A 134,331-nucleotide genomic window follows, 5' to 3' on the forward strand; every position below is an offset into this window, starting at 1 on the left:
GTCATCCAATATGTGTTGTAACAACTTATCCTATTTGAAATATTTTGCACGAACCCGAGCTTTTGGGTCGATTGGCCAAATAGGCCATAGAAATCAGTGGGTATGATATTGAGTATCGACCCCGAACCACCATCACGTCTCAAATCTTGGCAGACTTCGTGGCTGACTTTACGCCGGCCCTCGTACCCGAGGTTAAAAAAGAACTACTGATAAAATCGGGTACATCTTCGGGAGTCTAGACCCTCTTTACGGACGGTGCTTCGAACGCGAAGGGTTCCGGACTAGGCATCGTACTAAAATCACCCATAGGTAATGTAGTTAGACAGTCTATCAAAACTACAAAATTGACTAACAATGAGGTCGAGTATGAGGCATGATTGTAGGTCTCGAACTAGCTAGAAGCTTGGGAGCGGAGGTCATAGAGGCTAAGTGTGATTCCCTCCTCGCGGTAAACCAAGTTAACGGGACTTTTGAAGTCCGAGAAGACTGAATGCAGAGGTACTTGGATAAACTATAGGTGACTCTACATCGATTTAAGGAATGGACCTTACAACATGTACCATGAGAACAGAACAGCGAGGTCGACGCTCTTGCATACTTAGGTTTGTCGGTCGAGGACGACGAACTCAACTCGGGGACTATCGTACAACTCATGAGATCGGTAATCGAAGAAGGCCACGCCGAGATAAACTCCACAAGTTTAACCTGGGATTGGAGAAACAAGTACATAGAGTACTTAAAGAACGTGAAGCTTTCATCGGATCCAAAGGAGTCGAGAACTCTGCGCACAAAGGTAACACTATTCGCTTTGTCCGAAGAAGGAACGCTGTTTAAAAGGACGTTTGATGGACCGTTGGCTATATGTTTGGGACCGGTAGATACCGATTACATCCTACAAGAAGTTCACGAGGGCACTTGTGGAAATCATTCCGGTGCCGACTCGTTGGTCCACAAAGAAATCAGAACAGGGTACTATTGGACCGATATGGGGAAGAATGCAAAGGAGTTCATTCGAAAATGCGACAAATGCCAAAGGCGTGCGCCCATGATTCATCAACCCGGGGAACTACTCCACTAGGTCATGTCCCCATGTCCCTTTATGAAATGGGGAATGGACATCATTGACCCTCTCCCGTCGGCCCCAGGTAAAGTTTAGTTTATTTTGTTTGTAACTGATTATTTCTCTAAATGGGTTGAAGCACATGCTTTGGAGAAAGTTAGAGAAAAGGAAGTCATAGACTTCATTTGGGACATATGTCGATTCAGGATGCCCTCCGAGATTGTATGTGATAATGGAAAACAATTCATCGGCAGCAAAGTAACTAAATTTCTCGAGGATCACAAGATCAAAAGGATCCTATCAACACCTTATCATCCCAGCGGGAACGGACAAGCCGAATCGACCAACAAAATCATTATCCAAAATCTTAAGAAGAGATTGACCGACGCAAAAGGAAAATGGAGAGAAATACTACCCGAGGTTCTATGGGCATACCGCACAACATCGAAATCCAGAACCGGAGCAACACCATTCTCGTTAGTTTATGGTGCTGAAGCTCTGCTCCCGGTCGAGGTCGGAGAACCTAGCATCAGGTTTTGATATGCAATAGAGGAGTCCAATAGCGAGACTATGAATACGAGCCTAGAATTGTTGGACGAAAGACGCGAAGCCGCTCTCATCCGATTGGCCACCCAAAAACAGCGGATCGAAAGGTACTACAATCGAAGAGCCAATCTTCGACATTTTAACATCGAGGACCTGGTGTTAAGAAACGTCATCCTCAACGCCCGAAATCCAAATGAAGGAAAATTGGGTCACCAGGTTCTCGAAATCATCGAAAAAGTATCCTACAAGCTCGGCACAACGCCCTGCTCGGAAGGCCTTGGATCCATAACATGAGGGAAGTACCCTCGACCCTTCACCAAGTTCTGAAGTTCCCGACATCGGAGGGAGTCAAAACAGTGTACGGGGGGCAACCCGCTACCAAGGAAATATTTTTGGTCGATGAAGTGATACCGGTATCGGCACTCTCATCAACGAAAGGATCGAAGGGAAAGTAGGAGGCCAAATAGCAACCACAGATATCGGCCTCGACCCAATTGCAGGAGCAAGGGATCAACGAGGATGACGACCACTCGATCCCTCAATCATTTATAATTCCCGATGACTCCAACGCCACCAAGGCAACGGTCGAAGAGCTGGAACAAGTCATAATGGCCAAGCATCAGCCCGAACGAAAGGTATACCTGGGCACGAGTCTAACCCCCGAGCTCAGGAAAAACTTATTCATTTCCGTAAAGCTAACATGGATTGCTTTTCTTGGTCCCACCTCGATATGACAAGGATTCCACTAGAAATTACCACTCACAAACTAAGCCTGGACCCTAAATTCCGCCCGGTAAAGCAAAAAAGAATGCCCCAGTCCGAGGTCAAACATGCCTTCATCAAGGACGAGGTAACTAAATTTCTTAAAATAGGATTCATTCGGGAAGTAAAGTACCCCGAATGGTTAGCAAACATAGTGGTAGTCAATAAGAAGGGAACCAAACTTAGAATGTGTATAGATTATAAAGACCTGAATAAACCATGCCCCAAGGATTCTTTTACTTTGCCTAATATCGATCGTATGATCGATGCCACGACCGGCCATAAGACTCTCAATTTTTTCGATGCCTACTCCAGGTACAACCAGATATAGATGAGCTCGGAGGATCAGGAAAAGACCTCGTTTATCACTAACTACGACACCTACTGTTATAATGTAATACCATTCGGTCTAAAAATGCTGGTGCAACTTATCAACGCCTAGGAAACCAAATGTTCGAAGAACAAATAGGAAAATCAATGAAAGTTTATATTGATGACATATTAATTAAGTCCCTACGAGCAGTGGACTATTTAAAGCATTTGCAGGAGGCTTTCGATATACTAAGGAAGTATAATATGAAGCTCAACCCCAAAAAATATGCATTCGGAGTTCGCTCGGGCTAGTTTCTTGGTTTCATGGTGTCCAACCAGGGAATCGAGATCAACCCCGATAAAATCAAAGCTATCGAGAATATCACGGTAGTGGATAATGTAAAGGTCGTGCAGAGACTGACGGGGCGGATAGCTGCCCTAGGACGATTCATTTCGAGATCCTCAGATAGGAGACACCGATTCTTCTTGCTGCTTAAGAAGAAGAGCAATTTTTCATGGACTCCGGAATGCTAGCAGGCCGTAGAGGAACTAAAGCGAAATTTATCAAGCCCACCGCTGGTTCACACCCTGAAAGTGGACAAACAGCTTTACCTGTACTTGGCAGTCTCAGAGATAGAAGTAAGTGGAGTCCTGGTCCGAGAAAAATAAGGTATGCAATTCCCTGTCTATTATGTTAGTCGGACCTTAGGTGAGGCCGAAACTAGATATCCACACTTAGAAAAATTAGGGCTTGCTTTAATAAGCGCCTCTAGGAAACTAAAACCGTATTTCCAATGTCATCCAATATGTGTTGTAACAACTTATCCTATTCGAAATATTTTGCACGAACCCGAGCTTTTGGGTCGATTGGCCAAATAGGCCATAGAAATCAGTGGGTACGATATTGAGTATCGACCCCGAACCACCATCACGTCTCAAATCTTGGCAGACTTCGTGGCTGACTTTACGTCGGCCCTCGTACCCGAGGTTGAAAAAGAACTACTGATAAAATCAGGTACATCTTCGGGAGTCTAGACCCTCTTTACGGACGGTGCTTCGAACGCGAAGGGTTCCGGACTAGGCATCGTACTAAAATCACCCACAGGTAATGTAGTTAGACAGTCTATCAAAACTACAAAATTGACTAACAATGAGGCCGAGTATGAGGCATGATTGTAGGTCTCGAACTAGCTAGAAGCTTGGGAGCGGAGGTCATAGAGGCTAAGTGTGATTCCCTCCTCGCGGTAAACCAAGTTAACGGGACTTTTGAAGTCCGATAAGACCGAATGCAGAGGTACTTGGATAAACTAGAGGTGACTCTACATCAATTTAAGGAATGGACCTTGCAACATGTACCTTGAGAACAGAACAGCGAGGTCGACGCTCTTGCATACTTAGGTTCGTCGGTCGAGGACGACGAACTCAACTCGAGGACTATTGTACAACTCATGAGATCGGTAATCGAAGAAGGCCACGCCGAGATAAACTCCCACGCTCGGGGACTGCCATCCGAAAAATAAACGAGATCAAATTATTAAAATTTTGAGATAATAAGACCTTTTAGGCAATCCTCGATTTTTATAGGCCACGGCCAACCCACTCGGGGACTGATACTTTGGGCAAGCTTGAAGTAAAACGGGAAAACAAGCCTAAGGGGCAAATCCCGAACTACGGAGACTACGGCCAAATTAACAGGGGTCGGAGACGTCTGAATTCCGTAACAAAACAGGCCTTCGAATTCTTTCATAAACGGTTAAAAACGCTACCCTGGGCAAAATCATAAAAGGTTTCGATAATATCAAGCCTTGAAAACTCTAATGGGTACAAAATTGTTCGAACTCTTGAACGATTCCTTATTTCGAGCTAAGGCTTTATAAGTTTTTTGCAAATACAAATAAAAAAAAAATTTCAAGCCGAAAAGGGGAGAAAGGCATAAACAACCTTTTTTACAAAAGCCTAAGGGCTACATTACTTCGAGTTCGAGCAAGCACTCACTCGATCGAAAAACCTAAGGGCTATACTAGTTCGATTCCAATCAAATTTTCTAAACCTTGGACACAATTTTATGCTAAGGCATTTTCGGCCATCGTAAAATATAGAAAAGCAAAGGAAAAATACAAGAATCAAAAAAGCAAGAAAAGCCTTGTGTGTGTGTGTGTGTGTGTGTGTGTGTGTGTATATATATATATTCAAAAGTTTTTTACAAAAGGCCGAATCAGCCCCAGAAAAAATACAAAAGAAAAACAAGAAACTAATATCCTAAGTGGCTTGGTCTTCAACGGAGGCTGCGTCCTCGAGTTTTTCTCCGTCCTCAGATTCGCTCGAGCTCTCGGAGTCTTCCTCAAGGAAGGCCAGCCTTCGGGCTTTGTTTTCCTTCGCCTTGGCATTTTCAATTTCGGCAGCAACATCGAAGCCCTAAGCACTGACATCCTCGAGAGCTTCCCTCTGAGCCTGCCATTTAGGATGTTCGACCATGCTCTTAGCCTTGGCCTGGTTGACCTCAACATCGATCCTGAACGGGGCCACTTTAGCATCAGCTCTTTTATTAGCCTCGGCCACCTCGGATCTGGCCACTTCGAGTTCATCGGCCAAGCCTGCCTTATCAGAAGTGGTCAAATCCAATCGACGTTGAAGCTCCTTAATCTTCTCGATCTGCACCGAGGCATTCTCTTCTGCAGCCCGAAGCTGGTTCTCAGCCAACTCTAATTGCGCTTGGACGGCCTCCTTTTTCGAGGCAAGGACGTCCATATTATCATTGAATTTTTCCGCCTCGGCCAGTAGCTCATCTACCTGCGAATTGAGCCGTTCAATCTGTTCGAGCCTCTGTCGAACCTGTAGAATATGATTGTTAGTGGTTATCTCCAATTCATCTTCACGATCGTGAAGAATTCTGAACACCTACTCAACTATTTCCTCGTGCTCATCTCGAGCCGTTGCCAAATCTGCCCGAAGCTTCTCACTAAGAAGATAGTAGGAGTCACTCTTCTGAATGAGGTTCCAAACTTCGGCCCCATGCTCCTCCCGGATTCGGAGGAAAGCCTCGTGATGCAACACTGAAGCTTATAAACATGGAAAAAGATGTTAGAATTATCTACAACTCTAAGTGTAAAAGAAACGGCAGAGATACCATTGAAGTTACCCGATTCAGAGCATGTTGAGCCTCGTTGAAAAGGCAAGCGGGTCCTACCGCATTCATCACAGTTTGATCCTCTTCGGTCACTAAGGACCAAAGGTAACTAGCAATCCCCAATTCCCCATGGGGGGAGTGAAAATTCGGGCATCCTCCGGGACAAGAGCAATATCTTCCACTTACGATCGGAATTAACACTCGGGGCCGGTAATCGGTCCACCAATTTTGGAACCGATGAAGACCCGGTAGAGCCCGACCATGATGCTTTCTTCGGCACCTGTAATCCACCGGACTCGATAATCCTCTCCAAGGTAACTGACTCAAGCCCATACAGAAAGTCATGGATATCATTCGACTCCTGAATACCCTCGTAAGATCGACCTTCCAATATGTTGGCCTCACGAATCATAGCATATGAAATCTGAGGGGATCCGCTAATGTTGATTACCCCGAGTTCATCCCTCGAGATATCTTCTGCTTCCCGAGAAGTTTTGCCCTCGGTCTCCCCTTCAGCCATCTCAACTCGAGACGGGATAGTCTCGGTTTTCCCTTGTTTAGGAATTATGGCCAGGGTTCCCTTATCTACATCCGTCGATTCGGAGGATTGTTGTATCACAACATTAGCCCGTACACAAGCTAATTCCTCTTCTACTTCTTCGGGCTCATCCCTTGATCGGCGGATCGAGTCCGGAGACATGATACCGGAGCCCCCCTTGGGCTTGCGAGATTTCTTCGCCGGTTTTTTCTTTTCCAAGGCCGGGGAACTCGGTGCATCTTTTCTCTTCTTCTCTTTAACCTGCTTCGGGGCAGGGACCTCTTCATCACCAGATGGGGGACTCATGGAAACATCCTTCCCAAGTCCTACAAAGGAAAAAAAAGATGTAAGCAAGTGAAGAAGAACAAATGGCAAACAAACTAAGAAAGAGATTTACCATGACTGCGGGCCTCCAATCGACCCTTTGATAGTTCCACCCAAGCGCGCTCAGAGTACGGTCTCTGCAGCACCAAACCTTCAACCCATTGTTTAAGACCCGAAATTTCCGACATCCAAGCCAAAGCTGTAAGAAGAAAGAAAAAGTGGATCAAGAAAATGAAAGGCAGTCACAAATTAAAAAGCTCGAAGATAAATAAGTACTCACGGTTCATATTCTATTTCTCAAAAAACGGCATGTCATCGGTAAGGATCAGGTCCAAGGTTCTAACTCAAACAAATCGTCCCATCCAATCCTGATCACGAGTCTCGTCTATACTCAAGAACGGTGCTTTGGTGGCTCGGCGAGCAAGCTTGATTAACCCTCTTCGATAGAGTCGGGGACTATAAAAGCGCATAAGGTGATCGAGGGTGAAAAGACACCCCTCGATTTTGCTTGAGAAGAATCGAAGAAGAATCACTATTCTCCATAAAGAAGGGTGGATTTGGCCAAGGGTCACATCGTATCTCTTGCAAAAGGCGACAATGACAGGGTCTAATGAACCCAACGAGAAAGGATAAGTATAAACACTTAAGAACCTTTCCACGTTGGTAGTAATTGATTCTTCAGGCGATGAGACTACAACGTGCTTGTCGCCCCAGTTGCATTCCTGTTTTACTTTATCGAGAATTTTCTCGGTGATTGAACACTGGTACTTCGAGATCGGCTCACATCGGCCCGGTACCAAAAGAAGGTTTTTCAACCTTAAAATCGATGACAGTTGAGCACCCTACCGGAACGAATTCCTTAGGGCCAGGCTCAACCCCATCCTCGCTGCCGGCGGGTCGTGATGAAGAAGCGGCCTCTTTTTGCAGCACCATTTTGGAGGTTTTCTCCATTGATGAACAAAGGGAACGAGAACTAGGGTTGTATGTGTTGTACAATGTATGAAGCATAGGGATTTTTTGAAGAAGATACAAGAGTAGAGAAAAAGCTTTTGAGTGAAAAGTTTGGATGAGGATGAAAGTGTGAACCGGTAGTGGCCGACCAACGACTGACAGGCATTTAATGCCTTGGTAACTGGACCGATGGGACGTTTGTTATATACGTCATAATCGGGCTCGCCGGTGACATCATCATCCACCAAGTCGGAGTCCGAAAATTCATATCGTTTCTCATCATCTTCTTTCCGAGAAACGAGGGGACTATCTGTATACGGTCAAAATCGAGTTTTGCCCCTCGTATGATTAGTCGAGATTGGAACATGATGGTCCAAGGTTCATCATTGTAATATCGAGCCATGGTGCGAAGTATATGTTGTCGAGTTCGAGACCTAGAGACCGATCAAGATCGAGGTCGGCCAAGATCGAGCTCGAAGACCCAGAGACCGATCAAGATCGAGATCGGCCAGGATCAAGATCGAGCGAAGAAACAAAAAAGCAGTTACAGCCGCAATTAGGGGGAAAATCTCGGCAAAAATCACGGCGTGTATCAAGAAGAGACCGATTAATTGGCCTATAATGAGAGTCCTTACTGTATTTTCAAGAGTAGGACTCCCCTGCTATATAAAGGGGGACTGATCATTTGTAAAGATGAGACTCAGGCAGTAAAAAGTAATATACTATTCTTTTCTTTAGGTTCTCAATACTCTGTTACTCTGCTCATATTTCATTTGCTATTTCATTTGGTTCGAGGGCCAAAGCTGCACATTTTATTTGGTTTGCTTTTTTTTTTTACAGTCAATTTCAATATCAATTTGCATATTTTCTCAGTTTGTGGTAAATAAAATTACATGTCCTTATAACCACATATAAATTCAATTATTATCTGTTTTTAGGGTAAACAGAACTACTGTAAAGACCTATTGGATTTCATGTTTCCTGTTTAACTATGTAAAGGAAAAGAATGGTAAAAACTTTTTAGATTTTTTTTTTTCCTACTACCTGCAAAAATTGTATAAGTCGACTGGTAAAAACATTAGACGAGAGGGAGAAAAGATTGTTGATGAGAATTGAAGAAATAATCAATCGCGAAAATAGTAGAGAAGTGCAACAGAAAGAAAAGCTAAGTTGTCTTTATCTCAGGAAAGTGCAGCGGTCACCCTCGCGAAGGACCACCATCTTTACCCTATTGCACATGAAAGCAACCATGCACTCATATTGTATACATATTGGAGTATCTTTATTTTAGGATTCAGCCTTCTCATTGCATGATCGTTTAATTAGGTCCACCCTGCACCTCTAGCTACTTATGAATCTTTTTCACACAAATTAAATCACCAAATCCAAAATTAAGACGCGTGAGTTCTAATTTGAGAGATTAAGTTCTAAAATGTATATCTTTTTTATTTATACTTATTTTTCGCATAAAACAATGACCTCGAAGCATAGAATTTTTAATGGTTGGATCCGCCACCTTTTAAACTGGTGATTATATTACAATTTCCTTTTTGGAAAAGATGCGAACTAATTAGAATAAAAGAATATCTTTAGCATTAAATGTGTAACTTATCGGTCACATGTTATTTCCGTAGCAACGATAAAGTTGTCTCCATGTAACGTATAGGTCACGGGTTCGAGTCGTGAAAATAACACTAACATTTGTGTTAGGGAATACATCACATCCTTTGAGGTGTGATCTTTTCCCGTACCCTTAGTAAACATGTGATGATGCACAGGGATACTTTTATTTTCCTCATTCTGTTTGGCAAGTATTTTAAGTCCATGATGTGATAATCCGCACCTCAGCAGAACAAGGAGAATTACAGGAGTGTGGTAAAATCGAAGGTCAGTGTATATAGCTTTAAAGTTTGAATTTAGAAATTAAATATTATATTCAAAATCTTAGAAGCTTTTAATTCAGGACAAATTGTGCTATTATTACTAGAGTACAAAACATTTACTCCACTATTAGCAATCATATTTCCTAAAGACAGAGTGTGGGTGCTATTATTACTACAGTAAAAAGCATTTACCAATAGCAAATTAGCAATTGCAATTTTAAATGAATGAGTAAATTTTATCATGGCACGAGGATGAACAATAAATTTTATTCCTACATAGCTATATTGACAAGATTTTTTCTCTTAAAATGAGTTTTTGACTAATATTACTTGGTTATAGTTTGTTGTAAAATCTTTTGCCAAGAATTATTTATTCACCACTTCATTAAGCGACTTCAAGTTAGAAGGAAATTTCTCCATAATTTCTATGTCATACAGTCTTGAATTTACGTTATGTAGTGTTCGATTAAGAAATTTCTGCCATTTAGTGATTAAGAAATTTCCTTTAGAGTTTGCTACGTAAAATCCATATATATCTATAAACCAGAGGTTTTACAACTCCAATATGGCTTATCAATAATTATGGAAGAATTTCATTAAAAGTTATACACATTAACGACTCTATAGTTTTGATGAAAAATTTAAAGGCTGCTATAATCGGGAATTTCTTGACTAAAACATTTTCATTAAAAAGAACTCAAATCAACAATTATATATCTTCGTTTATATAATTAGACAAAACCCTGGTAGACTCTGTGTTAAATCTTTCATCTCAAAAAGTGATATATTTTTTAGCTTTGGGAAGCTATAATCATATTGATTTTAATACTATATTGGAGCCTTTTTCCAGGACTGCAACAATTTTGTATATGTTATTTTCATTGTGAATTGATTAATAACACAAGATAATAAGCTCCTAATTTGAAGAGAACAAGTTATTCTTAAGAAAACATGAAAGAGACTTTGTAATATGGCCAAATTTTCATGATATTTGTCATGACATAATATTCATTATAACAAATTTGTGGATCATGACATTTGCCATGACATAATATCCATTATAAGGCCAAGGATTTCTTGCTATAAATAGAGGAGTTTCTCCTCAATTGAAAACACACCAATTCAAGAGCTTTTCACTCTTGTCTTTCTTTCTCCTCCTTTATTTCATTATAGAGTATTTTGTAAGAGAGTGAGTATTGGGAAACACTTGTGTGAACCATTTCTTTGGAGTGATCTTGTGAGGTTATTTTTTTGGGGTATTTGGGATTAATTAGATTATTTACTCTAATTTTTGTATTTTCTTTTGCACTCTTGTTGGTATAGTGAAATTGTTCCTCTCCGCTTGTGGACGTAGGTCACCTTGACCAACCACGTTAAATTTGTGTCTTCTTTATATTCTTTAATTGCCGTTATTATCAACTTCCATTGTCTTTGTTATTGTCATTATAACGTTGTTTAGCTAAATTCTGCACTACCCGGGTTCCCGATCCTAACAAATTGGTATCAGAGCCAGATCTAACAGGGTTAGTTTAAATAGCCAAAATGACTCTAACAAAGTCTTATGTTGAGAAATTTGACCGAAGTGCAAAACTTCGGAATGTGGCAATTAAAGATGGAAGCTATCCTAATTCAGGATGGCTTAGATTTGGCACTGCAAGGAAAGGAGAAGATGCCGAATAAAATGACGGACGAGGAGTTTGTCGTCATACACAAAAAGGCAAAAGCGTGTATTATTTTAAATCTTTCAAATGAGGTTTTGCGTGAAGTTGCAGCAAAAAGCTCAGCCAAAGGCATATGGGAAAAGCTTAAAACCCTATATATGAAAAGAACAATAGAAAACAGGCTTTACCTAAAGCAAAAACTCTACACTTTTCGTATGGCTGAAGGTACCTCTATACTTACTCATCTTGATACTTTTGATTCTCTTCTTATGGATTTAAGTAACATAGATGCTGAAATCAAAGATGAGGATCAAGCTGTGTTATTACTCATTTCCTTACCCCAGTCGTTTAAACATATAAGAGATACTATGCTTTATGGAAAGGATAATATCTCTTATAAAAATATCAAATCCATTTTGAAATCAAAAGAACAAATAGATAGAGATATTACTGGGGAAACTAGTGGGAACCAAGGGGAAGGCTTATTCATAAGAGGTAGATCCAATAAGAAAGATTCAAGTAGTGAGAAACCTAAATCAAAGTCAAAATCCAGATACAGAAATGTCATGTGCAAATATTGTTATAAGAAAGGTCACATTATTTCTGAATGCTTTAAATTGAAAAACAAAGAAAAGCATACAGAAAAGAAAAATGAGCACAAAAATACTGACACTGCCGAAGCAAGTGTAGCTGCTGATGAGACTAAGGGGAACTATTTTTTTAGCAACTAATAATAGTTTCAAATCTAACAATGAGTGAATTTTAGATTCGGGCTGTTCTTATCATATGTGTCCCAGTCGGGATTTATTTACCACATATGAATCTATTGGAGGTGGAGTTGTCTTGATGGGCAACAATGCTACCTGCAAAGTTATTGAAAAAGGTACAGTCCGAATCAAAATGCACGATGGTGTGGTGAGAACTCTCACCGATGTTAGACATGTTCCTGACTTGAAACAAATCTCATCTCTTTGGGTACTCTAGAATCTCTTGGATGCAAGTACACAGATGAAGGTGGAGATCTGAAAATTTCTCATGGTGCTCTTGTGATCATGAAAGCACGCAGATCTGGTATGTTGTATACTCTTTTGGGATCTACTGTTATAGGTGATGGTGCAGCTTCAATATCAGATAAATCAGATTCTGACATCACCAAATTGTGGCATATGTGATTGGGGCATATGAGTGAAAAATCTTTCCATTCTCAGCAAAAGAGGTCTCTAATGTGGCCAAAGTACCGAAAATATGGAGTTCTGTGAACATTGTGTGTTCGGAAAGCAGAAAAGAGTCAGCTTCAAATCTCCAGCGATTCATAGAACAAAAGGTACTTTGGATTACATTCATTCAGATCTTTGGGGTCATTCACGTACCCCATCAAAAAGGTGGTGCTAGGTATATGTTAACTTTCATTGATGATTATTCAAGGAAAGTTTGGGTTTATTTCCTGAAAAATAAAAATGATGTTTTCTTAAATTTCAAACAATGGAAAGTTTTGATTGAGAAGCAAGCAGGAAAACAGGTTAAGCGGCTTAGAACAGATAATGACTTGGAATTTTGTAATGATGAATTCAATAAATTTTGCAAGAATGAAGGAATTGCTCGACATCGTACTGTGAGAATGACACCTCGGCAAAATGGTGTGGCAGAAATGATGAATAGAACTCTTTTGGAAAGGGCTCGTTGCATGATTTCAAATGCTGGGTTGACAAACGCCTTTTGGGCAGAAGCTATATCTACATCTTGTTACATAGTCAACCGAGCTCCTTCTGCACCTTTGAACTTTAATACTCCAGAGGAAATGTGGTCAGGTACTCCTGCTAATTATTCTGATTTAAAGATATTTGGTTGCCCTGCATACATGTATGTAAATGATGCAAAATTAGAGCCAAGGGCTAAAAAGTGCATTTTCCTTGGGTATGCATCTGGGGTGAAAGGATACCGACTATGGTATCCTGATCCCACGGCACCAAAATTTATAATTAGCAGAGATGTAACCTTTGATGAAACCTTTATGTTACATTCTAGAAAAGAGTCTTCTAGTTCTTGTAAAACAGATAAAGGAAAGAGTACACAGAACCAGGTGGAGATTGAGATTGTCATTTCTTCTGAGCCAAGCTCATCAACTTTGGAGCAAAATACAGTTGAAACTCCTGAAGTTCAGACAGAAGCTGAAATTCCTGAAGCTGAGACTCCTGAAGTTGAACCAGAAGAAGAGGAGTATTCTATAGCCAAACATAGACCAAGAAGAGAAGGTAAACAACCATTAAGGTTTGGAGATTATGTTGCATTTGCTTTTTCAGTTGCACAGGAAACTGAAGAAATTGGAGAACCATCAAAATATTCATAAGCAGTTTCAGGTGCTGACTCAGCCAGGTGGCTGATTGCAATGAATGAAGAAATTGAGTCTCTCCACAAGAATGGTACTTGGTCTCTTGTGAAGCCGCTATCAGAAAAAAGAATTGTTGGTTGCAAATGGGTCTTCAAGAAAAAGTATGGCATTACAGGGGTTGAAGATGCGAGGTATAAGGCACGATTAGTTGCAAAGGGCTATAGTCAGGTACAATGAGTTGATTTTAATGATATTTTCTCACATGTTGTTAAACATAGCTCTATTCGTGTCTTGCTTGCCTTCGTTGCCATGTATGATTTGGAATTAGAACAACTTGATGTTAAGACAGCTTTCTTAGATGGCGAACTTGAGAAACAAATATACATGCATCAACCCAAAGGATTTGAAATTGAAGGAAAAGAAGATCATGTTTGCTTGTTGAAGAAATTCTTGTACGGATTAAAGCAGTCTCCAAGACAATGGTATAAAAGGTTTGATTCTTTTATGTTGGGTCATGGTTATTCGAGGAGCATGTATGATAGTTGTGTTTACTTCCGGAAGTTAAATGATGGTTCATTTGTGTACCTATTATTATATGTTGATGACATACTCATTGCTGCTAAGGATTTAACAGAAATTCACAATTTTAAAAGTTAGCTGAAAAGTGAATTTGAGATGAAAGATTTGAGAGCAGCTAAGAAAATCCTTGGCATGGAGATCAAAAGAGATCGAAAAGCCAACAGGCTATTTCTGACCCAGAAGAAGTACTTGGAGAAAGTCTTGGAGAGGTTTGACATGAAAGATGCTAAACCAGTTAGTACCCCTCTTGCTGCTCATTTTAAGTTATCAGTTGCTCAGTCCCCACAGTCAGAGGAAGAAGAGAGGTACATGGCACAGGTTCCTTATTCCAGTGCAGTCGGCAGTATTATGTATGCAATAGTTTGTACACGTTCAGATATTTTACAAGCAGTGAGCGTGGTAAGCCGGTATATCACTTGCCCTGGTAAAGCACATTTGCATGTTGTGAAATGGATTCTCAGATACTTGCGAGGTACTTCAAACACATATTTGGAGTTTGGGAGAAATACTAACACTTTGGTTGGTTTTGTAGACTCAGATTATGCACGTGATCCTGACAAAAGAAGATCACCGACAGGCTATGTATTTTGCATCGGTGGTTGCGCTATTAGTTGGAAAGATACATTACAACATGTAGTAGCTTTATCTACTACCGAAGCAGAATATATGGCAGTGACCGAGGTGATCAAAGAAGCTTTATGGTTGAAGGGTCTATTTGCGGAACTCAGTTTACACCAAAGTGGTATTACCATTTTCTGTGATAGTCAAAGTGTCATTCACTTGACTAAAGATCAAATGTATCATGAGAGGACGAAGCACATTGATATAAAGTATCATTTCATCCGAAAAACCATTGCTGAAAGAAAAGTCTCTGTTCAGAAGATCAACACTAGAGACAATCCTGCTGACATGTTCACAAAACCTCTTCCAGTGTCCAAGTTCAAGGTTTGCCTGAACTTGATTGGCATTTATGAAGAATGATTTTGCCCATTGGGGTTTTTGCGGAGAAGGTGGAGCAAATTTACTATATATATGCCGAAATTAGGCCAAGGTGGAGATTTATAATATGGCCAAATTTTTATGACATTTGCCATTACATAATATCCATTATAACAAATTTGTGGATCATGACATTTGCTATGACATAATATCAATTATAAGGCCAAGGATTTCTTGCTATAAATAGAGGAGTTTCTCCTCATTTGAAAACATACCAATTCAAGAGCTTTTCACTCTTTGTCTTTCTTTCTCCTCCTTTATTTCATTATAGAGTATTTTGTAAGAGAGTGAGTGTTGGGAAACACTTGTGTGAACCCTTTCTTTGGAGTGATCTTGTGAGGTTATTTTTTGGGGGTGTTTGGGATTAATTAGAGTATTTACTCTAATTTTTGTACTCTCTTTTGTACTCTTGTTGGTATAGTGAAATTGCTCCTCTCCGCTTGTGGACGTAAGTCACCTTGACCGAACCACGTTAAATTTGTGTCTTCTTTATATTCTTTAATTGTCGTTATTATCAACTTACATTATCTTTATTATTGTCATTATAACGTTGTTTAGCTAAATTTTGTACTAGCCGAGTTCCCGCTCCTAACAAACTTCAAACCAAAACGAGGACACTGAAAGAACTGAAAAATTTTATAAACATCATGGTACTACTATAACTAAAAGGGTGTTTGGATTGGCTTTAAGCTAGTTAAATCAGTTTTTAAGTTTTTAACTTTTAGTTTTTTTAGTATTTGTCAAAATCAAAAAGTGATTAAAATAAATTAAAAATTGCTTTAAACAAACCAAAAACAATAAGCTAGGCAAACTCAACTTGTTGATTTTTGGCTTAAAAGTCATTTCTGCTAAAAAGCACTTTTTAAAGCTAATCCAAACGGGCTCTAAGCGTGACGACGATGAATGCAACTCCATTTCAAATTTACGAATCACTCCCTTAAGTTAACTTAGTTAAAATTTCTAACTACTAGTAATATTTTTCTTGAAATTAATTAGATCAAGTAATTTTTATATATATAATGATCGGACTACTTTAAATTCGCGTCAAAATACATTCAGTTAAAAAGTTAACGTTCTCTACTAGAGATTTTTCCATCTTCGAAACCAGTGGCGGAGCCACACTCATTAGCGAAGGGAGTCAAGTAATAACCGTTCGTCGAAAAATATAACTACATTGTGTAGATAGATTAATATTTTATTTTTTAAATATATATATATATATATGTTGAATTTTTTTATATTTTGATTTTCCAAAAATTTTGGCTTGGAAACGTTAACCTCTGATTATGGCACGTACCTCTAATTATAATTAGATCAAGTAAAGTTGAAGGTATAGACATAATAACACGAGCAAAACTCGTGATTTTCTCTACTCACGTTGGTTTGTCTCCCCTCTTCCCTACCTTCACTTGCACTGTACTCCTTATATCTAATATCACTTGCACTACTTTCCAGCCCCTCACTTCCCCTTTCCTCTCTCGTTCTCTCTCGCTCTCTCTCTCTCTTAAACTATACTCCCTTATTAGAGAGAGAAGTGCAGAGTCTGAGAGTGAAACTTACTTCCCATTTTCGCCTGTAATTTTCTAGTTATCTAAGCTTTACAATAAACAATATCCAGAAGAAGAAAAAAAAATGGATGTCTACGGAGTGTCAGCACCGGACTTGTTTCGTATTGATGATCTTCTCGATTTCTCTAATGACGAAATTTTCTCCATTAATAGCAACTCCTCCTCTACCACCGCCACCCCCGACTCTCAACACCACCATCATCAACCTCACTCCGACAACTCCTCCGCCGCCACCGCCAATTACTACGACGCTCTTCTTCCTAATTGCTCCGACGACTTCACCGACAACCTCTGCGTCCCCGTAAGAATTTTCAACTCGTTAAACACTTAAAATAAAGTAAATAAAAGTAAACTTTATTGAATTCAGCAATTTAAAGTGTTAACTAGAATAGCTTCTATTTACGAGTACTAATTAATTCGTTAACATGCTAGGATTCTCTCTTCTAAAACCTTTTGAACTGTTAGACAAAATATGAAATACTTTTATTTACTTCATTATGCGTTCAACAAGCTGCTTTTTTATTGCAGAGTGATGATGTAGCTGAGTTGGAATGGCTATCGAACTTCGTAGAAGACTCCTTCAGTAATTTTCCGACTAACTCCATCACCGGAACGATGAATCTCAGTTCCAATAGCACAGCGTCGTTTCACAGCAGGTCAAGGAGCAAACGTTCTCGTTCTACTTCAAGCTGGACATCTTCACTCCAAAACCCTAACACTACTATGAAGAATAAGGAGATTTCAGTACATACCAGAGAAAGGTCATCTTCAATGGACGATGATGTGCCACGGAGATGCACACACTGCGCTTCCGAGAAGACGCCGCAATGGAGAACTGGACCTCTAGGCCCAAAAACGCTCTGCAATGCTTGTGGAGTTAGGTTCAAATCGGGCCGGCTTGTACCGGAGTACCGGCCCGCAGCGAGCCCGACTTTTGTGTTAACACAGCATTCGAATTCTCACCGGAAAGTTATGGAGCTCCGGAGACAGAAGGAAATGGTCCATCAACAGCCGCCGCCGACGGAGGAGGGAATGTACGGAAATCACTTTCGAGTTTGCTAACGTCATCCGAAGAGAAGAAGACACGTGTCTCCACCACCTAGCTGACCGTGGACTCCCTCATTTGTTGTTTTATCATCATGCTAATTTTACAGTCTGGAACGTTCTTTTTTATTTATTTAGTTTTATTCCTGGGGATTTTCTTAAGAAAATAGTTCAGAATAATCTATTTTTTATTCTCTTCGTGTATTTTGGAATTTGAGGACTTCAATTTTGTATTGAAGTATGCAACTACCAAATGGGGTGGAGAGAGAGAATTATAGTAGAGTGTGTGATGGGTTGGGAGGTGTGCATTGCACGTGAGTGGATAGGCTTGCATATTTTACATTTACGTCATGTTGGATTTAACAGTAATCACATGGACACTGAGCATAATCAAACTTACGATTTTTTAAGTTAGCAGCAGATTCAATGCATTGCTGTATTAATAAACTAAGTACAAATTTAATCGATATATATATACATACACATAGAGTTACTTTTAATATTCATTAACTACATATGAAAATATATATATTTACCATTAAGGAATGTAGCAAAATGGGTGAGAATTTCTTACCCTCGCCGAGTTTTGGGATTCAAACACTGAAATAAAGAAAATGTCCTAATATAGAGCTTTTTACCGTTAGTAAATCCTAGCAGTGGAAATCTAGATTAGTTGGATCATAAGAAATGCTTACTCATTAATGGGCACTAAGTATCGAGCCAGTGAGACCAAATACCAAATAATTATTGAAAAAACTAGTTAGTATATATAATTGGATTTGAATATAGGCAATATGATCACATTTACTAGGGGAGTGATGCAAGAAGGGAGCTGACTTTGCATGTGTATGGATAGGTGAGCTTGAGACTAGATATGCTTTGAATATTTTAATGAGTGCTCTTCTCATAGTCCCCACTATAGAGTTGCCCTTTTTATTTTCTGCTACTGCAGATACCGTGGCTCCCAATAAGGGAAGGGAACAAAGTGACACATTTACAGTCCTTTTTTTAGCGTTAAATTAAATCTAAAATGTTCTTTTCATTTTGTGCAAAATTTTGCGTTACTTTGGTGCAGGATTTTAGTCCCATCAAATATGCTCTGTTTTTAACCTTACAATTATATTTCATTCACAAGTTCAACCGCAGTTAATTAATAGATGGTCCTTCTCAAATAAATTGCGACAATTTATATTATTCTTTTAATTCCTTTTTGTTCCAATCAAGTCCATTTCATTCAGCAACTAAATCATTTTGACTTTAAGGGCAAATTAGAGATTTTCCAAATCTTGCCCTCAACAGTACCTAGGCGCCAAAATTAATCCCTGCTAGTTGGTATCACAGACGGATCTTTAACAGTACCTAAAATCAGTTTCAGAGAACACAATTACAAGTTTGCTTGATAGAATCTAACTTTATAGAGTAATATGAAGTTATCTAACCGCACAAACCGAAACCAAAAAGTGAGAAACCGAAACATATACCGAATTTATTTCAGTATGTTAGTATAACATTTTTAAAAACGAAAATACAGAAACCGAAATCTTTCAAAACCGTACCAAACTGACCGATGAACACCACCACCACCCCGCCAAATTTCTCCTCTAGGCTGCAGCAAAGTTTAGAGTTGACATAACCAAACTATAAACGACCAGAATTAGAGCTCCCCAAAATGCTCTTTCTTAAGTGAAAAGGAAAAGGGGACCAGGTGAAGGGAGAAACATAGAAACAGTATCTGGCACCTCACGTCCGGCATGTATTGGATCATACAAAAAAACAGTGCAGTTCAGTCAGACAGATATGCCATAATTGCTTATCTTCGTAACTTCCTTGGTGAGAACATTCCTTTCCTTTTTTGCCTCTGAAGCAAGGTTGGAAACCTGATAACAGAAAATGTCATCAAGTAAAAGATGCTATAATTGAACTATCGCCAAATACACCATAATTACACAACATTACCATAGCATGTTAATGCTTTGGACAATTTAACTGAAGGAGTGAATATTCAAATTGAAGACCTTGTTTTGGATTCTAAAAATGACACTTGAAAATACATCATTTGAATCTTAATCGTTCGAAAATCACAAATTTAATACATATTAGATTTTACTGCAATACACCGAATCTCATATCCACGTGGTTAACATTATCATCATAATCAGGAAGCCTTAACTGCCATTCATAAATCATGTGTTGCACATTAATGAATAAAATACACAAACACTAATTTTCTCACTACCGATTCATATTCTAAAGGGAATTTTCAAAAAGGAAAGCATTTCTTCGTCTCCTAATTGATCCCATCTGTCTCGCAAGAACCTTAAAAGATCAAAGAGCCATTTAGTGGCAATTTTTCGGAGGAAGTTTCTCTAATATTATTTTGGGAGAAGAGAAAGAAGTTCATACAGGAATGTGTTCCAAATAGTAGTAATATTTCTGAAGTTGCATACAGTTTTGTGAGAGGAAGGAGGAATTTCTTGTTCAATAATGTCTCAAACCACTTCTTCATCCAAAAGGTATTTCGAAAATTTTCTTGAGAAAACCTTTAGCCAAACTAACCTTTTCCATGTTTTTGTTCGATTGTTTCAGAGTTTCTCACATCCACATGTCTCCTATATTGACAATACAGGACTTAGTTAACAATGCCTGTGAAATATATTGCTTACCCTAATCTTCTTCTCACATCTGTTGATGTGGTTTAAATTCTCTAATATCAAAGTAATGAAGGGAAATTGTGGTTTGAGAATTACACTAAAATCTCTGAAATGCCATACAAAATACTACTCTTAGGGGTAGTTTGGTTGGAATAAGGGATAGCAATCCCGGGATAAAATGCAGGATTATTTTATCCCGCATTTGGTTATGGGTATTAATTAGTTCCGGGAACCATTTTGTACTAAAATCGTGTGATTAGCTATCCCATATAGAGGTGGGATACCTAATCCAATAGGATATCCCAACCCATGGGATATCCAAACGACCCCTTAATATAGTTATGCCACATCCCAAACGTACCAAAGTATGCATTCCTGAACTTCTCTTTACTCTCGCTCAAAGAGACAAGACAAAAACAATAGCGACAAAGTGGTTAAAATGTGTTAAATTGGTGAAGCAGTAAAAAAACAAGTCAAACTAAAAGAGTACAGATACATTATGTTTGATTTCAGTTCTAAAATAAATCATTATTATATATTGCAGCGTGCTGTAATCAATAAGAGAATTAATATTATAGGGATCAGGCAGATGGTGATTATAATATAAAATAAGGGGAAAAACTGAAGTAGTGTTGGCTATTAAGGATGAAAAAATTAGATTCCTGGTTTCCTGGCTATTAAGGATGTCCCCTCCCAAAATTACATTTCATGGGAGTATGGTTTCCTAAGCAAAGTCATAAGAGAAAATAGTCAATCAACTGGCTCAATCAACCATGTTCTCCCATTTATACATTTTCTTGTAAGGCCAAGATCTCAAGTTCATAGTTCAAACCTACAAATATGTTTTCTTTTCTTACTTTTTCATCAATCAAATTTAAGGTATCTCTATCTATACTATATTAAAAGCACAAAGCCCTGTAGTGTTCACATTGGATAAAATAGTCATTTGATTATTTACCTAATACATTTAGTATCTTAAAATCATCTAAAATTTTGCATATTGAATCCTTCCTTATTTAAAATACTAGTACTATATAAGAAGTCCTAATATTTAGGATTTTTCAAGCAATTAAAATTATAACTAATAGAATCCTTTCCAAACTTGAACCGTAAAAAAGTAGCGTTTACATGGAAACTTTATGTCATTAATGTGGTGGTAAAACTAGAGCACCTTTTATGAGCTATATTTTAAAATCCAAGTTTATGTTACATTCAGTTAGATAATATGTATGATTGATTTTTTATTCGGTTGAGTATTTAAATGATTGGTTCATAGGCAAAATACTAGCACTTAGGTCCAAACTAGAATATATTGAACTTTCTGATAAGTCTATTCATTCATATAATATTTATTTTACAAATTGAAACTAGATAAAAAGGGACAAAATCAGATTTCTATAATTATAAAACTAAACAAAAAACATGATTAAGTTGGATTTGAAATAAAACACCACAAAAATTATATAGTGTTGGATTTAGTTTCAAAATTCTTTTGAATGGCAACACCTTGAAAGTTATGGATACCAATCTCAAACTACTTTAAGAAATAGTAACAAAACTAATGCAAACACACACATCTTGTTCGGAAATTTATTTAATATTTCAACTCAATCTTGTGCAATTAATCCTTTCCTTATTCTAATTAGGTAACATAATAATTTTATAAAGTAAAGTAATACCAAAAATGAAAAAATCCACAGAGAATAAATAAAAATGTAACAATTACTTGTTGTAGGTTTGAATTATTCTTTGTATAGAATTATAATCAATTAATTCTATATAATTTAATTATCTTTGTAGAAATAAAAAATAAAAGTGAGAAAAACTAAGTAGGAAGCGATAACTAAAGTCGATAGTGTCGATTGACACTTCTTAGATTTTTCTTATTCTTAATGACAGATATATAACCGCTCATAAAATAAAAACCAATTACTTCTATATAATTTAATTATCTTAGTAAAAATTAAAATAGAGAAAAGCTTTTTGTGAAAAATTATGTTTGATTGTGCGGGTATACTATTAGTATGTCATTACCCTTTAATCAAAGACTCATTCTATAAAATTTATGTACCAAAAGATAAACATTATAATAAACACTATAATTAGATATAATTATTTTAATATTCGCAATTATTAAACTCTTTAATCAACATCAAATTCTAAAAATACTTTCTACATGACACTTAACAATTGCATGTTAGGTATACAAAGTTTAATAATATTTATATAATTTTTTAAAGTTCTAAACTTCGTGATATGTGGTACAAGCGCAAAGCGCGTACCCTAAAACTAGTCAAATAAATAGTAGATGAGCCTATTCGATAGATTAAAAAGGAATGGTGTAGGGGACTTACTTGTGACCGGAATCGTGAAACTTCTCTTCGGGGAAGCTCCCTAAGAACATCTTTCAGGCCTGGAGAAAACATACATTAATTAGAGAAGCTCCTCATATAATAAATCACCAATTAAAAGAACTTCGATTTTGCTCAGCAATGGCTCGTCCATAGGACAAGAGTGGATTACTGAGACTTGAACATGGATAACCAGAGAGAGATTGATTGCAAACCTGCAGCTTGCCTTTCTATCTTATATGCTGACTGTATGACACTACGGATTTGTTTGCCTGCTTGCCTGTACGAAGCATTAAGATCGAGCAGAAAATCCAGCTTGTTCAGATAGACTAGTCATGAAGTATACACAACAATCCAGCCGGAAATGCAAACCTGAGTTTCGTCCTTCCTCGTATCATCTCTCCTTCAGCTTGAACTGCCCGATTCTGCAATCATAAGGTGCGAATAAGATCCACTTCACTTCTTGAACAGATTTGTCTAAAAAGTACAATAGTTATACTAAACTAATCAATAGGCAATCCAGTGTTATAAATAGCGCTCGCCTCAGCGCTAATAGCGTGAGGCGAGGCGAGGCGAGACAGTGTCGCCACAGAGCCTCTGTTGATTTGCGTTTCGAAATAGCGCTCGCCTCTGCCTGCGTGGCGAGAGGCGACAGTGTCGCGAGAAGCGACCATAGCGTCGCCTTTTGTTTTTTAAAAAAAAAGAAAAAAAGCAAAGACTCAACAAAAAGGGTCGTGATTAGGGCTTGACAACATATCTTCTTCAACTTGAACAAAACAACAGAGCTTCTTTGAGACTTTGACGTTCTGAACTCGCGAGTCATCGTCTTCTTCTTTCAGAAGCTTGAGGTTCCAGCCATTGAAAGTCCAGGTATGCTTCTTCTCCTTTCTTCTTTCTTCTTTTTTCTTTCTTCTTTCTTCTTCTTCTTCTTTCTATTTTTTTTCCTCTGTTTTTTGTCGAAAAGAACAGAAACAGAGGTCTGTTTTCTGCTCTATTTTTCGAGCAAAATACAGAGGTTTCTTCTTCTCCTTTCTTCTTTCTTCTTTTTTCTTTCTTCTTTCTTCTTTCTTCTTTCTTCTTTCTCCTTTCTCCTTCTTCTTTCTATTTTTTTCCCTCTGTTTTTTGTCGAAAAGAACAGAAACAGAGTTCTGTTTTCTGCTCTATTTTTCGAGCAAAATACAGAGGTTTCTTCTTCTCTTAACAGAAAGAGAGGTCTGTTTTTGTGCTCTATTTTTTTGGTTCTGTTTTGGCAAAATAACAGAGGTTTTGAAGCTCTGTTTTTGCAAAATTACAGAGGTTGTTTCGAAGCCCTGTTTTTGCAAAATAACAGAGGTTGCTTCTTCTCTTAACAAACTTTCTGTTTCTTTCAGGCCCTTTTTTTTTTTTTTTCAATTATTGACTTATAGTCTCTTATAGAGTAGAATTAATTGCATATTGACTTGATAATTTTTTTTTCAATAAAACAGCGTTGAAATGTCATCCGATAGTAATAAACGAAATGATATAGCTTGGAATTATGCTATACAAGGCTCATCCAGATCCGCAATTAAATGTGTGTTTTGTGAAAAAACATATAATGGTGGGATAACTCGTCACAAGCAACATTTGATAGGTGGATTTAAAAATGTAGTACAATGTCCCCTTTGTCAGCCCGAGGTTAGGGAGGAAGTAAAAGCGTTTGTTGATAAGAAAAATGTGACAAGAACTCAAATGAATTTTGAAGCATCGGTGAATCTAATTGATGAAGATGATGAAATGGATGAAGATGGTGAAATGAGACCCTCCCCCCCCCCCCCAAAAAAAACTCATAAGATATCTTCAAATAGTTCTAGTGGGTCATCCACGACGGCACGTACAGTGACAAAAGGTCCTCTCAATCTTTATTTCTCGGCAAAACAACAAGAAAAGGGAAAAGGTGAAGAAGGTCTAGGTTTAGAAGCCAAGAAGATTTTGAGAGACCGCGCCGTAAGTGCCTTTGCAGCATGGATGTATGATGCAGGGCTTCCTTTCAACTGTGTTAACTACAAAACTTTTGATAAATTCATTAAAGCTGTAGGACAATATGGCCCAGGAATGAAGCCTCCTAGCTATCATGAAGTTAGAGTAACTCATCTTAAAAAAGAGGTGAAGAAGATAGACCAAATTATTGAGGAGCATAAAGTGGAATGGAACAAGTTTGGATGTTCCATTATAATGGATAAATGGACAGCACGGAATGGAAAAATGATCATAAATGTGTTGGTGAACTCTCCAAGAGGGAGTGTTTTTCTTGAATCTCACGATGCTAGCAACTCTTCTACGGATGGAAGCAAAATGTACAGCTTGTTTAGAAAGACTATTGATAAAATTGGAAAGGAAAATGTTGTACAAATTGTTACAGATAATGCTAGTGAGAATGTTAGTGCGGGTAGGATGATGGAAGCTATGTATCCACACATTTATTGGACTCCATGTGCTGCCCATTGTATCAACTTGATGTTTGGTGACATATTCAAGGAAAACCCATATGCTTCAGGTAACTTTAATATAGTTATTTATACTTATGTCCTATCCTATTAAGTATTAACTATAAAATTGTTATTGTTACTTTTACAGTTTTCACTAAGGCCGTCAGGGTATATTCTTACATCAGTCAGAGGCCGTTGTTGTTGAATTTGATGAGGAAATTCACAAATGAAAGAAATTTGGTGAGACCGGCCAAGACTAGATTTGCAACGGCTTTCTTAACTTTGCATAGTTTTTACTTGCAAAAGAAAAAATTGAGAAAGCTAGTTCTTTCAAATGAATGGAAAGATAATAGATATGCAAAGGAAGTTGCGGGAAAAGAAACTGCCAAAGTTCTTATTTCTCCATCATTCTGGAATGACGTCGTTCGGGCTCTTAAAGTTGGTGGTCCTTTGATTAAGGTACTTCGTATGGTGGATGGGGAGAGAAAACCACCAATGGGCTATCTTTATGAGGCTATGGATAGAGCCAAAGAGACTATTGCAGCGTCATTTGAGGGAGATGTTAGAAAATATGAGAAAGTTTTTGAGATAATTGATATCAGGTGGGAGAATCAACTCCATCGACCTTTGCATGCAGCAGGCCATCTTCTGAACCCGGGATTATTTTACAAGAACACTAGAGATGAAACTTTGGCTTCAGAGGTGTGGATTGGATACCATGCATGTCTTGAGAAGTTGGTCCCTAATTCAGCGACGATAGATCAAATAGGGGAGGAGTTTGGTAGGTACTCACAAGCAGAGGGCCTATTTGGTTTACAAGCGGCCATTAGAGCCAGAGACATAAGGTCGCCAGGTAACTAACTTTAATATAGATATCCTTATAACTTTAAATTAATTTATTTGATTTATACTTATTAACTTTTAAAATATTTTTCTATAGTTGAATGGTGGAAGCAATTTGGACATCAAACTCCAAACTTGCAAAAGTTTGCCATCAAAGTACTAAGCCTAACTTGTAGTGCATCTGGATGCGAGAGAAATTGGAGCGTATTTGAGCATGTAAGAAGTAGATTTATTATATTAATATATTTTATATTGTATTATTATTAGTATCGATTAATTAATCTAAACAACTTATGCGCAGATTCACTCCAAGAAAAGGAATAGGCTTGAGCTATCGCGTCTCAATGATCTAGTGTATATTAAATACAATAGAACATTGAGGCGACGTTATGAAGCTCGCGATACCATTGATCCAATTTTGTTGGACAACATTGACGAGGCAAATGAATGGTTAACTGGAGCCCCCCAAAATCATGAAGATGAACAAGTGTATGAAGGAGATGATCTTGATTGGGGTACTGTTTCTATGGCGGTTGGAGTTGAGGAGAATATCTATGGTCTTAGAGGGAGTTCTTCAAGTTACAAGGGAAAGGGAGTAGCAAGTTCAAGCCGGTCCCTAATTGATGAAAACTCCGAGGATGAAGAAGATGATAGCCAATATAATGCTAACATTCATGAAGTTGTAGAATTTGAAAATCTTGAAGAAGAATAGACGTTGCTTGTTTTAGACTATTAGACTTTAGTTTATGAATCTACTATGAGTCTATGACTATCTATTGAGTCTTTAATTTTTGAATGATATATTTATTAATATATTATTGTTATTGAGTTTTTAGTTATATGTATATAATATTTTATGTTTTTGTATAAATTGTCGCTTCACATCAAAAAGGCGAGCGCTTCGCTGCGCGCCTCTCGCCTCAGTGAAGCGGGCCCTCGTCGCTACTTGTCGCCGCACGCTATCCAAAACACTGAGGCAATCAGTAACTTTTCCAGCTTGACGAACATTTGCATCGCAGTTAAAATGGATAATTCCAAACAAAAATAATAAGTTAAAGAATCATGACCTTAAAACCAGGGGAAAAGAAATGATCGTACCTCCAACTTCGCACTTTCAGCCTTCAGAAAGTCAATTGATTTCTGTAACTCTTTGACTTTTGCATCGGCCCTAGAAAGCAAGGCCTGCTCCCATTAATTAAAATGAGAAATCCATCATTAATGTCCAATAGTTTCTAACAAAATAACCTGCTACTGGTAATTTTCGAAAGAACCCAAGATAATCCAACCAAACAATATACCTAAGAACAATGATTTCCAGCATTACACAAGCCTTATCAAACATCTCACACTTGATATAAAAGGATAAGCAATTTGTCCTCTTTCATCACTGGTTCCTAAGCATATAATGCACCTAGATCCTAAATGTATATCAAATATACTCCTGTCAAATGGAAAACAACATTTAGGTAGTTACCTCTTCACTCACAAATAGCCGCATTGCACTGTAGTACAGAAAACGTCTTGGCCCTGGATGCAGTAAAGATCAGTCAGGCACACATAGAGATGAAGGACCACATAGTTGGCTCACACGTATGTGTCTTTACGTACAATCATGAAGGCTACATTACATTGCCCTCCCTTCTAGTTTTTCATAATAACTTTGATCTTTAACCTCCCTCTTAGTCTGCTAATAACATGTTTTTCCAGTAACTGCATTTACCTTGCCTCTGAATAGCTTCCACACAGAAGGCTAAGTATTAACAAGAAGATAGGTTGACAATATCTTGCCGATTTACCCGCACTAGAAAATGTGACAACTAAATAAAGGACAGACGACAGCAATGCAACACCATCTTTTGTCAAAGCTTTCCTTATTTTTTGACATGGTTAATGAATTTGTGACAATAAATAGCAATTATCAATAAAAGATTGGATACATCGACAACTTTGACACATCAAAGCACGAAGCTATAACAAAAGGGCAGACTTTCGTACCACAAAACCCGATGCTGCAGCATGTCATCGTAAACAGAGCAAGATGTCTCTCTAGTTTTAACAAAGTATAATGGAGGTTAATTAAATTATGCAAGTGATATGTTGTATGCCTGCCTATATTACTCAAGTAAGAAAAGTCCAATCCAAGCAAGCTGACAACAGACTACTGAAATTCTAGCTTGGCCAAAACTGTCCAATGAGCCAATTGCATTAGGAGTTGTCCAACAGTCAAATACCCTTTGAGTCCTTTATCACATGGGGCCCAAAGGCAGTAGGTATTAAACAGAGAACACTTTGACAACTCAAACTGCATATGCCCATCCCTGAAATATGATTCAGCACCTAAAGAATTGAATGGACTTACTTTTCAGACCCAGGACTCCAACACCAAGAACAGCTCCAGTAGTTGTTAGGGGGTGTGAAGCAGCAAGGAGAAGACCCTCTGCAGCATATTCTCCATTGATCAAAGCTAAGGCTATGAAGAGAAATTAAAACACAACACATCAATTGGACCAATGGTAACAACTAACCTCTGATCTTCCCAAAAACCAGGTCCTCATATACACTATATTCAGACTTTAGATCTTGCAAGGAATCCTGCAACCAAATGCCTCAAATTTAAGTTATTTTGCAATGAACAAAAGAATTACACATAACTATTACTTAAAAAGAAACCATCTTATTTGATGATAGAACAATCAAGGGGTTCTCCTAAAAGGAATAGGTCTCAGAAAAACAGAACAGGGTTGCATCATAAGCCATTTGCTCCAATTTATGTAATACAGGCCAAGCGGTGGGAAAAGATCTGAAAGAGGGGAAACAAAAGCAAAGATGATATGAATAATATAATCTTCTCATAAAGTGCAGCATCCCGTCCGACATTCAAAGCAGATGCGGCTTAATTCCTTCCAAGATCCAAAAGACCATAGAGAGCATAATAGAAGTCACAACACCTTAACAAACTCAATAATTAGTAAAAAATGCAAATATGTATTTTCAGTTTAGTTTCCTGGATAAACCCATTATTTTTCCTTAAACGAAATTTTTATTAGTAAATCCAAGTCAGTGCCAAAAGTAACTCCAAGCTGTTTATATGACTTGACCTAGTCATCCAAAATTATCTATCAAGTTGCCACTATCTACACAGTAACAAAACACATTTTTCTCTCTTTACACCTAAAATGTAAGTAAAATAAAAAGAATATTTGTAGCGATTTCTACATCACTCACACTATTTTAAACAATCTTCTATTTCTTTGATTACATATGCACCAAAGGGGACATAGTGGTGATGGTAAGATTTGCTAGTTTAATTCATCGGGTCTTAATTCATTCAACAATAGATGCACTTCTATTGCTGTCCAATATTCTTGAAATTAGATCAACGTAAGGATGTTATGTTAAGGTGTACAAATGTTTTCCTTGTGGAACATAATTTCCAGTTTTTGTTACTTTGAATTGTGAAAGAAATTTTCTCCAACAAAACATTTCCACCAAAAAGGAGCAAATGCTCACTTTTTCGGATAAGCAAATGACTTCGCACTCTTACTGACATAAGTCATTTTCCTTTACAAATATCATACATCTTATCCATATCACTTGCTTCAAATAAAACTTAGAGATTGTTGTAGTGAGAGGAGATACAGGAGATATCAGGTTCTAACCCTAGCGGAGGCAAAACATACTAGAAGATTTCTTCCCATCTGCCTAAGCTTTGGTGGGAGTTACCCGATACCTCTACTAGTAGGAGATAGCTGGTGTAATAGTTGAGGTGCATACAAGCTAGCCGGGATACCACTGTTTTTACAACAACAACAAAAAAAAAAAAAAAAAAAAATAGAGATTGTTGTCAGCATCAAATACTATCCTACCTTGTACAATTATCATATATCACCAACTTTTATATTCGATCAAACCATGGAAAACTTCCCAAGGTAAAACATTTTTCACGGAAAACATCAAGCATTCAAACTGGATTATGCAGCAACGAAAGGAATTGTGCTTGTAATTGAGTCGATATGGAACTATGGGATCAAACAGCTAATTTAGAAGCAACGACACAAACAAACACTTGCATTAGGAAGTCGTGTAATTTATAATGCAACGCGGGTGAGGCATAAATCAAACATCTAGAGCGATATCAAATGGAGCTTACAAGTGTTTGATTGAAGTGTGCAGAGGAGGTAGTTAAAATACGATCGAGACGAGATTTCGTCACAACGATTGCATTCTCTAAGGTGCTTTCTACTGTCTTCTGTGCAAGCTGCGCCTGTTGCACTGCGTTGTCGATCCATGGGACGAACTCTCCCAGTCCCTGTCCCACGGTATGTGACTTTTCTTCATGCTTAACTCTATCTGCTGGTAACGACGTCGACGGCGAGTCTGCATTTGCTTCAGATGATTCGGCGATTGCCACCATTGATTTGTCGAGCGATTTAGCGTTTCGTGAAAATTGGGACTTTTGGAGCGAAGGCAAGAGACCCGAAATTTTTGCAAGGATCCAGCTTGGTTATTCCACGAGGAAAGTAAATTGCCAGATTGATCCCCCTAATTTCACTTTGGCTGAAATTTGTCCTCATTAAACCTATTGTTCTTATTCGGTCCCTAATATTTCACCCTTTTTGTCTTTTTCTGTAATGAATTTTCCATCTTTGGTTTAAGGAGTCCTCTGTTCTATTGCCTGCAAATCATAAGATGAAACTAGTGTTACATGGTTCTTACTGCCATATGTTGACAAATACATTGACTTTGCCCACCGCGCCAATAAGAATTTGTTCCGATCAAACTGCATTTACACAATTTCTAACATGATTTAATGTCCTATATTTCTTGTTGAGGAAGGCGTGAGAGGGTGAGATTCTAGTCTGCTAACTTGTTTGATATTTTCAAATAATCATTAAAAGTTTTTCTTCTTATATGCAGGATTTTGGTGCATTATGTCATATTAGATGTCAAAACAAACTTCTTATGCTTATTCTTTTTAATTCCTTAATCTTTAAAGAGGATGCCTGAGGAATGGGGGTGGAGTACGATGATCTCGTTGTATAAGAACAAATGTGATATTTAAAATTGTAACAACTATAGTGGTATCAAGTTGTTTAGTCATACTATGAGAGTTTGGGAGAGGGTGGTGAAAGCGAGGGTTAGGAGGACTGTGTCTATTTTCGAGAATCAGTCCGGTTTCATGTCGGGACGTTCGATTACGGGAGCCATCCATCTTGTTAGGAGGTTGGTGGAACAGTACAGGGATATGAAAAAAGATTTGCATGTGGTATTTATTGACCTAGAGAAAGCGTACAACAAGGTTCCTAGGGAGCTCCTTTGGAGATACTTGGAGGCCAAAGGTGTTCATGTACCGTACATTATAGTGATTAAGGACATGTATGATTGAGCTATGACTCGGGCGATGGCAGTGGGAGGAGACTCTAAACATTTTCCGGTTGGGATGTGGTTACACCAAGGATCTGCGCTCATCTCATTCTTATTTGCTTTGGCGATGGATGCACTGACGCGTCATAGTGAAGGGGATGCGCCATAGTGTATGTTATTCGCTGACGATATAGCACTGATTGATAAGATGCGAGGTAGTGTTAACGAGATGTTGGAGGTTTGGAGACAAACCTTAAAGTCTAAAAGTTTCAAGTTGATCAGGACGAAGATAGAGTACTTAGAGTGCAAGTTCAACGGCATGACGAGGGGAGATGATATAAACGTGAGGCTTGACTCACAAGTCATTCCCAAAAGAGGGAACATGGAGATTGACGAGGATGTCACACACCTTATAGGGGGCAGGTGAATGAAATTGAGGTTAGCATCCGGCGTCATATGTGATAAGAATGTGCTACCAAAACTTAAAGGTCAGTTCTACAAGGCGGTGGTTAGACCGACTATGTTGTATGGGGCAGAATGCTGACCAGTCAAGAACTCCCATATCCAGAAGATGAACGTTGTTGAGATGAAGATGTTGCGATGGATGTGCGGGCACACTAGGTTATATAGGATTAGGAATGAGGATATTCGAGAGAAGGTGGGTGTGGCCCCAGTGGATGATAAGATGCGAGAAGCGATGCTTAAATGGTTTGGGCATGTGAGAAGAAAAATCTTAGATGCCCCAGTGAGGAGGTATGAACGGTTGGCTCTCGCGGGTACGAGAAGAAGTAGAGGGCATCCTAAGAAGTATGGTGGTTGAGGATTAAGGTTGAAGGGTAATAGGTCGTAGTGTGTTTCTCTGGTCCGTTCCGGTTTATTAGGGCTAATCTACTAGTACCTTGTCATTGTTCTTAGAGTGCTAGTATTAGGGTTATTTTCGTATTATCTTTTTCGATTTTCTAGTATTTTGTCGTTGTTACTGCTTGTTATTATTGCTATTGCTTTTACGTTCTTGCATCTATTTTGTCCGGTTCATACATTGTTGGTATCATTTTTTTGCTATTTGACTACCCCGTTGACCTTCTTTTATAGATAGAATCTTCAATGAGTGGAAACAAGCAACCTTACTAAGAAATGTGCTTGTTGAGTAAGGCTGGCATTTGAGCCCAAGCCCCCTTGCGGTGGCAAAAGGATTAGACGTTCCCTAATGCTACGATTCCCTGCGGTCCAAACTCGGCTGTCTCAGTAGTGACCGACTTTATTTTATTAGCTGTATGATTAGTGGCATTTTAAATTCTCCCACGGTGATATAATATATTTTCAAAAAAATGATGCGAGAACCCGCGGTGAAAAAATAAAGAGATCCTTCTATATCGAAATCTCAGTTGAAAAAATAATAGGAAAATTCCTGGATCACTCGTGGAAAAGAACCAAAACAGAATGGTTGTTGTTGATATTTGCTTGTTTCTATCCTTCCTCTCCAGCCGAAGGTATTTCGAGAATAAAATTTATACCTTCCTAGTGTAGGGGGTAAAATTTACGTACACATTACCCTCCCCATACCCTAGAGGATTTCATTAGGTTTGTTGTTGTTGTAATCTTTAAAGGACATAATCATGTAACTTTGAAACAGTTGATGGTTATCCATTGGCAAAAATATGTGTTAATCTAGCCCTAACTTGTCCCATAAAGTGGACCCCGTTTCAATGCTCGAGTTAATATGGTTATTTTATAGGAGTAAACGAAGTGATACAAATTGTAAGTAGTTAGGTAGAAAATAATAATAAATGAATAAGTGAGACGCGAAGTTTTGACTTAATTACATCACGAAGAAAAGTGCTTGAATTCATTGTTAAAAACACCCTAAACGACCAATTTAAGGTAACTCCTACAGTGCATGGTGAGGTAAACTCTCATGCAGACTTACAATTATAAAGAGACAAGGCCTAATAGTCTTATAGCTGCTGAGTATTTAATAACACGTAATAACTACCGGAGCCAAGACAAGTTTGGGGTAAGGTTTCACTTCCACTATGAATATGTAGTAATTTGTTATATTGTAAGTCATTACACTCATACCATAATCAAATTTGTTCGTTCATACGATATTCGTTCCAATATACGTTTTGTGTTTATCTGATTTAGTTGGATGGAAAGTCAATATTTACATGAGTTATTATGTTTAATTATGAGATAAACCAATTTTAATTTTACCTTAGCATGTTCGATTTGATATAATTGAATAAGGTCATTAATTTTGCACGTGCTTAAATGTTCGACCCGTGTGGGTTATCACATTCATTAATATTGTAGATACCATATGATTTTTTTTTATTTTCTGTTGCCTTCAAGTTACATGCAAATATAGTATTTAACTTTTAATTTACTTATCTTTTATCCCTTGTGTTAATCCCTTATTCTAACTCACTTATATAATTACTACTAGTAAACTTACCCGCGCTTTGCGCGGGGTTTAAAAAACATCAATAAAATTAAAAAAATTATCAAGTTAACAATAAATGTAGATATTATCCCTCTTTTTATGAGAAATAAAATCGCCAATAAATAAAATATATTTGGTTTAATTCATAAATTCAGTTCAATTGTAGCAAATAATCTATGTGATGTATAGTTATTTATATATTACCAATGAAGATTATTTAAGTTTTATTTAATTAAGAAAATCCAAGACTAATAAAAATAAAAACTAAAATTAAAATAAAAGTTGCATGGATTCTTAAAACTACTAACTACAGAAATAAAATAAATTAAATTATTGTTAGTTGTATATTGAGAATCTGAAAATTTTTATGAGAAAAAATACATACTTTCGGACAAAGGATTATTAGGAAGACCTCCTCCTCTTACCTTGCAACATAAATGTTAAAACTTTTATTCTGTTAGTTAAAGCATAACTTTTATGGGATACATTTAGTTGAGTAACTGCAATATTAAATTAGAGATAATGACATACTTTAAAGAATAAAATTCACCAAGCATTCACAGGACCATTCAATTTTTTTAATAAAAAAACTTTCAATAACACTTAAGAATATAAGAACCAAAATTAATTGTGTATAAATCCTAACATTAGAATAATGAGTATTGTTTGATAGTTAATTATGAACTTCAATAAGTTTTCAATCATCTATAGTATAACTCGAAAATCAAAAATACTTTATTCGTAAAGTTATTAACTCGTTGTTTAGTGATTTTTAAACTACTAAAAGTATAACATGTGATTTTCTTAATTAATTAGACTGTCACAACTCAATTTTACCTATAGGTCGTGATGGTGCCCAACACTACAGCTAGGCAAGCCAAGAAATAAATTAAACATATACCAATTATTTTCAGAATAATTTTCTAAGTAATTTTATTATTTTTCTAAAAATATTAAAGAAATTTGAAAAGATACTGATTAACTTAAATCCAAGAAAATAATACAAATTTTAAATTCTACCAATGTGTGTGCAAAGACCTGGTGTTACAAGTGTATGAGCATTTAGTAGATTATACAAAACTCTAAATACTGTCTGAAATAAAAATAGACAAAATAAAATGCAAGAATAGGCACTGGTAGCTGCAGAACGGCTCAGAAAGATAGCTCACCACTATGCCTCTGGATAACGTGGATGTGCGATGATAGGTCTTCTACTGGTGTCTGCCTCATATCCTGCACAAAAAGTGCAGCAAGTGTAGTATGAGTACATAAACAACGTGTACCCAGTAAGTATCAAACCTAATATCGAAGTGGTCGAGACGATATGATCGACTTTGACACTCACTAAGGGTCAACAATATTAAATAGAATAAAACAAAATTTATTTAACTCAACACGATTCACAAAGTCAACAATAATTTTATTTAATTAGCAGAAATAATTAAATTCCCTCAAATGCAATAATTCTCAATATATTAATTAAATTCCTTCAATTCTAATAAATTTTCAATTTATCAATTAGCTTTACATGATGCAATAAACTATCCAAGTATCGTATAATTATTATTATTAGGCACGATTTCTGCCGAGGTCGTACGACCCGATCCAGAGTGTCGTGTACACTGCCGAGGGACGTGCATCGCGATCCATAGATGCATCTATCCTGCTGAGGCGTTCGGTCTGCTCCACAAGAAATGAGTACATTTTCTTATGTACCTCCGGAAGGAGAGTACATTTATTATAAGATAAATTCGCGAGGAAGAATAATTTCTCTTAACAATTAATTAATTTAAACAGAAAATCAAGCATATGAGATTTCCATCCTTTAATATTTTTATCTAATAATTCACATATATATATATATATATATATATATATATATATATATATATATATATATATATATATATATATATCAAATAATATTAATTAAACAAAGAATGCAATTTACACAAGTAATTCATGCTTTAAGTTTTAAACTACCTGGATTTTAGTATTAATAGTAGCTACGCACGCACTCTGGTCTCCTCGTGCGTACGTATCCCCCATAATTAGCAACAATTATTACTTTAATTACCTATAGGATAATTTTCCTCTCACAAGATTAGACAAGAGACTTACCTCAATTTGCTCCAATTTAATCCACTAGAAAACCTTTTTCCTCGGTTAAACAACTCTCATTGGCTTGAATCTAGCCATAATAATTCGATACAATCACTAAAAATTATAGGAATCAATTCCATAAGAAAATACTACATCTTTTAATAAAAATCTAAAATTAATTAAAAAAAGTGTCTGTGGGATCCACATCTCGGAATCCGACAAAAGTTATGAAATCCGATAAATCATTCAATTACAAGTCCAACCATACCAGTTTCACTCAAACCTGACTCCGAATCGATACCGAAATCTCAAAAATTCGTTTCTATGAGATTTCTAAAAATTTCCCAAATTTCAATATCAAAACACTAATTAAATGGTGAAAACAATGATATATTCGTGTATATTGACCAAATCCGAGTTAGAATCACTTACCCCCAATGTCTTTTTCCTTGAAAATCTATCAAAAATCGCCTATGCTCAAGCTCCAATTTGTTAGAAATGGCGAATGGGACGAATGCCATCTTTTATAATTCTGCCCATGCAACTCTCGATCATGACCTCGATCCTCGGCCTCGATCGTGGTTCGATCATGGCCTCCATCGTGGTTTCGATCATGGCCTCGATCCCCGGCCTTGATCGTGGCTTCGATCATGGCCCTCGAGCCTTTGCCTTCAATCATGACCCTCGAGCCCTGCCTTCGATCATGACCCTTGATCATGGCCTCGATCTTGGGTCTCGATCCTGGGCCTCGATCTTGGGTTCGATCATAACCCAAAATTTCCAGCAGAAGAGAAAAATTGCAGCAGTTGTTTTAAGTCCAACTTTTGATCTGTTAACCATCCGAAACTCACCCGAGGCCCTCGGGCCCTCAACCAAATATACCAACAAGTCCTAAAACATCATACGAACTTATTTAAAATCTCAAATCACATAAAACGATGCTAGAACCACGAATCATGCTCCAATTTAAGCTTAATAAAACTTAAAATTTCCAACTTCTACATTCGATGTCGAAACCTATCAAATCAAGTCCGATTGACCTCAAATTTTGCACACAAGTCATAAATGACATAACAGAGCTATAAAAAAATTTAGAACTGAATTTCGACTCCGATATCAAAAAGTTAACTCCCCGATCAAACTTCCAATCTTAAATTCATATCTTAGCCATTTCAAGCCTAATTTAACTACGGGCTTTCAAATAAAATTCTGAACACGCTTCTAAGTCCAAAATTACCATACTGAACTGTTGGGATCGTCAAAATTCTATTTCGAGGTTATTTTCTCAAAATATTGACCGAAGTCAAACTTGGCCTTTTAAAGCCAACTTAAGGAACTAAGTGTTCCCATTTCAATCCAAACACTTTCAAATCACGAACCAACCATCCCCGTAAGTCATAAATCATTAAAAGCACGTATGAAAAATTTTATTTTAGGGAACGGAGTTTTAAAAGTCAAAATGATCGGTTGGGTCATTACATAGACTAACATTATATGTTAACTTAAAGTTTAGTACAAATTGTTAATGTCATATATTAATCCGTAGTGAGTTGAACGTTTGAATGTTTTTGGCACAAACTTCATAATACAAGTAAAGCTTTACGATGATGGTGGTGTAATTATCTTTGTTCCTCAAGAAATGTCACAACACCACACTTTTTTTGTGAGGCCATTCTTCTTCTGATCTCATCCTTATTTGCTTTGGTTTCTTCCTTTTTCTTTTGAACACCAAAAGTAAATAAATTTTTGAGTATTATAAAAACACAGAAAGAAACTGAGAATTTTGAAAAAGAGTATTAGAGTAAACATGTTATAAATTTACGAAACCCGTTTGAAGGAAATTTAAGGAGTTATGAGTGTTAGAAGATAAACAACTCTAGACAGGGAAAAACAGTTCAAAAAAAAGTTCATTGAAGAAAAGAAATAGAGGCAAAAATAATTAAGAACATATAGAAAAATGATAAATCTATATATAAGAGAAAAAGAAAAACACATTAGAATCTCACTTCGACATAGGAGAAAATCACGACTCAAAGTTATTGTAATTGCATAGTATAAATATATACAACAAAAAAATATATATCAAAATCTCTATGTATATTTGGATAAAATCACTACTTCAACTTATACAACATAAACCTAAAGATGACAAAATCAAAGACCATTAATGAGAATTGTGAAATAGGCTTTACTTCAATCTTCGCCTCATTATTTGACACTTCCTCTGAAACATTCTTCTTAAGATTCACATCTGTATGGAATATCTCCATGCATTTACCTTAAACAAACAACAAATAATATAGTTTAAACCATACCTTAGTATATTTTTTCTTTTTCACCCTACAACATTTGACATAGAGATAGCTCAAACCATTATAAGCAGAATATAAAGTTAGTATCAATGTTCAAAACATAGAATTCCTTATATAGGTGAATATGGAGGAATATATAATAAATTGTCATAAACATACGCATTAAAGATTTAGAGGTTATGAATATGAAAGGCATGTGAGTTATTCAAATTATCAAAAATATAGGTTATGAAGATAAAGAGGTGTGAGTTGTGAAGATAGAATTTTTAATATAAAAAAATAAAAAAATGATGACCCCCCCCCCCCCAAAGGAGAAAAAGATAAATATATTTCTTGGCTTAAGATAGGGGCCGCCTCACTTTTCTATTGCCCACTTTTATATATATATATCCTTACCGCAAAACTTCATTTGGCATATTTAAAAGTTCACTTTAACTTATAACATTTTCCTTACCACGATCCTTCGCGTGTATATTATTTGAGAATATTTAAAAATTTACTTTAATTTATAACCTACGTGTTATTAAGTGAAAAAAATTTAATTGTAAATTCTCATATGTGTTTTCCTCATTGATAACGCCCAACTCTAGTTCTAAATAGGATAAGCGGTTGCTCCAAATATAATCCGGTCTAAAAGCTCGGAGTCGAATCCCACAGAGAACTAAGGTTTAGCTATAATGTTCACTATCACCAAGAAGACAAATTTGAACAATTCCTAAATTATAAATATTAAGATTATTATATCTAATTAACTAGCAAATTAAAGTAGTAGATTAACAACTAAAGATATTAAGGGTTGGAGAAAAGATTAAGGAGGTCTAGAGTTATGATTTTCCCAATTATCATAATCCTTCCCTCTACGTCTTCTATAATTTCGCCTAAGTATTCTCTACCGATCGTAAGTACTTTGGGTGTTATAGCTCTTTCTCGAGCAACTACTACAATTTACTAGACGTATTCTCTCAAACTACGCTAGTTGTCACTAATTCACCGCTCACTACGATCGCACCAAGGTTTCGTTATCTATAATCTCGCCTCTAAACCCTCCGTATTGATCTCTCAAATACGTTAGGAGTGGTGTTGTTTAACAACTACCTGTCACGACCCAAAATCCCGCCACAGGCGTCGTGATGACACTTTGTCTCTAAGACTAGGTAAGCCGATTTTATAACAATTCAAGCCATTTTTTTTATATATAAACCAACATCGGAAATAATTATAAATATAATAACCTCCCAAGACTGGTAATACTGAGTCATGAACTCTAACTGAATACATGAAATGATCTTAAGGATCAAATACTCAATATTGTTTGATTAATAATTAATAGTACAATAAAATGAAAAGACTTCAAGGGATTGCGACGACCAAGTAGCTCTACCTTGAATCCTTGCGATCACACTTTAACTCTGTCCGAGTCCGATATCTCCAATACCTGGCTCTGCAAAAATATGTGTAGAAGTGTAATATGAGTACACCACGGTCGGTACCCAGTAAGTATCAAGACTAACCTCAGTGGAGTAGTGACGAGGTACAGTCGAGACACTCACTAGTGTAATAACCTATGCAATATAATATACAAAAATAATAAAAAATAAATAATAATGATGGCAACAATAATCAACCAGTGATATACACAACAGGGCGACAAAAACACCATAAATATTGCGCAACAAATAATGAATACAAGTACAACCAGTTAATCAAGTCCTTCCAATATAAATCTTTCGCCTATATATTTTTTAAATAGAAATCTTCATGATATAATACTTTCAAATAAATCTCTTTCAAATATAATTCCTTCAAATAAATATCTTTCAAATAAATCTCTTTTCGAATAAAAGTCACCCTCTGACACAACATTTCAAAATCATAAAATACGGATCTCGGCCCACTTTCATATTTCTACGGTACCTCATGCCAATTTCTCTATCAAAACCGCACGGATAACTCACGTGCCAAATATCATCATCATTTAACCACGGCACATCGTGCCCACATTTCATATCACAACTGCACGGACAATTGACGTGCCAATATCATCATTATTTACTCACGGCACTCCGTGCCCACATTTCATATCACAACTGCACGAACAGTTCACGTGCCAATATCATCATTATTTACTCACGGCACCCGTGCCCACATTTCATATCACAATTGCACAGATAGCTCACGTGCCAATATCATCATCATTTACTCACGACACCTCATGCCCATATTTCATTTCATAATCTGCCTGGAAATAACCACAGGCTCCCAATTTCAACATAGATCAGACTATTATCAATTTACCGACAACAAGATAAACTACACAAGGTATAAAAATAAACACAAGGAAAATCACAACATCACATGAAAATTATCAACGCAATAACCCCACATTATCACATATCATCCCTGACAATAGCCACATTTATCTCTCTTATAGCCACCCTTATCACTCATATAATAGCCTCCCTTATCCCTCCGCCCTGACAATATCAATAGCCACATTTATCGCTATTATAGCCACCCTTATCGCTCCGCACAAACAATATCCCAACACACGTAACAACAGTGAAATGCCACCCTTATACCCACATAATATCAACAGTGAAATGCCACTCTTATATCCTCAAAATAATAACTCAAATAACACAACAATTTATACGGAATATTATCACGACAACATAACAAAATCAATTCATATCACAATTTGCCCAATGGCCACAACCAATTTTAGAGATATAACAGAATTAATTAATTTCACAACAAATAGCCCAAGGCCCCACACAATGTGTATAACACCTTAAAATAACAACGGAGATGAAAAATACTTAGTATAGGGCAACACCTTCATTAATCCAAATTCTTGATAATTATATAACGCCTCAGTTTAAACTTATTTCATTAATTATTTGCAGATGAAAAATCCATAATATGATTATTTCCAGGAAATATCAAATCACCAAACTCACGGAATTTACATAAATATTCAAGTAAAAATCACATCAAATTGTCATATAAAAACAAATTCAACAAACAAAGATTGAGGCATGGCAAATAGATGATTTAATAAATGCCAACAATTATCCAATTTACTACACAATAATGCATAAGACTTTAACCCAATAAAATTTGCACATATAAGCCAAGTACGTACTCGTCACCTCGCGCACACAACTTTTCACATTTCACAAATGGCACATAAGATTCGATGCCTAAGGGGTAATTCCCCCACTCAAGGTTAGGCAAGACACTTACTTTTTTGAAGTTAGGCCGATATATCATTTTGCTTGAATTGACCTCCGGACAGCTCAAATATATCCAAATTAATTTAATTCAATCAATACTAATTATAGGAATTAATTCCATATAAAAATACTAATTTTCATAAAAAATTCAAAATTTAACTCAAAAATCGCTCGTGAGGCCCATATCTCAGAATTCGACGAAACTCACAAAATCCGATAATCCATTCAATTATGAGTCCGCCCATACCAATTTTATCAAATTCCGATAACAACTCGGCCTCCAAATCTAAATTTTTCGTTTTTGAAAGATTTTGCAAAAATCCCAATTTCTTCCATTTAAATCTGAATTAAATGATGAATATAACCATGGATTTATGAAATATAATAACTTTTAGATATAGGTCACTTACCCAAGTTGAAATCTTGAAGAAATCCTCAAAATCGTCCAAGAACCGTGCTCCAAAAATTCAAAACGAAATGAAGGAAATGATCATTTTTTATCCTTAAGTTTTTGCCCAAAAAATACTATTTTGGTTGCTAAAAGTCCAATCCCGTCACTAAAAGAGTCAAATCTGGTCGCTAAAGGTGTGCACCAGAACTATTTACACCAACAGTTTTGTTTTCACTAAAAATGCTCTAACTCCATCATACGAATTCGGAATTCGACGATTCTTATTTCTATGAGTCACAAATAATAATACAAACCTACTCGTTTAATCGAAACCCAATTCGGAGCTCATTTGCTCAATGCGATACCAATTTTGCTCGTTAAATAATTAGCTCATGTTTCGCGCTAAAACCCAACCGTGACTTGATGGAATTGGACCAAACTTTCCAGATCACTCCTATAATTTATTATCAAAATTCTGAAAGTCTCGGAATCAAATTTTGATCTCTAAAACTAAAAATGGACCTTTGGATCATTACATATTTATGCTGAAAACATCAAACTCTTCCAAAACTCTTCCCCAACAGTCTGTAGTGTATCAACCATAATTTTTTGTACTTAACTCCAATTGCTAAACGGTTTAAATTTCTACAAACTAGATACAAAGGGCTACAACTTTCATGTTATACTCGTTGCCCATCTCCTTATAGATTGTGAGCTATAAGCTCTCAAAATCCGCCCTGTGCAGCGAAAATTTCTGGCGATGCACACTGATGTAGCCAAAATCTGCAGTACCAGCTTCAGTCAATCAATCATAACTTATTGTATAAATGTCCGAATGATAAATGGTTTATTATTATGAAAACTAGAATTAAAGGGCTACAACTTTCATGTTTTGATAGTTTCCAGATTCCTTATAGATTTCGAGATATAAAATTCCAAAATTAGCTTTACGCATCAGAAATTTCGCACATTGCTGTAAAAATAAATCAGCAACTAAAATTGATCCGAAATCACTCCGAAACTCACCCGATCCCCTCGGGACCTCAACCCAATACACCAACAAGTCCTAAAATATTATACAAATATAGTTAAAACCTCAAATCATATAAAACAACGCCAAAACAACGAATCATACCACAATTCAAGCTTAACAAACTTAAGAATTTCCAACTTCTACATTCGATACCGAAACCTATCAATTCAATTCCGATTGACTTCAAATTTTGCATACAAGTCATAAATGATATAACGGATCTATAAAATTTTCAGAACTGGATTCCGAATTCGATATCCAAAAGTCAACTCCCTGGTCAAACTTCCCAAAAAATCAACTTTCGTCATTTCAAGCAAAATTCACTACGAACTTCCAAAAAAAAATTCGGACATGCTCCTAAGTCCAAAATTACCATACGGAGTTATTGGAATCATCAAAACTTTATTTCTGAGTCGTTTACACATAATTCACCATCTGGTCAATTATTTCAACTTAAGCTTCCAAAACAAGAATTGTTCTTTCAATTAAATCCTGAATCATCCGAGAACCAAACTTGACCACCCTCGCAAGTCATAATACACATTTCAAAGCTGTTCGAGACCTTAAGCCACCGAACGGAACATAAATTCTTAAAATGATAAATCGGGTCGGTACACTACCTAAATGCGTATTCTCTCTCGAGCATTATATACACTAAATAGGCACAGTTTATTGGGAGCTCTTCAATCAACAACAACGAAAATATAGTTGAATAAGTAGAGAAAAATCAAAGGCAAATCTATATTAAACGTAGTAGAAAATCTTCCTCTAATAAGTTCCATCAAACCCTAGATTGTAAAGTTTAGCTACTCATAAATATATCAACAATCATCATGATGTTCAAAGACATTAAACTACAAAGTAAGGAGATAAACAGAGGGAAAACTCGTTTGATTCTCACTGCACAGTGCTCTGTAGCCTTTTTCTTCTTCCAAAATAGTGTCCCACCTTTTCTTAACTCGTTTGGGGAGTATTTATATGTTTTGGCCGAAATCTCTCAGTCCAAATCCGGGTTGAAGTCCTTTAACCCGCGACTTTTAATTACTGATCTATAGACCTCGCGAGGCCAGGCTTATAGCGCGGCCAGCCTAGCTACAGAGCTGGCTACGCCAGGCCTGTAGCGCGATCAAGCTGGCTATAGAGCTAGCTTTAATTGGTTTGTAGCACGGATTGGGTACTTGATGCTTTTGTGCTCTTTTCTTGTATTCTTTGTCCTCTTCTTGTGTAACTTTCATTCGACTCTTTCTTCCGATGCTCCTACACATAAAATAACACAATTTAGCTCAAATGTCACATAATTAATCACTAAACCAACAAAATATATGGCGAGTAATGTACTAAAAGTATAGCATTTTGACCGCATCACCATCCCACACTTAAACGTTGCTCGTCCTCGAGTCAACCACCAATTCACATTAACCTAGAGCACTTTATTTTCTTTTAGCACATCCGAAGCACATCATACATATGACTACGGTTGATAACAACAATTAAACTTTAGCATATGCCTTTAACACACACTTCCCTTTACTTTATGTCATACTTTACAAATTTATTCAATACAAAGCAACATGTTTATAACAATCTTAGCCTCACGAGGCGACTCAGTATCACAATGCATTAATGGCTTAAACACTTAACATCATAGAGAAATCTAATAACGTCACTATCCCTCATAAAATCATGTGCCCTCGCAACAAGAACAAAAGAGTAAGTCGAATCCACACATCAAATGTTAAAATATATTTTAAGGACTCACATAAATCAAAAAAATTCCTCACTCTCACAAAGAAATCACATGCATGCACAAAGTACCACATGCTTGCCCATTATGTAAACCTTTACTAATGTGGGTTTGCTCGATCTAAAATCAATTATGACTTTTTATGATTGTAATGTGGGCTAAAGGACGGGTAGGTTAAATTTAGGAATAGTGACTAATCCTCACAAGCACTTTAACATATCACAAAATTAACTTTAAGCGCATTTTACTTCGACCCAATTGCAATTTTACAAACAAGATCACCCCCCAAAAAATCCTATCTTTCTTTAAGCACTACTTTACTTTTATACCCCGTTAGCAAGAACAAGACAATAATTTATTCATCTATATTTTTCCTTCTTTTATTCTCTTCTTTTTCTACTATTATTTTTTCCTTTTCAGTTTTCGCTAGTGGTGTATTATTTTACAAAATAAGTACACCCTTCTTTCTTTCATTGGTTCCACTCAAAAGCCATCACACACTTAGTCCTTACTTATTCTAGCGCTCATTTCACAGTTAAAGTGCTTTAAGAGGTAAAATGATCAAAATAATGTCAATTAAGAACAAAAGGGTATATGCTCGTAATGTGGGTGCCAAATAAAAATCTATAGGCTCAAAAGGGTTTACTAGGGATAGATTTTATTTGTGATAAGCATTAAGCTCAAAAAGATCAAAGAATGCCTAAAATTATTTTTCAAATCAAGCAAAGCCTAGGATTTCGCTTCAACTCACATGCCGGACAAATTCTAGACTCAGTCACAATGACATGAACTACACATGAAGATCTCACAATACATGGCACATGATTAATTAAGGGCGGTTTCATTCCAACTCTCAAACAATTGCAGGTATTCACAGAGCCACTGAATATTAAGCATCAAGCACAAAGTGATACAAGTCAAGAAAATGAGTTCTAGGCGTCAATAAACATGTTATCTATTCAACAAGGTATCATAAGCATTTTCAAGCCGTAGGGAAGGTACTACGCATGCTAGAGCCTAAATATACTACTATCAAACTAGTCAAAGGCGCCTAGCAAATCTCATTTTTGCTCATCCTTTTATCCCCTAAATCTTACTCTACTCTAAAGATAAAAAAAATAAAAAATACTACCCGGTTAAACTACATCCCATAAAAAAGAAGCACAAAGAAAAATCACGAGGGATTATTACTACCTAAATAATAAAAAGACATTTTTTTTTAATTTTTCAGTTTTTCAATTTTTTTTTTTGGTGCTTTTGGTCAGACTTTAAACCCCTCAAAAAAACTGCTTAGAAGATCCATCTGGGGAAAAGTTCAATATTTTTTATTTTTCTAAAAAAACATTATTCAGTTAAACAATTCAGTTAAACTAACACAGCTAAAATAGTATAGAAAATCACCCACACAATCCCCTCACTCCACACTTAAAATTGCCCACTGTCCCCAATGCACATCATACTAATAAGAGGGTAAAAGAAACTCTTTGGTAGACCAAAGGCCGAAGCACTAGCAGCTCATGGGGGACTCATGCCTGGTCCTTCGTGCAGCTACCCCACACTTAGTTTCAACCATCTGGTTTGATGATGCACCCTCCCAATAGCATACTCCTAGAAAATAAAAAAAGAGCGACATTGCAAAACCATTACAATTAAAATAAATAATAAATAAAAAATTAGTAAAGTTGGGTTGCCTCGCAAACGCTTGATTTAACGTCGCGGCACGACGTGAATCACTTTCTGCCTCTACTTCGAACTTATAAATTGGACTTCGAGTTTTGATTATGCTCTATGATCATGCTCTTGGGGCGATACAAATTGTTGCAAGCCAAAAATTAAATGATTCTTTATGCACTTTTTGGCTTTCAACCAATGAGTGTCACTTTGCCTGGACGACCTTGAAATTTTCATAATATAGGTCTCATCTACCTCTTCCTTTGACTCTTGCATTGGCTCATACAAATCAATTTCCATTTCACCATCTGGACATAATGTAGAGAAGCATTTGGAATGAGGTCCAACGCGCTCAAATACATGAACTTCAAGATTTTTAACCTGCTCAACACCAATCACACTAGAGTCAACTAAATTTGTATCTTCAACGTCACTGGTTGTCTCTAGTATTACTTCTTCAACATCAGCATTCTCAAATTCTAGTTGGTTAGATTGTTGGTGTTCTACTCTGACCTCCTCCATTCGAACCTCAATTTCGGTATCTAATTCATGCTCTTCTTGGCTACTATCCACAATATTGGCTTGTTGAGCATTAAATGCTTCAACTAGTTGACTCAGTTGTGCCTCCAGGTTGCGAATAATAGCATATTGCCTTTGTATTTGCAGTTGTTTTCTCGTTATTTTATTCCACATGGGACCTTAGCATATCCTTGATTTCTTTCAGATCATCATCCCTGGGTTCTTTGTTCCTATTAACTTCACAAGAAAAAAAAAGAACCATCAAAGTAAGGGGTTTGGGGAAGATGAGAAATATAAGCACAACCATGAAAGTGACCATATTGACCGCCACACATATCACACACATTCCACATATAAGATTGAGTTGGTGCACATAACTCATTCTCGAAAATATTTTGATAATTTTGCCATGGGTGGTTTCCTCCATATTAAGCATTAGGAAGATCAGTAGTAGAATTACCAACATCAAAACTCTCACAATTCCAAGATGCCATGCCTCTCAAATCAAAAATAAATTTTTTTTTAAAAATCAAATACTGAAAAATAAAATAAAAGTTCAAACTTGAAACCTAGCAATATGTACACATATAACTACACCGTTAGTTTCCCGGCAACGGCACCAAAATTTGATCACGCCCAACTCTAGTCCTAAATAGGATAAGCGGTCGCTACAAATATAATCCGGTCTAAAAGTACGGAGTCGAATCCCACAGAGAGCTAAGGTTTAGCTACAACTACTCACTATCACTAAGAACACAAGTTTGAACAATTCCTAAATTATAAATATTAAGATTATTATATCTAATTAACTAACAAATTAAAGTAGTAGATTAACAACTAAAGATATTAAGGGTTGGAGAAAAGATTAAGGAAGTATATAGTTATGATTTTTTCAATTGTCAGAATCTTTCCCGCTACGTCTTATATAATTTCGCCTAAGTATTATATACCGATCGTGAGTACTTTGGGCGTTGTAGCTTTCTCTCGAGCAACTACTACAATTTACTAGACGTATTCTCTCGAACTACGCTAGCTGGCACAAATTCACCGCTCACTACGATCGCACCAAGGTATCGTTATCTCTAATCCCGCCTTTAAACCCTCCGTATCGATCTCTTAAATATGTTATGAGTGGTGTTGTTCAATAACTACCTAAATATGTACTCTCTCGAGCAATATACACAATAAATATGCACAGTTAATTGAAACTCTTCAATCAACAATAACGAAAATATAGTTGAACATGTAGAAAAAAATCAAAGGCAAATCTATATTAAACGTAGTAGAAAATCATCTTCCAATAGGTTCCATCAAACCCTAGATTATAAAGTTTAGCTGCTCATAAATATATCAACAATTATCATGATGTTCAAAGATATTAAACTACAAAGTAAGGAGATAAGCGGAGGAAAAACTCGTTTGATTCTCGCTCCATAGTGCTCCGTAGCCTTTTTCTTCTTTCAAAATAGTGTCCCGCCCTTTCTCAACTCGTTTGGGGAGTATTTATATGTTAGGTCCGAAATCCCTCAGTCCAAATCCGGGTTGGAGTCTTTTAACCCGTGACTTTTAATTATTGGGCTATAGACCTCGCGAGGCCAGGCTTGTAGCGCGGTCAAGTTGGCTATAGAGCTGGCTTTACTTGGCCTATAGCACGATTTGAGTACCTGATGCTTCTGTGCTCTTTTCTTGTATTTTTGTCCTCTTTTTGTGCAACTTTCATTTGACTCTTTTTTTCGATGCTCGTACATATTAAACAACATAATTTAGCTCAAATATTGCACAATTAATTACTAAACCAATAAAATATAGGGCGATTAATGTACTAAAAGTATATCATTTTGGCCGAACATCACTCATAAATTATGGATTGCTTTGGACTACTTAACATACGAAAATAAGCATATAAGTAGCCCAAATTCTGACATCACTTTTAAGTTTTTTTTGTTAAAGACAATTTTAACAAGAATATAAAAATTAAATATTAATATTCTCTTTCGGGTAAGCAGTAATATTTTTACTCCTTATTACAAAGTAATGCAGTTGTATAACTAACACTGTGATCACGATCCAAACAATTGCAAAATTCCCTTCTCATGGGAAAATATAGAATAACTGGGGCTGCACGCAAGAAATTTAAAGGAATATATATATTTTTTCTTTCTTCTCACTCTTTTTTAGTGAACTTGAATAGAAAAAAAGGTTGGTACATTTTTGTGACTTTCTCTTCCTCTTACATTTTCACAAATACGACAAAAATAAGGTCATAATTCCCGAAAAGATTTATACCTATTTATTTTCGCTTACCTTTTATAGAACCAAATTTACTTGTATTTCTAGTTGGGGTTAAATTTTTTCATTTTTTCGGTTTAAATGTAAGGGTTACATTATTATTATTATGAAAAAAGAAAAAGAAAATAATCAAGGGCAACTTGGGTAAAACCAGTGCAGATTACGATAACTCGCTGCTAAACGCACACTAGCCGAGCACCGAATCACTTTACCCCACATATAAAAACCCTTCCCTGATAGTCCAATTTCTCTCACCCTTCATATTTTCTCTCTCTTCGATCGTTCAATCAAATCCCTCGCTCTCTCAAACTCCCCATTTCGCTCTCTGCTCTCACTACTCGTTGAAAAACCCTAGGCATTAACTGTTGCTGATCCCTTCGCGATGATTCCTTTCACCTCCACTGCTTCTTCACAGATTCGGTTTCTGCTCAATAGCCTGAACGCTTCCAACTCTGACACTGTTTTCCATGAGCTCCGTCAGGTACTATAAACCATAGCATTCAGTGAATGTGTGGTTATTTTACTTTTTGATAAGGAGTGAATGTGTGGTTATATATGCATTTAAAGTCGATTATTGCTTGTTTCTTTCTCCGATTGGATTTTTTTGTGTAACTCATGTAGCCCCTCCCACTGTAACTTTTTAGAAATATGTTTGCATTGGTGTACTGGGGAATAATTGGTATTAATAACTGGAAACTGGAAAAGAACGATTTTCAAGGTTAGGTAGTCGGGTTAATTGCACTTCTTGAGTAACGGCTCATCTGAATACACCCAAATTGGATATTTTATTATTAGATAAATTACTTAATTGGATTATTATATGTATAATACCTGTTTGTGTGTCATTATACATGCATTTACAGTCGGATTCTTGGTTAATTATTTCGCAGATTGGATTTTTGTTTCCTCTTTGTAGCGTCTGTTGTTGCATTGTAACTTTTGTATACATATTTTGCATTGATGTAGTGGGTGAACTGTGAGCATTGAAAGGATCATCTTTGAGCTGATGTAGTTTGATTACTTATAAAAAATGGTGATGTAGTTTTGAATTTGTTCTAATAAGACTTATAGAAAGAAATATTTTTTTTTGATAAGGGAGGTGATATTGTTTTGATAAATTGCACTTCTTGAGTAGTGGGTTCTCAAATATCCAAAATCGGAATTTCCATTTGTTTTTGTAAATTCTGCAGAAAGGACCTCACTCCGTTCAAAAAGGGGAGCCACTTTGTCTTTGTTTGTTATGACTAGAAACTCGTTATGGTTATGCGTCTATATAGAAAAGATGTGGGGTGTGGGGGTTTCACGCGTTTTTTTTTATGAATATAATCGATCAAAATTCCATTGATTGTAGCTAGTGATTGCCCAGGTCAGTGTGTGATCACCGAGGGGTGCCGAATACCCCTGGCCGGTTCCGTTGGGTAAGTCCAGGAGCTGGTTTGGGGAATCACGGGGCTTTATTTATTCGGGGTGGGGTGGGGGACTTGATTATGATATTGAATAATTGATAGAATTGAAATTTCATAGAAGGATGACCGAGTCCACAAAATCTTTTCATACCCGCACATGTGGCTGAATATATAAGGAAGGTCACACAACCTGAATACTTAGATTCACTTAAGTGGACAATATGTATAATCCACAATATAGAAACCCATCTGTGTGTAGTCATACATGCATTTATAGTCAATTTCACAGTTGTTTCTTTCACATATTGTTTCCTTTTTGTAACTTCTGTTGTGTACTGTTATAGATATGTTTGCACTGAGATAGTGGTCGAATAATTGGCTATTACAAACAATGGTCTTAAGGATATGTAGTTGCCTAGAATTTCAATTCTTGAGCAATGGGTTTTGCTTTAAATATCCAAAATTGGAATTTTCATCTGTGAATACTGTTAGTAAATACTTAATTGGACTATATGTATTTTTATATATCAGGTGCAAGAGAACCATAGAAAACACTATCTCTAGCTGCACTAAATTGCCCCTCTTGAGCAATGTGGTTTTGCTTTTAATACCCAAATTTGGATTTTTCAGTTGTGAAAATTGTTACTAAAATTTATGTAATTGGACTATATAGCGTAGCCGGTTTGTCCCTTTTTGTAAGTTGGGTTAGAGAGAACTGTCAGTGATTTCCATTCTGTGGTTGCGCTAAACTGCCCTTCTTGAGTAATGTATGTTTGACCAAATATTCAAAATTTGACATTTTTTATTGTACTATATGTATTTACTTTATCAAAATATTCGTACTATAAGTACCTCTATATAGAGATTTCATATATTTTTATGCATCTGGTGCCAGAGAATCGTGGTGATCAGAAAGCATGAACTTTGGTCATTGGGTAAAAGGATTTCTAAGTTTTGGGTATTTTAGCGTAGTTTCCATGCGGAAGCAGATGCATTTGAGCACCATGAGTTTTTCCCTGTTTAAACCTTGAATCAATGGGGATAATATGTGTCTGTGACATCATTTTGGTTTGGGTAATTAGAATGAGGATTTGTATTATAAGAGAAAAGGAAATAAGGATTCGAAATGCCTTGCCTATCATAAAAGGGGATTCAAACTTTTTCTAGCATAACTAATTTTTGGATTTCTTTTCCTTTATTAAGTGATATTATTCATGAGGATATTGGCTTTTATGAATACAAGATTCGATTTCCTATTTTGCTTTTACCATTTCATCTTTTTGATTGGTGAAGTAGGAGATTAATTTGTTTCCTGTTCTTATATATGGCATATCTGCACTGTGCTTCTTCCCTTTTGGGTAATAAGAGTGGGATAAGAAGTATAAGCTAACTATTAAATTAGGACAGTTGGCTCTGAATGCCTTCTATTACCTTTTTTTGGTAAAAGATAAGGGTGCTAAGAGTGGAATATGCTCAGGTTTATGTTTTCCCCTTTTTATAAGATACTTAAATGTTCCGTTGTGCAATTTCCAATCATCAATGTGCTAGATATTTGAACATCCATCTCCTTTTAGAGCTCGAATATTTTTGTTGGTTTTTCGTTCTCTATGTTCTTAACTTATCCTGCCATATTTGGGTAACAGGAATTTTTTTTTTTGGGGGGGGGGGGGGGGGTTGCAACATAGGCAATCATATAATAATCGGTAAAGGGAAATTAACTATTAAATGGGAAAGGGCCTTGGTGGCAAAATTGTCTTTTGTGGATGTACCGATGACAAATTGCCGTTTTTGGACGTACGAATCAAAAAAATTGTCTTTCCTGGATGAGGTTTCATTGTTTCACTAGCTATATACCATGCATCAAGTTATAGTATCATTGTTGCGTAAATTGTGAGAGTCAGTTCTTTGTTCTCAAAGTAAGCTTGAGGCATACTTATGCTCTGAAGTTAGATGTAATACAGGCTAGGTGTTTCATCCGTTTAAGTGACATTTTGAATCAGGAACCAAGATTCAGAGGTGCACACTTGCATTTTTTTCCAATTGGAAGGAGGGTATTTTTTCTCCCAGTAAACTCTTCTTTTGCTATTAAATCACTTACATATCTTCAAAAAAAGCTACATCTATTCGAACACTTTTTTTGCACAATACATTTAAAAACTTCTTTCCCGAAGTGGTTCAAAGAACTCATAGAGTAACTGTGTATTGCTTTCTTTCCTGAATGTCCATTAAGTGCATGCATGGCTGCTTTGGTTTTTCTGGATTACATTGCGCCAATAGTAGCACTAGTGTTGGTAAAAGCGAAAAGTGCAAAAAAGGGATAATGTTCGTGGATCTTGAAGTGGAAAGCATGAGTGAAGCGCACAATTTTGTGAAAAATTTATACTTCTTAAAAAACAATTTATGAATTTTTTTGAATACTAAACTTATATAGTGCTGTAGTTATATTCAAATTGCAATTTAAACGACATCGAACATACAATAATGCCGATATTAATTCAACTTCTCGAAGTTGAGATTTAATGAACTACTGCTTCTCATTGGAATCTCTTTGCGCTTTATTATTTGAAGCTCACGCTTCTCTAAAGTGTTAAAGCGAAGAAGCGGTAAGTTTTAATAACATTGAGTACATCGTAGTAATTAATTGAATAAGACATAATCCAAACATTTAGGAGCTGCTGCATAATACGGAACTGGCAATTGACACACACCTCTCGTTTTCTAAGGTAACAGCAATTTGCCAACTCTTTTACCTGTTATTTTATACTAGTTAGCTTCCCAAGTGCACCATAATTTCCACATACATAGGTGCAATTGTTTTTCAATTGCGTCACTGGTAAAATGCAAGTTCTCCTGAAATATGCCGTCAATATTTCTGTATGAATTCTCTTTTTTTTTTTGATAATATAAACTTGAACATGAAGGTGTCTTCTTTTCTCGTCAGAACAATTAATATTGCTTTAAATAGCTTTACATTTTTGTTCTTTCCTTTTAAAGATAAGAATAACCACCTTTTTTTTTTGAAATCTACGTACTGCTTGATATAGTTAGAAGCAGAGTTGCTTTTCAAAAAGAACTATTTCTACTTTGGCACTGGATGTCTTCTCACTATTTTTGAAGATTATGTGATTTCTTTCACATAATCTCTTAAGGAATTAGACTGTGCCATTTATCTTTCATTCCCAATTTCTTTGAGATGCAAATTTTCATCTTCGGTGTCACTCTTTTTAATTAATGCTTTTTACTCAGAAGTTCTTCATCTCTCTTCTTGATGCTGTTGTAGTCAATAAGCAGTTGAGGTCATCTGAAGTTAGTAATCTAGCAACCGAGATTCCATCTTGGGTTCTCCTCACCTTATATGGCATGCTACTAAGACTACCTAGGTTCCGTATGTTACTCTAGAGCATAGAAGGTTGGGCAGGAGAAGTAGATTTGCTTGAGAGAACAAGATTTCCAAGTATATATGATCTTTTATTGTATGTTTCCCAATTATCATTGAACTTGTGCGCCTAGACGTAAGCTCTAAATGATGTTTAAATATACATGCCGAATTTCTGTTGGCCCAATTTTTGTTGTTACTTTGGAGTGTTTGTTTCGGTATTCTACTATTTATAATAGTGGAAGTGCTGTCCTTTTCTTCTCCACGTTCCTTCGTCTTTGTTGGGGAAGTATGTTCTCGACCTTTAACTGGTATCTTCTTTTCGTTAATCATATGAAAAGCATGATAATTTTGACTGGTATTGCAATTTCATCTCAAAATGATGCTTTATAGTTAACTTATAAATCTGGAATACATAATTGGGAAGCCAACATGCATTAGGCTCCTACTTGTGTTTTTAAATTTGTAGGAGTCAAATTCTTATTGTCACCATTTTAAAAAATGGCTTAAGTTCATCTTCTGTAATTTTGTTTAATCTATTTAACCCCCTCAATTGCCCATAGAGTGCTGTTTTAGAAGTCATTGCTTTCCAATTTAGGGATGTTATTATTTCATTTTTACTGTGAGAGGATAGTTTTTGGTGTACATATTACAACTGGTGCAATCAAGCTTTGAGTCTTATTTTATCCAAGGGTGGCACAAATGAGGGCTGGTCAAACATAAAGCAGCACTTTGGTCCTCTATACTGGCAGCAATTTGGTGGGTCATATGGAGGGAAAGGAACCTGAGAATTTTTGATGACAAGGAGTACATAGTTAGCCTTAAGCAGAAATGTCTCTCTGTGCTCCTTTTTTGGTGTAACATGGCTAGAATCAATGTTAATGACGTAGACGCCATGATAGATTTTATTAGTAATCTGCATAGTTTGTAATTGGGTTGTTCTTACCAACCAACACTCTCTTTATCTGTTTTTTCTGATAATACTATTCTCCCATTACTTATAAAAAATGTTTGAGCCTTAGTTATCAAGTCCTATTAGACCTCCACATGTCCTGACCTTTGGTGTGACGATGATGATTGAATGTACTAATGTGGACAAGATATCCTTAAAATCATATGGAAGAAAGTTATATAAAGAACCTATAATCTCACTGAATCAATGTGGACTTAGTTAAGAACAGAATACAATGGAGGCAAAGGATCCATATAGGAGATACTAATTCATTGAACTAAGGTTTAGTTATTGTCGTTAGGCTTACATTACGCTTGGTGTTTGTCAAAGGCTCGATTAGGCGTGAAGCTAGGTGCAGAACTGGTTGAGTGATTTGTCTCGTTTAAGCAGGCAGGCACCAAGGCGCTAAAGTGTGCACCTAATTGCCATGGATTATTTACTAAGATAATAGAATCACCCAGTGTTTTTTGCCTCCGGTGGTAGCGAGGGACGACTTACCCTCGATCTTGTTATTATTGTTAACTTGTCTTTTGAGCCCCTCCCAATTGTTAAGACGATTCTGCACGCTTTTAATGCTTATAAAGCTCCTTGCTAAAACTTGAATTTACTGCTCAGAATTGCAAAAACTCTGCTAGATTTGAGTTGAATAAAAAGCAATAAGTATCTTTAGGATATAAGTAGGCATCAATATTGCAACCAGATACTGTTCTGATATTTTGCAACATGATAATTATCAACATTTGTCCCAGGTGAAGATTTTAAAATAACGCTGCTATCCTTTTTCTTTTTTGACATTTGTCCGAGCAGTATCTGGCATATGGAGTTGAAGGGAGCATATTGCTGCTTCAGACGTGCGTTGATCATCTGAATGTTTATGGAAAAGATTTGAAGAACACACAGCTGGATCCTGTATTTGCTTCCATTTTCAGATGCATCTTGGACAAGCCAAGTTTCAGCACTGCATTTTCTGAATCCCTAAAGGATACTGCAATTAGTGAGGAGTTTTTGGTGAATCTCTCTAATGCTTTACAGTTGACAATATCTGAAAAAATTGGAGTTGGCCTTGCATTGTCAGACTCGGAAAATGTTGATGTCAGGAATTGTGGTAAGCCCATCTTCCTCCTATGAATGCCATTAATAGTACTTGGGTCCTTCTGATTTAATCTTTCATATGGTGGAAAGAAAGGGGGTAAAAAAATACGTGTTAACTTGCTCTATTTCCTTTATCCCAAGATGTGTTTTTGTTGCTTGTATTTTGCAGGAACCAACTATTGCATGGGTCAGATTGCAGAATTATGTTCCACCAATTCTTCTGTAGATGATGTCATGCCAATTCAGAGTGTTCTTTTGTATCTGGATCAATCTGAAGGCCTCTCTAAGCATGTAGACTTGTTTATGCATATGCTATCGCTCATCCAGTCAAAAGAAGAAGTCCAGTTCATTTTAACTCCTTTGCTTTCTGATGAACTTCGTGAAGCTAATTTTTTGAGGTATTATTATTTAAATTTGGTTGTGATTGTTTTATCTCTTTTGTCTAGAAACTTGTGCATTGACATAAGCATGATGTGACCCTGTCTTTTCTTGTGGCAGGAACTTAGATTTCTTAAATGATGGTGGTGAAGATGATTTTGATGCTCTTGTGGCAGAAATGGAGAAGGAAATGAGCATAGCGGACATAATGAAGGAATTGGGTTATGGATGCACTGTTAATGTCTTGCAATGCAAAGAAATGTTATCTTTATTTTTGCCGTTGACTGAAGTGACCGTTGCTAGGATACTTGGTATGATTGTACGTACCCACTCAGGCATCGAGGATAACCAGAATGTGTTCTCAACGTTCCGTGCTGCTCTTGGTAGCAGCACTGTATCTGATCCATCTCCATTGAATTCTTGGAATGCTGACGTCCTTATTGATGCAATAAAGCAACTTGTGAGTTCCATCACCTTAAATATTTATCAGTTAGTATTTTTGATGGTGCATTTATAGCTTGATGATAAGTAACCGTTTTACCACTTCTTTGCGTGCAGGCTCCTGGACTTAACTGGGTAACTGTAATGGAAAACCTAGATCATGAGGGTTTCTATGTTCCCGATGGAACAGCCTTTTCCTTTTTGATGTCCATTTACAAACATGCCTGTCAGGTACCTCTCCTTTTCCCTCTATACAATATGCATCTACGAGGCTACCCACTTTTCCCTTTTCTTTTGATGTCTTGAAACAAAGGGAAATGGAAGAAGGAAAAGATTTGGAGGAAACATTTTTTGTCTTGAAACAGAGGGATTTGTGCATGTGTGGTAAAATGGGAGGTGCAATTTAATTTAGTTACTTATCCACTTCTCCGTTTATAAGTAGGATCATTTGTTGGCAGTTCCTTTTGAATTACTGTTTATTTCATTCCCTCTAGTTCTTGTATAGTATGCTTCTTTCAGTGGGACCAATTTATAATGGTATCATCATCCACAAAAATTTGAAATTTACTCCTCCACATATTTTTTCTGTATTTCTGCCGGAACTGTAGGATCCTTTTCCTCTTGGAGCTGTTTGCGGTTCTATCTGGAAGAATGCTGAGGGTCAGCTTTCCTTACTCAAGTATGCTGTCTCGGTGCCTCCTGAAGTATTTACCTTCGCGCATTGTGGGAGGCAACTGGTAGGATGCTTTTAACATTTAGCTTATCTACATCCTCATATCGTGTATGATTGGTCTGAACAGCCACTGTGTTGGTGCAGACTTATGTTGATGCGGTGAATGACCATAAGATCCAAATTGGACATGCAAATCATGCGTGGTTGTGTCTTGACCTTCTCGAAGTTCTTTGCCAGCTGGCTGAGAGAGGTTATGCAAGCTCTGTTCGATCCATTCTGGAGCACCCTTTGAAGCACTGTCCAGAAGTCTTGCTTCTTGGGATGGCCCATATCAATGTACTGGGCATGGACACTGATTGTGAATCTTTCCTTTTTCATATTTTTATTCATCTTTATTAATCAGTGCCTTTGGATAATTGGCAGACTCTGTATAATCTCCTCCAGCATGAAGTTTCCGCCGCTGTTTTCCCTGTTATGCTAAAAAATACTGCTGCTAGTGGTATGATTCTTCATTTGTGGCATGTTAATCCTAGCATCTTGTTGCGAGGTCTTGTTGATGCATTGAATGTTGACCTGGAGAACACCTACAAAGTCTTGGATACATGTCAAGAGCAAAAGGTTGGATTATTGATTATTTTCCAAATTTAAGTATTTAACTGTTACGCACATATTTGATACCATTAGTATGTTATTGGAAATGATCCATTGTTGTATTCAGTCTTGAACATCATCAGAGTTTGTAACCAGTCATCGTTGGATAGGAAGACTTCTAATATGTTAATGTTCGGGTGTTATATGCATCATTGGTATAGCTAGCTTGCTTAATATGGTAAAAATGATTTTCTTGCATAGTTATTTGTTGCAGTCAGACTCAGTGTTAATTGCTTAAGAGATGAAGCAATGCGAAGCATGTTGTCATCGGTTAGTGGATGAAGCCATGCACTTCACAGACCATAGACACAAATTGATTCCAATGAGAAGCGGTCAATTCCTTTGAATCTCAATTTAAAAGATGATAAAGTAAAAGAAAAAAAGAAGGGGAAAATGACTTTGGGCTATTTAAATATTAACTCTATCTGCACCTATGCTTCAATGTTCTCTTTGTTGTCCGTATCTTTGTCTTCTAGATTTTGTAATGCGTATCTTTGTCTTCTAGATTTTGTAATGCCTTTTCTAGAACCACCTGTATATTTTTTACTTTTGATTTACTCTTTTTTTTCCTTTTCAAAGAAATGACTTTCTTTTTCTTCCATTATGCATGTTCTCTTATTCCTGCTACTCCTAATTTCGTTTTTATCTCTTCTACTCTATTAGTACACTTACTAAAATAATTTAATCTGAAATCTGCTGCAAATGATCCCTTTTTATGGTTGTTAAATTGAAAATGAAAAATTTGTTTTATGTTTGAAGTTTTCATTTGATGGTCTTGTTAAAATTATATTCTAATGGTTTTACTATAAGGAGTTGGATTAATGATGTCATTGTTGTATATTCATTTCCAACCAAGAGGTTGTGAGTTCGAGTCACCCCAAGAGCAAGGTGGGGAGTTCTTGGAGGGAAGGATGCCGGGGGTCTATTGGAAACAGCCTCTCTAGCTCATGGTAGGGGTAAGGTCTGCGTACACACTACCCTCCCAGACCCCACTAGTGGGATTATACTGGGTTGTTGTTGTTGTTGTGCGCTTCATTTTGACAAAGCGTCGCTCTTCACTTTAAGCCCATGGGCGCTTTTTTGCACTTTTCGCTTTAAAAAACCCTGCTTGCAGTTTAATTCTTCTAGATGATTCTAGTATGCTAGGCCCTTAACACACACACACACACACACACCCCCCAAAAAAAAAGAACTTATATGGCTGGCGTAATGGTTGAATGATATTTGTAGGTTCATTGTTCAAAGAAATTGAAGTATGTTTTTGTTTCATGGTTGATTCTTCTAGTTCTGTTCTAGATTAGCTTGTTTCTGGAATGGGCATCATTAAGATCTTCTGTTCTTTTACATATTCAAGGCCTTTCTTTGACTATACCCGGTCATTGATTGAAGTATAAATTGATTTCCTCATGTACAATTTCCCATTGTTGCATATCACGCCCTTCCTCATTCTTCCAGTATGTGGACTCATGATTTTTTGTGTGTTGCAGATTCTATCATCAGTACTGGATATGATTCCTTATGCTTTCGGCATCAGACTTGCTGCCCTTGCTTCCCGCAAAGAACTCATGGATTTGGAGAAATGGTTGAGCAATAACTTAAGCACATTTAAAGATATCTTCTATGAGGTGTGTTTTATCCATAATCTATAAATTTGAAAGGTTGTTCTACATTTTCCGTTCTTAACATCCCTCTGCCTTGTCTGTCTTTATGTTGGAGAAAATTTCACTCTGCCGTGTCATTTGTTAAAAGCATTATGCTTAGCTCTATATGCTATTTTCAGGAATGCCTTAAGTTCTTGAGGGAGGTACATCTCGCTGCTCAAGATGTTGCTTCCAACCGCTTTGATCCTCCCAATGCCCTTTGGACTATTTATTCAGAAACTTCTTCAACCTTTTTAAAGGTCCACTTTTAAGATTGATTAGTTTTAGATGACATGCACTTTAAATTTCATTTTTGCTCATCTAGGATCTTTATTTTCAGGTACTTAAGTCTCATTCTGGCCTAGTTTCTTCACGCCACTTATCGGAGGAGCTGGACAAGTTGCACATAACATACATGGATGCTAATTCAAGGCTTAAGAGTGTTGGTGGTGCTGATTCATCCACTTCTGATGGTTCTGATGATATTGAAGCGGAAGCAAACATATACTTCCATCAAATGTTCTCTGGTCAGCTGACTAATGATGCAACAGTTCAAATGCTTGCTCGTTTCAAAGAATCGACTGAAAAGAGGTCAATTTTACAAGAATCCATTTAAATGATTTGTTTAAATGCCATGCACAAGGAAAGCAAGTCATTTTTGCTTTTCTTTTTCACTTCTTTGGTTCTTACAAAATTATGGTTGCTTCTCCTTTGGCATTGCTCTCTTTATGCTCTTAAAAGCCATGTAGCTGTTACTTAATATTCGTTGTTCTTCTCATTTTGTGTGGTTTTCTTCTTTTCTATTTCTGTAATGCGTTGGTCTGAGGGGTGAGGTCGTGCCAAACATGTGGTAATTATTTAAGAATTCGGATTAAACAGAGTAACTTAATGTATAATGAAAGCTCATTGCATGTGATCGTTGTCGGGTGAAGTGGGAAGTCCTATATTTCTTCCACTTTTCTTTATAGGCTTGGTTTGATATGCTCAAAATACCTGGGGGTTTCCGTCCTAAATGCAAATTCTTATCTTAAACATAGGTATTTGCAGAAGAGAAGTTTGATTGGTTATATCAATTAGTTGCGAATTTTCTTTAGTTAGTCCCACTGCAGTGTTCTAGCCTATATTCATGTTTCGTTAGTATTTTGCCATGTTATTAGATGTTGAAGTGATATTTGAAATTTGCAGGGAGCAAGCAATTTTCGAGTGCATGATTGCTAATCTGTTTGAAGAATACAAATTTTTCTCCAAGTACCCAGAAAGGCAGCTCAAAATAGCTGCTGTTCTATTTGGTGAGTTTCTCAGAGATTAATCTTTCAACTGCTTATCTTCTCCAATTTTCAGTTACATTTTCATAAATTTTGCTCGACTTTGAGGTGTTTTTCTCTAATTCTAAGTGTGCTGGTCACATAGATAGAATTTGCATTTTTCTGACAAATCTTTTTCAGTTATTTAATTAAATCTGGACAGTTAACATTCCTCTACAACTTCTTAAACATGTTAGTTTCCCTTATGTCCTTTGAGGGGCTATCTTTGCATTCTAGATTGCACCGAGTGTCCTTATCCTTCACTTTTCAAGTATTTGACATATGAAGGTGTTAGGCATTTGTAGCCAATGGTTTTTTTGCAGCTAATAGCAATAAGATGATATTTTAATAGCATATGCAGGAGAAGGAATTAAAAAAATTGGACTATTTAACTGTAGGAATTTGATCGCCATAGTCAATTTCTCATATTAACTAACTTGGTCATAGTCAAAGGTTGAGTGGACCTGGGAATTGTTTATCAATAGAGGTAAACATATGTCAGTGTCTGGTTTCATGCTCATCAGAGTGCAGAACTGTTGGGTTTGACTTGGTTCTCTATAAATTATTATACACAAGAGAATAGGAGCACTGGTTAAGGTCACCTTAAATCTATAGCAATTCTTTTTTGGTAACTTAATTAGACTGTACTCTTTTAAGTCATAAGATGACCGGACATCATATATTGAAACAAAGAGCTGATAGTATCCCAAATGAAACATTGCAAACATATATTAAAATGGAGGCAATTATCATGTTAACTTGATAGAGTAGCTTTAACTTTGACTTCACAATGTGGTTTCTCTGATATCAAAGAAATTCTCATTCTAGATTATTTATAAATGAGCAAATTTATTGAATCATTTTAACTTAACACAGTAACTTTGACATTGAATAAAAACATGATTTATTGGCAATCAAGCCAAGGGTCCTTGTAATAATTTCTCTATAAAAGAACTGCATGATTTTGTTCTTTTTTATCTGCCATTGAAAAATTATGATTTTAGATGGTGGCCTCAATCAAACTGCTTTTTAGTATTGGATTGATGAATAAATGGAATTAGTATTACAAGGTGGCCCGAGCAACAGCTTCAGAAATTTAGTTTAACATTCACAAAGGATGAGATACATATTACTGGTAAACACGTCTGGTAATGGTGGGACTGTTCGCTAGTTTAGCTGTACTACTAATAAGCTGGCCCAATTTCTTTTAGCTAACTACCTTCATTATAGGTCTCTCCATAATGTCTGAAGTCCCAAATTTTCCCTGAATTTCCCACTTTTAATTTCAATGAACATGGCTTAAATTGTCTTTTCTATACTGTCCTACTCTAGTGCTTACTTTCCTTATTTCTTTTAATTGTGTGCAAAAATAATTTTAAAACATTAATTAACTTTAAAGTTCAATAAGTTTATATCTGAAACCTCTTGTTTAAATTTTCTTTCCCCTTTTCCAATATTTGCTTCTTAGTTGAGTTATAATTCTTGCTGCGGTGTGAATTTGCTTTTGCAGGGTCACTTATTAAGAATCAGCTGGTAACTCATCTTGCACTTGGTATTGCCTTGCGAGCTGTCTTGGATGCGTTGCGCAAGCCTGCTGATTCAAAGGTTTATTTTCAGTGATTACACTTTTCTTAAATGTTATATCTGGTTTCATATTTACTAAAAAGCTTCTCTTCATGCAGATGTTTGTTTTTGGGATTATGGCACTTGAACAGTTTGTTGACCGTCTGATTGAATGGCCACAATACTGCAACCATATCTTGCAAATTTCTCATCTGCGGGCAACTCATTCGGAGCTTGTTGCGTTCATTGAACGGGCGCTTGCTAGGATATCACTGGCACATTCTGAATCAGAGGTAGGCCACAGTCCCGCTGCTGATCAATTCCATGGTCCTATCACATCTTCCCCAATGAATGCTGAGGTAAGTTATTCTTCTGGTCTGATTATTATTCTTCATTTAAAAAAGTTTTTATAAAGGATATTTTGCTGAATATTTCTTTGGGATTCCCGCTTGAGTATTTAATGTGGCGTCTATAAAGAATATCTCGTGCTTGGATAAGTTTTTGTTGCTTTGGTTTTATGGGAGTTGTTTCACACAGAGTACTTTTATGACCTTTGGTTAATCAAATAATTGATGACGTGCAACTTTTTTTTTTCCTTCAGGGTTCAGCATTTCCGGTGGTTGGACAGGGTAGCTTGCAGCAAAGTATGCAGGGATCCTCTTCAAACCAGCTTCCTCAGAGGCAGCAAAGTTCCTTAGATGAGAGGAAACCCTCTGCTGTTCTCTCCAGCTACTTGAAGCCGGCTTTATCATCTGCAGTGCAACCTGCCGCTGTTCCTTCAAGTGATACGGCTGGCATTCAGAAGGTATACAATGAGCTTGTGTCTGGCGTCTTTGGCCATATTATGATCAGGTTATGAGTGTCTTTTTTCTTGCTGAATTGTAGCCACAGGGTTCAGTCGGTGCTTCAGCAGTACTCACTTCTTCTCCTGGCTTTCTTCGTCCATCTCGGGCCGTTACCTCAGCAAGTAATAAACTGTCTAATCCTTGATTCATTTTTGAGTTTTCTTCCCTGCTAATGTTGTAGACAGAGGTGCTGATGGATGTGACACGGATTTGTTACAGGATTTGGTTCTGCGTTGAATATTGAAACGCTTGTTGCTGCTGCAGAGAGAAGAGAAACACCCATAGAGGTACTCTTGTTTGTCATCTGTTTGGTGACACTGCATGTTAGTGTCAATTCCTTCATCAACATGTTTTAGATAGGTTAATGTGCATGTTATTGCGTCTAAATATATGTTGCTCTATTGTGAGCATATCCCTATTAAATGGCTGTCAGTTGTCTATCTGTTTTACTGATATCATTTTCCTTAGTTTGCTTTTCCTCTCTACTTTCACTTAGTCTTCTAGGCTATGGTCTTTTTGTTTTCTACTTTGCTCAAGACGCACAAAATCCTGATGTATTTTTCTCCTTGGTAATTTCAACGGAATTAATGAGTTTTTCCTTGCAACACATCATGATGTTTGGTAGTAGTGTCTAGATATTGGCGAACCTTTTGGATGACAGATGGCATGGTTAAGTTGGTGAAGGGACTAATAAGTCCTTTTAATATCATCCGTCAATTTTTAAGGGAGGTCTCATTATTTTCGCAGGCTCCTCCATCAGAAATTCAGGATAAGATATCATTTATAATTAATAACTTATCTGCGGCAAATATTGAAGCTAAAGCGAAAGAGTTTACTGGAATTTTGGAAGAGCAGTACTACCCGTGGTTTGCTCAGTATATGGTGATGAAAAGGTGAGTTTACGCTATAATTCTTGTGTTTAGTGTACCGTGGTTTTCTCTGTTATGGTGATGAAAAGGTTAGTGTACGATATATTTCTTCTGTTTAATGTATTTATTTTATGGTAAAAAAAGATCATTATAGTGGGCTGATTTTATTTGTAACTTCGAATTTGCACATTCTTTTTCCCTTCCGCCCTAACTTTGGTGCTTCTTTTATGCTATTGCTGATTCACTGACAGAGCAAGCATTGAGCCAAATTTTCATGACTTGTACCTGAAGTTCCTAGATAAAGTAACTTCAAAAGCTTTGTACAAGGAGATTGTGCAAGCAACCTACGAGAATTGCAAGGTTCATATAACTACAGCTCATTACTCGAGACAGTGCTGGTAAAGTATTATTCATTTGCTTCATATCTGGTTTGGTTTTCTTTCAGGTTCTTTTAGGGTCAGAATTGATAAAATCGAGTTCAGAAGAGCGTTCGTTGCTGAAAAACCTTGGAAGCTGGCTAGGGAAAATTACAATTGGAAGGAATCAAGTCTTGAGGGCGCGGGAGATCGATCCAAAGTCTTTGATTATAGAGGTTGTTGCTTCTTAGTGAATATCGTTCTCTTCCAGGTGTTCAGGTTGTTGAATTGGTGTATCTTAATCTCATGATTATTTGTTTATTTATTTTCTCTCTTGCGCAGGCGTATGAAAAAGGTTTGATGATTGCAGTTATTCCTTTTACTTCGAAGGTTGGTCCTACTTAACTTTTTTTTTCTTCTCTCCCCACCTCGCTTTCCCTTTTTTTTTTTTTTTTGGTTTTTGATGACATTCAATTTGTGTTGTGAGCTGCAGGTTCTGGAACCATGCCAAAGCAGTCTAGCATACCAACCGCCTAACCCTTGGACCATGGGTATTCTTGGGTTACTTGCTGAGATTTACGCAATGCCAAATCTTAAAATGAATCTCAAATTTGACATTGAGGTTTGTGTTTACAATTAATGTTTTAGTTGTGGTTTGTGATCTTTCTTAACTGTTTCTTAACCTATTTATTCTTCTTTTAGGTCCTGTTCAAAAATCTTGGTGTGGATCTAAAAGAGGTAGTTCCAACTTCTCTTCTCAAGGACAGGGTGAGAGAAGTGGAAGGAAATCCTGACTTCTCAAACAAGGATGTTGGATCTTCCCAACCACCTATCGTGGGTGATGTCAAATCTGGCATTATATCTTCACTAAACCAGGTTGAACTACCCCTTGAGGTTCCCAGTCCTTCTCATCCTAGTGGCCCTTCGCGTATTTTAACTCAGGTTTGGGTTTTTTCTGGTTTTGTTGTGTCAATGGCTTTTTATGTATGTTACTTTAATGAACTAATAACGGGGTGGATTCAGTATGCTGCTCCTCTTCATATTCCATCTGCTCCAATGACGGAGGATGAGAAGCTAGCAGCGCTTGGGCTGTCTGATCAACTTCCTTCTGCTCAAGGTCTTTTACAAGGGCAATCACCTTTTTCTGTTGGTCAGGTTTGTTGGCAGTGATAGTGTTACGGTTTGACAAGTTTTTTTTTGGTAATGGTTCTTGGATAACTTTTTCTAACTTATAATTGTTCTCTTGTAGCTTCCTGCGCCTGCATCTAATATTGAGCAGCAATTTGTTGTCAATCCTAAGCTTCATGCTCTGGGCCTGCAGTTGCATTTTCAGAGGTTCGAAGCCCTAAATAGCAGTTGTTGGCTTGTTGCCCTCCAAAGGGTTTGGGTTCATTATTTGCCCATTGTATTGTAACCCTCTATAATGTGATTCCTTTCTGCAGCGTACTTCCCATTGCTATGGATAGAGCTATCAAAGAGATTGTGTCCAGCATTGTGCAGCGCAGTGTTTCTATAGCAACTCAGACAACAAAGGAACTTGTTTTAAAGGTTTTTCTTCTGACGCATCCCCTGCATAATTTTGACACCCCCTTGAAAAAAGAAAGAAATGAAAAGAAAAGGTAAATTGTTTTCGCACCTGATTAAGAACACATATGGCAGGACTATGCCATGGAATCGGATGAGACCCGCATATGTAATGCTGCACATTTGATGGTTGCCAGTTTGTCAGGAAGTCTCGCTCATGTGACATGCAAGGTAGAGGAATACATTTTTACCATTCGTAGTGTGATTAAGACATCTGATCTTTCTGACGTTATCTTGATGCTCTGGAATTTCCTAATCTTTTCTGACTTTGTTATTGGGTGAATTCTTTTGGTTTCAGGAACCTTTACGTGGTTCAATATCGGGCCAGCTTCGTACTTTACTTCAGGGATTGGGTATTGCAAGTGAGCTCCTTGAACAAGCTGTTCAGCTTGTTACTAATGACAATCTCGATCTTGGCTGTGCAATGATCGAACAAGCAGCAACGGATAAGGTATATTTCTGAATCCGACTTGTGTTCTAGGAGTTTGATTCATGATGTCATGCAGGACTCTGCATTCTATGTGTTGTTATAAGCCTAGAGGTAGGTAATCTTTGTTGTGTCATTTCTAACATTCAAAAAGTTCGTATCCTTTTGCAATTTGGTTCATGTCATTGGACTTCAGTTGCTTTTGTGGATCCAGTGTCTCACACATTGGGCTAGTAGAAGATGTCAGTTACTGATTGTTCCTTTCATTTGCAAAACATGGGGTATAGCCGATATAGGTTGGAGATGTTTTAAATCATCTGGTGTTTTGGCCTTAATTGCAAGATTACTCAAGATGCTGAATGTTTACGTTCAAATAATAGGAAGTGCTTTCAAATTAATTTGTTTTACACTGGCCCTTCCACGGTGTGGGATAATACTGGGTATGTTGTTGTTGTTGTTGTTCTACACTGGCTCTTAACATGCCACAACCCTCCTCTTTATCTGGACTTGAGACTGACAATGTGCACAAGCTCACGCAGGTGGAGCTGTCATAGTTGTTTCATAGTTGTCATAGTTGTCATATAAAAATACTGTGAAGAGCAGATTTAAATGCTTGGCAGTAGTCTCTGAACTTTAATCCAACATAATGCTAGTACATTCAAATTTATTAGCTTTGCATACACTTGAGAATTATATACATTCTCAAACATGTGTCCAAAATATTACATGCTAAACTGGTTGATCTCTGGTTTGCTTTGCCACTTGCTTTTCACTTGTTTTCAAGCAGTTCGAGATATAATTGTAATCATTCTGATGCTTTTGATTTAATATGTTATTCACTCACGTGTTCAATGTTTTGATGTTTTGGTTGTTAATATTGACACCATTGATAAACGTAAAGTATCAACACCATGTGATATATGATTTTGATTGAAAGCTAGCATTTTTCTGTGTCATGGGAACTTAATGCAACTTGCGTATTCTTCTAAACATTCGAAAAGGTCCTTTTTTGATATTAACTGTAATGCTAATCTTGATTACGAATCTAGATTTGACTGGACTTCTGGTTATAAGCTCATGCAAGTAGCTATGCAGTTTTTGAAAAACTGCTGCCAGTCTAATCTGTACTACCCATGTATTTACGTTGCTAGTAGTGTACTGGTGGATATAGTATGAAAATCTGATTGTGCTTTTGCTGGGTCTAAGTTGATTAATCCACTCTTAACCATTTTCCATGTCTTGTTTCTGTCTGGGACAATGCATTCGCAGGCTGTACAGACTATTGATGGAGAAATAGCTCAACAGCTGGCCATAAGAAGGAAGCACAGAGACGGTGTTGGTCCCACATTTTTTGATGCAAGCCTTTATACACAAGGACATATGGGTGGTTTACCAGAAGCTCTTCGCCCTAAACCTGGCCGCTTATCCCATTCTCAGCAACGGGTTTATGAGGTACTTGCTTTCTGTTTCTTCCTCTGTAAGAGTTGACTGATTAACGTGGAAGCACAAATTTTGAATCACTTTCGACTTTGTCGCTCACAGGATTTTGTCCGCTTACCTTTGCAAAATCAATCAAGCCAAAGCCCAAGCGCCGTTCCTGCTGGTCCTTCAACTTCTTCTGGTAGCGGTGGCGTCTCCAGGGCGTATATGGCTGGAACTGGACAAATGAACCCCAACCTTTACTCGTCTGGCCTTGTAAATGCAGGAGTTAGTGCTGTTCCGCAGCCATTGGAAATATCAGATGAGATAGATACTTCATCTCAGCTTAATAGGTTTTCCCCCTTTGCACATTAATGGGCTCTAACTACTTGTCTTTTAGGTATTCTTCCACAACTGATAGTGATTTGGATTTCTTGTTTCTTTCCTCCTATCATATTTCAGTGCATCTTCTCCCCATCTTGGGATGGGTGATAGTGCGGCTTCTAACAATTTTGAAACCGAGGCTATTGCTGAACCATTCACATCGGTGTCAGCTCCTGAATTGCATCCACTGGAACCTTCAAACATTGCAAAGGTTGGTTAAAAGAAGTGAATTTTTCAAAAACATGATGAGAAAAATTGGACTTTTCCTTTGTACGCCATGGGCCGTTCTTTTTCTTGCGTATTGGAATGAAAAGCGTCGAAAGTGAGTGGAATGGCTATTGAGGAGATTCATATAGCCGACCCCATTAGATTGGGACTAGTGGTTGTTTTGTATAGGCATTTTGGCCATGAAACAACTTATGTGATCAACAATTTTAATCATCTCTTACAGGAGCCGGGAGCTTCTTTACAGCCATCGAATGCAACAGCTGCCTCTGAACGTGTTGGAAATAGTATCTCGGAACCGTTGCTGACAACTGGTGATGCTTTGGATAAGTACCAGATTATTTCTGAAAAGGTTTGAGTATTCTTCCTTCTTTCTGCTAATCTGTTTCATGAATATAGGGTTTAAACACGCTGCTTTGATGCCTGAGGTGTGTTTGTTTCCCTACAAATTCCTGAAAACTATCATCGGGATATATGTATTGTCTTTGGATTTATGCAGATAGCTTGGTTGTGCATAATGCTATTTATGTATTTTTCTATTAATCCTTGTAAACCTGCCTAGAGATACCGAAGTTCAATAGTTTAGTGACTTTACTCCATCTCGATTTTGTCAAGATGAACCGACATCTTACATGACTCCAGTGGACAATAGGAGCTCCTTACGGATATTTGCTGTCGATAACGCACGTGTATCTGACTTTCACACTATGCCAGCTAACATAGTTTGAAAGTAAACCATATTTACATGCAAGCGTTTTCTGTCCAAGTGTCATGCTGTTCAGAGTCATGATTGTGGATACATATGAAAGAAAATAGTTTGCGTATCTGTGCTTTCTGGTAGCTCGTTAGGGATTGAGGAATTAGGGTTTGCATGAATCTAAGTGGCATTTTGTGCATGTACCAAGATGGGAAATGGCTCCTGTGACTGACGGCAAGTTGTGTTTGAAGATTGTGATTACTTCTCAAAGATGGATAATTAATGTTTCTCGACAAGGATCTATACCTGTAAAGCTGCTCGTCTCTCTCTTTGGGAATTAGGAAGAAGAAAGAGGCAGTGGGAGCCAACATAACAGTAAATTTCAGATGGATAAAATTTTTCATACGTTTTATGACAGTTGTAGTACATATGTATTACCGTGAAGCTGGTACTAGGAGGGTTCTGGTTTATACAAAAATATGTATAAAACAGGGTAAGCCTGAAGAGAGTACTTTATCAAAAGTGTCTACTTCATACCAGAGTTTCTTTGTCATGGTTTATAGTTGCTCTCTTATATTCTCTCTTGTCACTTTAGGTTCATTCAGTACTTGATGTCATTCCATCTGATTTGTTTGTTTGCAGATATCTTCTCCCTTTTTATTTCTTGCTAGTGTACTGTAGCTAATATTATCGCATTTGGTACTTGTGCAGCTGGAAAGCCTGGTGAGTGAAGAAGCTAAGGAGGCAGAAATTCAGGTATCCCTCTCAGGCATTGTTTTGTGAAGAAAACTAGAATGCTGTTACATTGGTGATTTTGGCACTTATTATCTTTCCGTGTGGTCTGTTTGTTAGAAGTATTATCGGCAAAAACTTGTTTCAATAGATCTGTGTGGGAAAATTCCCTTATGTTTACTTGTTTCTTTGCAGGCGCTTATTGCTGAAGTTCCGGTAATCATCCTCAAATGTATTAGTAGAGATGAGGCTGCCTTGGCAGTGGCCCAGAAGGTAAATCTTCAGAATTGTATGGAAAGAATTTCTGGATCTTGAAGATTTCATATCTAAAGTTCAAAACATTCTTTTCTGCAGGCTTTCAAGGGATTGTATGAAAATGCATCAAATAGTGCACATATTGGTGCTCATCTTGCAATTCTGGCTTCAATTCGTGATGTTAGCAAGCTTTTTGTTAAGGAGCTAACTAGCTGGGTACAGAATAGATCCAACCTTCTTTATTATATTTATTTATTTATTTATTTATTTATTGTAGTCTCCTCGGTATGTTTGGTCTGTTAACTGGTACTAGAACGCATTTACTCCTGTTTGTATGCAACTTGAATATTTGCACTCTTTTGCTATCTTGTTTCTCCATCTGCTGTGCTGTGTTTTCTCAATATAACAATGCCATCTAATAGCCTGTTTGGCCAAGCTTTTTTTTGGGCCAAAAGCACTTTTGGCCAAAAATTAAGGTGTTTGGCCAAGCTTTTAGAAGGAAAAAAGTGTTTTTGAGGAGAAGCAGAAGCAGTTTTTGAGAAGCAGAAAAATGAAGCTTCTCTCCAAAAGCACTTTTGAGAAAAATACACTTAGAAGCAGTTTTCAAAAGCTTGGCTAAACACTAATTATTGCTCAAAAGTGTTTTTCAAATTTATTAGCCAAACACAAACCGATTCTCACCAAAAGTACTTTTTTGAAAAGCACTTTTGAAAAAAGTACTTCTCAAAATAAGCAGATTTTAGAAGCTTGGCCGAACAGGCTATAATATTGGTGTCCGAATCTACTGGTAGTTTAAAACTGTAGTTGTTTTAGGATATGCTTTTTATTCCTTTTAGAAGTTGTAATATGAAGATTCCAAGAAGAATTCTTGCATTTATGTGTGTATTTTTACATCACCTGCGAATAGGTATCTTATACGGTGAGTCCTCCTAAGACTAAATAAGGAAAGACAATCAATTATAATGAAGGAAAGTATCCTAGAATCAATCTACTCCTACAACTAAGCTAGGAAATCTCTAATCAATCAACACTCCCCCTCAAGTTGGTGCAAAAATGTCGCATATGCCCGGTTGTTGAGACCTTTCGTAAACACATCAGCTTGCTGCTTTTTCGATGACACATGGAACAAACTTAAGACGTCACTTGTAACTTCTTCTTTGATGAAGTGTCAATCAATCTCTACGTGCTTTGTTCGGTTATGTTGGGCTGGATTATGAGCTATACGGATTCCAGCCTTGTTATCACAAAACAAGGAAAGTTTCCAGACAATCTCAGTTCCTCTAGTAGCTTTTGTAACCACAAAAGTTCACAAACACCCTACACCATAACTCTATATTCTCCTCCGTACGTGATCTAGCAACTACAATTTGGTTCTTGCTTCTACAAGTAACCAAGTTTCCTCATAGGATTGTACAATAATCGGAGGTAGATCTTCTGTCATCTAGAGATCCAGCCTTATTCGTGTCTGTTAAGTCTTCTATTTGGAGGTGACCGTGTTTTCAGGTACCGTAAAATGTGAAAGACAACCTGCATATGAGGACTAGTGTCAGAGGGATAAATGAGTCCTCCAACCAAACTCTGAACGCTCCAACTCCGCTTTGTAACTTGTGATTGCTTTCAATGGGCGATTCTGCTGGCCTGCAACCTGTTATACCAACTTCTTTCAATAGATCCAAAAAATACTTCCTTTGAGAAATAGAGACTTCTACTTTTGATCTAACAACCTCAATTCCCAAGAAGTACTACAATTTTCCTAGATCCTTGATCTCAAATTCCTCTGCCAACAACTTCTTCTATCGAGCCATCTCCTTTTTATCATCTCCTGTCATTACTATGTCATCAACATAAACTATAAGAAGAGTGAGTTTACCGGTTTGATGTCTTATGAAGAGGGTGTGATCAACATTGCTTTGTTGATAACTGAAGAGATTATTACTTTGCAGTATCTGTTAGACCAAGCTCGGGGGGATTTCTTCCGTCCGTACAAGGCTTTCTTTCATCTGTATACCTTTCCTTGACTTTGTGCAGTATCAGATCTGAGAGTAATCTCCATAAACACCTCTTCTTCCAAGTCTCTAGGAAGAAATGCATTCTTCACATCAAACCGTTGTAAGTCTCAATCAAGACTAGCTGCACAAGACAAAAGAATTCTAGTAGTGTTATTCTTAGCAACTGGGCGAATGTATTTTGATAATCCACTCCATAAGTCTGATTGAATCCTTTAGCCACCAATGTTGCTTTGAATCTTTCAATCGAGCCATCAACTTTGTGCTTCACAGTGAAGACCCATTTGCAGCCAACCAACTTTTTGTAGGGTGCTGAAGTGACAAGTTACCAAGTTTTATGTTTTGACAAGGCCTTCGTTTCTTCAATCATAACTTGTTTCCATTTAGCATCTGCAAAAGCTTCCTTCCAATTCTGGGGAATAGACAGAGAAAAAATAGACCAGTCAAAAGCTCCATAGGAGGGAGACAAAGAATCATATGAGACAAAATTAGATAAAGGGTGTTTGATGGTGCAAGATTTGACTCCTTTTCTGTGAGCAATAGGTAAATCTAACTCATTAGGAAATGTAGATAACTCGCTAGTAGAAGAAGGTTCAGCTTCAGTGGATTGCATGATGGCTTCTTTATTTCTTGTTGAGTAAGTTTTCAAATCAGGCCTATCCAAACGCCCAATAGTCTCACCCTGAATTCTTTCTCCTGGATGATAGCATTTGTACCTTTTTTTGTTGGAGAATACCCAATAAAGACACATTTTAGAGCTCTAGGATCAAGTTTCCCGGAGTTTTTAGCGTGAAGGGTTTTTGGTGAAGATATGACACTTGGACCTAACTCAACCCAATAGCTAGCTCATGGAGGGAAGATTGTCCAAGTCCATATAGGGAGACCACCGGCCTATTCCCCAACCAATGTGGGACTCTAACACCCCATCGCACGCCCAGACCACCAACTGGAGCATGGACAATATAACACGGGGGCCCAAACGAGAACGGAGCGGGAGGAAAATATTCTAGAATCAGTCTACTCCTACAATTAAGCTTGAAAATCTCTAATCAATCAACATAATATAGTAGAATGGGTTCACCGTAAAAAGAAAAGTATGTTAGAATGGGTTTTGGATAATGATCCATTTTAACCATGCAATTTTTTTTTGGGGGGCCAGCAAGAGTAGGGGGGTTTTTAACTCTAATTGTGGTATTTTTGTGGGGTGGAAGTAGGAAGTGTCAAGTCTAATTGTTTTTTGTGTGGCTTATTGCTACAAAAAGCAATTAGTCTAATTGTTTTTTTTAATTGTTTTTTTGTGGCTTATTGCTCTGGTGCCAATTTTTTTTATTTTTTTTATTTTTTGTGTGTGGGGCTTATTGCTGCTGCTATGGGCTGTGGACAAAGAAGTTTGGCCCTTTTAGTTTATCATGCTCTATTACATGTCTGAAAGTGCAATACAAATATATGATAAAATATGAAGGTATGCATGGCACATCAAAATATCTAATTCTTACCCTATGAAATTGTTAGAAATTGGAGTGCCATGGACAGTGTGATGTCAACAATGGCTAGGCAGGTTAATTTAATTTCTAGAAAGTAAGAGGTCTCTAAAGTATATCGAATGTTGGACGCAGCTCTTTAAAAGTGAATTTTAATTAATACATCATATGTGAACACTTTTCTTCGAAATGGACTATAAATTTATGAGATCAATGCTTACTAAAATATCATGTTCCACAGTTCGAAGAATCAGTATGGGTCTTCTTCCTCAACTGGTCATGTCATAGTGTTAATGTTGGCGAGGGTGTTATCTTTTAGTTTAAACTCATGCAGGTTGCTGGCCCTTTCATTAATGGAACGGGCAGTGAAAATTAGTTGATTGGAAACTGACTTTTGTTGATCATCAGTGACTCCAAATTTATCTTTTGGCAGGTTATTTACTCTGACGAGGAGCGGAAGTTCAACAAAGACATTACGGTTGGTTTGATACGGAGTGAACTGCTAAACCTTGCCGAGTATAATGTGCACATGGCTAAATTACTTGATGCTGGCAGAAACAGTATGTACCTCCTCTTTCAACTGATGTATAATTGAGTGTATACAACATTAATGTTTTTGTTTGACATGCAGAATCTGCTACTGAATTTGCTATTTCTCTAATTCAAACGCTGGTGATAAGTGATTCTAGAGTAATATCAGAGCTACAAAACCTTGTTGAAGCGCTGGCTAAGGTACAGTTCCTTTATCTTTTCCTTTCCTCTTATCTTTTTTAGACTCCCTTTTTTTTTTCCTGCTCTGACAGAATCAGGTCACTTGCCTTTACTTTATCATGGTGCAGATTGCAGCAAGACCAGGGTCTCCTGAGTCTCTACAACAACTAGTGGAGATCGCTAAGAACCCTGCTGCTGCTAATGCTGCTGCGCTGTCTAGTGTTACTTTTGGGAAGGAGGATAGCAACAAACAATCTAGAGACAAAAAGGTTTCTCAAAATTTCCCTTTTTACAATATTGAGTTGTGTGTACTGTGTACCACTTCATCATGTCTTTAATACATTCCCGGATGTGCGAGTCAAGATTCTTTTTCGTTCACCAAGTCCACGAAGTTTTTGATGGATGGTAGTGAGACTCAAAGCAACAACCTGTGCATGCATATAAAGTTTTTCATGATGGTTAGCCATTATCCACCTAGTTTCGAAATGTGCACCAGTTGGCTCTCGGAGATTTCTCGGTTATCCAAGAAATAAAATGATAGATAGTAACGAAACCCAAACCAACATGTGCATGCCATGTGCTATATGTTGAATTGTGTGTACCATTTCGTTTAAAGAACACTTATTTACATAATTATGTCTTTAACTTGTAAAATTGCTTCTGTCTATCTAGTTTGAGATCTTACTAAACTTTAATCTGCAAATAAAAAGTAGCTGTCCAGAAGAGATTTGTAAACAACCCCATCAATAAAACGGTATTTTGGGTTACCTTTACCTGCAGAACACATTCTCATGGTGTTTAAGGCTTTTTATCTTCTTCAATCTTGAGAAATGTTTGTATAAAGTACTAGTATGTACTACCCCTTATCCCTGTCATACTTTCCTTTTTTGTCTGTCTCATAAAGAATGTCATACTTCCTTATTTAGAAACAATTTAACCTTTATGAGATGATTTATAGAGACACAAATTCAAAAGTCTTACTTTCTTTCTTAAATTTTGTGCCTAGTCAAACACCACCACATTAATTGGGCTGGAGGGAATTGTTTTAAATAGATTATAGGGGTAGTAAATATTAGGACTTAGCATAGCAGAACTGTTGAATGTGGTTAGGTAAATGATTATAGAAAATGTGCAACCAACAGTTGAACTCAATATTAGATCTGGATGATTTGTGTTTTGTAAACTATAACTGAAAAATAAAACAGGCATGTCCTTCTCTGCCTCCCATACGTTTTGATTTCACGTCAATACTTGAACAGATTGCTGGGCCTGCTACTGGTACCAGAGAAGATTATGGTGTTTCTGAATCTGTTGAACCAGATCCTGCAGGCTTTCGAGAGCAGGTATTTCCTTCTATGTAATGTGTTTGCAGCTTTATCCAATTGGTTAAGAATGATGTATAGTTTTAATTGGAATGAAGAAATTGTTAGTAGGTCCCAGCCACCTTAATTTCTTGTTCGATGCTGTTTTTATTTATTAATAGCTATCCCTATTTTTGGAGATGAAATGTTGCTTTAATGGTATCTTTTGCAATATGCTTCTTTTGTGCAAGTACAACTATTGTAAAGGATTAGCTGGAGTTGGTGCTTGATTTCACTTGTCTTGCAACAACAACAACAACAACCCAGTATAATCCCACTAGTGGGGTCTGGGGAGGGTAGTGTGTACGCAGACCTTACCCCTACCCTGGGGTAGAGAGGCTGTTTCCAATAGACCCTCGGCTCCCTCCCTCCAAGAATTCCCCATCTTGCTCTTGGGGTGACTCGAACTCACAACCTCTTGGTTGGAAGTGGAGGGTGCTTACCACTAGAGCAACCCACTCTTGTCTTGCCTGCTTCATATTTACCTATACTACTTGCTCCTTCTCAAAGTTATGGTTGTAGTTTGATTCTTCAGAGAGTTCAAGAGTTGATCTGGTAGTATTAGTTTGACCAGGCAGAGAAGTCAATATGAGAATTGTTTTATAACTTTAGAACGTCCTAAAGTTGCAGTACGGCATTAAGTTTAGGTTGGAGTATTACTTAATAGAATGATGTGACAGGAGAAGGATTGCCTTAGAGGGGTTCTTTTTATGTGTGGATGAAAGTGGAGGCCCCTAGGACTTTTAGTCGTGTACTATCACTAAAATAATGAATATTCATGAAAGAGATTTCCTTTTAGAGAGATTACCATCATTTTTGGGAAGGTTGGTGCCTTAGTTTAGTGGAGGGATCCCAGGAACATAGTTTCAACAAAGAAAGAAGAGGAAAGCCGAAGGCAACATATCGTAATTGATAAGATGTTGAATAATTACAACATTTTATCTAGTTCTGTTTATGAGAAATCTAATCCTAAACAAATGCTGGTACACTTCTAGTTTTATGCTGTTCTCTACTCTCTGTGACATGAACAGAAACATCAAGGAGCACAGTCTGTCTGTAGGAGCATAATGACCTGCTTGGTTTTGCAACATATAGCAAATCTTTTATATCTTGTGTCTTGTGCGAGCCCCCCCAACCCCCCTCCCCCGGGGGGGGGGGGGAGCATGTACAATATCATGACAAAGAGCTAGTTTTTATCTTGGCATTTTATCATCTCTTCCTGCCTGGCTCTTTCTTAAGTTGCTGTCGGTGTTATTGACATTTGTAGGTCTCTATGCTGTTTGCTGAATGGTACCGTATTTGTGAAATTCCGGGAGCGAATGATGCAACTCATGCTCATTATATCCTGCAATTGCACCAGAGTGGCCTATTAAAAGGCGATGAAACTTCAGATCGTTTTTTCCGCAGACTCACGGTGATTTTTACCTATTCCATTAGTCAAGCACTATTGTTTAAGTGTTTAAGCTTTTATTGCAAGCTAATTACATGATTATCCAGGAACTTTCCGTTTCGCATTGCCTTTCGTCTGAGGTTATTAGTTCCACCCCTCAATCTCACCAAGCACAACCTCTATCGTTCCTTGCAATTGATATCTATGCCAAATTAGTGTTCTCAATTTTGAAGGTTGGTATTTTTACCCGTAGAACTTTCTTATGTCATCCAGTAGATTAGGACAGGAGTTGTTTCCTGATTGCTATCTGTCTCTTTTCTAGTTTTATCCTGTGGATCAGGGATCTAGTAAATTATTGCTGCTGCCAAAGGTATGGAAATTATCTAAAATTTCCTCTAGGTTACTGTTGCTTCTTGGTTTCTCGACTTACATCACTTTGCTTTATTTGACAGGTTCTTGCTGTCACTGTCAAATTCATCCAGAAAGACTCTGAGGAAAAAAAGATGACATTTAATGCTAGACCATATTTTAGGCTTTTCATCAATTGGCTATTGGATCTCTGTTCCCTGGACCCTGTTTTTGACGGTGCAAACTTTCAGGTAAATTCCTATTTTCCTTGTATATATTCATGCCTAGATCTTCAGTTACAGAACTGATTTCCACTGGGTCCTTTCAGGTTTTAACAGCTTTGGCCAATGCCTTCCATGCTCTTCAGCCCCTCAAAGTTCCAGGATTCAGGTAACGATACCTCCTGTGTGGTAGAGTAACTTTCCTACTCAAAAGTAGATTATTCTTGAAGGAAAAGCTATGGATTCTGTAAAAGAAGGTTTTGGTTGTCTGCTGCTTTTTCCTGATGAACTTATCTTCCTTGCTGGATTTTATTGTTGCATACTCAAGATAGATAAGTGTATTATACTGTATTAAACATCTTCTCTAGAGGATAGGTATCTAATTTCGTTTGAGTGGATATTTTTCAAATGTTAGGGTTGATTTTTTTCAGACATAAATTGTTGCATTAAGGAAAATACAGTGTGTGTTCTAGAAGGATTAATTGATCTTCTGATGTGCTGTTTACTAGAAGGTACGATAGTGTGCTTGTATGGGTGACTAACTTAATCAGTTGCTTTCAGCTTTGCATGGCTTGAACTTGTAAGTCACCGAAGTTTTATGCCGAAACTTCTTGCTGGAAATGCTCAGAAGGGGTGGCCTTATTTTCAGCGGTTGTTGGTGGACCTCTTCCAGTTTATGGAGCCCTTTCTTAGGAATGCTGAGCTAGGAGAACCGGTTGGTTTGAAAAAATCTTATGTTATGCTTTTTAATCTTTTCTGTTGCGCGTTGTTGTTTAAACCCCAGATATCAATTCATGTTCTTGTTTTCATGTGTTAGGTCCAGTTTCTGTATAAAGGGACTCTCAGGGTTTTGTTGGTTCTCCTTCATGATTTTCCAGAGTTTCTGTGTGACTACCATTTCAGCTTCTGTGATGTTATCCCTCCAAGCTGCATACAAATGCGAAATATAATTTTAAGTGCATTTCCTCGCAACATGAGGCTTCCTGATCCATCAACTCCCAACTTAAAGGTCATTAGTCTTGTGAATCTTATTCAAAATTTATTTTACCGGATTCAATTTTGTAATGAACTCTTTTTTGGTTGTCTAGATTGATCTACTTGCAGAGATTAGTCAATCCCCTCGCATTCTTTCTGAAGTTGATGCAGCTCTTAAAGCAAAGCAGATCAAGGGTGATGTAGATGAATATCTGAAGGTAATCCTAACATAGTCAAATAATTGTTCTTCATCGTACATGGCATTTGTGACATATGGGTGAGAGGAGTAGGAGAATGAATGATATTATTATACATATTGCTTTCCTGTCTGCTCATCTTATATTATACTGTCCTGATTGATTGCAGACAAGGCAACAAGGATCTCCATTCGTGAGTGAATTGAAGCAGAAGTTGCTGCTCTCTCCAAGTGAAGCCGCCAAGGCTGGGACACGCTACAATGTACCCCTTATCAACTCCCTTGTACTCTATGTTGGAATGCAGGTAAAGTCATGATTCAATTGCTTTCTTGCCTTGTCCTTACCCTTTATGGTACTCAATAAATATTCTCCCCTGGAGGAATTTGTGTGCTAGAGAAGTCAAACTGGGTGCTGTCTCATTACATTTAATGCAGGCTTCTGTGATTTGCCTACCAACTTTTTGTTAAGCTTTTCTTCTTTTGTAGCAGCATGGCATGTTTTGCTTTTGTGCATTTCCATTACCCTATACTTATTACCTTTGGTGTGTCGCTGTAGGCTATCCAGCAGCTGCAGGCAAAAACTCCTCATGCACAGTCGATGCCCAGTAGTGTTCCATTTGCAGTATTCTTGGTTGGTGCTGCTCTGGATATTTTCCAGACTTTAATAATGGACTTGGACACGGAGGGGCGTTACTTGTTTTTGAATGCAGTCGCTAATCAATTGCGCTACCCAAACAATCACACGCATTATTTCTCCTTTATTCTGCTCTACCTATTTGCGGAATCAAATCAGGTGCTCTAGTACTTGTCATTTACTTTTCCTATTTCTATTTGTGGTTTTCACTTGTTGATCTTTTTTGCTTTATGATGATGTGCATCATGATTCCGTGGTCCTCTGACGTGTGCATAAAGTACAAACACGCACCCCCCCCCCCCCCCAAAACTCTCACCCCATTCCAAACAATATTTATTGGGCAAGGTTTGGAGTTAGAGGTATTTATGCATGCTAATTTACATGTTTGAGAACTGCATAAAAACTAACATAAGCCACAATAGTTATTTAATCAAAATATTGAAAATATTGTTTGAAAAATCGTGGTCAAAGAAAAACCTATTTGATTCCCCAAATGGTAAAAATGTCACAAAATGTGACAGAGATAGCGTATGTGTGCATTATATTTATGCGTGTACTTACGTGCGCGCGCGCGCGCACACACACAATGTATATAGCTGCAAGAGCAAAACCGGCGCAAAAAGCTGAAAGCCTCCGTTGTTTAAGTTCTCCCAGATCCCCAAACATTAAAGAGATCCCTCCCCCTTTTCCAAAAAAGGACGAAAGCTTTGTTATTCTGTTTATGCTTTTCTTCACTGGCTGCATTATTGCACTCCAGGATAATGTGTCTCATGGGTGTTTGATTTGGTTGTATTCCTTGTCTATGGACCTCGTCCATATTTTTTGTAACTGAGTAATTAATTTTTTGCAATGCTAAATGAGTATAACTATAATAGTATTTTCTTAAAACGCGGAAAATATTACCATAATAATTTTGTTTCTCCTATCGGAATGTTTTTTAAATTCACAGGCCAATGATGGCCTGATGAGGATATTAAATTCAACTGTTGGTCCAATTTGTAGATTCTTCATTTTTGGTTCGAGGTCTTGATCTGTTAAAATTTCCTTACTAGGTTAGTATATTGGAAATTAGGTTATAGTGTATATTGGAAACGGAGAAGATGTTTGTTTTCTAAGAGTTTATGATATGGCCTGGCTATTAGCAGATTGAGACTGCTATATGCACAGTGTAAAGACTGCTTAGAAATTTGATATGTTTAGTTATATTTTGGATCGTTCTTAGTCATGAATTTACTGAAAATGGAGCAGGAGATGATCCAAGAGCAGATAACCAGAGTCCTATTAGAACGCCTGATTGTGAATCGACCTCATCCGTGGGGTCTCCTGATCACGTTCATTGAGCTTATAAAGGTAATTTGTGTTTTATTTATGCTCTTGCAACCTTCATTCCTTTTAGTGTCTTCTCAACACAGTATTTCTTCTTGTTCAACAGAATCCTAGGTACAACTTTTGGAGTCGACCATTTACAAGATGTGCTCCAGAGATAGAGAAACTGTTTGAGTCTGTCTCAAGATCATGTGGTGGCCCTAAACCTGTGGATGAGAGCGTGGTGTCAGGTGGAATACCTGATATCCATTAGATGAATTTTTCTTGTCTATGTATCCTGGGAGTATTATCCATTTGTAATTTGCTGCATCTCTTCTCTTGACCTGAGTGTCGGCGTAAATAATTTTAGTGCTATTGTAGCGAATTAACTTGATGCTACTGTTAGTTATAATGGCTGCTTAAACTAAAGTACTCATCTTCTTTAGATTCTGCTTTTTTCTTTATCAGCTGCATGCTTGTCAGAATGTTTTTTGGCTAAGCCGTTGCTTTGTGCTAAAAAATTTATTTCGGGTGAGTCACAACCAACATTACTTGTGTGAGAAACCCTCAGCTTTTGACAAGTGGTTTTGGGCCCTCGCTTGTCAGGACACTCTCTTTAACCTTCATTCCCAAAACTCCCCTCCGTTCTACAATCATCTTTGTTCGTTCTTTTCTTTCTTGTCTCGAACGCCCGTTCTCTTCTCTATTTTATCTTCCCTTCTCTTTTTATAATCCTGTTTCTCATTTGTTAAAATTCAAAAATCGATTAATACTAACTTACACTTTATCTCTTTTTCCTCGGTGTTTCCTGAATTTATGTTCCCAATATACCTTAAATATTGGGCCGTATAAAGGTTCCAGTCTTGGTCATGGATAAGCTTGGGATATTTTGGTGGAGCTTTTGTAAGGCTAGATTAAGAACTCATCGAACAATTTAAGTGCCCACTTATCTTTCTTCTTTTTCATTGCTTTGGCGTCTATCCAGTGATTACTGCTAATTGATATTGTGTGAGTTTCTTGTTTAAGATTCATTTTTTTAGGATTCCCTTAGGGCCTGGTTTATTGAGATCTGAACTGAAATTTTTCAAAGGTCCCAACTTTTTCTTTTACGGGGTAAGTCAACCAAGTGGATTTGTGAAAGCACAAGGGACTATGAAGGGAGAAGAGTAGAGGAATAGAAAATGATGGTATTATTGTACCTTTTTTACAATGGTATATGGGAAAATTAGAAGGATCTTTAGAAATGTAGGAGAGAAGAGAGAGAGGTATGCTGACAAGGGGGACCCACAAAAGCACTTGTCAAAAGTAAAGGATGTAGTCGCTTAAGGAAGCCAGTATGTGGTGGATTCCATTTAATATAGTATATAGTAGTATTTTTCGTTGATGATATGGCTTACTCGCAGTGGGCTTTTATTGTTTTTAAAAACTTACTTTTGTGTGGAGCCAAGTATGCTAGAGAAGAAAGGGTATGGCATCAGACCAACTTATTGAACTTTGCTTTGGATATACATTGAGCCTTAATCCAGTTATGCCTGTGTATTCATTTGATGAATAATGGGGATAGTTGTAATTTGATCCCATAATGATTTTGAATGAGGGCATCTAAATAGCATGTGTTCCATGTCTTCATCTTCAGACCTGCAAAAAGTACAACTAAATAGCTACGTAGGCTAGAAGTACAAATAGACAATATTTGAGCAGTTGGAAGTCTATTATATATGCACAACTATTGTTACTTGTGTCTCACCCAAAATAAAAACTTCCGTCAATAAAATAAAATTTAGAAGCTAATCTATTTTATTAGGGCACGGGGTAAGAAGGTAATTCTTTGACAGTTATTACGTTGCAATAGGAATGCGTTGTAAAGTAAGACATACAATTATTCTACGAAACATCTGAATTTTCACAAAGGGCCTCTTGTAATATTGTGGCGATGATACTTATATTCGATACTGCAATATTTTAAAGCATAACAAATAGGAAATTAAATACGTACATATTTATAGATATTACATGAATGGGGAGAGTCAGACTACTAATATTTAGTAATAAAGCAACTTTTTGCTCGTTGTCAATGAGGATTTTCTGGTCGTGATTACCACCTATTTTTATATTGCTTGAATGATCAAATACAATTAATTCAAGATTAGTAAGTTAAAGTTGTGTCGAGTCAAAATGTCAAATTTGGTAATAACCTTCCAGGGGAATCTCTCTCTCTCTCTCTCTCTCTCTCTCTCTCTCTCTCTCTCTATATATATATATATATATATATATATATATATATATATATATATATATATATATATATATATATATATATATATATGTCAATTTATTGAATTTTTATCTTATTTTCCCTATCAGAAAATTAAGTAATTCATAGCGTTACAACCTTTCAACCTTTTGTTCTGATTCCATATGAACAGTCACTCCTTTTGGTTCAAAAGGTCATATTGAACGAGTTTATGACTTATGAGGCCTTTTTACCTCCATTTTGAGTATTTATTTGCCCATTGAACTCTCATTATTCAGCTTTCCGTTGTTGATTTCCCGTTCATCTTTCTGCCAATCATCTGGTTCGCTGTGTAGTTTCATTTTTCTCCCCACTCTTTTCATTCAATTCATGCTAAAAAGCCAAAAGGACACTCCCTTAAAGAAAATTAACGTTTCGTGTACTACTATTAGAGGGATCTAAACGTCATCATAATTCATTAATTTGTATGAATAAATTAGTGTTTCATGTAAAACTCCTATCAGACAACCAAAAATCTCTATCATCATTTCCTTGTTATAAAAAAGGGTCAAAAGAAGAACTTGCATCAAAATTGAAGGAGACAGGAAAAAAAAGGATACTACAAACTGGAGGTGAGGGGAGAATGCGAATGGTACTAAAAAGTGTGTTATGCGGATGAGAAGGACGATAGCAACTATGTTATAATCTTTTTTCCCTTTGATTTTTACTACATTAGCTTCTTAGATTGGTTCCTTAACATATATTTTATCACAAAATTTCAAAAAACAAATAGCAATGTTAATCAAGAATAAATGTTTATTTTCCCGTAGCCTTCCTGTGGGCCGGGGAAATAAAGGGGTTGGCCCGCGCTTAATCTTTATGTTTATGTATTTTCCCGTAAATGGTGACAATCTCTTTTTACATAATCAACGAATTGAAAGTATTTTTATATTTTTCTTTGTGTCTTTGACAGTGAAATTCTCTACTATGGTATTCTTTTTTATTTGAAATTTCAACGGAGGAATTTTTCGTATTCCTCTCTCCTCCCCCTTTTAAATTAAATTTCACTTTGTAATTGATGGTGTATTCTAATGCATAATGTGAATTAATATTTGGTATGTTATCATTTGTCTATCACAAAAAAAATATGGTCTTACAATAACTTATTTCGATTAGTGTTCAAAACATATACTGATACTAATAGAATTCTCATTTCTGCCACTTCAGTTTTTAGCAGTACAAATTTATTTTGATTAGTGTTCAAAACGTATACTGATACTAATAGAATTCTCATTTCTGCCACTTCAGTTTTTAGCAGTACAAATTTATTTTGATTAGTGTTCAAAACGTATACTGATACTAATAGAATTCTCATTTTTGCCACTTCAGTTTTTAGCAGTACACTTTATAATATATTTTCAGGGACTTCTTAATATGGTCTCTTAAACTTTTTGTTAAGGCTATGGGATTCATATCGAAGTCCTTTTATGCTCACACTTACTTGTCTTTTAAGCACAAAGAAAAATTCTTTTATGTTCACACTTATGTGTCTTTTAAGCACACAGACAACCAAATCCTATCTTGAAATGAAGAAGCCAGAGGATTAATAAGAACATAAAAGGAGATGAGAGACTCATTTTTGCAGCCATGACTAGCTATGCCGCAATGCTTTTGCCACATAATTCTTTGTCTGTGCTGCTTTGTTTGTCTTCTTTAATTTTTTCTAACTAAATTTTGAATATGTGATGCATAAATTTTTAATGCATCAGATTTTTCATTAATTCATAACTGTTTAAGTGCACCTTTAGTTTTACCTAGAATCTAGGAAAAAATTATGAGATCATTAAGAGATGGGATATATTATAGGGCACTTTGATCTTTCTATTCCATTCCACTCTATCTAATTTAGAGCCGGACAAAGTTGGGTCGCCCAAAAAATTTCCATTCCACTCTATCTAATTTAGAGCCAGACAAAGTTGGGTCGCCCAAAAAATAATAACAGGCAAATGTATATATTTTGCATATTAAGCATAAATATATAAATATAATATACATAATAATATATACATAATTAGTGTATATGTTTTGATATTTGGACTACCCCTGTAATTATTTTCGACTGCCGGACTAAAAATAAAAAAAAATCCATTTTAAAATTAAGCATGCCCACAAGTTGGTTTCCAAAATCAATCCAAGTTATAATAGATTAGTAAGTCACTGTTCTCATTCTATATAATTTTAGTTTGTTGTCTCTGGTTACATAATTGAGGCTAAACTTGGTCTTGTGATTTCTTAAGTACTTGATTACCTAACATTAATTTGAACTCATATTTCTAAAACTCTAATTCTAAGGAAAATGTTTACATTTGTAACTTAATTTATTTATAGAATCAGCTTTTTATGTATATACATACATGAAAATTTTGATCTCCTCCTACCTAAACTAAAGTTACAATTTTTTTTTTTTTTTTTTAAAGTTTACTTAGGACAATTCTTTACCGCGGACAGATTTACTAGTATGTTATAAAATATGTTCGCATAAGTCGTCCTCTTTTACAATCTGTGGATGATGGGTCTTTGACTTTATTGTAAAATCTAAAATAAAAGAAAAAAAAACTTTTTGAACTGTCGGGCCTAGAGCATTGGAGAGTGTTGAAAACGGTGGGAGACATTGGCATTGAGCTTCAAAATTTGTGAAATTCATAGCCAGGACACAAAACACTTTCTTAAATACCTCATGGATAGAACTTTAAATAGAGTACCACTACACCGTCAGAGTAGCGGGGATAGCTCAGTTGGGAGAGCGTCAGACTGAAGATCTGAAGGTCGCGTGTTCGATCCACGCTCACCGCATTTTTCCAAATCTTTTATCAAAACCTGAGTTTAATTAGTCATTCAGTTTATTATATGGCCATTTCACCTTAGTAAAACCTTTGCTGCACAGTTGAGACTTTTGTTGTTAGATAACGTTAAACCCAATTTCAGGAAATTTAGTTGGAAATTTTACCTCCTATAGCAATTTAGTACATCATATTTATTATAAATAAAAATTATTTTAAAATATTATTATTTATAACTACCTTTTATATGTTATAACAAAATAGGTATTTATGGTATACACTACCGTTGAAGCATATTTGTATTTTTTTTCTCTCTTTCTTTCAGTTAACACACATCTCTCTCAAATCACATCAAGATTTTTCTTCTTCCTCTCTCTCTCGGCAAGATTGTAGGAGCAAATTTCTCAGAATTGATTCTCAACGTTTTTGCTCCAAAAATTTGTGATAATTGGTAAATCTTTTGGCCGGTTCACGCCTTACTACTCTGTCATTATTTTTTTTCTCTTCACTCTTTTTTTTTAAATTTTCGTCATTATTTGGTTTTGAGGAAGAAACTCCAAATTTCGTCTTTAATGGCTAATTCAACAACTCCGAAGAGGGTTACACTCTATTTTGCTTGGCCGAAAAATACCATTTCCGGCGGACTTTCTTCTCTTCTTTGCTATTTTAGTCACATACAATGATACAAATACATTGTATTATATACAAACACACTCAAATATGTTGTATTTTTGTATAAATACATTATTTTTTCGCTTGTATTTATGTATTCTGAAGGTCTGTATTGGAATACAACAAAATATCACTGTGTTTTGTGATTATTTATTGTTTGAATACAGTCGAATTGAATACAATGTATAATAGTGAATAATGAATATCTGTGAATTGAATACAATGTATACAATCGAATTGAATAGAACGGTATACACCATATTTCTTGATTATCTCACTGTATTTATAAATACAGTTGTGCGATACATGGAATACAACATGGTAGTTGCGAAATTTATGTAAAATTAATTTTGTTGAGTTAAATTAAGAGTGATACATGCTAATTGATCCTCTTTCCGTTATTAGACAACTGGACTCCCCTATTCTTTTAGGCGAATTTCGTTATTGTATTCATGAATACATTAGTGTGAATACAACAAATATAGTCGAACAACTGGACTTCCCTATTTTTTAGATGAATTCTACTACTGTATTCATGAATACAGTAGTGCGAATACATCGAATACAGTCGCGTAACAAGTAAATAGTAGCTATAGGAAGTAATTATGTATATAATAGCTATATGAAATTAATAGCCACTAAACAGTAGTGATTTCTGAAAATTCCTCAATTTAGTTCAAGCTCAATATTGTAGGCCCAAACTTAGGTTATAGTTAATGGTTTGGTAAGCCAGATAAATATTTAACATCTTTATCAACTGGTTAATTTTATACGCTTGAACTTTGTACTACACAAGAGAGATGTTATAACCTTGTAATATAACAATAATTTCTCAATCGAATAGAGATACTTTTTTCTTGGCAGGGCAATTGTATTGGGTAAATATGCGATGACACGTGGCCGTCCAAAAAAGGGACACGTGGAACCCAAGACAGGGAATGGCCAAAGACCCAAGGCAACTGTTTCATTTGTCACCGGAAAGAATAACGCTCACAAAGACATAATAAATGTTCTTCGCCCGGTAGCATTTAATAGAGAATATTTCATGGCATTAAAAGCGAATACCCGTTAAAGAGAATTTGGCATTTATGTTCACCGTTACATCTTCATCAATGACCCTCATAATTGACATTAAAGAAGGGCACGATCCTAGGACCTACTTCCCTAGACATAGCTATAAATAATGAGCTAAGTTATCATTATAAGGGAACACGAATTTTCTTGCAAACTTACGCTACATTCTATACAAAGCTTAATACAATCTTATCTTCTTACCTTTTAATTTCGTTGTTGTTGTGCCATGAAACTCTGTTCCCGGAACTGTGACTTCTCCTGTTTCGTCTACATCCTAAGGCTAAGTATTGAATAATTCATCGATTATTTTATTATTTCAGGATCAAATTAATTCGCTTGTCTAAAATCTACGTATAAATTTAACTGTACCATTTTACGGGTAAATAATTTGGCGCCTACCGTGGGGCCTAGACAACCGTGTAATTAAATTGATCCTTGCCTTTTTTACTAACGTGTTTTGATTATTTTGACTTAGAAAAAATCATAAGAAATGGCAGTTAACACTGGAAACAACACGCACAACCCCGAGATTCGAGGGGATCAGCCTTATTTCGAGGACTCAATCAGTGATATCCACAATGAAGGGAATAACGTCATGCCGGTGCATGACAGACAATATCCTCGATATGTTCGGGAGACAACTCCCGATGATTCTGATGAGGAACATGTCGTTGACGTGGTAAGGGTCTTGCAAGAGTAACATGCGATCATTCTAGGCCACCTCACGCGACAGGATAAGGTTATGATGGAGTTGAAGCAGGCGCTGTCGGGATCTTCGATTAATGCAAACAGACAAAATCTGATTCCTTCCGGGGCTCCCGTGAATCAAACAACACAGAGGGTCGATAACAACACTCCCATGGGTGAAATTGGCTCCGATGGGGCATGAGGGAGCGGATACGGTCTCAATAATGAGAATGATCCTTTCAAGAATAAACTTTTATGGTTTATGAGGGGAGTGAACGCCCGCATGAACCAGATCCCGGGCGCGCCACCAGTGCTGAAAGGTCTGGACTCGAAAAAGTATACTCAATTTCCATACAAGCCAAGTGCGGCACCAAAGTTAATCCCGAAGCGGTTCAAAATGCCTGAAGTGCCGAAGTATAACGGAACTTCAGACCCCCAGGAGCATATTACCACCTACAAAACGGCGGTGAAGGAAAATGATTTAGCCCCTCACAAATTGAATTTGTGTTGCTAAAGAAACTTGGAGAAACCTTCACGAGGGGAGCCTTGACGTGGTATTTGCTGTTACCCGAGCATTCCATTGAGTCCTTTGAAATGCTCGCGGACTCTTTCATCAAGGCTCATGCCGGGGCCAAAAACGTACAGGCCTGAAAGGCCGACAAATTCACGATTGCGCAAGAAAATTTTGAGCTGCTACGAGAGTTCGTTACCCAATTCCAGAAGGAGGGAATATTGCTCCCGGCTGTCCCGGATGAATGGGCGCCTGGAGAATTCACCAAGGGATTGAATCCGAGGAGTTCAGACGCTTCTCGAAAATTGAAGGAAAGCCTGCTCGAGTTTCAAGCAACGACCTGGGCAGATGTCCACAACCCGTACAAATTTTGGTATATATTGCTACATTGTGATGCCCTTCGGGTTGAAAAACGCCGGAGCCACTTATTAACAGCTCGTGAACAGGATGTTAGAAAATAAAATAGGAAAAACTATGGAAGTTTATATAGACGATATGCTCGTTAAGTCTTTAAATGCAAGTGATTATCTTAAACATCTACAAGAAACTTTTGACATCCTAAGGAAGCAAAATATGAAACTTAATTCCGAGAAATACGCGTTCAGGGTCAGCTCTGGTAGGTTTCTGGTAGTTTTTATCGCAAAGGGTAATTGAGGTAAACCCCGATAAGATCAAGGCCATAGAAGATATCCTGGACCAACTATCAAACGTGAAGGAAGTCCAAAGGCTTACAGGGAGATAGACAACTTTGAGCAAGTTCATTTTCCGATCGTCAGAAAAACGTCATCGTTTCTTCACACTGATCAAAAAGAAAAATAATTTCGAATGGACCCCAGAGTGCCAACAAGCTTTGAGGGATTTAAAGAAGTACTTGTCAAGCCCTCCATTGCTTTCAAAACCAAAAGAAGGTGAAGCGTTGCTAGTTTATCTGGCAGTCTCGAAAGTTGTGGTAAGTGCGGTTTTAGTCCGAGAGGGCGAAGGTACGCAATCTCCCATTTATTATGTTAGTAAAATTTTAACGGGAGCAGAAACTCGCTATTCACATTTGGATAAACTGGCCTTAGCTCTCGTAGTCACCACTCGGAAGCTGAGGCCCTACTTCCAATGCTACCCGATAGCCGTGGTGACTACTTTCCCTTTGCGGAACATCCTCCATAAACCCGAGCTCTCGGGTAGATTGGCCAAATGGGCCGTCGAAATGAGTGAATTCGATATAGAATATAAACCAAGGACTGTAATTAAGTCGCAAGTCTTGGCTGACTTTGTGGCCGATTTCAGTCCAGGATTATTGCCTCTGGCAACCAAGGAGGCAGTAATGGTGTCAGAATCGATATCGGGGGTTTGGACCTTATTTACGGACGAAGCTTCCAACGTAAAAGGGTCCGGACTCGGTATAGTCTTAATCACGCCTTCGGGGGAAATCGTAAGGCAAGTCATCAGAACGGTCCCTTTAACTAACAATGAAGCAGAGTATGAAGCTTTGATTGCAAGGCTCGAGTTGGCCCGGGGACTTGATTCTGAGGTCATTGAAATCAAATGTGACTTACAACTGGTGGTAAATCAAGTCTACGGGATCTTCGAGACTAAAGATGAGTGCATGCAACAATACGTGGTAAAGGTTCAGGCTCTGTTGACGCGATTCCGGGAGTGGTCAATTACTCATATCCCAAGGAAGGATAACATAGAAGCAGACGCATTGGAAAACCTAGGATCATCGACGGAAATAAAGGTATCGGTGTCCGGGACGGTAGTACAACTGATGAACTCAGTCCTGGATACAGATGGTTATTATAAGGTAAATTCGAATAATTTGTTCTGGGAATGGAGAAATGAAATCATTGATTATCTCGAGCACGAGAAGCTACCCGAAGACCCCAAAACATCTTTAGCGTTGTGCGCCAAAGCAGAGCGATATAACTTCAAGAGAGGCCAATTGTATAGAAAATATTTTCAAGGCTCGTTGGCCCGATGCTTAAGGGCATCCGAATCAAACTATGTCATGAGAGAGGTTCACGAAGGAATATGCGGAAACCACTCGGGCGCAGATTCCTTAGTACTAAAGTTGGTAAGGGCAGGATATTATTGGCTCCGTATGGAACAAGGCGCCAAAGATTTCGTATGAAAATGTAATAAGTGTCAACGCTACGCACCACTGGTGCATCAACCGGCAGAACCCTTACATTCGGTTCTGTTCCCGTGGTCGTTCATGAAATGAGGGATGGACATCGTCGGACCACTGCCACCAGCTGCCGGAAAGGTAAGATTTCTTTTAATTTTGACTGACTATTTTTTTAAGTGGGTGGAAGAAGGTCCTTGTGAGAAGATCGTAGAATGCAAAGTGGTGGATTTCTTGTGGGAAAATATAATTTGCAGGTTCGGAATACAAAAAGAGATAACATGCGACAATGGGCCACAGTTTATCAGCGCAAAAGTTACAAAGTTTCTCGAAGATTTAAAAATAAAGAGCATAACATATTCACCCTATCATCCGATCGCAAACGGTCAAGCGGAGTCAACGAACAAAGTGATTATTCAAAACCTCAAGAAAAGGTTGGAAGCAGCTAAGGGTAATTGGCCCGAGGAATTACCCAAAGTTCTATGGGCATACCGAACTACGACCAAGTCGAGCATAGGGGAAACCCTTTTTCCCCTCGTGTACAGTGCATAAGCTTTAATCCCGGTGGAAGTAGGGGAACCCACCTTGAGATATTTCCAGACAGATGAAGAATCGAACAACGAAGCAATGTTAGTCAACTTGGAGCTGCTCGATGAACGTAGGGACTTGGCGCATGTAAGAATGGCCGCTCAAAAGTAGAGAATGTAGCGGTATTATAATCGAAGAGCCAACCTTCGTTATTTCAATGTAGGAGAATTGGTCCTAAGGAAAGTAACTCAAAACACTCAGGAGCACGGGGAAGCTAGGTCCAATGTGGGAAGGCCCCTATCGGGTTTCTACTATCATCGGGAAAGGTTAATACGAGTTGAAAAACCAAAATAGAGGAAAGTTTCCTAGCAATTGGACTATGGTGCACCTCAAAAGATATTATTGCTGATGAACATTATCCGGTCAGAAAGTATGTGCTGCACTCTTTTTCCCTTCGTTTAGTTTTTTTCCCAATTGGATTTTTTCTGGCAAGGTTTTTAACGAGGTAATAACATAAAGCATGCTACAAGGACAACATCAATAAAACCTTTAATAGCAAGGCACACAAGCAAAGATCCACTCGGGGGCGATTAGATAATCTTTTGTTCTATAGCAAATTCCCACCGAGAAGTTAAGTTTGCTATCGAGCAAAGGTTACCCGACCGTTCACGAGCACAAACCACTAGAGGGTTGTTAGATAGTCTTTCGCTCGATAGCACAAATTCCTTAGGGGAAGTAAAGTGTTTTACCAAGTTAAGGATTATCTAGCAATTCATTAGTGGAATCTTCGAAGATACAAGACTTCTAGTGTTCCAATTCGCACACTTCGCATTCGAACACTAGGGGGATTATATGAGGATACAACAACAATGACTGCCACGTTGATCAGGAAACAAACAATCAGAAACATAATTGCATCATTGGGACCGAGGACTGTGCGACCATCCCCGTAGAAACAAGTTGTACAAGTTAGCCACAAATAATGGCAATTTCTTTTCAGCATAGTAAATGCTTATGTACTTTTTGAAAATATAAGGAATAAAATGAAATAAAATCCTTTTGTTTTTATCTTGTTTCTTGTCTGAACGATGAATTAACTTTGTCATTTAAAAGTTAAACAAGTACTTCAAATGCTAGTATCGTAATGAATATGATACGTCCTCTTCAAGAGCACCGTAAACATAAGAGGACCCCTCTTTTATAAAAACCCTCACGTTAAAGGGTTGGTTTCAAAAGAATTTATGCCCGGAATCAAACTGCCTTCGGGGAAAGATACCCGAAGCCGTATACGAAAGGACGCAAAAGGTAAACTTGCATAAATACTTATCAAAGCCCTCACAAAAAAGAGATGATGCCCAGAGCCAAAAATGCTTTCGGGGAGAATACACCCAAGGCTTCACATAATAAGACGCAAATCATCAAAGCTTCGCAAAATTCTTAAGCAAAAGGAAGAAAATGCAAAGATTAAAGACTTGCATGAATATTCAAACGAAAGGAAGACTCAAACAGTACTTGAGCAAAACATATTTTTATTCATAAAAACATGCCAAAACGGCACAGGTACAAGAATTGGAAAAAGAAAAGAAAAGCTAAACTGCAGTATTTCAGGAATCAGGATGAAGAGGAATGTCCGCGCCCCCGGGAGAAGTAGATGGATCCACTGATGGCTCAACATTTTCACCAATTTTTCCTTCAGCATCATCATCCTCCGATTCTTCTTCAGTTCCCGAGAACTCGGAACCGGAACCAGAACGACCAGGTGCATCAGACCTCGCTGGGAGTCCATTTTTAGCAGGTAACTCAAGCTCACGGGCCTTAGCAATTTCGACATCAAAATCAATGACACCAGCTTTGGCCTCTTCCAAGGTTTTTATCCTCACACTGTACATAGCGTAAGTTTTCTCAACTATTAGGGAAGCCGCTCGACGCTTAAGTTCTTCTTTGAGTTTGGTTACCTCGGCAAAAAGGTTTTCCCGGGGGGACCTAACAGATTTGAGGCTAACATCAAGGTCATGGACAGTTGAACTAAAGAGCCTATTGTGCTAGATAGTTTTCCAGTACCTCTCTTCCAGCTGGGCATGTTTCGCCCCCGCAGCAGCAAGCTCTTCAATTTTGGAGTTGAAGGCTGCCTCTAAGTTGGTTACTCTTTAAGCGAAAGCAGCCTCGCGTTCGGTTGCAGCAAGAACGACGTTATGAACTTCAGCCCATTTGGCCCTGGCTTCGTCAAATCTAATCCTCAGCGGACCAATTTCTTGGCTAAGGGTTATCACTTTTTGCTCGCTTTGCTGCAAACGAGCCTCCAATACAACAACCTCAATAGCTTTGGCTTCCAGTTTCGAAAGGCAAGTGATATTTTGCTCCTGCTCTGCCAAAAGCTGATCCCGTGCAGATGTAATCTCTTCCTTTTCACGAATCAACCTTTGAAGGCCCTCAGAAGCAAGAACGTTGGCCTACAAAGCAAGAAGGGTAAAATTCAGGATATATTCTTACCAAAAATAAAAGAAGTAATAAAGGAAGAAAGGAACGTACCACTGCAGCGTTGTGCATAGCGTTGTTCAACAAACACTCTCCCGAGAGTGCTTGAATCTTTTCCCAATCTTTCTTTAAAGCCAAAGGCTTTAGATAATTATCAAGCTCCACCGACCGGGATAGCAAGTTGCATCCGGTAGAGATCGAAAGAGTAACATTGCTCCTCATTTGTGGATCTTCAGAAGGGGCAACATAATTTTGTCCCAAATTCCCATGAACTGAAGTCTAAGGAAGAGGAACACCTTCTTCGTGGTCAGGTGAGGCCGGTGGAAATGATGTAGCAGTTGCTGGTGCAAGAGTGGATGGAGATGAAAGTGATGTAGCAGTTGTTGGTGTAGGTGAAGATAGAGATGAAGCTAATGAAGTTGAAGAGTGAGAAGCAGCTGCATCAAATGCAGTGCCGGTTGTTGGATGCTCGCCAACCAAAGACGGTAGAGACCCGGTAATCAGCCCCGAAGTACCGGCCACAATAATTGGGGCCCAAAAATGGGAGTTGACATTATCTACCAAATCAAACTCTCCCCAAAGTGTCGATGCATCGTCCTCGGTTGGTGTAACTATCTCAACAAGTCGAGCATCATGTTGAGATGATGAGGATCATCGTCTTCTATGTAGAGAAGCTCCCTCATCACTAGCTTCTTCATCATCGTCGATCGTTATTGTGTCTATGACCGACTCAGAAGGAGGTCCAGTCACCATCGCTACCAAAGATGACTTGGGGGCATTGGTCCTCGCCCTCTTATTCTTTTGCCCGGCCACGGATGAGCGTCTTCTCTTTGGTTATTTGTCCTCTGATCGGGGACTCCGTAAAGATACATTTGCGCCCAAAGCAGGCCCGGAGACATCTGTTCGTGTAAGTGCCTCCTAAAGCAGCCTCGCTGCATCAACAGGATCAGCCAAGACGTCCTCCTCGGGAACAACAACATAGCCCACAGGTAGACCTAATTTCATAGACAAGTTATAAGGGATCAATTAAGTTCTTCACATGAAATATTGAAACAAGGTGAGTTTGAATTACCATAATTCTTGGCCTTCCACCCGTATTTAGGGGTCAGTTCTTTCCACAAGCGAGTTTCGGGCGTCGTAACGTCCAAAGAAAATATTATAAGAATATTTAGTTGCTGAAACCTTCAACCACCGGTGGGATCCATCGAGTTGCTGAAACAGGCGAAGGATGGAGGATCAATACGATTATATAAGAATATTTAGTAAAAGGAAATATTAAACAAAGAGCTTACGAGTGCGGTTCCAAGCGACCGGAAAGGATGAAGTTGTTGCCGGAATGATGTCGTTGGTAGCAGCAATAACAAACCATTCCATCCACCCACGGTTTATTGTCATCATCCATGCTAGACAACAGAGCATGGTGGACACGCTTGCAGAGGTTTATCATTCCTCCGCGAAAGATCTTAGGAGAATAGAGATTCATCATATGAGCTAAGGTTAGCTCTTCTCTAGTCTCCTGGCACAAACGCCGAAGGCAAGCAACTGTCCTCCACACAAAAGGACTTACTTGTGCCAAACACTTGGTAGCGGAGGCAAAACTCCGCAATCACGGAGTCAAGCTCTCCGCTCAAAGAGAACGCACCCAAAGTAAAGGGATGCGTGTAAAAATATGTAAAACCCTCCTTGGGTAGGGTCACTCACTCTGATAGATCAGGAGCAATAATATCCAAGTTATGGCAGCGACAGTCTTCCTTCAAAGTAGGAATGCTAAAAGGACGGATGGAAAAAGGATACCTACCGACGGCCCATGTACGAGAGTTAGTAGCAGGGAATTTCTCTTCAAAGTTTTTTGTGGTAATACGACTTTTAGGGATGATGGAGCCCACTGTTAGAGGAGCAGAGTCCTCGGCCTTGTTCTTGTTCTTTGAAAAACCGGTATGCTTTGAGGAAGAAGACATTGTATGGAAGAAGGAGAAGGTTTTTGTTTGAAGAGAATTAGAGAAAAGATGAAGAGCAAGATGCAAGTCAGATAAGGGAAGCTTGAAAAATTATAGAGTATAAGGAAAAAGGTTGATGCGTATAAGTAAAAGTTTTGGCGGCTAAATTCATGGCCATGATTATCTCAATAATCGGCAAAAGCTGTGCTGAATCGTGGGATGACACGTGTTCGAGACATTAAATGCGGAGAGACGTGCGTCTAATCAACCGTCAGAAGCCATCAGAGGGAATTATAGTAATTCCCGCCAAAAAAGTATTTCTACCAACTTCTCGGTAATACAAAGTTATGTCACCGGGAAGCAGAGATGCTATTTGTATAGGGTAAAATATGCTATGACACGTGACATCCAAAAAAAGCGACACGTGAAACCCAAGACGGGGGATGGCCAAAGACCGAAGGTAACTGTTTCGTTTGTCACCGGAAAGAATAACGCTCACAAAGATGTAATAAATGCTCTTCGCCCGGTAGCATTTAATAGAGAATATTCCCTGGCATTAAAAGCGAATACCCGTTAAAGAGAATTTGGCATTTATGTTCACCGTTACATCTTCATCAATGACCCTCATAATTGATATTAAAGAAGGGCACGATCCTAGGACCTACTTCCCTAGACATAACTATAAATAGTGAGCTCAGTTATCATTGTAAGGGAACATGAATTTTCTGGAAAACTTACGTTACATTCTATACAAAGCTTAATACAATCTTATCTTCTTACCTTTTGATTTCGTTGTTGTTGTGCCCGAAAACCCTGTTCCCGGAACTGTAGCTTCTGCTGTTTCGTCTACATCCTAAGACTAAGTATTGCATAATTCTTCGATTATTTTATTATTTCAGGATCAAATTAATTCACTTATCTAGAAATCACATATAAATTCAACTGTACCATTTTACGGGGAAACATCAATATATTTTACATTTTAGGGATAAGAGAAGAGAAATTCACCATAGTTTATAAACAATTTAACATATACATTATCTTTAAAAATTTCAGGAGTTAAAATTATAAAATTAAATAGGATGGAGGAAAATGTGTTGATTAGTTTTGGCTACTTTATAAAGGAAAAGAAAAACAAAAAGTACTATCAAAGTCAAAATGTTCCCATTTCTTTTTGGTTAAAAAGCAAAAGATAATTGTTGAAGTGGGACTTTGAGCCCGTTTGGATTTGCCTAAAAAAAGTGGCTTTTAAGTTAAGTGCTTAAAAGCATTTTATAAGTGCTGGAACTTATTTTATAAATAAGCAGTTACGTGTTTGGATAAAAGTACTAAAACTGAAAACAAGCTGATGAAGTGTTTGGTAAACAAGTGCTGGTAAGCACTTTTTCTTGTTAAAATGACTGAAATATCCTTAAAGTTGTTAACATTATAAAGATGATGATGAAAGATTTGATTTTAGAATATAGTTACACCATTTTTTTTTTTAAAAAGGAAGGATTCAACGGCCAAAAAAATAAAATATTATGGAACCAAAAAAAGAAGTTAAAAGAACAATATTTATAAAATATTGGAATGTATCAAACATTATTTAAAAAACTATTGTTTGCTTCACGTTAAGAACTTCAAGAAATTGACAAATATTGGAGAATGACAGTAGCAAAGTCAAGATGAAGAACGAAGATTAGAAGTTTAGAACTGACATAATGAATGTGACGGTGGAGGGAGCAGCACTGGGGAAGAAAGAAAGGAAAGAGAAAAGAAGGAAAAATAATGAATGAAAGTGTAAAGAAAGAAATGAAAGGAAAAGAGAGGAAAGTTATGGAAGAAGACGAAGAAGAAAGCAGAGGCTGCTGCAACAAGAGTGGAGAAAAGAAAAGATAGTATGTTGTAGGGTTTTCTACTGAGGGGTAATTCCGGGATTAAGAAAAATTATAAGGGATAAGAATGCAATATCCTTAGTCAAAGCAATATGGCTTTTAAGCCAATTTCGAAAAAGTTAGATTTTTCAACTTATTGGTTTTGATTTTTTTTAAGGTATTTTTTTGATTGCCAAACACTTTCACAAGTTAAAAACTGCTTTTAAGCTGATTTGACCAGTTTTTAAGCCCATCCAAACAGGCTCTTTAACTAATTCCTGCGTGAAAAGGAAGACTGTTTTAATAGCATTACTCCTAATTCCTATTGAGGGATTTCTATTTAGACTTTTGCCGAACTTCTATTTACGTTATTAGCTAAAAAGGTTAAGAAATTTGCTTTAAAGCAATCTGTTTAGGTAACAAATCCAAGTTTTATTAGCTAAATAAGTTAAGAAATTAGTTCTGAAGTTCGGTTTTCCTGCTTAGACTTCACATACAGCAACTTGCTAACTAAGTGGATAAATTTGCATAAATGCAAAAAAAAACTCTAGTAGGCAGGGGCCGGAGGCACATGGGTGCAAAGGGGTTCGTCGAAAAATTATACTATATAAATTAGGTATTTTTTTTAATTATATATAAGTTGTTGAATCCATTTAGCATAAGAAATTCTCTTTTTAAATCTCCCTATATAAATTTTTAGCTACGCCACGGTTCATAATATGGAAGTTCTATAATGATAATGTAAATGACAAGACCAGCATGATCATTACACTTTTTAGTTCATGGGACTCATCTACCTTTTATCTTCTTTAGCGGGAAGTACTTTGCTAATTTGCTAATAATAGGAAAATAAAAGGAGTCTTTCACAAAAGACAGTTTCCAATAATTTTTCTATGATTATTTACATTTCCTAAGAAATATCTTTCTTTTGGTTCCTACTCGGTGTTTGCTACATAAATTGAAATCTCGGTTAATTTGTTCACGTCGTATAAGACTTATTAAAGAAAAAACACTTCATATTAAGTTTTTCTTTTGTCATTCTTAAAATTCGAATTGAGATTTCTAGTGTTGAGTGGAGAAATCCTATACAACGCCGAGTAATTATATAAAAAACTAAAAAATAGCAAATGCCCATATGTTGTGCACCAAGAACAACAACTCCTGCTCCCTCCGCCACCTACGAATTAAACAAAGCCACGCCTCTTAAGCTCCAGTTATATCTATACGTGGCACTAGATCATTGGTTAAACCACCTCCCCAACAAAAAAACAAAAAAATTATACACACAGAAAGATTGTGCGCCCCACAAATCTCATCTGCTGAGCAACTGTATGCACTTCTTCTTCAACTTCTAAAATTTTCTGCAACTATACATACAGTTTTCTGTATCTATATTCAAAACCCAACAAATGGTGAAGTTGTAGATAGAGAAAAAATTAGTGAGCTAAAAGCTTGGGCGAAATGCCCACGTCACCTGAAGAAAACCCTAACCCTAAGATTAAATTACCGGCGCCGGCGAAGAAACGGCGGTCGAGCTTATCGGACATATGGTACAACAAGGATCCTCAGGCGTTGAAGCAATTAGTGCTTCAAATGCGAGCTCAATCGGTTTCTAATTCAACTACTCCACCTTCTGAGCCCGATTCTGATACCCAAACCCTAACCCTAGACGACCCGGAATCGACCCGTTTCAGCTCTTTACCTCCGGATTATACTGCCTTGCTCTCTGATGAGTTGCTGTTGAGTGTGCTTTCGAAGGTTCCAGAACAGCAACAGCACATTTCGAATTCATTGGTTTGTAAGCGTTGGTGTAAGCTTAGTGGGAAGTTGGTTAGGTCTATTAAGCTGTTAGATTGGGAATTTTTGGAATCTGGGAGGCTAAGTTATAGGTTCCCGGGTTTAATTGACGTTGACCTAGTTCGAGCTTGTGTGAAATCAAGGAGGAATTCGGGGATTGTTATGAGTCATAGGCTCGTTTCGTTGCATTTGGATTCGAGCTTTGTCAATGGAGGGTTTGTTAGGAAAGACGGGTTTTTGGGGAAAGAGGTGGTTGATGGAGGGGTTAAGGTTTTAGTTGAGGGTTGTGCTAATTTAAGGAGAATGGTGTTGATGAATGTGAGTGTAGAGGGGCTGAGTTATTTGGGGGAAAAGTGTGAAACTTTGCAGGAGTTGGAATTGCATTTCTGTGATGACTTTGCATTGAAGGGGTTGTTTGGTTGTAGGAATTTGCAGATAGTGAAATTGGTTGGTTGCATTGATGGGTTGTATAATTCAATGGTTTCGGATATAGGGTTGACTATTTTGGCTCAAGGGTGTAGGCGTTTATTGAAGCTTGAGCTGGTCGGATGCGAAGGAAGCTATGATGGGATCAAAGCAATTGGGCAGTGCTGTCAGATGCTAGAGGAATTGGTACTTTGTGATCATAGGATGGATGGTGGGTGGTTGTCAGCTCTGTCATATTGTAGCAACTTGAAAACTTTGAAGCTTCATTGTTGTAAGGTTTTGGATTCAAGTCCTGGCCTTGATGAGCACTTGGGTTCCTGTTCTACTCTCGAGGAGCTACATTTAGAGCAGTGTCAATTACGGGACAAGCAAGGTGTGAGAGCATTGTTTCTGGTCTGTGAAACTGTTCGAGAGCTTGTCTTTAGGGACTGTTGGGGATTAGACAACACTATATTTGCCGCTGCAAGTGTTTGTCGGTATGAACACATTTTGATTCTGTTTATATATGGTATCGCCAGTACTACTTCTCTAACTTGAACAGATGGTCACCTGATGAATTTTAGATTGACGTATTTTTTTAAAATAATGAATGCATGTAGAGAATGGAAAATTTGCTGAATATATAAGGAAAATTTCATCTTTAATAATTGACTGAACAACTTTTTCGGGAGAATCTCTCTGTTGCAAACACAAATGAGATACATGCATATTCTTATCCAGCCTTTAGAAGAGACTTGTTTTGTCCTTTGTTGATTAAAATACGGTGTTATTAATCTAAAAGGAGGGCACTAATCAATCTTGAGATGAGATAAATTATCATCATTAAATGCACAAAGTGCTCTATAATCAGTTTGAGAACTAATATTTCTTTTTATACTATATTTATTTATATTTTGGAAGCTTTTCTTTAAAGAAAACAACCAACTGCAGTCAAGTGCTATTTTTACTGCTGATTTGATACAGAGCATCTCTTTCTTAAACAGGCATATGCATCTAGCTTGTCCATGAACTTCATAAGTAGAATGATAATGTAGTAAGTGTTAGCTGACACTGTTCCAAGATTAATGGGAACTTTTTTCTTTTCTAGGAGCTTGAGATTTCTCTCTTTGGAAGGATGCTCCTTGCTCACGACTGAAGGATTAGATTCGGTAGTTCAGTCATGGACAGCGCTTGAAAGGCTTAGGGTAGTCTCATGTAACAATATAAAAGATAGTGAAATAACACCAGAACTAGCGACTTTATTTTCTGTTCTCAAAGAGCTAAAGTGGAGGCCAGATTCTCGGTCTTTCCTTTCATCAGGTCTTGAAGGGACTGGAATTGGGCAGAAAGGTGGTAGATCGTTGCGGAGGAAGTGAAGTGTGGGCAAACTGATGCTGAGAAATGGATTCCTTTGTACACCTTGAGAGGTTTAGCCGTGCAAATACTATGAAAATGCAAGTAATAACATTTGACGGTTTTGGCATGTGCACTCTGTCAAAACTCTGAAGATACTTTCATTGATCTTTTGCTGGTTTATAGCCAATTAACCAAATTCTCTTTAGGTTTAGAACCATATTTTTTCTCAGTTTTGTACATGGGTTAGCCTTTTTGTACCAAATACAGTGTTAGCTCTAGCTATGTGTTTTAGATATTCAGTTACTTTTTGAACAACTGGAGTATATTGTGTACGAGATTTTTAAATCTGATAAATGTACTGAATTTCTAGCAATAAAGAAGGGAGTCAAACACATTTTTACACTTTTACGTTTCATGTGGCATTGCTACTTCTTTGAACTTCGGCTGTACTTTTTCTTTTCCCCTCATTGACAGAAGAAAGAATTCTGTCTGTCTGGGTGCTGGATTGAGTGCATACTATGATTTATTATCTCTACATGCAGATCCCCCTTCAGTTAGGTTACCTTTATTTTCTAGACTTCGCATCAGACATGAATGATCTCACTATGAATCTTTTATTTGTCAACATTCTGATGAAGGTGAAGTATCGCTCTTGTGTAATTTGCTAATATCATGTGGAACTACAGAGAATTTTGAAAATGGGTCTTTGCAGGGGTTTCTTATTTCTTCTGAAATTTTCCTTCTATATGAAATACTCTAATAAAATGGGCCATTTCAAGTTCGAAACTATGCTGCAAAAGGAGGAGAGCCACAATTGTACTTGACTCTGCAAATCTCAGTCTGTGGTGATCTGAACCTCGTGATGAAGCCGTGGAGATGGGACATGAGTGGTATCACTTTGAGCAGGTACGTTAAGGTTGTGTATGTATATGATCTTCTGTCGAATGCCGCAGGTTTCATTGTTTTTCTGCCATCCGTCTATTTTTTTGCTCTCTCTAACTATGCTGATTCCCACACTATTATCCTATGAATAACAGAAAGAGAAAATTAAACAAAAGATAGTCATGCAAGAAACACCACTGCAGTGAGTTCCATATTGCGTAGCAGCTACAGAGCTACTTACTCTACCTTAAAGCAAAAAAATAAAATAAAGTGTTGGACGTGCATTTTTAAAGGTAGTATTGTATGCAGATTCATCTTATGCAATGAACAAGGTGATTTTGTAGTCTTAGCAGGACCACTCTTTTCCTCGTTTTTTTTTCCCGGAAAGGGCCTAAAATGCCCCTTTACTATACGAAATAGGACATGCTAGCTCTTCGTTAAAAGTTGGTCTCTATTTTGCCCTTGCCGTCAACAAATGGGCTCGTATATGCCCTCCATCACTATCTGGAAACTCATAAAGCCATGTGGAATATATGTGAGGGCAAGTTAGACCTAGTTCGAATTGTATTGGGGCATATATGAGTCAGTTATAATAGTCATTTCTCAAACACTTCACAACTCCATATCAGTTTACTTAGACACCTATTTGACAACACCAAACTAATTATCATATCAAGTAAACTCAGTCATAGACACAACAAATGAATGGCAATGACTTCATTAAATCCTTATACAAAAACATAATGCCATAATAAAAGACAACAATTAAGCCACAATAACACTAACATTACATATCATTTCCCACTGATCCAAAGAACATAACAAAACATCCCAATATCACACATGAAAATCCACATCTTCTTCCGAAATTTAGCATCAAGCACAACTGAGTACTCTAAATCGGTCACTTTCTTCATTAGAACATTTCTTTCCAATTCCAAGGCTTCTATTCATCCATGATCGACGAGCATTATAACATTCTCAAGATCAAATTTTCCTTTGGAGAGCATTTCTTTCACGGATTAGAGCTTCCTTTTCCTTCTTTAAACTGCATATGAGATTTGAAACTCTAGGAGGAAGCTCTTCATCTTGCCATTCCCAATAGGAATATTTTTCATCCTAAAAACCAAAAATAAATAAAACAAATTTACAAGCAAATCGGAATAATTAAAAGAACCCATCAAAATATTTACTTACCTCATGCTTCGGTCACTTGAAAAACCTTCTCCCAGCATTTAAAGGAGTCCATGCCATGAAATAATTGGCAGCAAGTCTGCAATGACACCTCCTATTCGACCCCTTTGAGCTACTAGAACATTCCGACATTGTCTTTTGTTGTCTTTTGCTATGATTCGACCCCTTTGAGCTACTAGGATTTAATGAACTCATTGCAGTTCATTTGAATGTTTGTGTCTATGGCTTAGTTTATTTGCTGTGATAATTAGTTTGGTGTTGTCAAATAGGTGCCTAAGTAAACTGATATGGAGTTGTGAAGTGTTTGAGAAATGAGTATTATAACTGACTCATATATGCCCCTGTACAATTCGAACTAGGTCTAACTTGCCCTCACATATATTCCACGTGGCTTTATGAGTCTCCCGTTAGTGATGGAGGGCATATACGAGCCCATTTGTTGACGGCAAGGGCAGAATAGAGACCAACTTTTAACGAAGGGCTAGTATGTCCTATTTCATATAGTAAAGGGGCATTTTAGGCCCTTTTCCGTTTTTTTCCCAATATCAAGCAAATACATTTCTATTGTCACCTAAGAGAATCTCCAAGAAGAATAAAAATCAGTGTATTTTATGCTTCCCACCCCTATATTTAATTGGTGCTGGCCAAAAATATGACCCGTCTTTGTTTCCAGTTATTTGATTCCCTTTCCCCCACTAGATTTGGATGACTTTGCGAAGGATTATAGATATATTGCTCAGTTTGTCCATGAAGAATCATGCCTGCATTTCGGTGGTATGGTTGTTCCACTTATAATCGAGTAAATGATGCCATGTGAAACTTAAGCAAGTGTATGCTCATATGCTAAAAGGAGTTACGCCAACTGAAAACCCCTGAGGGTCAATCATCAGTGATAGAGTGTGTGTGTGTGTGTGATGCTTTAGTAAATGTATATGATCATTCACTAAAATAAGAAGCTACTTCTATTAATTTGCCTCTTGTAGCAGAAGCATTATATACAAGTAGAATGACTACCTCAATTTGTAATGTATTGACAGAGAAAGAATATTAAAATTCTCTGTTGTAGATATCATTCTAAATATCAATAAACCTGTTCAAGGGTGTGCTACACATGTTGCTCGAATGATTGTAAAGTGTCATATCATTGTACCTTTTTGCGTAATATGGCTCCTAGCAATATGTTGTATTTTTCGTGAGTTTTTGAAGCTGCTTTCTTCTTATTTAGTTGCAGGTCATGAAGTCTAACAAATTATCCAGCTTGAAGAGTTCTTCTTCTTCTACGTTTAGAAACTTCTTATTGACTTCGTGAATCATAGTGCAGGGCAATGGGCGTCTAAGTAGGACTGTTTTGAAACCAGCTTGCTGGTAGCTGGAATTTCTTGCTGCAAGTACCTTGAGGTCACACCAAGTTGGCTTCTTTGGCTTCTACTATCGAAGCTAATTGGGCTTTTGTGTTTTTTTAAGAAATGGTTTCGACATTAATAAGGCTCGAGATATCCTCTGTAGGCCACAGATAGAAATATGCCTTCAAGGTAAGAGAAAAGCGTCGATTGAAACTATGCAGAAGTTTGATGAGGGTCTGCTATGGTTACAATGTAGAACAGAGTTTGTCATCATCTCTTATTTTGCTGCCTCTCTGCCAGTCTCTTTTAATTGTGAATAAGGTGAGCAAATTATATCATCTGTCTACTGAGGGAAGTTTTGAGCCTTTTAGTGGATTTTTACTTTTCGCTGGATCTGCTGAAGTAGATGTAAATTGTAGGGGTCCAACCCCTACATTGAGGGCTAGTTCACTTCGGGGCGGAGGGTTCAAACCGCATCAGTAGGGCAGCATCCCCTTCCCCACCCCTGATGAGGGCTAGTTCAACCCCTACCTTTGGGGTGGAGGGTTCAAACCCCATCAGTAGCGTAAGTATCCCCTTCCCCCACCCCTGATGTTTTTAATTTTTATTTTTTAAAAAGATGTAAATTGTAGACTGATTCTTGCAATTGGAGTAGGTTTTCCAAGATGATGGATACATGCGGTGAACAGAACAAATGGATTTGGTATTTTTACGGGAAAAATAAGGGTCGGGGAACCTATTTACATCTAAAAATTGTTGCATTTACTTCCTCGGAACCATTTGGGAAACTAGGTGTTTTGTTTTCTTCATAGGTGTATATAAATTGTTTTATGGATGCTCAACTATGTGCGCAGAAATTCTTAAGAGTAAATGAGGACAAGCTATAATTTATTAGAATGAAACTATTCTTTTTATCCTTGAATGGTCAATTTCAAAGGTAATTTTTTATTTCTGAAAGAGGGACCATGCACATCCTAAAAGAAAGTAAAAAAGAAAAGAAAATAGTTTATTTTCTTTTTCTTCTTCAGTTATGTTATGAAAATAATTATATTGTGTATGTTCATTTATTACTCCGTTATAGATAATCTTAGAAGATTATCTATTTAGTACTCTGTTGAAGTTTATCTACAAGCAGCTGATGCACGCAGGTTGTAAGCAGCTCAATGAAATGATTTGCAGCAGTTTCTTATTAAACAAGCAGGTTGCAAGCAGCTCATGCAGACAGCTTACAAGCAGCTAAAAAAAAGCCTTACAACTGCTTCCTGAAAAGCCTCGCAGCTGCTTCCTTTCTTCTATAAATAAAGGAGTTTTCAGTTCATTATGTACGTAAGTTTGAAGTTTGAATAATATATCAGTTTCTCTCTATACTTGTCTTTACTTTACAATTTTTATTTTATAACACGTTATCAGCACGAGACTCTGCCATCTCGAGAAAATACTTTAAAAATATCAGAGAAACGCACTTTCTTTTTCTAAATAATGTCAAATCTTTCTAAACTTGAGTTTGTAGCCCTGGATATATCGGGCAAAAGCTACATGTCTTGGGTGCTTGATGCCGAAATTCATCTTGATGCGATGAGTCTGGCAGACACCATCAAAGATAAAAATCAGGCATCAAACCAAGACCGTACCAAAGCAATGATATTCCTACGCCATCACCTTGATGAGGGCCTGAAAATGGAATATCTTACTGTTAAAGATCCAGTCATACTGTGGAATAATTTGAAAGATAGATATGACCACCTGAAGATGGTCGTTCTTCCACAGGCACGCTATGATTGGACTCATCTAAGGCTACAATTCTGCTATGTTCAGAATTATTTCCCAATTGAAACTATGTGGTGATAATATTACTGATCATAATATGTTGGAGAAAACTTTCACCACTTTTCATGCCTCGAATATGCTCCTGCAGCAGCAATATCGAGAGATGAGATTTAAAAAGTATTCTGAACTTATCTCATATCTTCATGTAGCCGAGCAACATAATGGGCTATTAATGAAAAATCATGAAAGCCGACCCACTGGTTCTTGTCAATTCCTTGAAGTGAATGAGACGAACTTCCACCAAGCTAAGCGTGGAAGAGGACGTGGCCCCAGTCGTGGTCATGGTCGGGGAGGAAACTCTAATCGTGGTAATAACAATGCACCAAAGAACCCTCTTCACCACCAGCAGTGAAAAAAGGAAGGGACAAAAGCATGAAGCGGTACAAGAAGCAAAGCCAGAAAATGCATGCTATAGATGTGGAGGAAAAGGGCACTGGTCACATACATGTCGTACGCCAAAGCACCTGGTTGAGCTGTATCAAGCCTCCCTGAAGAAGACAGAGAAAAATGCTGAAGCAAATTTTATTTTTGAAGATAATTTAGACTTCATGCATTTGGATATAGCTGATTATTTTGCACTCCGAGAAGGAGAAACAAGTCATGTGATCGGTAGTGAATTTGTAGAAATGTAAATATTTTAATTTTTGTTGTTTGTAGTAGATAGTATGGTTATGTAATTGTTGTACATAAATAAAAGTTATGCTTTGATAATAATGTTTACTATCATATTTATTTTGTTTATGTCATTTTGAAGAATATGGATAATCCTCAAATTATGTTTGGATCAAAGACCAATCACGAAGATATTTGTGTAATTGATAGTGGAACAACTCATGCCATATTCAAAGATCAGAAATACTTTTCTTATTTGCATAAGAAAAAAGCAAATATTTCTACAATTTCTGGTAATATAAGTTTGATTGAAGGCTCCGGAAGAGCTATTGTATTTCTGTCTAAGGGAACAAAATTTATTATAGACAATGCATTATTCTCCTCCAATTCCTGAAGAAACTTGTTGAGTTTTATAGATATCCGCCGAAATGGGTATCATGTTGAGACAATAGATGAAATGAACGTGGAATATCTTTGTATTACAAAGAATATTTCTGGCCAGAAATGCATTGTAGAAAAGTTACCAACTTTATCTTGTGCCTTATACTATTCAAAGATTAGTACAGTTGAAGCGCACTCTATCGTAAACCAGAAGTTTACTGATTCAAATACTTTTGTGCTTTGGCATGGCCGTTTGGGTCATCCTGGATCAATAATGATGAGACGAATTACTGAAAATTCGAGTGGGCATCCATTAAAGAACTTGAAGATTCTTACAAATGATGAATTTTCTTGTGATGCTTGTTATCAAGGCAAAATGATCACTAGACCATCACCAATGAAGGTTGGCATTGAGTCCCCAACCTTTTTAGAACGTATACATGGGGATATATGTGGACCTATTCACCCACCAAGTGGGTTATTTAGATATTTTATGGTCCTAATAGATGCATCTTCAAGATGGTCTCATGTTTGCCTACTATCATCTCGCAATCTGGCGTTTGCAAAGTTATTAGCCCAAATAATTCGATTAAGGGTACAATTCCCAGATTATTCTATAAAGGCTATTCGCCTTGATAATGCTAGAGAATTCTCATCTCAAGCTTTTGATAATTACTGTCTATCAGTTGGAATAAAAGTTGAACATCCTGTAGCTTATGTTCATACTCAAAATGACCTTGCAGAGTCATTTATTAAGCGACTGCAATTGATAGCAAGACCACTACTTATGAAAATAAAATTGTCCACTACTGTTTGGGGCCATGCTATCTTGCACGCAACATCACTTATCCGTCTCAGACCAACACATTATAATAAATATTCTCCGTCATAATTAGTTTTTGGTCATGAACCAAATATTGTCCATCTCCGAATTTTTGGATGTGCTGTATATGTGCCAGTAGCACCACCACAACGCAGTAAGATGGGCCCCCAAAGAAGGTTAGGAATATATATTGGGTTTGAATCACCCTCTATTATTCGCTATCTTGAACCATTGACGGGAGATTTATTTACTGCTTGATTTGTAGATTGTCGATTTGATGAAACAAATTTCCCATAATTAGGGGGGAGAAAAAGGAAATCAAAAGAGAAATTATGTGAAAAGTTTCATCATTATCTCATTTTGATCCACGTACCCCTATATATAATCAGGAGGTCCCGAAGATCATCCATTTACAAAATATAGCAAATCAAATGCCAGATGCATTTTCTGATTTGAAAAGGATAACTAAGTCACATATCCCTGCAGAGAATGTGCCTATACGAATTGATGTCCCAGCAGGACCATCTACTAGCATAAGAACTAGTGAACCTAAAGCACGCCTGAAGCGTGGTAGGCCTTTGGATTCTAAAGATCGAAATCCTAAAAAAAGAAAATCGACAAATGATCAAAATGATATTATGAAGGGATCTCTTGAAGAGACCCAAGATCTAATTAGTTCTGAGATTCCTGAAGAAATCAATGAACCCGAGACTCAAGTGAGTGAGGAACTTTTAATAAGTTCTACTGGTGATGGGATTAATTTAAATCGATCTAAAATAGTGGTGGATAATATTTTTGCATATAATATTGCACTTAATATTATGCAAGATAGTGAGGATTGTGAACACCGATCTGTTGAAGAATATCAACAAAGATCTGATTGGCTAAAATGGCAAGGGGCAATTCAATCAGAATTGAACGCACTTGCTAAAAGAGAAGTCTTTGGACCAGTAGTCCAAACACCTGCTGGTGTAAAACCAGTTGGTCATAAATGAGTTTTTGTGCGAAAAAGAATGACCAAAATGAAGTTGAAAGATACAAGGCTCGCCTTGTCGCACAAGGATTCTCACAACGACCTGGAGTCGATTATCAAAAAACATATTCACCAGTTATGGATGCCATAACATTTCGATATCTCATCAGTTTAGCCTTACATGAAGGACTTGAAATACATATGATAGATGTGGTTACAACTTATCTGTACGGGTCACTTGATAATGAGATTTACATGAAAATCCTTGAAGGATTTAAAATGCCTGAAGCATATTCGAAATCTCGGGAAATGTATTCAATCAGATTACAAAGATCTTTGTACGGTTTAAAGCAATATGGGTGCATGTGGTATAATCGCATTAGTGAATATTTACTGAAAGAGGGTTACATAAATGATGTTATTTGTCCATGTATTTTTATAAAGAAAATAACATCAGAATTTGTTATACTTGCTGTTTATGTTGATGACATAAATCTTGTTGGAACTCCAGAAGAGCTCCAAAAGGCAACTGAATATCTTAAGAAAGAATTTGAGATGAAAGATCTTGGAAAAATAAAACTTTGTCTTGGATTGCAAATTGAACATTTAGCAAACGAGATCTTTATGCATCAATCTGCCTATACAGAAAGGGTCTTAAAACGCTTTTACATGGACAAAGCGCACCCATTGAGTACACCAATGGTTGTTCGATCACTTGAAGTGAATAAGGACCCGTTCCGACCTCCCGTAGAGGATGAGGAACTCCTTGGTCCTGAAACACCCTATTTCAGTGCAATTGGTGCGCCTATATATCTTGCTAATGCTATAAGGCCTGACATAGTATTTTCTGTTAATTTACTAGCAAGATATAGCTCTTCTCCTACTCGGAGACATTTGAATGGGATTAAGCATATTTTGCGATATTTAAAGGGAACTCTTGATATGAGTTTGTTTTATGCTAACAAAGGTAGTGCAGATCTTGTTGGTTATGCAGATGCATGTTATTTATCTGATCCCCATAAAGTTCGATCTCAAACTGGGTACGTGTTTACATGTGGAGGTACTGTCATATCATGGCGCTCCACAAAGCAGTCAATTGTTGCTACTTCTTCAAATCATGCTGAGATAATAGCTATTCGTGAAGCAAGTAGGGAATGCGTATGATTGAGATCAGTGATTCATTTTATTCAAGAAAAATGTGGTTTGGAGTGTGATAAAAGATCTATAATTTTATACGAAGACAATACTGCATGCATAGCCCAATTGAAGGGGGGATTTATAAAAGGAGATAGAACGAAGCACATTTCACCAAAATTATTCTACACACACGATCTTCAGAAAAATGGTGACATTGATGTGCAACAAATCCGTTCAAGTGACAATCCGGCAGATTTATTCACTAAATCTTTACCAACTTCAACTTTTGAGAAGATGGTATACAAGATTGGAATGCGGAGACTCAAATATTTGAAACAAGGTTTTCATCATGGGGAGTAAAATTCGCGATGTACTCTTTTTTCCTTACTAAGGTTTTTTCCCACAGGGTTTTCCTTATAAAGTTTTTAATGAGGCAGCTAGAAATGCGTATTACTAAATATGTGTACTCTTTTTCCTTCACTAGAATTTTTTCCACTGGGTTTTTCCTAGTAAGGTTTTAACGAGGCACAATACCTTTTAATGAACATTCAAGGGGGAGTGTTATGAAAATAATTATATTGTAGATGTTCATTTATTGCTCCGCTATAGATAATCTTCTTGAAGAAGATTATCCATTTAGTACTCTGTTGAAATTTATCTACAAGCAGCTGATGCAGGCAGGTTGTAAGCAGTTCAATTAAATGATTTGCAGCAGCTTCTTATTAAACAGGCAGGTTGCAAGCAGCTCATGCAGACAGCTTACAAGCAGCTAAAGAAAAGCCTTGCAGCTGTTTCCTGAAAAGCCTCGCAGCTGCTTCCTTTCTTCTATAAATAGAGGAGTTTTCAGTTCATTATGTATATAAGTTTGAAATTTGAATAATATAACAGTTTCTCTCTATACTTATCTTTACTTTACAGTTTTTATTTTATAACAAGTTAACATTTTTTCTTTTTCTTTTTTGGACTTTTTCTTTTAGGTATGAACATATGAGGATGTGTGAACTTACATATCAATTATCAAGCAATTGATGGTAAACAATCCACACTCCAAAGGAAAATCGTGGACAGAGTGATAAACACCTTAAACTTGTTCAACTCCTTAGTCTGCTGAATCTACTTTTTCTAAAATAAAAAATAAAAAAAATCCTTTTTCAGGCCTACTCTTCAGTTCCCTTTCGCCTATTCGACCACACTTGTTTCCTATAAGTAAAAGAATAAAAGGAAAAACAAAATACAAATTGAGGAAAAAAGAGTTCGAATTCACGGATAAAGCCTAAACTCAAGTTACACGGGCGCGAGTCAAGATGGATGTTTAGATAAAGGCTTTTTTTTTTCTGCAATATTTATAACTTATTTATTAAAATTGTCTTAGTTTTATATATTACCCGCCCTAAACAAGGAATATTTATAAATTATATACAATCTATTATTAATACTTTAAATTAAGAAATTTAATTACATTCTTTTTCTTTTTTTCTCCTCTCCTTTTTCCTTATTTTTCTGTCGCCTTAATTGCTTGTAACATTTCCTTAGTTGTCACGTCATAAATTATAAATATTTAAAAAGAGGCTGGATATTTGTTTAATATTTTTTTTCACCGGACTTGCGTTTAATATTACTCATATTTTATTAAGCTGCAATCTGCAAAGATTGCCGACCAAAAATATATGAGTTAGCCATGTGATCAATTATTAGTCAATTGCTCATGTAACTAAGACAAAGAAAAATAAAAATTATAAATTCAGAGCCTAACAACTTTAAGAAAAGAGAAAGCTAAGGGATAATAGTAATTAATCATAATGATTTATTAGAGATTTTATCGAAGTGAAAACCTAAAAAGTTATATAGGTTATTCCATCAATTTTCCCATAGTTAAAGTCAAATCTAAATCAATACTATAAAGTTACTTTTTGGGAGTGTACTCCTTTTAATTTCGCTAGTTATTTGCTCCTTACTATAAAGCTAAAGGGAAAGAAGAGCAATGACTATCACCTAGCAACATGAATACATGTTTATCGTGAAACAAGTCCAATATTACCGCAGACAAGAAAGGAAATTGTCACGACCCGGAATTTCACCTTCGGGACTGTGATGACGCCTAACATTTCACTCGCTAGGCAAGCCAACATTAGAGAAATTCTTAAACCAATTTCTTAAAACAGTTCAGATAAATAAATCAATTAAACTGAGATGAAACTAAAATGAAGTACGAAGTAGCATAATAACTAGCATATCTAAATGCAACCCGGATCTGGAGTCACAAGTATACGATCTTCTAAAGGTTCTACAAATAGAGTCTGAAATAAATACAACTGCTTCGAATGAAATGAACAGTAAATAAGGAAAGAGGAAGGGGACTTCAAGGTCTGCGGATGCCAGCATATCTACTTTGAGTCTCCAAATATGCCAATCTGAGCTAATGCACCTCACGTACAGCTGGGACCAGTACCAAAGTCTGCAAAAGAAGTGCAGAGTATAGTATAAGTATAACCGACCTAATGTACTCCGTAAGTGTCGAGCCTAACCTCGACGAGTTAGTGACGAGGCTATGACAGGACACCCACGTAATTAAACGTGTACAAACGAAGATATACGTGCAACATAACAACAAATAGAGATTAAACACGTACGATTGGGAGGGGACATGCGAAAGAGGGTACAAGATACGGTAACTACAACATAAAATGACAACATGAGACAGTCAAATAAATCATCAACCAATGAAAACGTATAAGCATAATGAATAAAGATGGGATGGAATCACCCATCGTGCTTTTACTCTCAACCTCACCATGAAATAATAATAATGGTACGGCATCACCCTTCGTACTTTTACTTTTAACCTTTTCATGAAACGATAAATACGGCACGACATCACCCTTCGTGCTTTAACTCTCTTTCTCACCATGTATTAATCAGTAAATGAAGAAATAAACGACACGACTTCACCCTTCGTACTTTAACACTCTCCCTTACTATGTAGCAATGAATATAAATATTTGGGAGATAGAATAAGCAAGAATAAACTTTACGTCAACAACGGTTCCAAAATACCGAACCTCAACTTTCAAAAATACTCAATCATCACAAATAGTTCATAAATGCGGAAAGAACGATCAATTAAGTAATAAACTAGTCTAAACATGGATATCATAATCAAAGAAGACAATAAATTACAAGGAAACAAGTCCCACCCACATGCTTTAATCCAACAACAAAGCATAGGTACTCGTCACCTCACATATAAGTTGTACCCACATATTTAAACACATAGCAAATATGCAAACAAGTCCTAATCCCTCAAGTCAAGGTTAACCACGACACTTACCTCGCTCCGCAATCGACTCAAAGTCTAACCACGACCTTGCCTTTCGAACAAGCCTCCGAACTACTCAAATCTAGCAAATTATTAATCAAGCGATTCAAAATAAACCTTAGGAACTACCCACGAATGAAAGAGGTTCAATTTAGGTCATTATTGAAAAAGTCAACAAAAGTCAACCCCAGACCCGCTTGATCAAAACTTAAAATTCAGACTAAAATTCGATTACCCATTTATCCCCGAGCCCGGTTATGTAATTTATTTCAAAATTTGACCTCAATTCGAGGTCTAAATAAGGATTTTACAAAAATTCCTAATTCTACCAAAATTTTCAATTTCTACCATGAAAATCCTAGATCTAAGGTTGAAATATTATAAAATGTAGTGAGTAATTAAAAGAAAGTAGTCACTTACCAATGAATTGAGGAAGAAAAGCTCTTGGGAAAATAGCTTCTAAGATTTTTAGGGTTGAAAATTTGAAAGAATGAACCAAAATCCCGTCTAACTCAGCTTTTGACCATGCGCAGATGTCCCAATTGCGACCTGGGGTTTGCAATTGCGAACCCCGCAAATGCGAGATTTTCTTCGCAAATGAGAAACAACACACACATCTGCTATCACCACATTTGCAATGATTTGTTCGCAAATGCGAACTGGGCCTTACTGCAAATGCGACAAAATTGATAAATGCGAACTAGCTTCCCCCCAGTCCCCATCGCAAATGCGAACTACTTGTTCGCAAATGCGAACCTGCCTCTATCGCAAATGCGAGAAACCATCACCCAGCCCATGCTCGCAAATGCGAAGTGTTCTTCGCAAATGCAAGGCTCGCAAATGCGAGCCAATGCAAGATCTGCAATAGAAACGAGAAGCAAAAAGGCATCAACTATGATTCTAAGTCCAAATTCATCCCGTAGCCTATCCGAAACTCACCTGAGACCTTGGGGCTACAAACCAAACATGCACACAAGTCCAAAAATATCATACGAACTCGCTCGCACGATCAAAATACCAAAATAACACTTAAAACTCTGAATCAGACACCAAAACGAATGAAATTTTTAATGAAACTTAAGAATTTTTATTTTAACAACCGGACGTCCGAATCACGTCAAATCAACTCCATTTTGCACCAAATTTTGCAGACAAGTCATAAATATAGTAATGAACCTATACCAAGCTCCGTGTCACGATCCAAAATTTCCACCTTCGGGACCGTGATGGCGCCTAACATTACACTTGCTAGGCAAGCCAACGTTAGAATATAACTAGCCATTTTAACAAAATTTTAAATTAATTAATAACAAGGAAACACATGCGAAAATAAAGTGAATAATCCATAATAATCGCGATATCTAAATACCATCCCAGAACTGGAGTCACAAGTGCACGAGCTTCTAGAATAATACAAATAAAGGTCTGAATAAAATTCAAGCTGTTTGAAATATAATACACAACTAGGATAAGATAAAAGGGGATTTCAGAACTGCGAACGCCATGCATGTATACCTCAAGTTTCCACTGGTAGCTGTATCCGGGCAAATCTACAGTACGCCGCTGGGACCAACTCTAAAATCTGCACAAAGTGCAGAGTGTAGTATCAGTACAACGGACCCCATGTACTGGTAAGTGCCGAGCCTAATCTCGACGAAATAGTGACGAGGCTATGACAAAATACGTACGTAAACCACCTGTATAAGTATATACAAATACAAAGTAACAATAATACAATAAATAATAATTTATAAATTGGGAGGGAACATGCGAAGGGGAATGATATAATAATTTCAGCATGAGAAGTATCACTTAGCAGCCATTTAATTTATCAATAATAAAATGAGCAATTGATAATATGAAAAGGGCACGACACCACCCTTTGTGCTTTTACTCTCATTTGACACGGCATCACCCTTCATGCTTTTACTCTTTTCTGAAAATGACACGGCATCACCCTTCGTGCTTTTAAACTCACAAATGACACGGCAACACCCTTCGTGCTTTTACACTCACAAATGGCACGACAACACTCTTCGTGCTTTTACACTCACAAATGGCACGGCAACACCCTTCGTGCTTTTACACTCTTCCTTACCATGACAATGATATTATAAATAATAAAAATGGCACGGCATCAACCTTCGTGCTTTTACACTCTTCCTTACCATGAAAATAATAATATAAATTTGAAAGAATATTTAAATGCGGGGATATGCACTTATCAATCAATTCAATACTAGAATACCGACTTCACCTTCCGAAATATTCAACAATAATTAAATAAATAATAATTTCACGAATAATGATCAAATAATCAATAATAAACTTAAACAAGAATGTCTTAATTAAATAGGTAATTATTCATAATAAACAAGTTTCACCCGCATGCTTTGACTCAACCACAACGCATAAGTACTCATCACCTCATATATACGTTATACCCGCATATTAAATCACATAGCAAATAGACAAATAAGTCCTACTCCCTCAAGTCAAGGTTAACCACGACACTTACCTCGCTTTGCAACCAAATTCAAGAATTCAATACACCTTTGCCTCGCCAATTCGTGTTCGAAATCCTCAAATCTAGTCATAAACAATTCAATATACTCAATATAAATCGTAGGAATCAATTTCATATGAATTTACTAATTTTTCGGATTAAAATCCGAAATTCATCTAAAACATCGACAGTGGGGACCACGTCTCAAAATCCAAAAAAATTTATGAAATTCGAACACCCGTTCCGATACGAGTGTAACCATACAAAAATTATCAAATTCTGACATCGAATTGGCTTTCAAATCTTCATTTTATATTTTTGGAAGATTTTATAAAAATATGATTTTTCTTCCATAAATTCACGGATTCATGATGTAAATGAGTATGAAATTATGAAATATAATCAATATAGGATAAGCAACACTTACCCCAATATTTTTTTGTGAAAATTGCCCAAAAAGCTTCTTATCCGAGTTCAAAATTGAAAATGGTTGAAAATGGGACGAAATCCCATTTTCACAACTTAAGTTCTATTTGCCCAGATTTTTACTTATCGCGATCGCGGGAATTCATTCGCGATCGCGTAGAACGATTTCTGCCTATCCATTTTACTCTTCACGATCGCGGATAATTCTTTGCGATCGCGAATCATGTTTTGGTTGCCCAGAATTTTAACTCTATGCGATTGCGTAAATGGTCATGCGATTGCGGAGAATATTTTCTCAATCTTACGCGATCACGTACTGACTTGTGCGATCACGTAGCATAAATGGCGTGCCCAGCTTCTGCCTTCATTCCTTCTACGCGAACGCGGCTTGGCCCTCGCATTCGTAGTGCACTGGGAGCTAACCTTCCGCGATCGCGTGCCTATCTTCGCGAACGCGAAGGGTAAAACTCACGACTCACAATTTCCTCTTCGCGATCGCGGGAATGGCTTCGCGATCGCAAAGCACAATGCACCAGATGACAGCTGAAGCTAAAAACCAAATTCTTTTCAAAGTTCATATGGTCTGTAGGCCATCCGAAACTCACCCGAGCCCTCGGGGCTCCAAACCAAATATGCACACAAGTCCAAAAACCTCATACGAATTCGCTCGCGCGATCAAAATACCAAAATAACGCCTAGAACTATGAATCGGACACCAAATCAAATGAAAATTTTAAGAAAATTTTAAAACTGTGTTTTCACGACCGAACGTCCGAATCACGTCAAATCAACTCCGTTTCTCACCAAATTCGACAGACAAGTCATAAATGACATAACCGAGCTATATCAATTTTCAGAATTGGATTCTGGCCCCGATATCAAAAAGTCAAATCCGTGGTCAAACTTTGAAAATCTTTAGCCGTTAAATTTCTAGTTTCTGTTAAATGACCATAACTTGGGTTAGGGACCTCCAAATTAAATTTCGGGCAAACTTCCAAGTCCCAAATTACGGTACAGACTTACTGGAACTGTCAAAATACTGATCCGAGTCCGTTTGTCAAAATGTTAAACAAAGTCAACCCAGTTAAGTTTTAAGGTTTTATTTCACATTTTAATCCATTTTTCACATAAAAACTTTTCGAAAAATTATACGGACTGTGCACGCAAGTCGAGGAATGATAAATAATGCTTTTCGAGGTCTTAGAATATATAATTTATTATTAAATTTAAAGATGACCTTTTGAGTCATCACACTCCAGAACCAGAATCCGGACCCGGTAGCAATAAAGTCAAACTTCAGTCAAATTCATAAATTCTCTAAACCTTAAACTTCAAATTTTTAGTAAATTGCGATAACTCGAGTTAGGGACCTCCAAATTCGATTTCGGACATACGCCCAAGTCCCAAATCACGATACGGACCCACAGGGAACGTCAAAATATGGATCCGGGTCCGTTTTCTCAAAACGTTGACCAAAGTCAACTCAAATAAATTTTTAAGTCATGAATTCACATTTTAATCAGTTTTTCACATAAAAGCCTTCTGAAAAAGATACGGACTGCGCACACGAATAAAAGAAGACAAGGAGCTATTTGAAGTTTCGAAACACAAAATTTAGGGGTTAAAACTCTAGATGACCTATCGGGTCATCACAGAAATTGACCTAGTTAGTTGTCTAGGATTAAGTGATAGCAACAACATACAAATTTAATATAAATTTCGTACAAATTTGATACATCTACAACTATATATAAACTAAAATAAATTTTTTATAACTAATTATATAGTATAAAATTTATTTATAACTTATCTACAACTTTCATACATTATTTTTACCCAATTAAATGCAACTACAACATCATACAACTTAAATACAGTTTTCATACAAATTTTATACAATATATTTTTCGTATATATTTTATATATGATTTGTATATATTTTTTATGTGATGTGTTCTTCTTCCTCTCTGAAATTTCAATCAAAATTTCATCTCTTAATATAATTTTGATACATATCAACAACTTTATGTAAAAAGATAGTATTTATAACTTAAATACAAATTTTATACAACGATTCATATATTATACAACTATTTTTTAATTTTCACACAACATTCAAATGAAAAAATATTTTACTACAATATAATACAACTTAAATATAATTTACATACAATTATAATACAACTTTAATAAAAATTTATAAGTATATTGTATGTCATGTGTTCTTCTTCTTCTTCTTCTTCGTCGTTGTCGAGTTTCAATCTGAAATTCAGCCAAAATTAAGTCTAATCTTCACCAAACACCCTCAAAATTGAGATATAAACTCCAAACAATATTCCCAATTGTTTGCAACACACCCAATCCAAACAAATAATAGTTTTTGAAAATTCAAATTCGAATTCAAAGCTTCAAAGCTTTTTGTTGGCTGTCAATGGTGGAGAGTCAAACACCTTTAAAATTTATTAATTAACAATTTCAGTTTGAACACCAATTGTGCAATATGAAAGGAAATTGCTAAGTTAAAACTCTATAGTAAAACGATTGAAATCCATTGATGAATTCATTAAAACTATATATAATATGAAAGGATAAAAAGTAGAGAACATCAAAGGAAGAAAAATTTGGAAAAGAATAGAGAAGGAGAGATAGAGAGACGAAGAGAATGAGACGGAGAGAGAGAGAGAGCGTAGGAGAGAGAACATGGATAAGAAATAACTGATTAATTATTCAATTACTAATATAAAATGATACTCATTTAAAATTAGTTTGTATATAATTAATAAATTATATATGACCATGTAATTAAATTAAAACTTGATTAGAGAAGATAATAAAATTTAATATGTAATATAGGAAAGTAAAAATGCCTACATAAAACCACTCTTCAGCCCTCTTTCCGACATTGAAACTCATAAAATGTTCTTTAACTTCCAATTTATTGCCTTTGTATTTTAATTAAATATTAGATTCCTTCAATATGGATGTTAGTACGTAATTGCTCGCCAAAGATCCTCGATGCTTTCGTTTATATGTACTTCATCTGTTCTGGACTTTAGTTTTCTTGAGCTGGCTCTTCGATTTAGGCAAGTTATGGGTCCATATGCCTACGGAAAAACTAAAAAATTAAGCTAGCGTTTGGTTATAAATTTTTAAATTTATTCTGAAAAATTTGATTTGGGTGAAGTTTAGTTTGAAGATGAAAATGTGTTTGAACATCTGTCTTGGGTGAAGTTTGGTTTGGAAAAACATAAAACTTGACTTATACCCATAAGTTTTAAAAATTATCACAAATACCCAACAATACCATTATCAATAACATTCATTATATTATCGCAAACCATAGTCCTGAACATAAATAAATTTGATGCAAAATTATTATTTTTATAATAAACTACATGATACACTATCAGATGACCGAGAAGACAAAACAACATCGTTACAAAATAATAAATAGTGGGCTCTTTTATAAAATACAAAAGTTTGGGGCAATTTTTAAAAAATGTAATAGTGATATTTTGGCTCAAAACCAGCTATTGAGCTGGTTTTGGGACTTGGGACTTGGAATTTGGCCAAAATGTAGGCAAAATCTATGGTTAAATATGTGTTTGCCAAATAAAACCCAAATTTATTTTGACAGAATCTATAACCAAACAGGTCCTAATTCTCCTCATTATTCGTAAGCGCTGATGTTTATTTTTCACAAAACAGAAAAGCAAAAATAACCAAAAAGAAAAAGAAACAAACGTTTGCAATGCAAGGACTTTCACTTCCATTATTTTCTTCTAAAACTACACCTTTAGGTGCCGTTTTTTAAAGGATTAAGTGAGTTATTTCGATATAAATTTTAAAATTAAAATATATTTCAGATTTAATTAAAATATTAGTTAATATTAATATTATTTTTATATTAAAATCTTGGCATATTTTATTTCATATAAAAATATTTACTATTCAAGCTATAATCTTATTTATAATTTAATGATTATAATTATCTCGAATAAAGTCAAGAATATATTGAAAAAAAATCATACTTCTATTCTTTTTTCTCTTGGCCTTAATCTAATTTTCAAGTTATAATCTTATTTATAATCTAATGATTATAATCCTGAAATATTCTATTTTGAATCAGTTCCTGTTATGAGAAAGTTTCCACCGTTTCTTTTTATCTTTTTTGAGACGAGGGTATCAGGAACTAACATCTCTATCTTTTCAGGGTAGGAGAAGGTCTGTGTATACATTATTCTTTCGAGACCCCATTTGTAAAATTTGACTGAATTGTTATTGTTGTTATGAGAAAAGGGTGGAGGTGACATTTGGATTCCCACCATCAAAGGATGTGGTGCAGTAGATGTGATTGCTCTTCTCTTAACCAGCGGTTTCGTGTTCGAATCCTGGGTATGGAAAAATCTTTGGTAGGGAACACTTCGCCCTGAATGGGGCCCTACGTGATGTGAATCCGGATATAATCGGGCTCTAATGCAGGTAGCGGACATCGGATGAAAAACAAAAAAAAACAAATACATTTGGATTCCCAACTTCTAGCGTGTCTGCATGAGCTTAATCTCCTTGGCATGCATTTACACGTGTCTTTATCACACTTCATCTGCTTTGCACTTCTCCACGTGCAATCACATTTATTTATTTTTCCCTATATTGGACTCGATCGAAATTTGTCTTTCTATAAGTTTTTACCTATTAATTATAGATAATTAATAAATTATATACAGTTATCTTTATTTGCTTAATTAATCATAATTATCAAGCATGCGTCATGACGTATAGGATTTTTATTATAAAACCCATACAACTCATACAAGCCATGAATCATGGAATCTTTTAATTAAGTTTTTTTTTTTGTGTGTGGTCACATTCCAATATGAGGTGCGTGTATATATCATGGCTTTATGTGAAGGCCCGTATGCCAAAATGTTTACTTTTGGGAATAGACGATTCTCCTCGGTTTCAGAATATATAGATTTCCAAGAAGGGAGATGACAATATGAGGATCACATATAATGTCCAAATTTGTGGGGTTTTGAAATTTGTAGCCATATATATGATTCCGTTTTCTTTTTCTTTTGGTTTTAGCTATCGGAGATATTTTTAAAACCAATTTTCATACATTAAAACCAAGTATCTATCCTACAACTCATTATTTGTCCTTGAACTAATACGGATATATACGAAAAGAAGAATATTTCGTAAATCTACTCCCAAATGTAGCTATATGAAATGTTGATTTTGAGCATACAGAAATTCAAGTTTTAAGGTCCATGTATTCAATTATGGGCGGCAAACGAGCGAGTCAGATCGAATATAAACGGGTAAAAAAATAAGTAATGTAAAAAACGGATAAATTATCGATATGACTTATATTTAATATGATAGAAATGGGTTAACCGACGGATAATATGATAACCATATTATCCATGACTTTTTGAATATGATCACTTTTGGAAAATTCTAGTCTTCCAAGCTTGAGAAAACCCCAATTTGAGTCTTTACAAATGTAAAAGTTAAACACATTAGTTATCCATTGGTTATTCATTTTCTAAGTGGATAATATGATTCTTATCCATATTTGACCCGTTTCTAAAAGTTTATTATCCAACCAATTTTTTAGTGGATAATATGGATGGATAACTATTTTTTTATCCATTTTGCCATCACTTTATTCGATATAAGTATAATCTTGTTATATACTGTATATTAATTTTAACTTTTTACATATATATACATGATTCAAGTCGAAATAATGAGTTCAGCTCAATCACAAAACCCATTCTAATTATATTTACCTCTGCTTTTGAGTTATTTGGAGTGTTATGATCAGGGGCGGAGTTACAGTAGTGGGTACGGGTTCGGACGAACCCAGTAATTTTTTTCGGAACCTTGTATTTGTATTGAAATATTTACTAAATCTATATAAATATATACTGTCGAACCTAGTAACAAAAGGGGTTTTGGTTCAACAGTAAGAATTGTGAGTTCGCTGGAAAAGATAGGGGTTTGATACCCTCTGGTTATGATGTCATTTTTCTAATCCTAGTAGAAGTTAGCTGCTGCTCTTCTAATCCAAAAGGAGTTGCATTTTTCAATCGTCTTATCAGAAAGCAATTATCAGATTATATCTATACGCTAGATATGAACATAAGCATTACCATACATTTTATAATTTAATAAATATAATTACGTGAGTCTTAGAAAATATGTAAACGTGCAAACTAGTAATTAAATATAATATGCATAGAGCTTCCAGTAAGTATAATTCTTATATTTTAGCCTTTGGTGGTAAAATCATTGCAATGAGATGCTTTTCCTGAAATACTAACAAAGCCTTAAGTTAGACAAAACTAACTCTAGCAACTGTATAAATTTTTTAATTAACTCTTATAATACGGATGATTAAGCAAAAATACCTTAGAACATTATTTCATAATAGGACGTTGGATCGCGGCGTAATTTTATGTAGACAATTTTACTACGTATATTATAGGGGAAGTTTAGCAAATACCCATGGGGCGGAAAATATTTACCCGCGGGCCAGCCCCTACCCATTACCTTTCCCTTATCCATTTTTTATAATACCCAACCAAATGAAGCCAATTCAAGCTACTATAAATCAAGCCAATTTAGCCGAGAATAAAGAAAATCCAAATCAAGTCATGCTAAGCCAAATGGGTAAAAAAAGTTGGGATGGGTGGGTAAGTAGGGGTAATTAGTTTTAATTGGGTAGATATATATTGTAAATAATTTTCAAATGGGTAGGAAAAAGGTAATTAGTTTAAGCTCAATGGGTATTTTGCATAAATTGCTCTATATTATAGCCTATGTAACGTTATGCTATTTGTACATCATGCCCCTTTACAATTTATTATTTAAGAAAATAATATTTTTAGACCGCTTAGGTGTAAAAGACAAATCTCTTACGTGTAAAAGTAAATCTCCCATATATTTAAAAAAGTAAGGTCATAAAATTAAAAATAATTTTATAAAGAGTCACAAAATCAATTGACCTGTAAGGTTCTACTATAGGTTTTATATCAAAATATTTATTTCAGGTCAATTAATAAAAGTAGCTTTTCGAGAATAAGGAACCAAATGTCCAAAATAATACTTCCTCCGGCCCATAATAAGTGACTTTTTGGTCTTTGACACATCCATTAACAACTTGTTTGGATGGTTGTTACCTATTGTATTGTATCGTATTGTTACTTTAAATATGATATTTGTTTTGGTTGTTACTTAAATTTTATTGTATCGTATTGTTAAATCCGTCGTTACATAACGACGAAATGTGCCACTTTATGTATCGACCGATTTGGTGTGGTTGCGTCATTATCTTGTCTTTTTCTCTCATTTCACCCTTTATTGTTATTAAATAATTTTATTTTATCATTTACCCTACATTTTTATATAATAAATTTACCCCGTATCATAATTTTTCTTTATAATATTGCAAGTTTATTCTTCATATTGTTGGTGTGTGATATCATGAACAACAACAAACGATACAGTCTATCCAAACATTGTATTTATCAAACGATACAGTACAATACAATACAATACAATACAATACGATACATTATGAAACGATGTGTAACAACCATCCAAACAAGCTGTAAGAAAATATTAATTCCTAGAGGAAAAATAGTATTTTGACTAAATTATCCTTTATTAAAATTTGCATATTGTTAACTTGACACATTGGGATATGTAAATAAGGGCAAATTTTTAAAAAATAAAATTAATTCCTTCTCGATTATGTAAAAAAATACTTATTTTGAACCATAATAAAATGACAAAAAAATTACTTATTATAGACCGAAGAGAGTAATAATTAAGGAACCACGTAAAAGGAAAGCACTTTCACAAGCCTAAAACTTTTTTACTCTATGATTTAAAGCATAACGTGGACTAGATTGATTATGAAATATTATTTTAGTCGCAAACTTGATTAAGAAATTCCCATCCTAATTTATATGATACGGTTTGCTTTTCAGGGGTCTCTTGATATTGATCAAAATTTGTTGACATGTTAATTATAAAAGAGGTTAAATCTAATTAATTACTTCTTCGTCCAAGTTTACTTGTTCACTATTGACTTGGCACACCTACTTAAGAAATAATAATAGCATAGTAATTTTGTTATACCACCCCTACTTATTGTGTGTTGAAAAATAAATTGAAAATATGTAGTACTTAATAAGAAGGGTAAAATAGGTATAAAATGATAAATTATATTTTTCAAATTGGACAAGTAAAATTAAATATTTATTTTTAATATAGTGAACAAGTAAACTTGAACGGAGGAGTATATTGTTGGATAAGGACCTGCATGAAGATCTTTATTTTGTTATTCGAATGCTGGAATTGATAATTTTACCTACAAAAGTCAAAAATAAGGTAAGGACAATTGAAATAATACTTGATCTTAAAATGTCAAAATTATTATAAATATATTATTTTATGTATATTCATTTAGTAATCCGTTGAGAATGAGATTCCTGAAGAAACTTATCTATATGAGACTCTGCCGTAAGTATGTTTATCTATTTAGTACTATATTGGAAATAAGTCTCTTGAAGAAGCTTATCCTTTCAGTACCCCGTTATGGATAAATATCACACCCGGTAGAAGATTATCTATATATGGTATAATGAACTTATTCTCAACTCCGCTTGAAAAGTCAACAAAGTCAACTCTCGGGCCCACGTGCCCAAAATGTTCGAAGATAAACATTACCCATAACATTACGAACTCAAATATATCATTTATTCCTAATTCCACTTCCAAAATCGTGGTAAAATAAAAAATTATCAATTCTAGGTTTCTTTCAAAATTCCCCAATTTCTGCTAATTTCCATGTTAAACTTCCATATATGTTCATGAAATATAATCAAAAGTGGTTTAGAAACACTTACCCCCAAGAGGTGGATGAAATAGCTCTCCAAAATCGCCCCAAAGTCGGCTCCAAGAGAGAGAAAACGAGATGAAATGAGCAAATCCCATTTTGGCTAGCATATATATTCTGCCCAGTCGATTTTCTGCACCTGCGGAATTCTTTGCACTTCTGCGGGTCCGCTTCTGCGGAAGCTACCTCGCAGATGCGGCTTCCCCCAAGGTGCATGCTTTCCGCTTCTGCGGACATTCAATCGCAGATGCGCATTCGCTTCTGCGGAAATTACCTGTATCTGCGGACTCCCCAACTCAAGCAACACTCCGCACCTGCGATCTTCTAGCCCAGACCACTTCCGCTTCTGCGCCCCTTCGCCCGCATCTGCGAGCCCGCAGGTGCGGTAAATTCCTCGTACCTGCGAATCCAACCAACCTCAATCCCAACCGCTTCTGCGACCCCTGTGCCGCTTCTGTGGTGTCGCACCTGTGGCCATAACCTCGAAGCTGCGATCACACTAGAAGCCTTAAGGTTGAACAATTCCTTAAGTCCAAAACTCGATTCGATTCGCACCCGAGGCCCCCGGGGACACCATCCAGTCATACCAAACAACATCAAAACTATGAATCAACGATCGAAATGTCAACCTTCCATAATAAAACACGATACAGACTTAGTCGAAGTCTCAAATCACGCCAAACAACATCAAAACTATGAATCGACAATCAAAATCTTTCTTTAAACTTTCAAACTTTTAAACTTTGCGGAACGTGTCCGAATTACACTTAAACATCCCGGAATTATACCACATTTTGCGTGCAAGACACCAATCACGATATGTACCTATTCCAAGCCCTGGAACCTTAAACGGACACCGATAACATCAAAATTCATTTCAAATCAAACTTAAGAAATTCTTAAACTTTCAAAATGCCAACCTTCCATAATAATCGCCGAAATGCTCCCAGGCGACCCGATACTTAACACGAATATACGCCCAAGTCCGAAATCATCATACGAACCTATTGGAACCTTCAAATCTCGATTCCGAGATCGTTTACTGAAAAGTCAAACCATTAGTCAACTCTTCCAACTAAAAGCTTTCGAATTGAGAATTTTCTTTCCGAAACAACTCCGAACTTCCTGAAGTTCAATTCCGACTACACGTATAAGTCATAATACATGAAGTGAAGCTACTCAAGACCTCAAACCGCCGAATGACGTGCTAGAGCTCAAAACGACTGACCGGGTCGTTATATTCTCCCCTACTTAAACATACGTTCATCCTCGAACGTGCCAAGAACTGCTCTGGAGTTGCCCCAAAATCACTGTCCAACATCTTGTGCACCTACCCGTGCCACCACAACCCAGGTAAGCACATTAGCTCGACTCAGACTGAGGATCTTTCCTTTTATTTTAGCCAACAAGCCTTAGGACCAAATTCCAACCTCCGAATTTCTCTACATGACCTAATTCTAACATACGAACATCGTATCAATATCCACACGCTGAACCCACACATGATCATGCACCCATGTTGACATTGCACAATGCACCGCATAACTCATTTGCAGATGATAACCTCCTCCAAGCACAACAACTGCAAATTCATTGACTCGATGCCTATAGTATACCTCATAACCCATATAAACCCGATCTCAACCTTCACAATACTGCAACGATGAAAGAGATGCGCAAGAACTCATAATCACCTGTTAAATCAATAACTCACGGAGTTTATCCGTTTGGCAAGAACCGTTACCTCATTCTAAACTGAATAGTGACATTCTCTAATTAATATACCTTACACAAACCTGATCGCACCGATTTCAGGTCCAATAACCTCGTCTCACCCAGTACAAGCTGCTCAGGCAACAAGTCACCTCAAATATTGAATTAAATTTCTTATGACGCAATCAATGCGCCACAAGCTATTATTTGAATATGACACATACGGAAGAATGAACTCTGGGAAAGAACTACCCACCCCGCATAATGGTTAAATGGTCGAACAGATGCTATAGACCTTTCTCAGAGAATGATGAACAAAATACGCAAAATAAGTATAGGGAACCATACTCAGTATCTCACTGTTGCGGCATGCAACCCGATCCACACATGACACCGTTGCGATGTGCAACCCGATCCAACAACATACCTGTGGCGGCGTGCCACCCGATCCACACATAATAATAAATGAGGAAATACCCATCAAGCCATAATGTTTATACTACAAAATATCCAAATATCGACCACAAACACGCCGAGTGCAAAAATACAATACTGGGGAGACGGATAGCGCCATGCGCTACAAAACTCGAGCTCGACTAAGGTGCAATAACGACAAGCTATACAGATTCACAACACACGTGCGAATAATCAAGACGTATCATAACCCACATGGCATATTAGAGTATTACAGAGAATGGCTGACGACATGAATAACATCCAACACCCGAAGACTCCTCCATAAGCAGTGCTATGCTGAATGAACACACCTGACCTGATGTAGAGCATACAATTCACATTAGTTCTACTTGCGGACCTCAAGCCGATTCCGATCATCCCATACTGGTCACTAACCTTCCAAGGATCCACAATGACCCTATTCATGACACATAAGAGCAGCCGTTAAATCTGGAACAAACTCCCACAGTCCATAATCAAAGGAATAAAGCACCTCTCAGTCATAACCTCTCCCGTTGGCGACAACACCAAAATCTCCATACCTGATTTCAGTCTCTAACAATCAAATGACTAACACATCACACTTATACAATCTTTCCATGGGATATACTCCCGCAACCTTCCACATCAGGTAGTAAAATCTGAACATTAATGGCCATCGACCATGCTATTTCTATAGTGCTAGTCAAGCATCCGCATTTCAATACCCAACACTTCTTCCACAAAATAAACCATCCTCAGACTGCCCAAAAATAATGCCAGCATACTCTGAACATCTTACATATTTCCCTGCTCCTCCAAGCTCGTGACATTCTTATCAACACCGAACCTCAACCTTGGTCCTCAACTTCCAATTTCCATATCGCTCATTGCACTTATCATGCCGCTACGCGAGAGTACAAGAATTTCATCATAACTCCTGAACCACCAATAGAATAAACACTTCATCATCTAGAACCCCTTTCACTTAACACATTTCAGAGGAACAATTGCAACACGCAACTGAATTCCCATAATCGCAGAAAATACAAACCTCAAGTTGTAGTCTAAACCACCATAACTCTTCCGGGATCCATCTACACATAACAGACCATCATAATCAAATACCTCCAAATCAATCAAATTACGGTGGCTGTCAAGCCCACACGTACAACCATGAATCACCTGTATAGCTTAATATACCGAAGGAACTGATCATTTCCACAACCATGCTGATTCAACCCATCACTAACTGACCAAACTTCCTCCGATTTACTCTTGACTTGCCTTCAAAATAATAATAGCTCCCTTCAAATGCATAACAGACCTCAAACAACACTCATCCCGAGTGACCCCAAATCATAAGACCACGTCGTCTCACCATCCATAAGCCATTTTATACCCTCTTCATGCACTCTATAATATCTCCAACTGATACACTATGCTGATTAGATCTTCTGTAAATCTGAAGTTGTTTCTCCCACTTCTCTAACACTGCACCGCAGACCCGATGATAACATAGAATACTCTAAGTACCCTTCACACTCTGCTGCAAAACCCAGTCTTCAGCCACATAACAAACCAGAAAAAAATCCTTAAGCACCACACCTTAAATCTTGAATCTACTAGGACCATTATTGAGGGTCGCCCACTCTAATCCAGTCTCGGTTGTTTAACCAAACAACTAGTGCTCCGTTAGAACATGTGCACTCCCATGAAACAACCAGATGAATACTTTCCCTTGTACATCACATCCATCAAATCCCTTGCTCAAATTACCCCTGATGTTTTCTTCCCTTAGTAATAACTAATCCATCAATGTACCGATAACCTGAAACTACAAAGGCACATCACCACGTGACCCAATCATAGATGGTAGGCTCCCCCACTTAGCTTAAGCCACAATCACATAAATCCAAATCCCACAATGACTCCTCCTCCTCAGCTACCATGATCCCACACCGTTGCTTAGCCAAATTCCTCATAGGTTCTTGTTGGACTAATTATAACGCATCCCGAATTATCCGACATAACCGTACACTCAACCTCCTAACCTTCGTACCATCTTCTTCAAGCGATCCAAGCTCACCTCGCAGTATATTCATCCCATGTTGGGCAGAAAGTAGAACTCTACGCAGGAACCTCATAGAAAATCATGCAAGCGCTAACCTGCCCACATGAGATAGCCCACATATGTACCCTCATCTCGACCTCCTCTAACGACATTACTATAGTTGCATCCATCATGAAATCAACTAACCTCCCTGGGTCCGCACTGATCCGCCATCCGTAAGAATCCCTTCATTCATTAACATCACCCAAAGGTCCCAACGTGTTTGAAACTCGAAGCCGTATTGCATCCAAGACAATGATCGAATACTTCACCTTTTCCTATATTCCAATCAAGCCCTTCTCGTCACATTCAAAATTCCTCAGCATAGAAACCACCTCAGAGTTTATCTGCCTCGAATCTTCAATACTGGAAACGCCGATCCGATCCTGAAGTCACATCGCACAACCATCTCTGCTAACTTCCTCTTAGGTTCCACCTCACAATACTATTTCCAGAGGGAAACAAATGAAGATCAACATGCCGATGAGCCTCAATATATTCAATCAAAGTTGGCAACACCACAATATTAACAAGAATTCCACCAAATTTTAAAATATCAAATCTCGACCGTAGGCAACACCAACACTCAGCTGAAGTGACAGAACACCCCTCCACAAGGCGATGATTATAGCCCACTCAAATATGCATGGGGAAACACCTTGCACAATATCTATGGTACCTCTACAACTCCTCGATGCCCAATTGACAACAAGCGCTCAACACCGTATAAAAATGAGTAGAAAGGAAATGAAGGCATAAGCCTCAATGGAATCAAATCGCACGAGGAGGAATCAAGAAGGGAAGTGATCCTAACAGCTGTGTAGCCTCTCGAAGATAAGTACAGACGTCTCCGTACCGATCCGCAATATTCTACTAGACTTGCTCATGACTCTTGAGACCTAAGTGAACCAAACGCTCTGATACCAAGCTGTCATGGCCTAAAATTCACTATAGGCCGTGATGGTGCCCAACGTCGCTATTAGGCAAGCCAACACTTAGTTATTCATTTTATTATTTTTGAAATCATGAATCTTATTTAGATAGAGAGGTCAGTGCATTAAAATAAATCATAATTACGTACAGTTTTATTAAAATAATAAGTGAAAGTGAATTAATGTAAAACAATCCATAAAAAATTCTAGAACACCCCCAAAACCCGATGTCACAAGTGCACGAGCATCTACTAGAAGGTACAATGACAATACAACATCTGTCTGGAAAGTAAGTTAGACAGGAAAATGTAAATAATTCTGATGGAGACTCTGTATGATGTGGATCGTAACCTGGGATGTATCTCACCGTAAAGTCCCTGCAATAGCCGCGCCTTTGCACCCAAAAGACCACCAAAAATATATACCTGCACAATAAGTACAGAAGTATAGCATGAGTACGTAAATCAAGCGTACCCAGTAAGTATCTAGCCTAACCCCGGAGAAGTAATGACAAGGGATTGACATCGATACTTACTAGTGGTCCAATAAATCAAGTATAGTAGAAAGTAAAACAAGTATAAGGCATGGTAAATAAACAGTGTAAGCAAATATAAGTACGTGGTACGATCTTCATCTGAATGGTAAACACTGGCTCTCAATTACCAAATACCTCCTTAATCGGAGTATATATGTATATAAAATGGTCCCCACCAGATAGGTCGTCACAATTCAAATTAGGAAAACTCATGGATACACTGGCTTCTTGTTAAATATTACGCATGATTCTGCCGAGGCGAACGGTCTGATCCCATAAGAGTGTTTCATGAAGTTGCCGAGGCGAACGACCCAATCCCATAAAAGTATTTTATAGAAATACCAAGGCGAACGACCTGATCCCATAAGAATATAATATTGCCGAGGCGAATGACCCGATCCCATAAGAGTGTTTCATGAAGTTGCCGAGGCGAACGGCCCGATACTATAAGAGTATTTTATAGAAATGCTAAGGAGAACGGCCCTGTCCCATAAGAATATGATACTGCCGAGGTGAATGGCCCGATCCCATAAGAATATGATACTGCCAAGGCGAACGACCCGATCCCATAAGAAGATAATACTGTCGAGGCGAACGACCCGATCCCATAAAAATAAGAAGCTTTAGCGGGTCCTTGACCCTATCCACGAATAAATGTGTGAGTTATAAAATTTAAAGAAGCTTTTCAATCAAAATGCACAACGCGAGAGAAATTCGTAAGGGAAGCACAATTATTCCGTGGCTAATCAAGTAGCTCGTGAAATCTCTACAATAGCGAGTCTATTACTGTACGCAATTCTTGCCTCAGGTCGTAACGCGAAATCAAGTAACTAAGCAGGCAAGAATAACTCAACTAGTAAAATAAAGCATGGCGTGAATCCTAGTCTACCCGGACATAATCAGGAATTCTAGCATGCGCACGGACGCTCGTCACCTCATACGTGTGCAGCTCCCACAACATGAAGCATATAACAAGAATAACATCTACGGGGTAATTTTTCCCTCACAAGGTTAGACAAGAGACTTACCTTGCTCCGAAATTCCATAACTGGCTCCAACGCCTCTCTAACACCTTAAACCGATTTCCATCAATTCAAAACTAGTCAAACAATGTGCAAATCAATCAAAATATACCCAATACATACAATTTAACAATTTATAATGATTCTCAACTCCCCTCGAAAAGTCAACAAAGTTAACCCTCGGGCCCACGTTCCCGGATTCTGAAAATTTCGAAGATAAATATTACTCATAATATTACGAACTCAAATATATCATTTATTCCTAATTCCACTTCTAAAATTGTGGTAAAAATTCAAAATTATCAATTCTAGGTTTCTTTCAAAATTCTCCAATTTCTACTAATTTACATGTTAAAATACCATGTGTTCATGAAATATAATCAAAAGTGATTAAGAAACACTTAACCCCAAGATGTGGATGAAATAGCTCTCCAAATTTTCCCCAAAGTCTGCTCCAAGAGAGAAAATGAGATGAAATGAGCAAATCCCGTTTTGGCTAGCATAAATATTCTGCCTAGTCGATTTTTTGCACCTGCGGAACTCCTTGCGCTTCTGCGGCTCTGCTTCTGCGGAAGCTACCTTGCAGATGCGGCTTCCCCCAAGGTGCCAGCTTTCCTCTTCTGCGGACATTCAATCGCAGATGCGCATCCGCTTCTGCGGAAATCACCCGCATCTGCGGACTCCCCAGCTCGAGCAACACTCCGCACCTGCGGCTCAACAGGTGCGCTACAACACCCACACCTGTGATCTTCCATCCCTAGACCACTTCCGCTTCTACGCCCCTCCGGCCGCATCTGCGAGCCCGCAAGTGCGGTAAATTTCTCGCACCTGTGATTCCATCCAGCCTCAATCCCAACCGGTTCTGCAACCCCTGGTCCGCTTCTGCGGGCTCGCACTTGCGGCCATAACCTCGTAGGTGCGATCACACTAGAAGCCTTAAGCTTCAGCAATTCCTTAAGTCCAAAACTTGATCCGATTCCAATCCGATTCGCACCCGAGGCCCATAGAACCCCATCCAGCCATACCAACAAGTCCTAAAATACGATACGAACTTAGTCGAAGTCTCAAATCACGCCAAACAACATCAAAACTATGAATCGACGATCGAAACCTTTCTTTAAACTTTTAAACTTCGTCGAACGCGTTCAAATTACACTTAAACATCCTCGAATGACGCTAAATTTTGCGTGCAAGACATCAAACACGTTATGAATCTATTCCAAGGCTGGGAACCCCAAACGGATATCGATAACATCAAAATTCACTTCAATTAAGACTTAAGAAATCCTTAAACTTTTAAAATGCCAACCTTCCATAATAAACGCCGAAATACTTCCGAGCGACCCGATACTCAACCCGAACATACGCTCAAGTCTGAAATCATCATACGTACCTATTGGAACCTTCAAATCCTGATTCCGAGGTCGTTTACTCAAAAGTCAAACCATTGGTCAACTCTTCCAACTTAAAGCTTCCGAATTGAAAATTTTCCTTCCGAAACAACTCAAGGCCTCAAACTGCCGAACGACGCCCTAGAGCTCAAAACGACCGGTCGGATCGTTACATTTATCTTCTCTTGAGCGAGGGCCTACCAAAAACATCTTCTCTATCGTACCAGGTAAGGTCTACATACACAATACCCTTCCTAGACTTTACTTGTGAGATTATATTGGGTTTGTTGTTATTGTATAAACATCTTACACTACTAAATTGATACATGCTAAGCATCTATTCATAGTAAGTTTGACTTAAAACCTTAAAAAATAGAGTAAGTATTTCGTTT

General features: G+C 37.0%; 5 protein-coding genes, 1 long non-coding RNA gene and 1 other non-coding gene across 8 annotated transcripts; 6 read left to right on the plus strand and 1 right to left on the minus strand.

Annotated features, from left to right (window-relative positions):
- Positions 1-16,527: 16,527 nt before the first annotated feature.
- On the plus strand, positions 16,528-17,874 carry LOC104092112 (GATA transcription factor 4-like). Its single transcript, XM_009597622.4, has 2 exons — positions 16,528-16,940; positions 17,168-17,874. The coding sequence occupies exons 1-2, from the start codon at positions 16,704-16,706 to the stop codon at positions 17,699-17,701; spliced, it is 771 nt and encodes a 256-aa protein (XP_009595917.1). The 5' UTR covers positions 16,528-16,703; the 3' UTR covers positions 17,702-17,874.
- A 1,270-nt stretch (positions 17,875-19,144) lies between these two features.
- On the minus strand, positions 19,145-30,560 carry LOC104120950 (RGS1-HXK1-interacting protein 1). Its single transcript, XM_070177443.1, has 9 exons — positions 30,126-30,560; positions 28,501-28,567; positions 28,335-28,412; positions 27,450-27,502; positions 27,074-27,157; positions 23,058-23,110; positions 22,901-22,965; positions 22,689-22,747; positions 19,145-19,560 (listed from the first exon to the last, which is right to left on the minus strand). The coding sequence occupies exons 1-9, from the start codon at positions 30,387-30,389 to the stop codon at positions 19,471-19,473; spliced, it is 813 nt and encodes a 270-aa protein (XP_070033544.1). The 5' UTR covers positions 30,390-30,560; the 3' UTR covers positions 19,145-19,470.
- On the plus strand, positions 24,348-26,814 carry LOC138893332 (uncharacterized). Its single transcript, XM_070177441.1, has 4 exons — positions 24,348-25,200; positions 25,281-25,985; positions 26,073-26,191; positions 26,277-26,814. Exons 1-4 carry the CDS (start codon positions 24,396-24,398, stop codon positions 26,685-26,687), a joined length of 2,040 nt encoding a protein of 679 aa, XP_070033542.1. The 5' UTR covers positions 24,348-24,395; the 3' UTR covers positions 26,688-26,814.
- Positions 30,561-49,321: 18,761 nt separating the features above from the next.
- Positions 49,322-81,422, plus strand: LOC104120949 (uncharacterized). 2 transcript variants are annotated; one of them, XM_009632828.3, is made up of 51 exons: positions 49,322-49,561; positions 55,622-55,919; positions 56,076-56,304; positions 56,405-56,744; positions 56,843-56,956; positions 57,334-57,462; positions 57,543-57,734; positions 57,822-58,016; positions 59,537-59,674; positions 59,830-59,949; positions 60,030-60,280; positions 60,875-60,978; positions 62,504-62,598; positions 62,676-62,915; positions 63,158-63,361; positions 63,442-63,523; positions 63,621-63,688; positions 64,149-64,294; positions 64,522-64,630; positions 64,716-64,862; positions 64,969-65,016; positions 65,120-65,248; positions 65,329-65,568; positions 65,650-65,781; positions 65,876-65,961; positions 66,069-66,174; positions 66,286-66,381; positions 66,509-66,661; positions 67,907-68,089; positions 68,180-68,409; positions 68,519-68,651; positions 68,892-69,017; positions 70,074-70,118; positions 70,290-70,367; positions 70,449-70,565; positions 74,270-74,396; positions 74,468-74,568; positions 74,676-74,816; positions 75,807-75,890; positions 77,176-77,322; positions 77,406-77,531; positions 77,621-77,668; positions 77,751-77,897; positions 77,975-78,036; positions 78,429-78,582; positions 78,685-78,876; positions 78,956-79,060; positions 79,209-79,343; positions 79,595-79,831; positions 80,921-81,022; positions 81,105-81,422. In XM_009632828.3, the coding sequence occupies exons 1-51, from the start codon at positions 49,463-49,465 to the stop codon at positions 81,249-81,251; spliced, it is 7,257 nt and encodes a 2,418-aa protein (XP_009631123.1). In that variant the 5' UTR covers positions 49,322-49,462; the 3' UTR covers positions 81,252-81,422. The 2 variants fall into 2 exon arrangements, with proteins under 2 accessions (XP_009631123.1, XP_009631124.1); XM_009632829.3 differs by having other exon boundaries at positions 63,448-63,523.
- Positions 81,423-85,990: 4,568 nt separating this feature from the next.
- Positions 85,991-86,063, plus strand: TRNAF-GAA (transfer RNA phenylalanine (anticodon GAA)). Its single transcript has one exon. It is a non-coding gene; the product is annotated as a tRNA-Phe (tRNA).
- A 13,132-nt stretch (positions 86,064-99,195) lies between these two features.
- LOC104120948 (F-box protein At5g51380-like) lies at positions 99,196-101,866 on the plus strand. The gene is made up of 2 exons (XM_009632827.4): positions 99,196-100,605; positions 101,217-101,866. Exons 1-2 carry the CDS (start codon positions 99,368-99,370, stop codon positions 101,482-101,484), a joined length of 1,506 nt encoding a protein of 501 aa, XP_009631122.1. The 5' UTR covers positions 99,196-99,367; the 3' UTR covers positions 101,485-101,866.
- A 991-nt stretch (positions 101,867-102,857) lies between these two features.
- On the plus strand, positions 102,858-106,295 carry LOC108942941 (uncharacterized). Its single transcript, XR_001966833.3, has 2 exons — positions 102,858-104,319; positions 104,366-106,295. It is a non-coding gene; the product is annotated as an uncharacterized lncRNA (long non-coding RNA).
- The last annotated feature ends 28,036 nt before the right edge of the window (positions 106,296-134,331 follow it).

This window comes from Nicotiana tomentosiformis, chromosome 1 (genome assembly GCF_000390325.3).
Source record: "Nicotiana tomentosiformis chromosome 1, ASM39032v3, whole genome shotgun sequence".
Classification (NCBI taxonomy): Eukaryota; Viridiplantae; Streptophyta; class Magnoliopsida; order Solanales; family Solanaceae; genus Nicotiana; species Nicotiana tomentosiformis.

Bases quoted from the DNA above. Each gene is read 5' to 3' on its own strand.
- LOC104120950 (XM_070177443.1), bottom strand. From the start codon at position 30,389: ATGGTGGCAATCGCCGAATCATCTGAAGCAAATGCAGACTCGCCGTCG. The intron at 28,568-30,125 runs GTAAGCTCCATT...ATTTGGTTGCAG, and splicing joins CACACTTCAATCAAACACTT to GATTCCTTGCAAGATCTAAA. The intron at 28,413-28,500 runs GTTAGTTGTTAC...AATATGCTGCAG, and splicing joins GGTTTTTGGGAAGATCAGAG to AGGGTCTTCTCCTTGCTGCT.
- LOC104092112 (XM_009597622.4), top strand. From the start codon at position 16,704: ATGGATGTCTACGGAGTGTCAGCACCGGACTTGTTTCGTATTGATGAT. The intron at 16,941-17,167 runs GTAAGAATTTTC...TTTTTATTGCAG, and splicing joins CCGACAACCTCTGCGTCCCC to AGTGATGATGTAGCTGAGTT.
- LOC104120949 (XM_009632828.3), top strand. From the start codon at position 49,463: ATGATTCCTTTCACCTCCACTGCTTCTTCACAGATTCGGTTTCTGCTC. The intron at 59,950-60,029 runs GTCCACTTTTAA...CTTTATTTTCAG, and splicing joins CTTCTTCAACCTTTTTAAAG to GTACTTAAGTCTCATTCTGG. The intron at 65,782-65,875 runs GTTTGTTGGCAG...GTTCTCTTGTAG, and splicing joins CACCTTTTTCTGTTGGTCAG to CTTCCTGCGCCTGCATCTAA.
- LOC138893332 (XM_070177441.1), top strand. From the start codon at position 24,396: ATGAATTTTGAAGCATCGGTGAATCTAATTGATGAAGATGATGAAATG. The intron at 25,986-26,072 runs GTAACTAACTTT...ATTTTTCTATAG, and splicing joins CAGAGACATAAGGTCGCCAG to TTGAATGGTGGAAGCAATTT. The intron at 26,192-26,276 runs GTAAGAAGTAGA...ACTTATGCGCAG, and splicing joins ATTGGAGCGTATTTGAGCAT to ATTCACTCCAAGAAAAGGAA.
- LOC104120948 (XM_009632827.4), top strand. From the start codon at position 99,368: ATGCCCACGTCACCTGAAGAAAACCCTAACCCTAAGATTAAATTACCG. The intron at 100,606-101,216 runs GTATGAACACAT...TTTCTTTTCTAG, and splicing joins GCCGCTGCAAGTGTTTGTCG to GAGCTTGAGATTTCTCTCTT.